This window comes from Equus przewalskii, chromosome 14, assembly GCF_037783145.1.
Source record: "Equus przewalskii isolate Varuska chromosome 14, EquPr2, whole genome shotgun sequence".
Taxonomy (NCBI): domain Eukaryota; kingdom Metazoa; phylum Chordata; class Mammalia; order Perissodactyla; family Equidae; genus Equus; species Equus przewalskii.
The window spans coordinates 64,626,306-64,770,484 of NC_091844.1; the positions used below are offsets into that span (position 1 = coordinate 64,626,306).

Sequence of the window (144,179 nt, forward strand, 5' to 3'; positions counted from 1 at the left end):
TACCAAGAACACACAGCTCAGTGCCAGCCACTCAGCAGCCACTCCTGCAGCCCTGGGAACTCTGCCCTTCTGCTTCCAGGCCCCTTGCATCTGGGGACTGTGGCCTCTGCCTGGTGACCCTTTCTCTTCTCATCTACCTGCAAACACCTACTCACCTTTCCAGCTTCAGTCCAACCCCTGACCCTTCTATGGACTTTTCCAGGCTCTGCCCCCACTCCCCACATATCCCAGAGCTGACCACTCACCTGCTTGTGTCTGCGCCCTCCCTCTGCCCAATATGGACTTTAGTCATGGATCCTAGAAAAATGTTGGTGAGGGTGTTTGCCTACCCTGAGGTCTTCTAGGAATACTCCTGTGTATGGGAGCAGGTGAGCTATCAGTGATTTGCAGCTCCCTATCTCCCTCTTGGATGATAAAGGAGAGGGATAAAGAATTCAGCCAATTATTTCTGCCTCTTGGGGCTAGGCCCTTGTCAGGCACTTTATAAATGCATGAATAAATCTTGTAAATGAAGTGAATGGCACATTGTAGGAGGCAGTCTGGAGTAGGGACTACAAGGTGGTCTCTGGAGCCAGGCTGCATGGATTAGAGTCCTGTTTCCTTCACTAACTTTGTGACTTGGGGTATGTTACTTAACCTCTCTGTGCCTCATCTTTACTCATATGTAAAATGAGGGATAACAGTAGCACCTGCCTCATAGGGTTGTTCTGAGGATTACTGAGACATGTATGTAAAAGGTAAAACAGAGCCTGGCACAGGGTTACTTCTTTACCAGTGTTTGTTTTTATTATTATTATTTGGTCCAAGCGGTTAAACCCCTCTAGTTGACGGAAGCAACTGCCTTTCCGCAATTCATTCACAAAGCACTGGAGAGTCAGTGCTGAGTAAATCCTTGCGAGCCTGCTCTCCTGGAGCTCACAGTCCAGAAGGGATGAGAGATAATTAAGCAATGACGGAGTAACCCATGGGGTGAGCTGCTTCATTTTTCTGATAGAGAATGAACTTCTGCGAGCTGTGCAGGGTCAGAAATCTCAGGGGATCCGTCTCACTCTCACTTCTTTCTCTTCAATGGGACCTGATATGGGACCTTGTGAGCAGACTTTGTAGAAAAGCTTAGGCCTGTCCTGTAAACTTTTACTAGGTGGGGCTGCTGGTGGTGGCCGCAGGAATCCAGGCACTGTATCCCTGGTCCCACTCTCCCCACTTCGCTGCTCCATCCTGCACAGGAGGTGAGGTTCCTTGCCAGGCCTTGAGGAATGGTGGCTGGTGGTTCCATGGGAGAGGGATTCTTAGCTCTCCTCTCCCCATTTCTACTGCCTTTTCCCTTTACCCGCTTCATACCACACTCTTGTTCATATCACACATGCACTCTTCGCACACACATGCCTTTGCCCCAGGATATGCCATGTCTACCTAGAGAAGCCATCCAGTCTCAGTTCTCATCAGCTCCCTCTGGGTCTTGAAAAGTCCTGGTCCCAACTTGTCACTGTATGTTGGAAGCTTTTCCCTTCCCATCAGTTGTCGCTGTTCCACAGAGGGGAGGGTTGGCCTCTGGGCAGGTGTCTCTTCAGATCCCTGGTGTGATGGGGTAATATGGATTGCTGAGGGCTGGTTCCATCCATGGGAGCACGGATTCAAAGGGTGGGATTCTACTCCTTGAAACATGAGTCTGCAAACATTTTCTGTAAAGGGTTGGATAGCAAATATTTAAGGCTCTGCCAGCCATGCAGTCTTTGTGGCAAATGCTCAACTCTGTTGTAGCGCTAAAGCATCATTGGCACTACATAAATGAATGGGCATGCCTTTCTTCCAATAAAACTGTATTTGCAAAAATAGGTGGTGGACCAGATTTGGTCTGCAGGCCATGGTTTGCCGACCCCTGTCCTAGAGTATCTTAAGTCAAATTCTGCCACCACAAGAATTGATTTTCTTCCAAAATCTTACCTCTGACCTACCTCAAAAACCCCACTAGAACAAATCTCTAACCATGTGAAGATCCATTGAATCCACTGCTTTTTCACTTCCTGTCATCCCCCACTCATGGCCTCACTTTGCTGCTTATCCCACTTGGTTCCATGGACTGTCATTAACACTACGCAAGTAGTTCCTTGCTCACACTGGTGATTCTCTTGTTATGCTCTCTCCCCACCCCGTTGCACAGCTGGCAAACCCCAGCCCCAGCTAACTCTGACTCTCTGCCTTCTCTGGGGATCCACACCACCCTGCAGACTCACTCTAAATTCATGACCACACATTTCATATGGGCCTTCAGTCATCCTAACTGCATTTTCCTCATCAATTACTCTTTTACTCTGAGTCAACTCATCCATATTTCTTACCCTCTGGAAACTGCCAACTTCCAAGCCCCTGCTCCCTCTCCATTGATGACATTACTTCTCATTTCACTGAGAAAATAGACCAAACAGAACTGTCTCATCTTCCCACCACCAAATCTACCAACCAACCAGCAATAGTCTCCCTTCTGTCACAGTGTGTGAACAGCTTCTGCTTCTATCTAAGGCTCTCTCTTTTAAGAAACCCTCTGTGGTCCCACACCAACTCCAGTTACTGCCTGTCCCTGTAGCTCTTTATAACAACGCTCCTAGAAATGCTTGTCTATATTTTCTTCTCCACATCCTCACTTCCCATTCTCTCCTCAACTTCCTCCAGTCCATCCCTCCACTGAAACCACTCTTGTGAAGGTCAACAAAGACTTCCATCTTGTTATCCTCAACAGTCAATTCTCTTCCCTCATCTGACTCAAATTCTCAACAGGATTTGAAATAGGTCTTCACTTTGGTTCCAGAATACCACATTCCACTGTTTTTTCCCAATCTCTCTAGCCACTGCTTCTTGGTCTCCGTTCTGACTCCTGCTCATCCTAACCTCTAAATCCTGGAATTCCCTAGAGTGTAATCTTGACATCTCTTTTCTTCTTATTTCCCAGGATATCTCAAATAGTGGCATGATTTTATTTAAAGATTTTATTTTTCCTTTTTCTTCCAAAGCCCCCCAGTACAAAGTTGTGCATTTTTAATTGTGGGTCCTTCTAGTTGTGGCATGTGGGATGCCACCTCAGCATGGCTTGATGAGTGGTGCCATGTCTGCGCCCAGGATGTGAACACTTGAAACCCTGGGCCGTGGAAGCAGAGTGCGCGAACTTAACCACTCAGCCACGGGGCTGACCCCGTGGCATGATTTTAAATATCATTTATATTCTGTCTTAGTGCATTTGGGCTGCTATAACAAAAATACCATAGACTGGGTGGCTTAAACAACAAACATTTATTTCTCACAGTTCTGGATGCTGAGAAACCCAAGATCAAAGTGGTGGCAGATTTGGTTTCTGGTGAGAGTCCACTTCTTAGTGCACAGATGGCCATCTTATCATTGTGCCCTTACATGATGGAGAGGGCGAGGAAGCTCTCTGGGACCTTTAAGAGCACTAATCCCATTCATGAGGGCTCTGCCCTGATGACATAATCACCTACCAAAGGCCCATCTCATAATATCATCACATTGGGGATTATGATTTCAACATAAGAATATTTGGGGGGACACAAACACAGGAGTTTATGGCATTCCACTCCTGACCCTCCAAAATTCATGCCCTTCTAACATTACACTGATGACTTCTAAATTTATATCCCAATTTTTGATGTCTCCTCTCATCTCTGATCTTGTAAATCTGTTTACTTAATAAGTAAAATTGAATACTTAATAAGCATCATAAGTATAACAGACCTAGGGCAGAACTCTGGATCTCTCCATCCTCCAAACCCATACATCTCTCTTTAAGTGGTATTGCCATCCATCTAGCAGTTCAGGTCAAAACTTTGGAGTCATTTTAATTCTTTCCCTTCTTTCATACCTTACATACAATCCATTAGCTATATCTTCAAAATGTATCCCAAATCTTTCCATTCAACTCCATTCTTACCACGTTGGTCTGTGCTATTGTGATTGTTTTTCAATATTTTTACAAATTGTTTGATTATCTCCTTTCAGAGGTTGGAGCTTAATTCCCCTCCTCTTGAATGTGGGTTATACTTAGTGACTCACTTCTAATGAATACAATGTGGTGGAAATGATGATGTGAAATCACTAGTTCTGGGGAAAACCAGCTACCATGTCATGAGGACACTCAAGCATCCCTTTGGTGGTCCACATGGTGGGAGATGGAGGCCTTCAGTCAACAGCCATGTGAGTGACACATCTTGGAAGTGGATCCATCAGCCTCATTCAAGTCTTCGGATAATGTTAGCCCCAGCTGACATCTTGATTGTAACATCATAAGAAACCCCGGGCCAGAATTACCCAGTTAAATCACTCTTGGAAAATAAATGTGTAAGGTAAATTTTATTATTTTAAGCCGCTAAGTTTTGGGATAATTTGTTATTCAACAATATATAAATAACATACTTTATTAGTTTTCTAGGGTTGCCATAACATATTCCCACAAACAAGGTGGCTTAAAGCAACAGTAATTTGTTTTCTCACAGTTCTGGGGATCAGAAGTCTGAAATCAAGGTGTTGGCAGGACCAGGCTCCCTTTGAAGGCTCTAGGGAGGAGGAATCTTTTCTTGCCTCTTCCAGCTTATGGTGGTTCCAGGCATTCCTTGGTTTGTAGCTGCATCATTCTAATCTCTGCCTCCATCTTCACATGGCTTTCTCCTTTGTCTCTGTGTCTTCTCCTCTTCTGTCTCTTATAAGCACATTTCTCATTCGATTTAGGACCTACCTAGATAATCCAGGATGATCTCATCTTGAGATCCATAACTTAATTACATCTGCAAAGTCCCTTTTTCCAAATAAGGTCACAGTCGCATGTTCTAGGGCTTAGGATGTAGACATATCTTTTTAGGAGTCATCATTCACGCACTACATACACCATCATTATTTCTTACCAGGGTTGGTGCAATAGCCTTTTAACTGGTTTCTATTTTTGATTCTTCTAAACACACACACACACACACACACACACACACATACACACGCAGAATGTATTTTAAAATAAAATGCAAACTTCTTACCATGGACTCCAGGGTAGGTAAATCTGGACTTTGCCTATCTCTGACCTCATTTATCAGATATTACTGATATTATCCAGGCTAGTAAGTGGCCCTCAGGCAGGGAAGAATAGGAGCCAAGCCAGTTCTGATGAGGATGGGAGGCCAGTCATTCTAAGGAGGAGTATGTGAGTAATACACACCCAGAGGCTTAAGCTGGAGTCCAGAAGTGTCATGGAGGCTGGAAGGAAGAGGCAGAGAGTGGGATGGCTGAGAACACTTGCAGAGACTGAGGCTCAGAAGGAGGGGACAGAGCTGACATCAGAGTGCAAAGTTAGAGACACACTTGTGGGGTTTAGCATAGATGAGTGAGTCCATGGAAGAGGCACAGCATTGTTATAGCCATTGATGTCACTGCATTTATTCCTCTCTGCCTTCCTGGGTCCTGCACATGTGTGGTGGTACCAGGAAGAGGCAAGACTCCACAGAGGATTGTACCTGAACACGGCAGCTACCTCATGTTTAGGACATGGGTCCTTTGCAAAAGTGAATTGTCCAGATATGTGAATATCAGAGCAGTGGAGTAAAAAGAATATGAGTTAAATACCTGTGTTTATGTTCCAGTTTTTCGACTTACTAGGTATAGGCTTATTTAAGTTACTCATTCTCTTTGGCTCTTGGAAAATTCATCTGTGAAATGGAGATAAAAGCGTCTGTCTAGATTCTCTGGATTGGGTCTCTCAGTCTCCATTTCAACATCTTCTTACTAGGAGAGACTGGAAGAATAAAAACTACATTCCTCAGACTTCTCTTTAGTTAGAGTTCAGGATGTGAATTTGATTCTACCATTTAGATACACTTGTATGATTTTTAGAAAGTTAGAGGTGAAATAGAGACCTTTTTCCTGGAAAGAAAGTTGTAGAAATATATGGCATTCCTGCAGAGGGTTCCATGGTCCAGTCTTCAGCTTCCTGGGGATAGAAAAAGAGTAGTAGTGTCCACGGCTTCTTAATCTGACTTCTAATCCTGATTACAGCTTCGGGGGCCCATTGCTTGAGAAGCAGTTGGCAGAGTAGTGGCTTTTAGTTTCTGTGGTTATGGTGACAGTCTCAGAAGAGTAGTCCCCATGGTAGATCAGGTCTATATTTCTGGGGATTATTCCAGGAGGACTAGTCTGGAACCTGATCCTTAAGCCTGTCTAATGACTTTGAAAAGACCTAATTCTCTGAATAAAATCCCTTCTTGCTTAAAATTCTCAAAGAAGTTCTATTTCCTGAACTGAAGAATGAGACCCATTGAAAGGTGTGAGGGGTGTTGCCTGGGAAAGCCCAAATGACTCATCATGAAGAAGCGTCACAACATAATATACCATTTACCCAGGTGAATACATTGTGGTCCTGGTTGGACCTTAGCTTACCATCTTAGGATTCGATATGCTAGGATTGATGGGGCTGGGCTGACTCATGCTAATAAAGATCTCAAGATGAGAATTTAAGAAATCACAATGCTGATGTAACAGTTTACAATGAGGAAGTCACTGCCAAGAAGCCTAGATGCAAGTATTAGCATGACTAGCACTTTTGTCAAATGTGGTCAAGCCACATGGGAATTCAAATTATCACATGTTGCTTAGTGAGCAGGTGACATTAGCAAAGGAAGAGTAACACAGGGATGGACTTGCCCCCTGGGCCAGACTGACCAGGGTCCTGGGCACCCTCTCCCTGAGGAGTGCTTGTGTGGACTCTTCAAAATGGTATCCCTGAGCAATAACCTTTCTGTGCTTTCAAGGCAGACCAACCTCCCTTCTGATCTTTAACATCTCCCACCAGATTTTAGTCAAATTCTGAAGACCTGGGAGGGATTCTGCTTCTTAGCTGATGCTATAGATCTCTATTTCATTCTATAAATAGTGGGTTCTTGCCTTTGCATCTCAAAGGGCAAACTTACATCTCCAATTTCCAAGGTCTTAGAGAAAAACTGCCCAAAGCACACACTTGTCAGGGTTGTTGTGAGATTAAATTAAATGAAATCAATATATATATTCACACCTACCATAACATCTGGCACATGGCTGCATACTCAGTAAACATTCATTTTCTTTTTCTTTCTCCTCCCAGATTTGAACATAACTTTAATAATATTAAATGTTTTAATAGAAGTCTGTCTAAAGTACATTGTTTACTTACCTGCCTTCTTAAAGAGAGAATACCAAACTTAATTGTTTTCCTTATTGAGTTTTAAACATCAATAGAAACAGCCATTATTGTACTATATTTTAATATAGCGATACTCTCTGGGGTTCATTTGGATATAGATTAACTTGTTTCTAAGCCAGATGACCCTCTATTCCTTTGTTTTTCTGATTCCATGTCTCCTACTTAAGATTTATAGTTTCCTCCTTTAAAGTCAATTTGTCTTTTGTTACTCCTGGGTATTGTCAATCTGCCTGTCTTTATCAAACCACTACCTATTTTAATCCAATAACACTAATCTGCCATAGGTTCCCCAAGCAGATAACAAGCCTTGTCAGAATTGCGTATAAAATAAGAAACGCTAAAGCTCTGAGTGAGTGTTTAACAGCGTTGTCTATGGGCTCCAGGTGGATAAGAGAAATTCCAGGGAGAATAGCTGAATGTGGAGAAGAAGAAGAAAGTTTGAGAGACCCAGACAGGGTGAAGACAGGGAGGCCAATCAACAAGGACAGGCAGGTGTCAAAGTCAGTTCAAAAGCATCCTAAAACCAAGAGGTCAGTGCTAACAAGTAGAGCCGAAGTCCTCCTGGAGCAGAAGCTGTTTTCTCTCTGCTCTGGTACCTACTGCCTGCCAGTCAGGTGGAATTTTCCATAAGAAAGTGAAGAACTGCAGGGAGCAGGGAGAGGAGCTCAGATGAATCAATCAGAAAATTCTTTTGGAAACTACCATGTGGGATTTTAATTGTACAGCCGACACCAAAAGAGTTGAATCTCTCTTTGTAATTCTCAGACTTGGTTTTTCTCAGTGCACCTGTGTGCACCTTTTTCAATACTATCCTGTGTGTTATCAAGATGTGAATCTTAGTACTTTTTCTCTTGGCCTCTTAATGTTGTCTTGGGTACAGAGGTGAGAGCCCTTAATCAGCAGCCCTTTGAAGTTCACGCTTGATGGGAAAATGTGACTGGGCTTCTAAGAGAGGGTTGGGAAGTCTTGACAAAGAGACAAGACATGGAGGTGCAGGTAGGTAATGAGGAAATTGCAATGTGACCATAGATTGCACCTCCATAGGCAACCTGCCAGCAAGAGAATCAACCAGGGCTCTGCCCAGTTTCTGTCTAACTCTCACTATCTTTAGAAAGCTGTGCTACTTCTGAGCAAGGGTCAGCTCTCATCAGGAAGACTAGACTTAATATTGACAATGAAAAGTAAACTCTGTCTATTACTGAAAGGACTGTGTTTAACAAAACATTGTAATATGCTATTTTTTGACATGAAAGAGTAGCACTGGGAGAATTTCCTGGATTTGCTGGCATCAATCAAAGAAGATGAAACTATTCTGTACAAATAATGAGAGCAGAATTTTGAGTGTCCAAGGGCAACCTAAGAAGGGACAAGGTGAGGACAGCCCCCATCCCCTCCATCTTCCTCCATCCACCAAAGGTGCGAGGAATAATCTAAGGAAAGAGAGAGGGTGTTTTAGAGAAAGGACCTAGAAAGATGCAAACAGCCGAGAAGAGGAGGCAGCTGAGAAGTTCTGTATTCTTGGGGAGTTTGTGGGGTTTGTGACCTCCCTGCCAGTGTCCCCAGATCTTCAATAAAACTCTTCTCTTCACAGCTGCCTGCATGGTGGTGCTTTGGGAAAACGAGGAGGAGGGACTGAGCTCCAGGTTTGGGTTGCGGCAAGGTAGAGAAGAAACACGGCTGCAGGAGAGAAGATGTTGCAGAGTTCTGTGAAAGGAGGAGTTGAATCAAGCCACAACCAGGTGGAATATAATTCTAATAATTCCCAGAAATAGTAGTGGAAGGAGGGCTCTGAATGCTCATCATATACAGGATCAAGTTCAATCCACTTCTATTTAAATCTCAAAGGACAGGCAATCTGGGTGGTTTGGAGAGCATGGGGTACCTAGGATCAGTGCTATCAGGAGCTGCAAGGTTTGGCTTAAAGAAGAAGAGGGTGTCAAGTACAAGGAAGTGTAATTAGATCCGTGTGTCCTGCACTTGGAGTAGATATTTTTGACTTCTTAGCATTCCCCTTGATCTCTTAGAAGGTGCTAATAATCTAACTTTCGAAAAACTGGAGAGAGAAGCTTTTCTTTTAGTGTTTCCTAGACTCTTTCCTTCCCACGCTGTGTTGTCTGATGACCAACATGGCTTCCTGCTAATTCCTAAAATCTTCCCTGTACTTTCTTCCTATTGCACACAACAGGAGGTTGTGCCAGTTCATGCTTCTCCAACTTTAAAAAACACATGATACTTTCTCTTTGTTTCTTAAGCCTTAAAAGACCTTTGATGGAGAGCAATAAAATTTTGTCCCATTAAAGAAGCTAATTGCAGGGTTTTAAATACTTGATGAAAGGCCCTTTCCCTTGAGAGGAGAATATAGTCTTCCAATTAGAAAAAACAGATCCTCAAGATAAAGTCATGCAGTTCATTGCCTGATGGCCACATCAGGTTTCTAAGGACTCCTCATCTAGGTTTGAAGTTCTGGGATATAAGTGACTTCTTGTTATGGAAGAGGACAAAGCTGAGCAGGGGAGTAGAAATAGTCAGACAGCTACATGTGCTCTTCGGATGGGTCTATGTGGCTGCCAAATGCTTCCCGTGAAGGAGTGGAAGAGAGCGCCTGTGAGAAATTTTGACACCAGGCGTTCTAAAGCTTTTAAAAACCTTAGTCAGAGCCAGAAAGCCTTATTCATCAGAAAGAAGCTTTTGGTTGAAAGGAAAGTTTTGGACTAAGTTTTTTCAGCTTCATAAATAGAACCAGAGTGAAGTTTACAGTAAATAGAGCTTAGTGAGTTGTAGCAGCATTGCTAACAACAGCCGAAAGCTGGAAGCAACCCAAGCGTCCATCAACAGAAAAATGGATAAACAAGATGTGGTATACGTATACAATGAAATATTGTTTGGCCTTAAAGAGGAAAGAAATTCTGATACATGACGCAACACGGATGAACTTTGAAGACATTATGCTAAGTGAAATAAACCAGTCACAAACTTGCTGCATGATTCCACTTATTTGATGTACCTAGAATAGTCAAATTCATAGAGACAGAAAGTAGAATAGTGGTTGCCAGGGGCTGGAGAGAGGGAGAATGAAGAGTTATTGTTTAATGGGTGCAGAGTTTTGATATGGAAAGATGAAGAAAGTTTTGGAGACAGATGTTGGCAATAGTGACACAGCTATGTGAACGTACTTAATGTCTTTGAGCTGTACATTTAAAAGTGGTTAAAATGGTAAATTGTATGTTAAGTATATTTTACCATGCACAACAAAAGCTTAGTGAGGAAGATATTGTGCTGTTTGCAAAAGTTTGCATTTCTTTAATTCATGTTTTTTTTTAACATGTGTTCCATGAAAGCTCTCATGAGAAAAAAATTCTGTTGTTCAAATCAGCTAGGGAGCCCTCCATACACAGAGCATGTTAAACACAGGAAAGTCCCTGACAAGGCCTGCATTGAAAATTATTACACTTTGTTTAATCCAGTATTTCACACATGTATTTGACCCTAGAACACCTTTTCCAGAGATCCCTCAAACACCAATTAGAACTGATATTCCACAAAATATCAATTTAGAAAGCACTATTTAAGTCTTTCTCCAATCTGCACAGGACATGTGTCTGCCAAGTAATGGGTGTTTTTCTTCATGGACTTTGGAAGCTCGATTCTTTATAAATATACCTTGTGGACTTTGTGATTAGCAATTAGAGATTAATTAACTTGCTATGCTTTGTTAATTCAATAAAGAGACCATAAACGAAAAGCTCTCAGCATGTAGGTAATCCTCTGTCCTACTTGCTTGAAAATTAGTTGTTTGGATTTTGCCGACAGTGGAGGCAACCACTGTTACCCTGGTGGCAGTGACCTAGATTTCAGGCATGTGACTTGAAAATACAAATCAGTCATGGGACAGTAACTGTCCCATAACTGACTTTATCTGCCAGGGACTTCCCTTTATCCTGACTGATGTAACTGGTCTCTTAGTTCACCTTAGATGGAGAAGTTAATGTAAGAAATGGTCTTGCTTTCATAGTTATTTCATGCTTGGATTTGTCCCCTGCATCTCCATCCGGGAATAGTTGCAGAAAAAGAAATCATCTCATCGTGTACCTTATGACTCAAAAGCAACATTTTGGGCAAATTATTTCTACCTTCTAAATTTCATATTTTCCATTTCTAAAATAAACAGCTTGGATTACATTGCAATAGTTCCTTCCAGCTTAAAAAATACTTTTTTCAGATAAAAGGAGTAATTTTCATTTGTCATGGTAAGCTGACATTTCTGCCTTTCCCTTATGAAGATTTTGAGGACTAGATATTTCCTGTTTCATAAGTATTTGCAATTTGCATACAGTGTGTATATTTCATACCTACAAAACATTTTTCTTAACAGTTCTGCTGTTCTGCCACTTTTATTGCCAGTTTGTTGACAGATTGTTCTTAGAAAATGTGGAAGTTTAAAAATTTCACTTATTTCAGAAGAGAACAGAACATTTAAAAATGAAACAAAGTAAAGTTTTAAAAACAACTATAAATGGTAACTTTCAAGGACAACCATTAAAAAAATTGAAATGGAATGTAAAACTTCCAAACCAGAAGTGAAAGAAATGGAATAAGAAAACAAACATGTCAGAAACTCAATACTAAAAGAAAACAAACAAGAAAGGAGAAAAAAAGAATCATAGAAAATAAAGCACAAATTAAAATGTTAAGAACAAGCCCAAATATTTAATCAATAAAGTGTGAATGACTTAAACATGTTAATTAAATAGACAGAACGGTTTTGAAAACAGTAAAACAAAATTCAGCCATGTGCTTTTATAAAAGATATACTGAAAACTTACAGACATGGGAAGGATAAAAGCAAAAAGGATAGAAAAAGATAAAACACATAAATCATAAACACAAGGAAGCTAGCAACAAGACGTTAATTTGAAGTAAAATAGACTTAAAGGGCAAAAGCATCTTTGGGAGTAAAGTGGTCTCTACATAATGTTTAGAAAGCTTAAATCACTAGAAATACATTTCAACACAGTTTCAAAAACATAAAGGGAAAATTGATAAGATATCTAGAATTATGAGGAGAAACGGGTGAATTTAGCATTAAAGTGGAATATTTTGATTAAAAATTTTAATTATTGAGAGTCAAAACAGACAAATATTAAGAGTGTGGTTGGGATTAACTGGTAAGTTATGTCGTTTCACTTATAAAATTTGGCTGAGTACCTATTTATTGTTGGTTACTCTTCTAGACTTTGGGTTAGAGTGATGACACACAGATGTGGCCCCTGGTCTCATGGATGAGAGTCTAGGTCCTAGGGCAGCACGGAGAAGCATGACCAGGACACTCCCTCACCATGGCATGGAATTTGGAGGTATAGTTCTCATACTTTGGATTTAGATCTCATTTGGGTCTTGTCTCTCACACTTAAGAAGTACATGATTAGGGATGGTAATTTAATCTCAATCTACTCATGTATAAAACGGGATACAATGCCCATTTCCAGGTGTAGTTGGATGACATGGCACAAGGTATTTAAGCTCTTAGCATAATGCGTAGCATAAGTCTTCAATAATTGGTAGCACTTATTATTACTTGTTATTTTGCAAAAAGTTTTGAACCAACAGTTGCTGCTGAACCTGATAAAGTTTTAATAATGTTATTAATAATGGTACTTTGTGGATGAGTATGAGATGAATGAACCCATTTTCCCACAAATCATAGTTTTCTATTCTTTTTAGCCAAGTTTATAGTTTTGCATATTTGGGTCTCACGATTGGTAAACCCAAATGCTATGGCTACTCTTAACAGTTCTTTGTGTGCTTAGAATTTCAGAGTCAGGGTAATGTCTTACTTAGCATCCTGGTCAATATGGTCACTTTTCCCTGGACATGTCTAGACATTCTAACAGGATATTTGCATAAAACTCAGGATCTGAAACTATTAACTCTTTTTTTAAAAAATTACTTTATCAGTGGCTGCCTGTTTGTGAGCTGCCAATTCATTTTAAGAGATGAGGTCACACCAAATGTGTCCAGGATTCAAAATAGAAGTCCCAGGGCATTTCTTTCATCTGTCATTCATTTAATACATCAATTTACTAAATTCTTCTCAAAGGTCAGAAACTTTTTTATGTCAGGCATGGTGAAGAATACAGCTATGAATAAGTCATGATTCATCCTGTGAAGGATCTTAGTGTATAGTGGTGGAAATAATACAGATATAAAAAATAACTCTAGTCTTCCTAAGAACAGGAACAAGGCAAGGACATGTACTCTCCCCATTTCTACTCAACATTGTTCTGAGATAATAACCAATGTAATAAGGTAAAAATTAAAAAAGAGAAACAAAAGGCAAAAATATTGGAGATGAATAATTAAAACACTTCATTCTCAGACAAATAAAAAATACTAGAACATGTGAATTTACCAATGTCAAAGGATACAAGGTCATTATATAAAAATCAGTTGTATTTGTATATATTAACAATGAAGCATTGGAAATGAAATTTGAAAAACAGTACCACTTATAAGAATATCAAAAATATAAAATACTTAGGAATAAATCTAGCTAAAGATGTTCAAGTCCTCTTCACTGAAAATTATGTAGCATTGTGGAGAGAAATTAAAGATCTAAATAAATTGGGAGATATACTATGTTCATGGATTAGAAGCCTCAATATTGTTAAGATGGTAATTCTCCCCAAATTGTTCTATAGAAATATAAACTGAAACAAAATCCCAGTAGACAATTTTTCAAGAAATTCAGAAGCTGATTTAACACTTACATAAAAATAGAAAAGATGTAGAATAGCCAAACAATCTTGAAAAAGAACAGTTTTTGCTTCCTAACTTCAAGATTTATAAACTACAATAATTAAGATAGTGTGGCATGGGCATAGAAATAGACAAATAGACAAATGGAATAGAATAGAGTCCAGAAATCAACTCACATATGTAGGGTCAATTGATTTTTAACAAGTTGCCCAAGGAATTCAATGGGATTTGAAAGTTATTTTACAAATGTTGCTGAAACAGATTACTATATGGAAAAAGTGAACCTCAGCCTTACATCATACCATACACAAAAATTAATTTTATATAGATCATATACAGAAACATAAAAGCTAAAACTGTAAAGCTTCTATAAGAAAACATAGAATATTTTTGTTACCTTGCAGTAGGCAAAACTTTCTTAAATAGAGCAAAATTCATTAACCATGAAATAATTGATAAATTGGACAGAAACAAAATTTAAAACTTCTTATCAAAAGATACCATTAAGAAAATGAATAGGCAAGCCACAGACTGCGAAAATGTATTTCAGATGTGTGTATACCTCAAGTAGATACTTAAACTCAGAATACAGAATTTCAACAGCTTAATAACACAAAGACAAAACCCTCGATTTAAAAGACACCCTGCAAAACAAGATATACAAATGGACAACATGCATATGAAAAGATGCTCAACATCATTAGTCACCAGGGATGTGAAAATTAAAACCACAATAAGATATCACTTTACACCTACTCAAATGATTAAAATTAAAGAGACTGACACAAACATTGGACAAGATATGGAGTAGTGACAATTCTTACACATTGCCAGTTGGAGTATGAAATACTACACTTACCTTGAAACCTATCTAGTAGTTTCTTATGAAGTTAAACATACATCTATTCTAGAATTCTATCCAGGATTTCTACCACTGGTTATTTACTCAAGAAAAATGAAGACAGGTCCACAATAAAGATTTGTACATGAGTGTTCAGAGTAGTTTTATTCATGGTAGCTAAAAACTGGAAAAAACAAATATTATTAATAGAAGAATGGGTGAATAAATTGTAGTGTATTCTTATAATACACTACCATTCAGCAAGAAGGAAGAATGAACAGCTAGAGCACACAACAGTGTGGATGAATCTCAAAAACATTTTGCCCAGTGAAAGAAAGAAATCATATACAAAAGAATACATACTGTATGATTCCATTTATATGACATTCTAAAACAGACAAAAGTAATCTGTAGTGACAGAAATCAGAACTGTAGTTGCCACTGTTGGAGAGTAGAGGGTGGGAATTGCCTGGAAAGGGGCATTAAAGACCTTTCTAGATGATAGAAATAATGAGGGTAAAATGAGTGTATTTAGTTTTCAAAACTCATTGCCCTATAAATTTACCATCTGTGCATCTCATGGTATGTGAACTAAAAAGAAAGAAAGGACTCTATTACTAGATAACCACCAGAAATTGCACCAATTCTTAAGTCACAAATTCAAACATCCTGCTCTCAGACTACGTTCTTCTTGACCTCATGAAGCTCTCCACTTGGATGGCCCCACCACTTTTTCTGTATCCACCAGCTCTTGTTTCTTCTCTTTCCTCTCTATCCAAGATAAGTCAATGTTCCATTATTATTATCCTTCCCTTGCAAATACTCTCAACTCTTCAGCCTCTTTTCCTTCTCTTCCATTTGCCTGTTGCAACTCAAGTCTGCATAAACCAAGTCACTGCCTGTTCTGTGCCTGCCTGCATGCAGCTGAGTGTTTCTGGGCAAAAATCCCATAATTGGGTAGATTGATATGACTATTCAGTCCTGTGATGACCAATCTTACTCTAAACTCATGGTTTCCAACCTCACTGCTAAGATGAGCTCATTCTTATACTCTCCTCAGGGAATATTTGTACATTCTCCAGTTTTCTAGCTCCACTCATTCCATTCTGTGTTCTCTCAGCTTGCCTCATATTAATTTTTTTTAAAGCCTCAAGCAGTGTACAATACAGAAACTCTATCCTTTTCTCCCCACTACCAAATCCAAACACCTGGTGGCATTTCCGCCCCAATTTTCCTCCTCTCTTGTGTCTAGGGAGAGGCGTACATCCTCCTCTGAAGAGCCAGGCTCCCCATTTGTGCTCTGGATTCCACCTCCTGTCTTATCAGGCTCTTCTTTCCTTTGTTAGAGTTTCTGCGTCCACTCTCTTTAACACTTCGCTCTCTATTGAATCCACCCAATAAATATTCAAACATTTGCATACCACCCTTGTTATCCTAATCTCCAGCTATTGCCCAATTCTTTGCTTCTCTACTTAGCTGTACTTCTTCCAAGAGCTGTTGCGTCACGTCCTCATCTCTTATTCATTCTTCAGTGTATCCAGTTTCGGCTTCGGCTCCCACCATTCCACAGAAGCTGATCTTTCGAGGTCATTTCATGCTGCCAAAGCCAATGGTGATTTCTCTGTCCTCTTTTACTGAACCTTTCTGTGGCATTCTAGGCTGTTAACAACTTCTTTCTTGAAATACTATGCTTCTTCTCTTGGCTCCCATGACACCATACCCCTCTGATTTTCTCCTAACTCCCAAGTCTTCTCAGACTCCTTTGCCGGCAACCCTGCACTTCCTCCCCACTCTGAACTCCTTCATCATTCTGCTTTATCTGGGTAAACTGAACTCAGGCAGAACCAGCTTCAGCTTCCCTGCTACCTTCTTCTCATTCACGGTCCCTCCTTCCCCAACACACATTTTAATTAAACACAAATGGTTGTTGAGTCTATCTCTAAAGCGTATCTTGAAACTGTTATGGACATGTCCATATCCATCTCCACAGACGTAACCCAAGCCACTGTCATCTCTTGTCAGACTCCTGCCTAACCTCCAAACCAGCCTTCCTGTTTCAACTCTTGCCCTACTTCAATCCTCTTTCCATTTAGCAGCCAGAATGATTTAATAAATGAGTATAGGATAATGTCTCACACTCACGCATAAACTGTCCCCCACCCCATCATTGAAAGCTATCAAAGGCTTATTTCACTTAAAACATAATCTACAACTCTTCACATGGTCTCAGGGTCCTGCATGATCTATCTTTCCTCACCAACCCCCCTTGAACTCTCCACTACACTGATTTCCCTTCTCCCATCAGTACCTCGAGTATACCAAAATCTTTTCCATCTCAGGGAGTTAGTACAACCCCTTTGCTCTGCCTAGAACGTTATTTTCACCACTCTTTTCCTGGCTAACCCTGAATCAGCACTCAGTTCTTCAGTATGGACTTCTCACTGTTTGACTGTCTCTTGACAGCCCAGTGTTTTCCATTATAACAGCCCAATTTGTAAATATACATTTATTTGTGTGTGTGTTGGTTTGATTTCAGTTTTCTCTAAAGATATTTACCTCCATGCAGGTAGAGACCAGCCCTGTTTTGTTTGCCGCTACATACCAATGATTATAGTTCCTGGGCCACAGTAGATATTCAATAAATACATGTTGAATGAATTTATTCTTGAGTTTAATGTGGATAATGATAAGTTCTCCAACCCCGGGCTAGAATCAATTGTCTGTTTTTCTGTGTAACTTTTCCTAATCCCCTAATCCCTAATACAGGCAGGACGTATCATTCTCTCCTACACAGTTCTATTTTATTACCCTCTTTATTTACATTTACAAGGCTACTAATGGTAGACATTACTAATATTCACTAATATCTCATTTTCCTCCTCTTCGAGTTAGGTAGGATTATACTCGCTTACTGTGTTAGATTAAGTTATTGTTCCCAATCTCTGCTAACCCTTCATGTAATGAGATTATTATACCTCCTGACCCTTTGCCGTCAGGCTTGCTCATGTGACCTGTGGTGCCTCTCCATATAGGAGGATTATATTTCTCTGATTTGGATATAGGCCGTGTGATTCACTTTGGCCTAAGATTGGAAATAAGGTATGCCACTTCTGACCAGGAGCATTAGAGACATTGCATCAATCTAAAAACTCATTTTTCCATCTATCATGAGAATGGCATCGTCATGATAGGGGCTGCTCCTTCAGGCTGGATCCCAGGGCCTTAGGTGACTTGCAGAAAGCATGTCACATGAGCGAGAAATAAATCACTGTTTCTATAAACCATTGAGATTTGGAAGTTGATCATTGTCACAGTTTAAGCCAACCTAAGCTGACTGATAGACTCACTTCCTTGAAGTTAGATGTGGCCAATGTGACTGGTTTTGCCAACAAAATGTGAATAGAAGTCACGTGTCACTTCCAGGTGAGTTTAACTTGGTTGTATCTCTCCAGGCTTCAGAAGTCATGCCTCTGGTTCCAAATGCAGTGGGGCAGTAAAGAACCAGGAACAAAACATAGAGAAGATTAGATATGTATGGCTTTGTAAAGAGAGAGAGCATGGGATTGGCTGAAGAATATCTTTTGCACCTAATACAAATGTGCCTTGCCTCTCTCATCCAAATTCTTACTGCCGCCTTTGTGCTGCTCAGAATTTTCTTAAACAGGACTGATCTGCAAGAGTCCTGAAGTCCTGGATGTCAGAGACCACTTAGTCCCATATCTGCTTGCCTTTCCACCAGTGAGGTGAAGGAGCACTGTGTACTTACTACAGTGACCAATATTAATCTCAATATTCTCTTCTCTAACTCTCATCCCTAGGATCTCTTTCTTTGAAATCTCTTCTGACAGGCCAGCTTTTAAAGGACATTTTTCAGTCTCCTGGAAATAGTTCCTTTGTGACAAAAATTAGTTCTTAGAAGCGTGATGTAAGAGCCAGGAGGGTCAAGCTTTGAAAAGCAAAACAGCAAAACCTTCTTTTCTGACTTTGGAGCCACTGGCTGAGACAGTTCTCTCTGGGATGCTTCAGACACCTGAGGCGTCACCTAATGTCCATCTGAATACAGTGAAACGCTCCAGAGATGGTCAGTTGCAGGCGTCCTCTCCCCAGAACACTTCTCAGTAGGAATTGTGGGCTTCTAAAATATGAGAGAATAGCATAATTAGGGAGACACACTGGGGCAGCCACGGCAACCACATCTCAGTGCTACGCACTGCTCCCAACTGCTGCTGCCATGCCTGTCCTCAAGCTGATCTACCAGTTCTCAAAGGTGACTAATCGTTAGGTGGCTGTTGTGCCCGGCATTTCAGGGCCTGCAGTCACCTGGGCCTCCAGGAAGTTCCCAGTGGGAATTGGAGTGGCATATTTTTGTTACGTTAAGCTTTGTACAGAAACAGTTCCTGTCTCCCCCCTACCCCCGGCCCATTTCCCTTCCTTTCCATGCATGCTGGTAGGAAAGGGCTGGATCTCTAGGCCCTTATTGAGGGAGAAGGCAGGTGCTAGATGTATGAAAATGGGTACAAAGTTGGGCTTTTTAATTCAGGTCATGCCAATTACTCCTTCTCGGAGTTGATATCTGCTTCTCATATCCTCTTCTTACACTCTGGAAAACTGGTCTTTAGAGACAGGAGACAGGCATTAACTTATTCCTTATCTCATTCTGCAAACGAGAGTATAGCACCATAGGGCTTCCTACACAATGTGAAAGTGACTAACAGCTTTCCTATTCACATCCAAGCAGAAAGGGACTTGAGTGTGGGGGCTTTTGCTTTCTGAGGGGGCACAGAGGAACCTGGGGGACCTTCTGGGGGGAAGGGAAGCTCTGCTCCAGCAGTGCAGCAGGGCAGCTCCTCCTTTCCAGAAAGGAGGTGAGAAGAGACTATCTCAGCTTTCCAGGGCTTTTTGTGGAGTGTGGGCAGACAAGCCCATGGTCTGGCCCTTTCTTGTCAGAGCTGACTTCCCTGGCATGGTGAAGTTAGGTTGGCATCATGCCACTGGGAACCGTGAGGCCATGAGGCCATGGAGGTGGGAAGATGTGTGCTCGACTCACCCTCCCTGTGCATGGAGGTGGCTTTCTTTGATCTACTTCCTGGCTTCCTTCCTCGTCCTCTGCCCAGACCAGTTTTCTCAGCTGTCCATTTCTCACCCTTCCTTATAGTCCTGTCTCGCCCATTTCTGGACTGCTTCCATCCCTTTAGCAAACTTTTGTTCCAAACCCATTCTGACATGTTCCTCGTGAGAGAGTACCCCGTGACATTGCTCACCACAGAGTTCCAAACCATGAGGAACTCCCATGAGACCTGTTTTTTGGAAAGTCCTATTTCACTTAAGCCAGCATTTCTGGTGACTGGGGTTTACTTAAGCAGAACTCACTTCCTGATTCCTAGATTTTCATTGTTGGTTGTTGCTTTTTTATTCCTCCCTGACTCTTCCTTATGTGATTAGATCTTTGCACTAGTCAGTTCCCAAGGTCTACATGAGCTTTAAGTACAATGTGGGCTCTCAAGTCGTAATCTTGGGGATCCAGGAGAATAGGGATCACTGACTCTGGAATTGAAAGCTGGGATTCGAGATCAAGCTCTTCACTCACTCACTCTTAGGACCTATTTCTTAAGATGAAAATGGGGCTTATTATATTATGTATTTATGAGGATACCATGAATTGACGTATATAAAAGAACCATAATACTGTACAAACCATAGTGCATGATGACAATGATGGTGAAGAGGAAGACAGAAGGAGAAAAGTAACCCTGGGAAGAAGCATGAGATTAAGATGACCTTCTCTTGTGGATGGAGGGATGCAGACTTAGGTAAAATGTGTGAGAAGAATCGATGCCTTTCCTTCAGCCCTCTACAGCTGAGCAGAGGTTGCTGAACAAATATTTATTGACCACTACTGTGTATTACTGGGCATACAAAAATAAGTAAGATCTGGTCTCTGTCTTATATGCCATAATAGAGGTGGGTATAACATACAATGGAAACAGACAAGAGAGCAATGAGTTTTTCTGGGTGTGGTTGTGTGTATGACTCTGAGGCCGTGGGCTTTGAGAAGTTGGTTACATTTAAGCTGAGCTTTCAGATTTCAATAGGGGAAGAAGTGGGGAAAGGGAGTTCTAGCCTGAGGGAATGACCTGGGCCAAGGCATTGAGGCATGAAAACCATGGTGCATTCAGGGATCAGGGAGTAGTCTATTATGGCCAAAAGAAGGTTTTGTGGGTAAGGTGGTAGAAATGAGGCTGGAAGATGGGCTGGGTCCATATGGGTCCTGATGGCACAACCCTATGTGCCATGGCAAGGTGATCTGTGCTGGACTCTGGATCCTTCTCATTTGGAGTCTTTCTGTTGCAATGTTTTGAGTTTTAGAAGAGATTTCCCCTTAAAGCTATGAGTCTTTGTAGCTACTCCTCTGCTTTTCCTTCTCTTCAGTAATATATATACAAGCTATTGGAACTGCACCACTTTCCAGACCCACTCCCAACATTTTCAGGGCAAGGAAACAATTGGAGGCCCATATGCTATATGTTTACGTATTTAAAAGTTGTCAACTGACTTAACAAAATGTTAAATCAAAATGTTCTATGCGCTTCACTCAACAAATGTACCTTTATGATCACCTCGAAGGGCAGGTTTTAATTTATAATTTTCAGACTCTCCTGAGAACTACCCTCCCCTGCCCTGCAGCCTGTCTCTCTCCCTGCTTTGACTTCCCATCCTCAGCTCTATCTCACTCTATGATGGTCCTTTCTCAAGGAGATGAGTGGATAATGCAGCCCATATATCCAAGCTATGCCCATTGTCCCTAGAAGTAATCCCCAGGGGACTTAGAGAGACCCACATATCAGGAGCCAATGGGTGGGCATACCAGGAGTGCAGCTCTCCTTAGTGGGGACAGATCAAGGGAAATGGTCAGACTAGGCCTTGGATGTAAGTTGGGGGCCATTAGGCATGAACACTCGTATGTGAGGCACACTATAAAAGGGAGTGACATGGGCAATGAGTGGTTACTTTCCCTAGGCCCAAAGGATTTCTTGCCCAGTGGGGAGGAGTATAACCACAGGGAGGCCAAGGCAGGGCAGGCCCTGGGCAGGCCACTTCTTGTCTGGGCCTCAGGGTGGGGCTATGATGAGCCATCTCCTATCCTTGGTGAATCCTGCTTTCAGGGTTACTGGGCTGAGGTTGTAGGAGCGTCAGACTTTGCCAGCAGTAAGACTTCTTGTCACCTCCATCCCCCAATGGATCTTCCAAAGGAGTCCACTCTACACTTTGGTGGACAAGAGTCTCAAGCTGACAACATATTTTGTAATGCCATAAAAATGTTATGAACATTTCAGAGGCTTACTAAACAGACAATTATTCAAGGATACTTTATATCAATAAATACTGATCCAAACAGTTAGATGAGAATGATCAGCATAAAATAAACTAGGGCATGTCCATCATCTTTTATTATTTTCTTTCCTTTAACACTCCAGCTACACTGATGCTGGACAAGACGTGGGAGTGTCCTATAGTGACTGCTCCTACAGATAGTGGCCTAAAGCACAGCTTCCTCAGAGATGCATGAGGCTCATAGGACACTAATAAAAAAGACCATTACACATTTGAGCAGGCTTTGGCTTTGGCAAGAAGGGTGCAAAAAGAAAAAAAGTCCAAGTATTGTCCCATGCCAAAATATCCTAGAATGTCAGAGCTGGAAGAGCCTGTGGAGTTTTGCAGATGAGAAAGGGTCTTGCCAAAAGTGTGAGAGGGAGAAGCAGATTCTTGGCTGTCACCTGAGTCTCTTGTCTCTTAGACTGGAACTCTTTCCATGACTTCAACTCAACCCAATGTTTCATTGTCAAAGTTCTCTAGACCAGTCGAAAGGGGCCTCTGTTCATAACAAAGTCATGGGGGGCTGATAAGATTTTGCCTGGGAAAAAGATAAAAATATGTCTTTTGAACAAGGCCACCAGCTCTGCTCATAGACCCACTAATGAAGCTCTCCCATTTAGCCTCTGGGCAAGGTGTTTCATGCATTTCCAGGGAGCTGCTAACCTAGATGTGGCTGGTTGTGGGGTTGTGTGATTCACTCCCAAGATTCTTGTTGTTCTGGTTCCTACTTCCTCATGAGATTCTCAGAATAATGGTGATAATAAAGTAGAGATGATGAATAGGGGACATTTAGTATAGTGAGGACTCTGATAGTGATCAAAACTAAAAAATTATAGTTGCCAGGTCACTAAGGATTATTAACTATATGGTCTGGCTACTTAGCTGGAGACAGAAGACAGCCAAGAATCACACGGCCAGGAGAGTTGACTAAGAGGCCTTGAAGTGGTTCCTGAAGTAACTTTGGGAGGCTTTTATGTTTATCATCCTTGGGATCCACTGCTATTATTCCTCCCTTTGTGTCTTCTGTCTTCCTTCTTGCCTGCTTATGTCTAGGTCTGTCAATAGCTCTTCTCAGGCCCACAGGTGTCACTTACAGGGGTTAAAACCTTTCCCACTCAGATTCATGTCCCTCCATGTTCCAGGAAGCTACCAAGACACCAAGGGGCACTTTCCAGAAGCCTCTTGGTTGTCCTGAGAGAAGAGAGTCCAAGTCCAAGTACTAGGTGGATCCTACAAGAGTGCTCCTGCTTTCACCCTTCTCTGCACGTCCTGGGCCTGTGATTCTGGGGGAGAGGAGACAGTAGTTCATAGGCTCCATTTCACCTGCTTCTCCTGGCAGAGTGAGGCTGGGACCTGGGGTCTTTTTCTATATCCCTAAGGGGCCAATTTGTCAGTTGGATGACAGCTAGGATTATATGGACCTCCCATCATCTGGTTCTTCTCTCTCCCTATAAGTTTTTTACAGTCTACGTTTCCTTTGGAATCACAGAATTTTCCAAGCTTCCTGTCAGATACCTGATTTCTGTTCACTGGGTGATCTCTGTCCTCAAAGCACTTTATAGAGACTGTAAGTGTGAAAACACAGATATAAATCGACTTTGCACATTTTTCCGAAGACAGACCTGAAGGGCCTCAAGCCTGCTTCTGCACACTGCACACCGGTCTCCTCGCTGTTTCATCCTCTCATCTTCTCACTCGGACTCTCTCAGGGCTGAAGTTTCTCATTGTTGCTACCTCTTGAGCATTAAGAGAGACGTTTGTCAATGAAGTGGCTTGTCCTCTGTGTCCGATCCCTGTAATGGGCAAAAGGACCATTCTGGGTGGCATTGAGCTAAGAATGCCTATTCTCTGTTCTCTATTGCTCTCAGAAGATTCTAGAAGCAGAGGGACTTGAGTTCAAATCCTGTTTCCCCCATGCCAGTCATGTGAATTAGTCAACCTCTCTGAGCCCACACAGCTTCTTCATATATAAAAAAAGAAATTGTATCTATCTCATAGGGATGTTGTGGAAAATAAATGTGATTGAGATAGAATGCCTAGGCTAGGACCTGGCACAGATTAGCAGCGTGGTATATCTTTGTCCTCCTCAAAATGTCCCCCACTATGGAGAGGATTTTACCTTAACCAGTAGACTATCCCCAGGACTGGAGGCCTCCCAGTGTAGCATTTATACAACTACATATTCTCCAAAAAGAGCTTACTTGCTAGATCAGTAAGGAAATGTGCATGTCTTAATTTCCCAATCATCAAAAAATGGAATAAAATAAAGTTAACTTCATAAGCAATCTCCTTAAATCACTCAGTGAGAATTTCTCAGTGTGCTGTAATGTGGATGCAGCATTGTATCTCATGAGATTAAAATTCGTGCTTCAGAAAAATAGCAAATATTGTGTCATGAGACTTCAAGATTATTCATGAATGGCTAAAATCTCAAATGTTAACGTACAAATGCCAACGATCAACTGATCTTCAAGGCTCTGGGGAGAGGGAGTAGACTTCTTTCAAAAGTGACCAAGGATGGAAGGGGAGGTCCCATCAGCAGAGGATAGCATCGGCCAGGCACAGATAAGACCACCAGCGAGGGACATGTGCGGGAGGGAAGACTCTATGCAGAAGGTCCCTCCAGTTTCCTTTTCCTCCCCTTGAGTACTGGGGCAACTGAACACACTCTAGAGAACAGATCTGAGGTGGCCAGCTTGCTCTCTGTCCCCGATTGCTTTTGGAACTATATTTTCATTTTGCCTCTGGATGTAAACAGTAGTTTAATGAAACTTTTTATTTTTCTTTTGTGCAGGAGAGAAGAGGTTCTTTCCTTTTTAAAAGTAAAGCAAAGCAAATAACAGTATTAGCAATACTATGTTTCTGTGGAGAGTTATGGTTCAAGGACAAATTTAGAATGGGAACAGCAGGTGATCCTTCTTGAATGGAACTGAGTTCCCAGAGGCTACTGTAATAAAACTATGGAGGCAGCCCTGGGAGGTCTGAAGGAAGCTCTCCAGTTTTCAGGTGATAACTATTTTAAAGAGGTCAATATATAAGCCTGAAATCTGCATCATTGCTCTGGGAAGTCGTGATATTTGGGAGGGAAGGTAATGATCTGGGTTCAGTTTCTGTGATGTTGGCTCAGGGATTGTGGGTTATTTATAAGGTACAATGTGGATGTTCTTTAAGCCTCTTTGACCCTATTGTTAATCAACACCCAGCACAGTAAATGAGACATGGCGCAGTCTCATTTAAGTTGATAAATGGATGGATGTGTGAATACTGCCTAGTGTGGAAGTTGCTCTGAAGCCCATCCTTTAACAGAAGGTGGGGATGGGAACACTTAAGGCCAAGGACTTGAGGATGAGACCAAAGTTGTCTTCTGCTGACGAGCCCGGGATCCTTGGTGACATCATTTGCACACAAAATCTTGCATGTGGGCCAAGCCAGATATCTGGGCCAAGTACCCTTGCCTTTAACTAAAACTAAATTCTAGCATTCATTCGTTTGTTCATTACTCAACAAATATTTCTTGACTAAATTTTGTGTCTACCATGTCCACGCAGTGTTTTGCACTTAAGAAAACAGATAGACATCTTTGTCCTTGGTTAACTTACTGAATATTGTAATGTAATACTAGATGCTGTAACTGACAAACCCAGAAATCTCAGTATATCTCACAATACAAATTTAATTCTTGCTCCTATAAAGTCAGATACACTACAATGGTAGGGGAGGGGAGTGCTCATATCATTGTATTTTTTTAAGGACTTGGGCTGACTGGAAGCTCTGCCGTCTTCAGTGCGTGGCTCTCAAGGTCACCCTTTGCATTGACATTAGAGACCAGCCAGTGGGAGAGAGAGAATGGGAGCCTGGACGTTGGGAACATCACGTTGACCCATATTACATTCATCAGAACTCAATCATATGGCTCCCTCCACATATAAGGGGGCTGGGAAATGTCACTCCTAGCTGGGCAGTGGCTTTCCAGCAGAAACTCTTTGTTAGAGAAGGAGTGCATGAATATTTGGTGGGCATCTCTACCACACTTACATTCTATTGGGTGCAGAGAGATAGACAATAAACATGTAAGTGAGTACACTGTATAGTATTTCAGATGATAATAAGAAAAATAAGTCAAGTGAAGGGAATAGGGGGTTGCAAACAAGTGTGAAAATAATTTTGCCCAACGGTTATTCATTGGTCCATGTTGTCTACAGAGCTCATGTGAGTTGATCCTTTGAGTGAGCGAAGTAAAGACTTTGCTTCCTGAGTTGTGCTGGAACAGCTCAGATTGGAAAGAGAGATCTCACTTTGTGTATAGACGAGCCCACATTGTCATCACCACAAATGACCCTTGGGTTACAGAGTTTATTGAGTGCAAGAGACATTAGTGAAAAACGTAATAGATGTGGACAGATAAAGTGGGTTTAAATTTGCTTCTGGGCCTTTTCTATTCCTTGAGCTTTTGTGTGCCTGAAGTACTGACCAAGGCTGAAGTTTAGATGCTTTTAGTTTTGACTTTAGTGCCCACTTTTGGATAATCTCACCTTCTTGATTCAAAAAGAATCTATTTCACAGAATGTGTATAGAAAATCAAGGGTTGATTTCTTCCATAGTAATAGAGTAATGTGGCCTTTGTGCTGAGGAATACTAGCTGGTTACCTAATATCAATAGAAGATTAGTTGGATGGAGCTGGTGAGGGAAGTTGAATGGTGCTAAGAATATATGGAATCATGGGAGAAAGTTGTGTATTTGGTAAAAGGCAGAGGCTTAGATATTTCTGAAAACTCATCTCATTCCCTTCATTGTGGGCTCAATTGAACAAGCATTTTTTGATTCTCTTATAGACCTGGGCTTGTTCTGGGTGCCAGTGATATAGCAGTAAAGATTTCTGCTCCTGATCTTAGGGGCTCATCATACAGGCATGAGAGAAAGACACTTCACCAACCAAAGGGCTGGATTTCAGCTGGACTGAAAAGAGCATGGATGCTATGCTGACAATCCTGGGTTTAATGCTTCATAGTTAGGGAAGAACCATCAAAGAGATGATTTCTCTGCTGTGGAGTGGGTGGGTGACATGTAGAAACTGTTTCTCACGTGCTATGAGACTGTTGGCAAGTCAACCTCTCTGACCCGCGTTATCTTTGTCTGGAAAGGGAGGATAATAATAACTTCCCTGACCATCTTACAGGGCTTTTATAAGGATCAAATGAAATCACATTAAGTGGAAGAAATGCTCTTCAGGTGTCAAGAACTGTTATTAGGACTGTTTAATGATCTAGATGTCTGGGAGAATAAGAGAGGATTTGGGTGCTGGGCAGTGATGCTTTGAGAATGTAGCAAAAGCTTTCATCCAGGATGGCACACGGAGGAGGGAAACCAGCATTAGTAAAAAAAAAACCAAAAAAACTTAGTAAAAAAATTTTTGAACAATGGAGTATTTTGAAAGCAAAGCAATTTTTTTCTTTTCAAGTAAAATTTATTGTAAGTGAAGAAAATGAACAGGGATGCCCAGAGGGTACAGACAAAAATGCACATCTGGATGCAAAAAGAGGGAGTGAGCAGGCCAGAGGCCCTGCTGAAGAGGCAGGTTGAGGGCTGGCAGTGAGAATTCTGCAGCGAGCCGGGGACTAGCCAGGGTGTAAACTGTCAGAGCACCAGCCCAAGCAGGAAAGGCTCTCCAGCTCTCAGCTCGGCCCTGACCAGGCCTCCAAAGGACCCTCAAAGCTTTCCTGGGATGCTCTTCCTCCAGGGAGTGCTTGGCCCAGAGGGGGCTCACTCTTCCGGAAACAACTTGGCTCTTGGCAGCCAAGATTTTTCACTCTTCTTGTCTCTTGTGATTTCCTGAAAGTGCTGTTCCAAGAAGAAGACACTTGTTCAGGAAGCCCCAGGGCTTATCTGTGGATTTTGGGACCTCACATGCCAATGCAGTGCATAGTAGAAACCAAGGTCCTCCTCAGGAAAATGGAGTAAGTTAATATAATAACCTATAAGTTACAGTTGGCCTATTCCAAGACAGTGAAATCCCATTAATTCAGCCCGAATTGGAGAATTCATCCCAACATTGAAAGCATATACAGGAGGTCTTCAGCTTGGGGAAAAATGCTTATTTTGGACTGTTTTCCCCTAATTTATAACATTTTGAAAAAATTACTGAGAAAGAAACATCACAAATATTTTGCTGAATAAGAAGTAATCATACAAAGTCAAATTTATTGTTAAATCTTAGTAGTACAGAAATAAACTAGTTCTTACAGAAATAAAATCTGAATGATAACATAAGCTCTTTTTGGAAATTTATTTCACTTTCATTGTTTGATGAGGACTTGCACCCCCAGATAGGAGAAGGAGGCAGAAGATTGGCTGAGTGGGGAGAGTAAATCAATATGTGTCTATCAGGCATCTACTATGGGCAACACATCTAACTCAGGTCTCATTTAATTCTCACCTGACTGGATTCTGACTAAGTCAGTATAGTCACCCCCATTTCATAGATGAGGCTATTGAGGCCAAGAGAATGATTTTTGCCAAAGGTCACCCAGAAGGGGTGGAGCTAGTATTCAAGTCTGTCTACCTGACCCCAAACCCGAGCTCTTTCCTCCCCCTTTACCTTGAGAGTTTTCTGGGCCATTCGCTAGAAACCAGCTAAGAGGAGGTGGAGGGCTTGCAAAGCTGGGTGGGTCAGTGAAAGTGAATAGAGGAAAACAGATGTGTGAGCAGAGTCAGGGAGAACTGACCCATCACGAAACACCACCCAGGCTCCACCCCTCTCCCTCTTCCCACATCATCCCTTCTTCTCGTTTTCCAACAGGGTTTCTCAATGTTGTCTCTATTAACATATTAGACCAGATAATTCTTTGTCATAGGGGGCTGTCCTGTGCATTGTAGCCTGTTTGCCAGCATCCAGACCTCTATCAACTAGATGTCAGTGGCAAACCTCCTCAGTCATGACAATAAAACATTGCCAAATGGCTCCTGGGATGGAGAATCCCCCGCCTCTCACCCCCGCCTCCAGCTAAGAACTATTGTTTTATAGTGATCAACCATCCCAGGTTGCCCTGGACTGAAGGATTTGCCAGAGATTCAGTGCTAAAATCAGGATAATCAGGACCAAACTGGGGTGATTGGTCACCTGGCAAGTGAGAGTTCATCTCCTGCTTAAATAAAAGCTGCGGTGGGAGAGGGGCCTTGTGTTGACAACGTGGTTGTCCTGGCAATCTTCAGTTTCCCTAAGCTGTTGCTGTACCAAGCACAGCTGCCTAATAATTCTTTCTTCCCCTGACTTAGCCTGCCAGGCGGGTAGGGGAAGTGGCCTGTGTGTGTGTGTGTGTGTGTGTGTGTGAGCTGGGAGGGGCAGCTGTGTGCTGGACTATAGAGAGCCCACGGTGCTGCCCGGGAGGGCAATATGCATGTGTGTAGATACCAGAAGGTAGTGGATACTGGGTGGGGGAAGGTTTTCAGCTCTGTGTTAACTTGGCCTATACCTATGTGATACGTGCAATTTAATTTATCTGGGGTTTGAAATATCTTCATGAGTTGCTTTGACAACTTTCAAGGGAATTTTCCTGAGAGAAACAAATGAAATAAAAACCTCAAAAATGGTTTGTTATCGGAATTATTTTTGTTGTGTTGTTAAGAATACATTTACAACAGTAATAACTATTTGGAATCTTTGCAAAATTACAAAGCACTTCCAAAATATATCGTTTGTCCCTCAGCCTTCTGCTCTTGGTGTCATTTGTATGCCCATCTACAGGATGAAAGCAACTGAGTTCTGAAAGTGATAAGTGACATGCTGAGGTCAAATGCCAGGTTTTGCATGTGGATCACTGGGCTCTGCGTCTTGTGACCCCCATGTTTCTCCAGGCAGTGGGAGAGTGAGTCCTGCATGGAAGTGCTGAGTCTGGGTTGCTGTAAACCTGAAAGATAAAATCACAAGTGTAGACATGGAGAGTGCGGATCAGCACTATTGCTGTGACTGTGACAGTGGCCCTTCCCCCTTCTCTGTCTTCAGCCAATGGTGGGACGAAGCAGGTTCCAGGAAGGCAGGGCACAAGACGCAGAGTCACGTGGCACCACAGGACCCCTGCTTGCTGCTATCTGTGTGAGCCTCCCTCTGTGCTCTTTGATATAGTTCTTGGGGATGTGATTTGCTGTGTATGATTGCTTGCCTTTTCCTTGATTATGTAAATCAGGGACTTTTGCCAGGAACATTCCATTCCCGGAAACTAAGCTGGTTCCCTCCCATCGGCTGACTTGGTTTCATTTTACTGAAGTTTTTCAAGTGGCAGAGCAGTAATAACTGTCTGTGCCTCTTGGCAGTGTGATACCTGGAGTTCAGAACCCTAAACGGTGACAATGACAGCAGATGAGTTGGTTTTCTTTGTCAATGGCAAAAAGGTAAGCAAGAGCTGGCCTTTGGCCTGGCTTCCCTGCTCCCTGGAAAAGGACGTGCGTCCTCTGGAAGAGGGCTGTTTTTGGTCTCTCTCTTCCATGTTCTTTCTTGTTTTCCTTTCTCTTTCTCTCTTCAAAGGCGTTGCTGCATTTGGGGTAACAATGGGGAAAGAAGAACTTCTCAGGGCTGGAACACAGTCAGGATACTGAAGGGGCAAAGGAATGATGGGGAGGGAAGCCAGAAGAGAGGTATCTGTGAGCTCCCCCAACCCTGCCAACTCTCTGCAGTAGCAGAGACCCTGGCACGAAGCTGAGAAAGGGTGTCAGGGTTCCAGGTGAGACTGGAGGTCACCCACCATGCCTCTATTTCTGTGTCTAATCATATATATCCTAGGGCTTTTGTTGGTCTCTTTACTGAGAGAAGGAACAGAATGTGTTTTCCTGCTCATATTAGGATAGAAGATGTACACGGCCTTAGATTTTGACATTTCATGTAGTGTAAATACAATAGCTAACTTGTGTGAGAACATATACTGACATCTTGTGGCAAGCCACAATTTTGTTTTCAGTGAAAAGCATGCTTCTCCCCACCCTCTCACTTAGTTCTACCTATAAATATTGCAAATCTCTTTGATAAAAATTGCTCACTTGGATGAACTTCATTGGTGCACAGGGACCTAGGGAAGGTGGGGGTGGGGTGGGGCAGGGGGGACTTAGGACATGGGTATCAGTCCTTGCAGCGCTGCAAGAGTCAGTCTTTGCAAATTATAATGCAGGTGCCCGAAGAGAGGGGGCAAGCATTTTACATTGTCTCTGTCTTCCTCTTGTTCTCCCTGCACCACTGCAGAGGTGTGGAGGAGTCCCAACTGCTTCAGCTCCCTGGTTGGCGATGAAAGGAACAGTATAAAGGTAGCCATAGTTGCACACTGTAAATGGCCAGGTGGATAGTGTGACTGATGAATGTGCCCAATGTGCCCCTAAAGAAGGGGAATTTTCTTTGTTTTGCTCTATTGGCGCTTTTGAGTCGAGAAACTGGGCGACTTTTGAGGTAATTTTCAAGAACTGAAATGTGCTTCATAGGATGTCTAGTGCTGAAATTGTCAGGTGTGTGTTTGAGTGACTAGCAAGGGAATGCCATGAGCCATCGCAACATCAGTGCTCCCAAGACTGTTAGAGTCAGTTTGAGTGGCACCACCTGTAGGCACCAGGGGATGGGGTCAGCCATGCTCCTTTGGGTTCAGAGTTGTCTCTCTGCTGATTTCTTTTCAGGATTGGCATCTGGTAGCAAACCAAGAGGTAGGGCAAAGCTTCTATATTGTTGGCTGTAAGACTTTTGCATCCAATTTTTCCGACAGCTTTGTTTCATTCAGCAATTACATTGTAGAGATTTAAGAAACACTTGTTGAGTTGGCTTTCTAGAGGGGTTACTCACACAAAGGCGTCTTCTTTGGAAATTTCCAAAGCAAGTTTTATATCCAGTGAGCTGCTAGATTCAATGACTTCTAAGCCCACATCTTACTCTAAGGTTTGATTATTTATTAAGCTGTCAATTCGTGTGTGACAGGAAAAGATTCTGATTTTCTCTAGAGATGGTTTGCTGTCATGTTCTGGATCTGGAAAGGAGCATTTCAACGTAAATCTGACTTGGTGACAATTGTTTTTCCATATATTTTATTTTCACTTTAGGGAAGCAATTTAAAATCTTTAGATGGTATCATCACATCAAACCCTACTATCTCTGGAGGCTTCCACTGCTGCCAGTTTCTGTGAGGAATGTCCATGTTTGTAATTGATAAACATATGGCCTCTTGAGAAACTGCTGGAAAAGTGGAGAGGCAATGCAAGGAGTGAGGACGTAAAGCAGTGCTATAAAATAAGGCCAAGCAAAGGAATGCCCCGTCAAAGGAGGGCAGCTGTGTTTGTTCCCCTTTCTATTCCCAAGATATTCTAGATTTTTTGTGACCGGATGTTTTGCAAAGAAGTTACCAAAGAAGCTGTTGAAACTTGGTGACTCACTCTTGTGAGCCTCCCCCCTTCCTGTTTCAAACCACCGTCCAGGACTCTGTCTTCACCAGCTGGGGTCCTGGAGAGGGTGTAAGATGACGACAATTGAATACCTCGTGGGCCTTTTGTGGTGGTGATGGCCTTTGTCACTAATGTTTCCACATCTTCTTCTGATCTAGAGTCAGAATCGAAGGGAAAGAGCTGCCCAGCATTTTGGCATTTTGTAACAACAGCCCTTTTGAAGGGCAGGGTGCTTGCTTTTCTGAGCAGTCCCTCCTGGTTAGTGGAGACTGTGGCGCCTGGAGGAGTCTGGGAAGATGCTGCAGGTAGAGTGCAGCTGAAGGTGCTCAGGAGTGACCCCACCACAAGCAGGTGTCAGCTACAGAGAGGCTCAGAGTGGCTTTCCCTCCCACCCTCCCTTCCTCATATTTAGCAATTTCCTCCTAGGCCTAAGCCTATGGGGTATGTGTGCACTGGAGGAATATGATCTCTAGGACCAGGTGGTTGCCATTAGGGAGCCGATGAACTAGTTGGAGAGGTGGATTATGACTGGGCAAAGTAATGTGTCACAAAATGTATTGCAAGGAAAACTATCCCCATGAGATATCTTCTTAGATATTTTTAAACCATTCAGTGCAGCCCTGGCACATCTTAGGTACACATTTAATATGGACAGAATGAATGGATGAATCTTAAAAGCCCTAAGAAATCCTCTACTAAAGAAATTTCTGTGTAAATTTAAAACACAAAGTTGAAAAAACTAAGAAATCAGTACATAAAGTATACAATTGTCCTTCTGAACCATCTGAGGGTAAATTTCAGATAACATGCCCCTTCACCCCGTAAACTCTGAATAAGGATATTTTTACAGGGCCACAGTCTATTCATAAAAATCAGGAGGTTTAGTTTGGTATATACTATTACCTGATCTATGGACCTTATGCAACACTATTCTAAGTTTTCCAGTAACGTCATGTGTCACTCTCCCGTCAAGCCCAGGATCCAGGATCATGCCTTGCAGTTTGTTGGCATGTCTCTTTCCCTCTTTAATCTGGAATGGCTCCTTAGGTTTCCTTGTCTTTTGTGTCATTGATGTTCATGAGGAGTGCAGGCTGGTTATTTTTCAGAACGTCTGTCATTTTGAGTTTGTGCCATGCTTTCTTAAAATCAGATTCAGAGTCTGCATTTTGGGCAGGAATACCAGAGAAGTGATACATCTTTCTCAGTGTATTACAGCAGGAGGCACATGATGGCAGTTTCCCCCGTATTTGTGATGTGAACTTTGATGACTAGGTTAAGTTGGTGTCCAGCAGGTTTCTTCACCGTAAGATTACTTTTTTTCTCTTTATAACTCATAAATAATCCGTGAGAAGATACTTTGAGACTATGTAGATATTGTGATTATCAAACTTTCACCTACTAGTTTTTATTATCCATTGATGAATCTTGACTGGATAATTATTGTGCTGATTACAACATGGCAAACCATATTCATTAGTTGGCATTCTTCTGTCAGAAAGGACTTTCCTGTCTCTCCCATTTGTTTGTTTATTTATTAATTATCAATTTGGACTTACGAGTTTTGATTTTACTTAATGGATTATAACCCATTTCAGCCATTATTTGTTTGGATGCTCGAGTTCTAGCAGAGCAATCTGCTTAACCCAGCATTTCTGTACAAAGTGCTCTTCCTTTGGAATACCCATAGACATCCTGTTGAGAGAGGCTTCTGTGGAGTTTGCTGGTGCAAACACTGCAGCCATGCCATGAGCATGGAACAGCCATTCTCTACAGGAATTCAAGGAAGGGTGGACCACTCATGGCTGGGGTGATACGGAAAGTCTTAAGTAGGGAAGTGTTTGGGGTCTTCTGATAAGTCAAGATGCAGGTGGAAGAGGGATGGAGTGCTCAGAGGCATAAGAGTCAGAAGGTATAAGTTATATTTTCACTGGTGTATGAAGACCAGCTTAGCAGCGAAGCAGGAGGGGGAAAGTCTGAATATAAAGATTTGGGACATATTGAAAAGGGCCTTGAAAGATGCCTGAGGAACTTGGATGTTACCTTGAATTTGTGGGAGGTCACTGAGGGCACTCAGCAGGGAACTGATGTGATGAAAGCAGGGCTGCAGGACACAAGGCAGGGATAACTTATGGAAAGGTGGTGGCTAAGAGCTCTAGCTCCCTCTACAAGAAAGGTGATCAGGATCTTCATTTTGTGCATTTGTGATTTCTTCTCCAAGAGAAAAGAAATGGCTCCCTGTGTGAATTTTGTAACCAGGACTTTGAACGAGCCGGACTCAGGGGATGTAATCATAAAAGAAAATTCATTTTATCTTTCACTTTCTTTTAAAGTTTATTCAAGGGGCAAATTCTGGCAGTTTCATGACCTTTTTGATAAACCTTAGTCAGTAAAAAATCCTATAGTTATTTCTAAGCTACCAAACACAGTCTCAATTCAGGAGAGAGAGGCGAGGGTGGCAAGAAAGGTCTCATTTAATTGGTGCTGTTGTAAGATGGCTTCCCAGCACTGGGAACGTCCAACTGCACATCTCACGACTTGGTGATGCACTTTTCTCAGGCTGGCTGCTCTCCCTCAGCCTCCAGCTTTGGGACAGCCACTCCACACAGGCTCTGTGGGAGGTCCCAGCACCTCCTGTAGTCAGTCTTTTTGAGAATGATCTAAACACCTCCAAGCCAGCTCTCTCTGTCATGCATGGCCTTCTGGTGTCCACGGCCAACACTTCACATCTTTTGCTCTCCCAAACTCTGGGAGCTCACCCCAATTCCAACACTGCCATTTCTTTTTTGGCTTGTCTGGTAAGAATCTCTCCAGCTGTTTAGATGTGCCAGAACACCACATCCCTGTACCACAAAGGCCACTTGTTAGCTTCACATGTAGCATTATGGAAGCCCCCCAAAAAAGTCTGAGGTGTGAGGCAGATTCCTCCTCCTCCCGACCTCAGGAAGACGTGAGACTCATAGTACAGTTCTCTCTGAAGAAACCCTTATCACACATTCTCTCCCCTTAATCATCTGAATCACCTATGCCCTTTCACCCTTGATAATGCATGAGGAGTAGTGAAACAGGTTTTCATAGATTTCCTTTGGTGAGTTGCATCAGGAACTCACACTTCCCTTTGTAGACAACTTTCTGCTCCATCTGATTGACCATTCCATTTGCAGACCCTTGGTTTGAGATTTCTCCTCCATTTCTGACTTGTTAATGTTGTTGGCTGTGATAGCCCAGTGCAGACAGTCCGCTGCTCTGAGCTCCTGCAGACTGGCTCTCTTCTGTCTGAGAGTATACTCTCCAAGAGACAAAGCCAGAGGTCTATGTGCTGTCGCTCTCAGCTGTCCCTGGCATTCACAGGTGTGATCCAGCAGCTGGAAATGAGAGGACATATTTGATTGGAAGTGGGTTTTGCCTTGGTGAGCTCAGCATGGTGGGTGCAACACCTAAGTGCTGTGGTTGGGTCCTGAGCTAAGCACTTATGTGGAATTTTAGAACTGAAGGATGGCAGCACATATATAATTTGGCTTGTAGTTAATATGTTCATTCTTATGGAATTGTCAAGAAAAACATCTTAGTTTTCCTAATATATTTAGCACATCCTCATTAGCTTTATAAGTTCTTGAGTAAAGCAATGGCTAAGTAGATCCATTATGTATTTCTCTTTTGTTTTTGTAGGTAGTGGAGAAAAATGCAGATCCAGAAACAACCCTTTTGGCCTACCTGAGAAGAAAGTGTATCCTGACTTTGGAGTGGGGATGAGGGCGAGGGAGGCAGTGGGACTCACTCTCTGGGCCTTCCCTCATTTTCTAGTGACTGGTGGGGAGGCCGTGGAGGGTGGAGGAAGAGCACTGGATTAGGGCTCTGGACTCCTGTGTTCGAGTTGTAGCTCTGTCACTTAGCAGCTGTGTGACCCTGGGAAGTCATTTGAGCTCTCTGAGTCTAAATTCTCAGCCGTTGAATGAGAGGATTGTTCTTGATGTCCTTTAAGATCTCTTTCAGCTAAGACTCTACTAATGCCGAGGTTTGGTCCTGGGCCTTAAAATGAGCAGCTCTGAAAGGCCCTCAGTAGCCCTGGTGAAATTCATAGTCACTCCCTCTCAGGAGGGGCGGCAACTTCCTCAGCCGATCTTTGCTAACATCTTTGCTAATGAGTAAATGGGCTTCCTGGGGAATGTTTCTAGCTCTGCCAAGGAGGAGGGAAACTGAGGGGAAGGGGTGTGTGATAGGAAGGGGATGCCTGAGGTGGGGAACTGTGGAGAGGCACTGTCCATTGTGGAAATAGTGTTGTTAGGAGGCCTGGGGCAATGGTCTCCTGAGGGTGACCTGGATGGCTGCTCTTCTCTCAGGGTGGGGAGAGCTTCTATAAGATCCCCATATCTTTTGTTCTTTCAATGAGCCTAGAACAAAACAACAGGGAAAATATAATACGAGCTAACATTTAATGAGCATTTACTATATACAGGCAGAGTTCAAGGTGATTGTGTAGGTTATTTCACTGGTCCCCTTAGCAAGACCTTTTGACAGAGGAGGAAGTGAGGCCTGCATAAGTTAAGGGACCTCCCTCTCCCTCGTGTCTTCTGGGAAAATGCTGACAGAGCCTGGACTAAAGCCTAGAGCCACAATCTTAACACCCCACACATACTGGAAACTCTCCTGGGGTCTGTTGTCAGGCGATGCTCATCCTGACCTCTGTCAACAAACCTCTTTTGCTCCCAGAGGCAGGTATGTCTGGTAGCTTATTCCAGGGACATATTTTGGGACAACAAAGGATTGCTTCAACACTCAGGGAACCGAGCCAGAAATCATGGCCTTACCTCCTAGTCACTCAGCTCCGATCAGATGGTGGCTGGCACTGCTGTACTAAGTCCTGGAGTTTTGACCTGGAGGGAGCAGGTCTGGAGGTTCGCAGCACAGGAATCTGGTGGCTTTTTCTAGAGGTGACATCACTCTGAAGGATCAGGGGACAGCATTGGAACTGCATTTCCAGCCCATGTGCTTGGGAGGTCTGGGGGAAAAAAGCCTCATTCTCAGAGATTGTTGACATCAATTTTAGTTTTCCAACATGTTTTGAAGGCCCCAAAGCCTCAGATGTTCCTTTCAGAGCAATTGGCTGGCTTAAAGGTCACCTCTCAGATGAAATCTCAAACTGAAAATCGGCCCATAAATGTGAGTCCTTGTGGCTTGTTGCTGCCTGTGCTGAGAGTCACTCCTGGGAGTTCTGGGCAAGAGAGGAGAGTGCAGCCCTGACTTCTGCCTTGGCTTCCAGGAAGATCCTCAGGCTGAAGAAGACTTTGCTAGACTTTGGGCTGCAGTCATTGGTCTTCACGTGCCCCTAGACTTGTCTGACTGCTGATAAGTGCATATAGCCTGACTCGTGACGAGAATAACTGAAGACACAGCAAGCCCGCCCCAGATGTGTTCTGAAAGAGGCAGCAGCACGGTGAAGGAGGAGCCCCCATTCAGGAGTCAGATGACTGTGTTTGGGTCCTAACACCTGAGGTAACACAAGTGATTGTGTTATCTTCCAACACAAGTGACTGTGTTGTCTTGCAGGGCTCACGTTACCTCTTGGGTCTCAGTTTTTGTTTGTTTGTTTTTTCAATCTGTAGGGAAATAGTAGTTCCTGCCCCACCTGCTAACTAAATTATTTTGAAGAACAAATGGGTCTATAGTTCTAAGTGCTTTTCAAGTATAAGATGCTATGTCATTGTTAGTTAATTTTATTTTGAAAATGATGGAATTGACCAGATGATGACGACCTCAGCTCCCTCCATCCTCGGTAGGTAACTGGATGGTTTGGAGACCTGCGGGCCTAAGGAAGGAGTAACAACGGAGCTCACACGTCTCAGGGAAAGTGGCCGCCATAATCTCTAGATTAGCTTACTACTTAGGCACTTTTACAAACGCAAAGTATCAGATTATTTCCTCAAGTATATAGAAGAGATGGCTTTGGTTTTGGTCCCTGATCTCAAAAATATCTTCATTTCAATTTCTGTTCACATATCCTACGGGCTGGATTTTCAAAAGCTCCCTGTTCAACCCTAATTTTGGTTCCTGGGTTTTATCAGCCCAAAAAGTGTAGGGTGAAAATGCAGGACCCAGCAAATCCCAGGACAGATTGATGTCTCAGTGTGGCCCGAGTGGCTTCATTGCACACCCAGGTCGGGTGACATGAGGGCTGCCCCACATGCTCAGTGTTTGAGGTGCCTGATTTACCAGTCTGATGAGACCACGGTGTTGGGGGCCTAGAAGACCACTGCGAGAAGACCCTGAAAAGACACCAAGAAAAGTCTTCAGGTCTCAAGTCCTAGTCAAGTAGTCAAGTTCAAGTCCTAGAACTGAATTCCCAGGGGAGGATACTTGGCTGCTGTCTATAGGACCCTGATGACTTTCCCCTTCTGAACAGTGGAGATGGCCCCATTCCCTGCCTTCCAGGGGTGCAGCGCAGCCTGTCTGAATGAGGAGGCTGTACGGGTGTGCTGCCTCCCTGGGGTGAGGGCCCTGAGGTTGTGTGTGGCAGTGGACGGCTCTACACTGGCAGCTCTGCCCAGGAACTTCCCAGCAGCCCAGCAAAAACTCTCTTCTCTGAGTTCACCTTCCTTAACCCATGAACACCCAGTGGGGCTGAGCGGGACCAAGCTGGGCTGTGGCGAAGGGGGCTGCGGGGCTTGCACTGTGATGTTTTCCAAGTATGATCGTCTCCAGAACAAGATCGTGTATCCTTTGCCTGCTGGCTGGTTGCCCATGTGAGGACTGTGATGTAGGGGTCAGCTTGTGAGTGAGTGTGTGCGTGTACGTACGTGCACATGTGAACTTTCTAAACTCCAGACTTATTTCACATTCCATGAAATCCTTCAATAGGGGTCCATTGCCCCCAGGATAAAGTCTAATCTCTTTGCTTATCACAGGAAGGCCTTCCCAACATTTCCCACCTTTCCTCTCCAGTTTGCTTTCTCGTCATGAGCTCAGCACTCCAGTCACACAGAGACAATTGTGAACTACTAATGCTCCATGCTCACTCATTTCTTGATCTTGGTATAAGCTGTTTCCCAAGTCTTGAATGTCCTTTCTTCTAGGACTTGTCTACTTGGTTAACTCTTACTAGCTCTTTAGGGCTGGGCGAAATATCACCTCCTCCAGGAAGTCTTCCTTGATCTCCCAAGATGGGTTAGGTGCCCTTTGTCTGTGCTAGTCCCATACAGTGCCCTGTGCACAGCCCTCCTGATGTGCTTTCCACAAGATATTTAACTTGCATTTTCACCCTGGCTTCTATTTTCCTGGGTTGATTGCAAGCTATTAAAGACAGAGATTTCATCTTATTCACCCTCAGCCCTTAACAGGGTACCTGGCATATGGTTGGTAATCAAGACCTGATGTTGACTGTATATGTGAATGAGTGATGGATAAAGGAATGGAGGCAAGCTAGCTCTCTCTAAGCAGTTTGTGTCTCATGCTCCCTGGGGATTTTCCCTCCCTTCTCCCCAGGGAGGAACTGGAGAAATAGAGGTGGGTGAAAGCAGAGAAGCAAAAGTGACTGGAAGTTCTGAAATTGAAGAGGCTAAGGAAGGGCCCTGCAGAGAGTGGAGCATGTATTGGACCTGGAACCTACCAGAAACTTCCTCTTGACTCAGCCTCCAGGGTCAGGCTGAGTAAGATGTGGCTGAAAGTACCCTAGCTCCTTGCTCCTGCTCAGAGGCCTAGGGTGCATGGATGCCTGACCCCACAGGACTCTGGAGGGGAGTGGGCCTCATCTGGGGGAGAGCTTCCTTTGTCCCTAGCCCAGAGTCTTGGGTGGAGAGGTGAGGACACCTAGACAAGAGACAAGAACATAATGTTGAACGAAGAGAAATGACACGAAGCATCACTAAGTCTCCCAGGCCCTGCCCGCAGGTTCACTCTGATGACCTGAGTGGACAATGGATTGACCTTAATCTGAGGTTCCAGCCACTTTTCTGCCAATGCCTGCCTGGCTCCCATCTGTTCCTTGCACCATGTTGCTGTGACGACTGTGGAAGGAATAGGAAGCACCAAGACAAGGCTGCATCCTGTGCAGGTAACCAGCGGAGAGGAGGCTCATGCCAAGGCTGCAGATTTGCTTTGTGTTGTCGGGCTGAGCGTCACTGCCTGAGCAGAGGAGGCATCATGGCTGGCCCCTCCCCATCTCCCCAGGGGGCTGTGAGGCAGAAAGAGGAGGTGCCCAGGGCTGAAGCTCCCTCCTGTGGTGAGAGTGGATGTAACATAGCATAGCCCTGAGAGAACCAAGATGTCAGCTGGATTTGGTGGCCAGGGCAGTCCAGCTGTGCCAGAACTGGAGGGAGAAGAGGCAGGGGAAATTCCTCACCTTGACCCTAGTGTGTTTAGGAACCCCTCAGCCTTCCTAGATTCAAGATTCCAGATCCTTTGTGCCCCTTGATAAAAAGCACACCCACTCCCTGCTCCCTCGATTGGAAATTCCATCGCACCTTTTGCCTCCCACCCATAGATAATACAAATGTGGACATCTAGGTCTCCATGCTCACTAAAATGGAGGCCAACAAGGCCTGAAGAAGAGAATTGAGACATATGAGTGTCTGACCAAGGCGTTCTCCCAGGCCACCTGGGAATGGAGTGAAATTAGAGATGCTTCTGGGAAGAGGGGGCAGTAATCTGGGAGGTTTTGTGGAGAGAATCAGGATGCCCTTAGGCAAAGTGGAATAGAGCACAGTGGGAACAGAGAACTATGGGAAGGAAAGGCCATTGTTCCCAGTGCTGGGGAAACTGAGGCAGGGGGTCTTTGGGAGATTACAGTCACAGAAGGTGCCAAGGCTAGCTCAAGTCTTAATCCTCCCCAGACCATTTGAGGAGATGTGATGTTCAGATCACACCTTCCTTGGGCACCTTATGTGAATCTATGAACCAGGGCCTTCAGTTGAACAAGGTGATCATCATCCTCGGGAGGAGCATCTTAGATCATTCGTGGGAGGTCAGCGCAGGGTGAGGGTGGTATTACTTCATCTCTAGGGCTTCATATCTTAGTCAGGAAAAGGGGAAATTACCAAATTTGCCCAACCTGCAAGAGATATGAGAAGGTGAATTAGGGCTTGTAATTTTCATTGAGGCAAATAGATGAAAGAAAGAATGAACAGTTTAACCACTGGGATCATATCCATATTATCAGGCTAAAAGCCTCCCTTTCCAATGGTACAGATCCTTATTCCTGATGCACTTACTTTGGCTGCAAATAAACTATAGAGTCAGATTCTACTTCTCCTTGTCCATTTATTTTTTTCTCTTGGTATCTATGACACTACGCTTTCCTCATTTTCCTCCTGTCTCTGTGTTCACAGCATGTGCTGGCTCCTCCTCTACTCAGCCCCTAATTGCTGCAGCACCCTCTGGCCTGGGCCCCTGCCCTTCTCCATCTTCACACTCCTCCTAGGTGAGTTTAGTATCATCTACTTGAGAACGGCACTCACATTTATATCTTCAGCTTTGACCTCTCCTCAGAGGTTAGATTCATTATTTCCAACTGCTTACTTGACCTCACTATATGGATGTCTAATCTTAAACTTAGCAAAACCCTCTTTTTCCACTAACTTCTTTCTTCCCCAGTCTTCCTCCATCTGAGTCAATGGCAAAAGCATCCACCCAATGGCTCAAGACAAGAATCTAGGAGTCACTTATGATTCTTTCCTTCATACACCACACCCAACCCATCCACTAGTGTCTTCTGTACCTCCAAACCCTGCAATGAAACCTTCCTTTTCTCTCCATTTCTTCTATTGCTGCTTGGTCGGGGCCACCACACCTCCTGCCTGGACCACAATAGTGTCCTGGTCTCCTGTTTCTACTCTTGCCCCTACAATCCTAGTCCCACCCAACAGCTAGAGCAATTCTTTAAAATCATAAATTAGATCATATCATGTCCTGCTGAAACTCCCCTAGTGGCTTCCCATCACACTCAGAATAAAAATCAGGATCCCTCCCCTGGCTTATGAAGAGCCACATGATCTGGCTGCCGCCTAATCCCCTAGCTGACTTCTCTTGTCCCAGTGGGTTCCACCCACACTGACCTTTCAGCAGCTCCTGCACCAGGCTTGTGTACTTGCTGTACTCAGAGCATTTGCCTTTGCTGTTCCTTCTGCCTGGAATACACTCTTCCCTGATCCTAATCAAGTTATTAAATTTAACCTAAAGGTCACCTTTTCAGAGTGGCCATTTGTGGCCACTGAGAGCAGCCACTCGTCACTCCGGCTCATGTTGTCCAGTACTAATGCTCTACATAGCACTGACCTCCACCTGGTGTTTTCTTGTTTGTTTTTGTCACTATCTCCCCTACTAGGACATGAGCTTCATGAAACCAGGGACCTCATCTCTCTTCACTAGTCTGTGCCCAGGGCCTTTGCCATGCCTGGCAAATAACAAGATCTCAGTAAATATTTATGAAATGACTGACTACATACGCTAGGCACTGGAGATACAATTGTCTAGCAATTTTGCTTACATAAGTACCAAGAGAGACTCCCTAGAGAGAGAAAAAATATGAATGTGAGGAATCTCCTTGTAATGAAAGTCTTGCAGATTTGAATGAAAATTCTGTGACAGTCAACACATATAGCAAATTCTACGTGACATGTTTCCCAATTCTTTTGTCCCTAGTGGAAGTCAAGATTTCCTTCACTTAATAATACAACGGTATTCTGTTTGGAATGAAATGTATTCAGTTGGTTGTTAATAAACGCTGGTTGGGTTGGATTGTGGGATAGCATAGTTACGAGAACAGGACATAGGTCTTCCACTTGGACAAATCTCTCGGCTTTCTTCCTCCTCAGCTCAAGGAAGGCTGAGAAGCTCCTTCTGGCTCTCATGATTCCTATTCCTTGAAGGGGCTTTCCTACTAATAACTGACATTGGTTGACAACCTACTGTATGCCAGGTATAACGTTAGGAGTTTCATGTGAATTAGCTCATTGAATCCTCACCACGGCTCTAGAGGTAAATAGTAGGATGTTCCTTACCATACAGATGAGGAACCTATGGCTCAGAGAGGCTTGGTAACCTGGCCAAGGTCACAGTTGGTGAGGGGTGGTGCCAGGATTTGACTTTGTGAAGTGACTGCTACTGCATATTGTCTGTCAACATGGGCTGACTTCAGTTCAGTCGTGTAGGGAGCCTGGGAGGGGTTTTGCCAATGCAAGTGTCTACATCTTCTGCCCCTTTTAGGAGAGAATTGCTAAAAGCCACGGGTCCCAGTGTGGGTTCTGCACCCCCGGCATCGTCATGAGCATGTACACGCTGCTCCGGAACCAGCCCGAGCCCACCGTGGAGGAGATCGAGGATGCCTTCCAAGGTACCAGCCTTGAAGCACAACCAGGGAGGTGGGATGGCAAAGGGGGCTCTGCAGAGGTTGAGCCGGGCCAGAGTGGAAGCCAGGAGTGGGCTAGGAGTTCAAGGTGCTGACCTTTGTAGGAAAGGCTCAGGCCACCCTGACATGGCGGCTAACATCTACCGGAAGGTTGGCCCTCTCTTAGAACACTGTGTGGTTTGGAGACCTCCTGGAGTCTCCTGCTTTAGTGTTTGTCTTCCTGAGGTGTCTTCTTGCCCTCCCCTGCACTGGGACCGGGTGGCAGTGGGTGGCTGGCATGAGAGGAGATCGTTTGGAGAACTCCACAGAAGCTAGTGACATGGCTTCCTTCCCTCTCAGCTTTCACTGCAACGGGACCCTGTAGGACACAGGCCACATGTGAGGAAGGTGGCCGTGATTCTGAGCCTTGGGCAGAGACTGGCTTCCCAGTTTTCCTTCTGTGAATGGGCCCAGGAGTCTGGACCAGGTGTCTGTTCCTCGGAATTGAGTAGAGAAGGATGCTCCTCCATTCATCATTCAATCCATCACTTATTCAATCCATCATATTGAGTCCTATCATATGTCAGGCACCATACCGGGTACAAGGGACACAGGGATGAAAGGCACAGTCCCTATTCTCAAGGAATTCACATGCTGAGGAGGAAGATGATGTAGTTTGATAAGCTCCCTGATAAAGCTATGAGTGGTCACCATGGGAGCATGTAGGAGGGACACCTGATTCAACCTGGACATTCTAGGAAGGCTTCCTGGAAGACATGTTAGATGTTTTGAAGTCAGGAATACAAGGAGGAAGAGGAGGGTTACAGGCAGAGGAAACAGAATGTGCAAAGAGAGCATCTAACACCCGGGAGCATAGCCACAAACCCCTCACCTGCCCTGGGGCCTGTGCTGACACTGCAGCATTTTCTTTGTACCACAGGGAACTTGTGCCGCTGCACAGGCTACAGACCCATCCTCCAGGGCTTCCGGACCTTCGCCAGGGTAAGTCTGGGCCCCAGCACAGTGTGGCCCTGCTCCCAAAGGGCAGACACTCAGGGATCACAGTTGGAGGGATGGCAAGGGCCTCTAGATTACAGAGAAGAAAGATAAGATGGCCAGTGGCTGGCCCTCTGGTAGCAGACACCTGGCATGGACAGTGGGCTCTGCCATACTTATTCAGGGAGGGGTTGTAATCAACAGCAGGGGGACTTCTCTTTCTGGGTAGGTCTAGAGAGCTGGTTCCTGGAAGAGGCATGCTGCCCAAGAGCTGAATTCCTCCAGGGCATTTGGGCTCGGCAGCTTCCCTTGGAGACTGGCACACTCAGCCCGTGGCAGAGGTGCTGAATATGGCATTTAATAACAATGCAGCCTGAGTCAGGACCCGCACCCCTCCTCCTTTCCTCCTCAGCTGCTTTCTGCAGTTGGCAGTCTGCCGAGCTTATGATGCTGCTAATGAGGTCTCCAGACAGTTCGTGACCTCCTGTAGTGATCATGTAACTCTGAGTGAGAAACCACAGCTGGGGTGGGTGAACATGAGATTATAGACACAGACACACACCTGCCACCTGGCAACAGGGACAGAGGGCTGGCCTCTCCTTTCTTGGCTTAATCTCCCCAGATTTCCCCTGATTCCCCAACTAGGACAAGTTGATCCTCACTCCAATCAAACAGTCGTCTCTCAATTTGATTCAGAGTTGAGGGGTGAGTCACAGACTCCCATGCTTTTCACTGACCTTTAGGGTTGGCACCTTACAAAAAGGAGTGTTTCATCCAAAGAGCTACAAAGGGGTGGAGACGGAGACAAGCCTGTGAGGATGGAAAACACCACACCCTGCGGAGTGCTGTTAATGATGAGGAACCAGGAGACGTGAATTTAAATGAAAATGATTGAAAGCTCAGATACGGACTCTGCAGACCTGGGTTAAAATCCCATTCCATCACTTTATTGATGCATGACTTTGAGCAAATTTCCCTGTTTCTAAAATGGGGATTATAATAATACCTCCTTATAGTGTCTGTGGAACGTATGCCTGTAAAGCTCTTAGAACAATGCCTGGCACATCTTAAGTGTTCAATAAATGGCAACTATAAATTAGGATGAAGATGCATTTCCTTCATTATTCAATATTGGATCTTCATAAATTTCTCAGGCTTCCCTGAGAACCAGGGATTGTTCATCTTGCCCGTGTGTTTATTTCCTAGGAGGCTTCTCAAAGAGCTACAGTCTAACCAGCCCTCCTAGTTTCTCTAAAGAGAAGGGCTTTTGAGAGTAGCTGACAACTCTGCTCCTTCCCAGGGTTGGAGTTTTATCGTTGTTGAGATGGTTCCTGATTCCACTGTAAGGAGCAGCCCCCCAATCCAGCTGGCAGAGCAGAGCAGAGCAGAGCTGAGGGCTCTGAGCAGCCAGACTGACCAGCATGCAGAGTGTGCTCAGAAGCTTGTGCTCGTTGTTCACTGGAGGCCCCCAAGGCCTTTATCCAGAGTCTTTTAACTCATATTCTACACACAGTTCTAACTAACTTGGTGCTCCAGTTTTCATGGTCATTGTACACTCTAGAAAAGGGTGAGGAAGTTCTGCTAGAGCAAGGCACACTATTCCCAGCAAGAAATGACAATGTCCATCTAGCAGCAAGGAAGGAAAGGGAGGAACCACAAAAATAAGCACAAACTCAGCAGTCTTTGAGAAAAGTGGAAATCTCTCTGGGGAAACAAAACAGCCTTATTCAGCCTCAGTAGACCTTGAGGGCAGTGACCAATTATTGTAAATCACAATAATTTATGTCCTGAACTCATCAATGAATTATGAAGAAAGAAATCTAAGTAAGAATATGCTGGCATTTTAATTATCTGGCAAATGTACTTCTGTGAAATACATTCTTCCCCACAAGGACTGGGTGAGTGAGGCTGACGCCTTCCTGTGTGCAGGCTCCCCTCACTTCACTTAGGGGCCCTGAAACCCTCCTACTGCAAGAAGAAAGATGAGAAGAAGCACTATAGCAACCCCTCTTTCTATATTACTTTTTGTCTAAATTTGGAGGAGAAGAGCAAGGTGGTGGTGGAAATTCTAGAATAGAGCAGCTCTGAGATCCACTGTCAAAGCCGTGAATGCAGGGGGGGTCTACACACAGGGCAATGTGTGCAGGGGGTCGAGGCAAGGGAGGGTTTATCTCCCGATGCCAAGTCTGACGGTGCTTTTAGGTTGTCAAAGGCCAAGCCTTTGGCTTCCATGGCTCTCTGGCAGCTTTCTTGGAAACGCTAATTGGTTGTGCCTCATCCTTCAGGAAATCTAGCATGGAATGGTGTTTCCTGTATTCATGTCAGAAGGGCTGCCTCAGCCCCCAATTCCAGGAATTGGCTCTCCTGGAAATGTGCCCGGGGCTGTGCCTGGGACTCTTTCCTACTTTTGCCTCTCAGCACAGCTCCAAGATTCTGGAGTGTCTCCTGAGGCATTGAGCTGAGACTCCTGCCTTCTTGGAGCAAATCAGTCAGATGAACACACCCCTTCCCCACCCTCAATACCTCAGTTCCGGGAGGCAGCAATCTGGACTCTACACTGTGTGCTGCCATATGTGCCCAAAGAGGTCCTGAGCACGTCCTTTCCCCACAGGTGAAGGGTCGTCAGATCTGTACACTTCCTCCAGAACAGGCCCACAGTGACGAATGAAGACTGTTCAGCTTTCTGGCAAGAAGTGCCTATTAAGTAGTGGTGAGACATCAGGCACACTGGCTGGGCACCTCTCTGGACCAGCACCAGTCTCGGACATCCTTGGTGGGATGCCCACAAAGACCCCAGCCTGAGAGGCATACACCCAAGCCTCATAGAACTTGTCTGATCTAGAAGTAGAGCTCTGGAGTGCTGAGGAAACCACTGGGAATTTCTCTCCTAGAGGCTTCCTAAGGAAGCAGCACTGAAGAGAGAAACTGGGTGCAAAGACATGTTTTGATAAAGTAGGACCCAGCTTTTACGGAGAAATTTCCTTAAAATTAAATTTCACTGCTGCTTCCAGGAGAGATTCTATTTGCTTATTCATAAGTTATTTAGTCTACATTAACCAAGCAACAGAAAGTAGTTAAAGCAGAGGCAAGCGGGATGAAGTTGGGGTATCTGCTATTCCTGTTGATTCTGGAATAGGTATCAGAGCTAGATTTCATTGGAGATTAACAATCTAGGTTCTTTAACTCCTGTGAAAACTCTTTGGAAATATTTTTGTGTGAGTGGTTGTCATCTTTCTAGGATGGTGGATGCTGTGGAGGAAAGGGGGACAACCCAAACTGCTGCATGAACCAGAAGAAAGATCAGATGGTAAGTGGGTCCTTCTCTCCCTGGAAGCCTAGGGGCAAATCTCAGATCAAAGGAGCCCGTGGGCTCTCTCCACACTCTTGGCGGTGGTGGCTGGAAGAGGAAATGGCTATGCCCAGACTATGAGGGCAGTGAATGTGCATGTTTAGCCCTGGGTCCTTTCACAAGACTTCCTTGTTCCTGCCTTCCAGGAGCTGCCTGCCCCTCTGCCAGCCTGCTGAAGGCTGCAAATGAGCTCTGTTGGACAAAGGGCTGGGCTGGTCCTATAGGGCACCTTAAAGGAGGGGATACTCTACCACCCATCTGTTCCCTTTTCCAGCAGGTCACCCTCTCGCCATCTTTATTCAACCCAGAGGAGTTCATGCCCCTGGATCCCACCCAGGAGCCCATCTTCCCCCCAGAGTTGCTGGTAGGTGATGCCTCAGGGAGAGGCCCAAACAAGTCTCTGTGCCATGACCCATTTTATTTCAGACTCCTGGGATCTCTGTGTCCTCCTTGTCCTTTAGGTTTCAGCCTGCTTTTCCTTCCTTGCTCTGACACCCAGAGGTCAAGTCTCTCTGCCACACACTCCCCCGGGACCCACACTTCTCTCCTTCTCCCACGTGTCACTCGAGAAAAAGGAGTCAATCTCTCTGCCACATCATGTACAGGAACAGATGCTCCAGAAGTATCTGCTAACTTCCTGGGTAAATCTAATGTATAAGCCCCCAAACAACCCACTCTGCTCTCTGTAAGCAGTCCATCTATTTAAAAAATGAACAAATTGAAAAAGAATGCTGTATCCAAAGACACAATCCATGGCTTGCAGCTCTGTCTTAAGGATGCCTCACACACCCACTTTCTCACCTTGATGATTCTGCCCCTTCACCTCAACGTTCATGGTGAAGGAAGAATCGAGTTTCACAAATGCAGATTTCTCAGGGGGTATTGAGCACATGAAACTGCCTTATGAGTTCAGTGGGCCAGAGAGAAGGGCTTTGCAGCAGGCAGCTGGAATATCTTTCTCCAGGTTGTGAAAACTGAAAAAAATAAAATGTGATTTGGGGTTTTCTCTGCCAGTCCTGTGTCACCCCACATACACTAGAACCAGCCCCCCATTGCCTTCACTTCTGACATCCCTTTCTTCACGACCTCTATCCCCTCCTATACCTTGTCCACTGTACCCCCTGGGGACAGTGGGGGCAGGGCAAGGAACCTGGGCTTTTGGTCAGGACAGTTCAAGTCACCTTGTGGCGGGTGACCTTCCACAGGTCCCATAACCTTGATCCTCAGGTGCCTTCACCTGTAGAAGATGGGGCTGACAATGCCTCCTTCACCAGGGTCTCCTAAAGACCAAGAGAGAGAATGTATGTGAGAGCCGCAATGCAGTTCCTGCCTCAACATGTAGTAGTTCCCCTCACTTCTGCCCTGACATGTGTTTTCATTCTGAATTCAGTATTAAACAAGTGGGAAAACAGTTGACCCCACTGTGGACTTAAGGCAATTTATCAGGGGAATGGCAGTGGGAAGGAGGAGACAGTGGGGTAAGAAAACTACGTCTTGCAGAGACTGAAAGACGCTCCTCAGAAGCAGCTGCGTTTTGAAGGGGAGCGTGTGACCTGGATCCAGGCCTCAACCCTGAAGGAGCTGCTGGACCTCAAAGCACAGCATCCCGAGGCCAAGCTGGTGGTGGGGAACACGGAGATTGGTAAGGGCTCAGGGCCGGCTCTGAGGACCGCCTGAGGGCCTGGGGACCCACCGAGGAACATGGACACTTGAATTCCTATGAAGACCCCTAGCTTTGGAGTCACACAGCCCGGTTTAACCCCTTGCTGGCCGCGTGAAGTCAGAAAATTTACTTCTTCTCTGCCCTCGCTTTCCCATTTCACATATGGGAGTAACAGTACCTCCTCAAGGGTTGTTCTGAGTATTAACTGAGATCTTTGCTGACTGTTCTCCATAAATGTTTTCAGAGAGCCAGCTGTGTGCCAGGTGTTCTGGGAGGGGCTGGGGTGCCTAGGTCAGTTGGACATAATTCCTTCCCTGGAGTGTCTCCCAGTCAGAGGTAGGAGGGAGCAATGGAGGCAAAGTGTCTAAGCTGCTGCCTGATGGACACTAGGGGTTCCATAAAGGTCACTCTCTTGCCCCCCACTTTTCCTGGGGACGATGTGGTAAGGCAAAGGAGAGGAGATGTCCAAGCGTGACCGTGTTTGTATTGCCTATGACTGTGGCCACCAGTCTTGTTGAGACATGAGGCCCATGATATGTGAACAGGCCCAGGAGACTTGAGACCTGGCTGAGCCCGTTTCCACTGTGCTGGGTCCCAAGCCCATTGAGGACCCAAGGTGAGGATTGTGGCACAGCGGAGGTCTGCCTTAAAGGACCTCTGGTTTGGGGGGACTAGACATGCTTTTAAGCAGCCAGTTCAGCTTGTAGGAGACTCCTGGCTCTGGTTCTGGAAGGAGCCCCTGGGCTCTGTTGGATCTGCAGAGCTGGCCCTGCCCTGTGAGCACAGGTGCGGTAGAGTCCCCAGCTGCAGCAATGTGACACATGGGTTGGCAGGGTGGCCTGTGAGACGGGCTCAGGTGACGTGATCATGATGGCCCGAGTAGCCATGGCCTGAGGTCACAAGAGTGAAGGTAGAGAATGACTGGCTGGAAGAATCTTTGCGGTCCTTTGATACATGACGTGTTCCTTGCCATAAGTCACACCCCGTCCTGGACCCACTTAGATTCCAACAGAAAGAAATTCACAAAAACTTTATAAACTTCAAGTTAGAAATAATTTCTTAATCTCACTCCATCTGCTCCACCCGCTCCTCCCTTGTACACACACCCCACCAGTGTAACCCCACAGCCAGGGCAGGGTGTTGGGGGCAGCCGGGCGGAGAGAGAACCTTACCCAGATGGGCCACTTTCTGTCTCCATCTGCATTCTATGTCCTGGGAGCTGATATTCAAACTGGCCAGACTCCTGGAACCCTCAGGAATTCCCAACAGCACATGGGAGGGTGGGGGATGCACAGACATTTCTTTTTAACCTTTCCCACCTATGGCCCTGTGGGCGGGGCTGGGGGAGGCGCTGTGGTCTGGGGGGACAGAGGCACGTCTGTCTGTTCATAGAACTGTCTAACTTCAGTGGCCGCAAAGGACAGAACCCAGGCCTGGACATGTGGTCCCCCAAAGCTGTGCACCTTGAGGAACCCAGACGCACGTGGGGACCGGGTGGCAGATTTGAAGTTTTCCCTCATTCACTTTTCCCTCTTGTCTGAATGTCGGACTTTCACGTTACCATTACTATCACACCCCACTCTAACAGTAGGTCCAGTAGTGCAATGTGCCCGTTCTTAGCTGTGTAATTTGGGCAAGAATCTTAACTTCCCTGTGCCTCAGTTTCCTCATCTGTAAACAGAGAAAATCACTGTCTCATAGGGCTGCTGTGAGCTTTAAATGAGTCAAAATGTGTAAAGTACTTAGAAGGGTTCCTGACCTATTTTAATACTTGGTGTTTTCTATTACTGTTACTAAACACCTGCAAACCCAACACACACACACAGATACACAGACACACACACACAGGAGTGAATTCAAGTTCATCTCATCTGAATTGGGACAGTTTTTTTGAGGGAGGGAAAGACACAGCTTCGGGGCTGACAGTGTGGAACCGCGCTTACCCCATCTCGTCCACGGCCTCCACATCCCCAGACGCCCACAGGCCGGTCACATTGTGACTATGGCGTCGTCCCACGCAGCGGTGGAAAGAATGCCGCAGGCTGCCCCGGGGATAAAGGACCGGCCTGCAACCTCAGGCTTCCATTTCTCTCCAGGCATCGAGATGAAGTTTAAGAACAGGCTGTTTCCTCTGATCGTGTGCCCAGCCTGGATCCCCGAGCTGAACTCAGTGGAGCACGGAGAGGAAGGTAAGGAGGTTCGTCTGAGCCCACAGAGGGGCTGGGACACTGGGAATCGCTCACCCGGAGGGGATGGCGGGTCCCCAGAAAGCCTCCCCTTTGGCTCTCGCTGCCACCTGCTGCTCCGGGAGCTGCCCTGTGCAGGGGAAGCGGCTCACCCCTTCACGGCCTGCCTCTGCTGAGCATCCGTGGTAGGGTGCCAGTGGCAAGGGCTGTGGGGTTTTTGGTAGTTGTTCTCTAACCTGGCTACACGTTACAATTGCTCATGGGGGTAAGGGTAGGTGGGGGCAGATCTTGGGTGCTTTTTTTAAAAATGCTGGGACTTAGCTCTTAGAGATCTGATTTTACTGAGTTGAAAGCCTCTACTTTAGGGAAAAGAGCACTCTGGTTGTAGGATCAAGAGACCTGGGGTTGAGTCCTGGCTCTTTTATTAGCTGTGTGGCCTTGGACAAATTAACCTCTCTGGACCTTAATGTTTTTATCGATATAAGGATGTGAGACCTGGTTCAGCCTCACTCAGGTTGCTGTAAAGCTTGATAGGAGCTGTGTGTGAAAGGGTTTTCTGAGCTGCGAAGGGAATCGCTGTTATTCTGAGCGTGTGTTCCCAGGTATCTCCTTTGGAGCCTCCTGCCCCCTGAGCTGTGTGGAAAAGACCCTGCTGGATGCAGTTGCCCAGCTTCCTACCTACAAAACAGAGGTGTTCAGAGGTGTCCTGGAGCAGCTGCGCTGGTTTGCTGGGAAGCAGGTCAAGTCTGTGGCCGTGAGTCTCTGTTCAGGGGCCCGTAACTCCCAGGGGGTCGGCCTTTCTCACAAGTCCCGGGGGCTAGACTGGCCTCTGCTGCAGACCCAGTGGGCCTCAAACTTTAATGCTTAGAACTGCCTAGGGTGCTTGTTGAAACTGTAGGTTCCTAGGCCCCACTCTCAGAGATTCTGACTCTGGGGCCAGGATGGTGCCCCACGGGTGCTTCTGATGACAGCGGTCTGCCGACCTCTCTGGGAAACGCTTGCTCTGTGGCTCAGTCTTTACCCCTGAGGTTGGAGACGTGAAGCCGCCTGCCCCTCTCTGCTTGCACTTGGCTGAGGCCCTAGGCAGGTGCATGAGAGATGAGTTAGGGAGAAGCCAAACTTCAGAAGGGGACTTCCTTCCAGTGTTTGGGGAGAGCCAGAGATGGACCCCCTGAGAGGAGGGAGGGGTCCACCTGGTGACTGTTCACAATCAGCCTGCAGACTAACCCCCACATTCCCAGTCTGCAGATGGTGCTCACACACCCGGTGCCAGTTGAGGCTCACGACAGTTGATGGCATTGGGAGGAAAGCCACCCCTTCAGTTGTATTTTTCACCATCTTTTAAATTAAAATCAAAAACCAAATAAAGCAAAACAGCCTACTGCCCTTCTCTGCACCCCTCCCCAAGCACCTGCCACTTCCAGCTGTAGATGAGGAGACAGACTCAGAAAGCTCCCCTGCGCTCCCCAGCTCGGCTGGAACCCACTTCCGGGAAGGGTTCGTTTTCACTGTGCAACTGGTCTTCTTCCTCTTTTCTGATAGCGAGAACCCTGTGCTGATTCTCCTCCGTTCTTTGCCAAGTTGCCAGGAAGCTCAGGTCCACTTGGAGCAAATTGTTCATCCTCAAGTCTTCCTCCTCTTTTTCCTTGATCCTTATCTTCTATTTCTATTTTACTAACTCTCTATGGCCTCGGCGATAAAACACCTCAACCTTCTCAGAAAAAGGGTGAATGAGTTCAAACAAACAAACCAACAAATTTAAAAGAGTTTGCCCTGCTTTACCGAGAGGGGAGTTTCAGAGCTGGGACCCACGCCCAAGCATTCAGCTCTCGAGTTTTGCACGTTGTTCTGAATTCCCGAGTTCTCACGGTGCCAGTTTTGTGTCTACAGGGGCTGGAGGTCCCCAGGGCTTTCCTTCCATAGGTGTCACCCTCCTGCCCTGTGTTTGGGAGCCAGCTGGGTGAGCCAGGCTTTCCTGGCTGGGCTCTCACACACTCTCTCTGCTTGTCCTAGTCCGTTGGAGGGAACATCATAACTGCCAGCCCCATCTCCGACCTCAACCCTGTGTTCATGGCCAGCGGGGCCAAGCTGACCATGGTGTCTAGAGGTGAGCTGCCTCATGCAGAGGTCAGGAAAGAGGGTCGCGGGGGAGAAAAGTCTCTCAAGATAGGTCATGTTCTGAAGAAACAGAGCCCTAAGTTCAATGACCCAGCTGTCCTGAGGGTCCCTGGAGGCTGCAAGGGAGATGGACTCAGATTGGGGGCCAGGAGAGCTGGGCGATTGTTTATTAAGAATTCCCAACAGGCTCTGTCACCAGATGCCTTACCCAGTGTTGTGCTGGAGCCAGAATGCACCAGCTCACCACAGCTGATGGCTGGATTTCTTGGGAGTCTGTGGGTGTTTGTTAAAGGAGGCCATTATTAAAAATTAAATTATATAAACTTACAACAAGACAAATTACCTTAAAAATGAAGATAATAAATACTCACAATACTGTGATTATTCTACTTCATTTTGCTACATCTATGCTCTCGAGGTTATTTCCATCTATTGTATCTGTAGAGTGGATATGCAAGGCAATGGCGAGCTTCGGTGCCCCTTTCCTTGTTGGGGGGGGTCCCCAAAACCTCCCCCAGGTTTGAAGACTTGCCAGGAGGACTGAAGGACTCAGCAGAGAGTTGTACTCGTGGCTACAACTTGTTACGGCGGGAAGGATACAAAGCAACCTCAGCAAAGGGAAAAGGTGCAGGGGGTATGGGGAAATCAGGCACCAGCTTCCAGAGTCTTCTCCCATTGGGGTCAGACAGGACATACTTATCTCCCCCAGCAACAAGCTGAGTTGTGACAACATATGTGAGATGCTGTCTACTGGGGAAGCCTGTTAGAGTCCAGTACCCAGGGCTTTATTGAGAGCTGGTCACACAGCTCTGCCTGGCACATAGCAAAAATCCAGACTCCCAGAAGGAAAGCAGGGGTTCAGTGTAAACAATCATGTTTGTACAAGCAGCAGAGGCCGAGTGAGTCATTCTTATTGGGCAATGGTGGGAACTCTCACAAGATCCAAGTTCCCGGAGGACAGCAAACGTCAACCTGGTAAGCAGGCCTTCAGAGGATAGCAGGCCTGCTGTGTCAACTCTTTGCTACCCTCTTTCCAACTTCATAGTGATGTCACTCTTGTAGCCGGAAATTACTATGGTGGGAGTATTTATACCACAGAAATTAGCAAATACTAAGAATCAGGGCTTTTTTCACCCAAAGAATTGATTGTTAAACATATGCCAGACATCATTGCTCAAGGATGTCAGTTGGAGGACCTTGGCCCCGAGTGTGCCAGCCATCCCCTCTGACTGCGGGCATCAGAGACCAGGATGGAGAATCCACTGGCGGGCTGTCCTGTGCCCTCTCACACTGATCCCTCTTCCTCTTGCCTCTGTACAGGCACCAGGAGAACCATTCGCATGGACCACACCTTCTTCCCTGGCTACAGAAAGACCCTGCTGGGTCCGGAGGAGATTCTGCTTGCTATCGAGATCCCCTACAGCAGGGAGGTGAGGTGCTGTGCCGAGTCACTCCTCCTGCCAGGCTCCAGACAAGGAGACCAGAGTCTGCTCGGGACCACCCTCAGCAGCTCTCAACTTTAAGTTGGTGTTCTTGTCTCTGAACTTTGCCTTTAACCAACCATGTGTCTCCCTGGACAGTGAGAAGGGTCAGGGTAGGGGTGCACAGGGTGTGGACTATGAAACCAGACAGCTCGATGTGTGATCCTCAGTGGATCATTTCACTCTTCTGAGCCCTGATTTCCTCATCTGTAAAATGGGCACAATGTTACCTACTGGGCAGGTGGTTGTGAGGACTGTAAAGAAATAATTCGTAAGGTTCCTGGCAGATGTCTGGGAGGCAGTGGAGGTCACCAGCTGGTTTTACTACAAATTCCACGAGCACGTTGCTTGTCAAATATCCCTGCCCCAGGCCAGAGGAGACTGGGTTTCACACCGTGAAGCGTGGGGTTTGTGTGCTGAGTGGAGAAACTGCCTGTCAGTCAAATCCGCACGTGCTGACTTTGAGCTCGATGAGTTCAGTCACTGACCTTGCTCTGGGTTGTCTTGGGCGGATTTCTGCTCCCGAGCGGGTTTTCTGGCCTGTTTGGGCAGGTCTGGGCTCCTCTGGCTACTCGCTCTTCTTCCTTGGGGCCTGTGGTGGCTCTCCTGCTGAGTTTGTCTGTCTCCCTGCAGATCTTGATCGCACAGCTCCAGGCACATTCCATGATGGGCCCTTTAGAAAGGTGACATGTGAGAGGCCGGGAACCAGCTGTAAAGGGGGCTGTTAAGGCTTCATCACAGCCAGTGCTTCAGCGCGGGTACAAGGCGTGTTTAATGAGAATGCTAATTCAATTAGAGCAGTGATGTCCCAGAGGCGGTTTCTTAATGATTTCCTAGCTTGTCCTTACAGACCATTTTAAGCAGTGGTGGCCAGAGTTTTGCATTTCACAGATCTGAAAAAATGTTAAAGGCACTGTGTGGGGGAAGGAGGAGGAAACAGGCACAGCCCTCCCCAGTTTTGATTTTGCCAGGCAGGGACATTAACAACACAAAAATCATTTTATAAAGGAAGATTTTATGCCCAGAATTAGGAAGGCTTTCTCAAGAAGGAACAGTTGACAACCTGACACCGACGTTTCACGGCACCCCAGTGGACATGTCACTGTGGCCTCCTATGGTCCTGGAAGTGAGCAACTGGAACACCTGTTCCAGAACCAAGTTCAAACTCTGGGCTCATGGCCCCAGGGCCTTGTTTGTCATCCAGGAATCTGGACCAGCTTTGTCATCAGGAGGGGCCTCCATGGCTTCTTCAGAGAAAACCCTGGGGCCATTTTGGGGCCTCATCATTGGGCCTCATTGTTTTTTCTCCACTTAACCTTTCCTTAAACATCCCACCTTTGATATTAATCAGAATTTGTGGTGCCAGGGTGAGTTCAAACCTCAAGCAGAACGTGACACAGAAAGAAAGGGCGGTGTGTCAGATGGTTCTTACCTGGAAAGCCATGCACGCTCTCCACCTGTCCCCAAGGACAGAGCCTGGCTTGGACTCAGGGGGAAAATCATGTTCAGATCACAGAGGCAGCTGTTGTTTCATAGTGCGATTCCTTCTTTCAGGAAGATTTCTAACTGCAGCCAATAGACTGGTGGGAGAGACAAGTTAGAGAGAGCATCTGCAGAGGCCACAAGCTGATGGTGTGTTTCAAACACCCTTTGGCATCCTGTTGTATCTGCTTGAGAGGCAGTCAGGCCAACAGAGGTTTCAGCTCAGCCCCTGAGAGGCCAGGTGGGCTCTGATGCTGGCCCCAGGATGGGGAGACAAGGGGGCTGAGGCATCTCTGAGGAGACCTTGTGAAAGTGCCTTGCCTCCTCCCAGCTGTTTGTCTGGTTGAGAGCACCCAGTTCTCCTTTGTCCCTGCCCTTCAGCTTTCCTGACTAACAGGGAGAAATCCTGACCCTTTCCCAGCTCCTGGGAATGTGATCTGGAACTTCTCCCAAGAATGTGATTGTCAGTCATGCGTCAATCTTTGATTCCTACCACCAGCTCCTTGCTGATTTGCAGTGGTATTATCACCTCTCCTCACTGCATATCCCTGGGTTTTAGGCTCAAAATCTGCATTCCTTGCAAACTAAGGTGGGACACAGGTTCTATTCTGTTATTTTTCAGGGTGAGTTTTTCTCAGCATTCAAGCAGGCCTCCCGGCGAGAAGATGACATAGCCAAGGTGACCAGTGGCATGAGGGTCCTGTTCAAGCCAGGAACCACCCAGATAGAGGAGCTGGCCCTTTGCTATGGTGGAATGGCTGACAGAACCATCTCAGCCCTCAAGACCACTCGGAAGCAGCTGTCAAAGTAAGAGCCAACAGTAAAATGACACTGCTGCTACGAGTACATATTATTGCTGCTGTTACTACTAATGCTATCCCTGCTGCTGCTGCTACCACTACTATGACTGCTAGTAGTATTACTATTGCTGCTACTACTATTGCCATGGTTACTACTACTGCTGTGATTACTGCTGATACTAGCAGTATTATTACTAATAGCATTGCTGCTGCTATACTACTATTACCATTGATACTACTACACTACTATTAATACTATTACTACTACCACTGCAGCTACAACTACTATTACTACTGCTACTACTGGTGATGTTTCTTCTATTATAATTACTACCAGTAGTGCTACTAGTATTATTACTTCTACTGTTATTGCTACTTTTCTTACTACCATCACTACTGTTATTATCACTCCTGCTTTTCCTGCTACTATCGCTACTATGACTAGTATTCTTACTTTGGCTACTGCTACTATTACTGTTGCTACTATTATCACTGTCTCTTCTACTACTAATGCTATTATTACTGCTACTACTATTGGTGCTGATACTCTAGGTATTACTACTAATAGCGTTACTGCTGCTATTCTCATTGCCATTACTGCTACTGTGATTGCTACTACAACCATTACTATTGCTACTAGTACTTCTGTTGCCACTATTACTACTAATAGTATCACTGGGGCTACTGCTACTAATTCTGCTACTACTAGTAGTACTATGGGTGTTGTTGCTATTACTCTTACTACCACTGCTTCTTCTACTACTACTATTACTTCTGCTTCTACTAATACTGTTGCTATTTCTTCCACTACTACTACTCTTCCTACATCTGCCACTGCTACTATTACTGCTATTAATATTGCTGCTGCTACTACTACTATTACTATTGCTACTAGCACTAGTACCATTGCTACGCTATTACTATGACTACTACTATTCCTATGGCCATTCTATGGCAGCAGTTGTACCAAGCACTTCACTGGCACTATCCTATGTGATCCTTACAATAACCACGTGGATAGATTAAAACTTAACTTTGGCATTTGGCTCCTTGGTTCCAATTCCTGGCTCCAACACTCACCAGATGGGGAATATAAGTCAAGTTACTTAATCTTTTCATGCCTTATTTTTCTTATCAGTAAAATGAATATAAAAACTTTGCCCTCAACACTATTTAATTTCAATTAAAAGTAATGCTTCATATAAAGCACTTACGATGTTGCCTAGTGCATTGAAGAGACAAGATATTTAACTATTATTATTTTTGTGGGTTTTTAAATTGTATCTATTTGTAAAGATGAGGAAGCTGTGGCTCAAGGAGGTCAAGTAACTTGCCTAAAGTCACATAGCTATAAGCATCTGAGCCAGGTTTTGAACCGAGGTTCATATGGCTCTGAGGCCCTGTGCGTACCACTCCACACAAGTGATTCTGAGGGCTGGATAGGAGCGCCGTCTCATGACCTGTTCTCTGGTAGGTTCTGGAATGAGGAGCTGCTGCAGGACGTGTGTGCAGGCCTGGCGGAGGAGCTGCAACTGGCCCCTGACGCCCCTGGTGGCATGATAGAGTTCCGGCGCACCCTCACCCTCAGCTTCTTCTTCAAGTTCTACCTGACGGTGCTTCAGAAGCTGGGCAAAGTGGACTCGGAAGATGTGAGTGAGGGGCCTGGGCAAGGAGCAGACTCTCTGCAGCACTTTTGTTTGGGGATTTGGGAAGCTGGTCTGGGCAAGAGAGTGCTGTGGACCAGGTGGTAAACTTGCTCCTCTCCTCTGGACATCTAAGGGCAGAGGAGCGGCGACCAGGGACACAACCCAGGGAGTCACACAGAGATGGGAGCCAACTAGGTGGCTGAGAAGCAGAGCACTGGGCTAGGAGTCAGACATGGATTTTTGTCTTGGCTGTGTCATTACCTCATGTGAAAATTTGAATAGGCCACAGCTCTCTTTAAGTCTCAGCTGTAAAATCTGTAAAAGGCTCAGCCACCTGGTAGACCAGATGATCCTTCCAGCAGTATAGCTGATACAACTGTGGCTTTGTAGTGAGGATGGGAATGTAGAGTGTGGAATGAGAATGCTACAGTCAGGGGGAATGTGGACACTGCAAAGATGTATGTTCAGGAGAGGGTGCTGGTTGAGGTGGAGCTCAGCTCCTGAGATTGGTTCATTTATTTCGCACCTTTTACATGGTAAGATTGCACTAGGCACTAGGGGCCAGGCTAGAGTGGGTGAGAACAGGATTGATAAAGGTCAGCCTAGTGTGACACTGATGAGATGGAGTGTGGGGGAACACAAAGGAGAGAAGGCTTCACAGATATAAGGACAGCAGGGTGAAATCCTTCTTTAAAAACGTTGGTAATACCTATTTTTTTCAGATTATAAGAGTAAAAAATTTGTTTGGAAAACGAAAAGTACAGAAGTGTATAAAGATAAAATTAAAAATACCCTCAGATTCTAGAGAAAACCATGGCTAATATTTTTGCTTATTCCTCTGATCTTTTTCTTACATTTATCTGTCCATCTGTCATTCTGTTTGTCTGTTCCATCTCTTCCTCTCTGTCTGTTTGTTCTTCCATCCATCTATTTATCTATCTATCATCTTCCTATGTTTTGATCTGGATGTATTATTTTCTACACAGATTTGGGATCATGCTGCATATAGAGTTTTAGGTGTCCCTAGATTTCATTGAGATTATATTGTGAACATTTCCCGTAGCATTAAATATTTCCCACAGAATTGAGGAGGAGAAGGAAGACATTTCCAGGAAGGCTGGGGGAGAAAGTTATTCCCAACAGAGAGAGCAGCATGCATAAATGCAGAAAGAAGGGAAACTGTTGGGCATTGGGGGGAAGCACCAACCATTGATTATGCAGGGTGCAGGGGTGGTGGGAGAGAAGAGGCTGTTATGAAATACTGAGCTCTCAGAGCCCACACTCGGGTGTTGAGAGAGATCCAGGCCGTACTGAGTGTAAAATGAGGAGATGAGGGGAACAGTTGTTACTTTTACCACTTGGGACAGCCAAGGATGGGATCAATGGTAGAAATACTCATGATCACCTCTGTTTTCTTGCCTCCACAGCAGTGTGGTAAACTGGATCCCACCTGTGCCAGCGCCACCTTACTCTTTCAGAAAGACCCTCCGGCCAATGTCCAGCTCTTCCAAGTGAGTACAGTGGGTGTTCACCTAATATCAGGAGCCCTTGCAGGCCACATCAGATGATGCTGACTGGTGGTGAATTACCTAGTTGAATTGTATGTAGGTGCTTAAAGCTCCTTGCTGTTGTGCATAAATATCCAGTGAAGAAAATGGGAATCATATTAATGTCAATGAAGCCATTTCCCTTCTCGCTCACCTAAATTTCTATCTTGGGATTACTCTTATCTTCACCTGCTCCTTGAAGAAAAATAATTTTTTTCCATTTTGTCTTTTCTGGTGCCTCTATGGGTCTAATGCACAAGGCCAGGAGTTCTCTTGAGCATGTAAACAAAACAAAACAAAACAAAAAAACAACTTTCTATCAACAGCAACTTTTTGAGAGACACTAGGCAAAACATCAGCTTTTCCTGTAAACATTTTGGATTTTGTGGGCCTCACAGTATCTGTTGCAACTCCTCAATGCTGTCATGGTAGCACAAAAGCAACCAGAGGCAATACATAAATGAATGTGTGTGGCTATGTATCAATAAAACTTTATTTATAAAAATAGGCAGTGGGCCTTATTTGGCCCATGGGCCACAGTTTGTGGACCCCTGAACTAGAATGTAATGGTCCAAATAGTGAACTCTGGGCCTGACTGCCAGGACTTGAATCCAAACTGCATTTCATAACTGTGTAACCTCGGACAAGTGACTTCTCTCTGTGTCTCTCGGTTGAGTTAATTACGCCCACCTGCAAATGTGGATGATGATGGGCCCTGTTTCATAGGATGGTTTTAAATGTGGTAGTAAAACTAAATATCTTAGACAGTTCCTGGCATATAGCAAACATTCAATAAATATTAGCCGTTTTTATTATTACTTTGAAGAACACATAAAACAGAATTTTATTATAAAATGAATACATTTTAGAACGTGTTGGAGAACATAGAAAAGTATAAGAAGAAAATAAAAATCACCCAAAATCCCACCTCCAAGAGAAAGTCATTATTATATTCTTTTTACTTCTTTCCATTTTTTCCTATGCATATATGGACATGTATGTACTGTATTTATAATATGTATTTTCCCACAGAATTTGGAATCTTTATAGACACACTCACAACATTTTGTGTCCTATTTTTATACTTAACATGAGCATTCTTTCCTTCTAATTAAAATTCTTCAAAAGTATTTTCTCAGTAGTTGCATACTATTCCATTGTATGAGCATAGCATAATTTATTTACCCAACTCCCGATGAATGGACATTGGAATTCCTCCTTTTTCTTGGTGTTACTGTATGTAGTGATACTATGACCACCTTCTCAATGGCTTCTCATCTGCCTTTCTGTTTCCTTCACCCCGTGCCCTCCTGCCTCCTCCAGTCCCACTCCTCAGGTCTGCTTTGGCCTGAAGCTCTCCATGGTTTCCCTGGGCCTGTCGAGGAACTGTGTCCTCTGCAGCTCAGCCTGACTGGTGACCGTGTTGTTCCAGGAGGTGCCCAAGGGTCAGTCTGAGGAGGACATGGTGGGCCGGCCCCTGCCCCACCTGGGCGCATCCATGCAGGCCTGCGGGGAGGCCGTGTATTGTGACGACATCCCTCGCTATCAGAATGAGCTGTCCCTCCGACTGGTCACCAGCACCCGGGCCCACGCCAAGATCAAGTGAGTATAGTAAATACACCCAGGAGGAGGGCGCTGGGAGCACCCTGCCGTGCACTGGAGATGCCGACATAACGTGGCCCCTCCAGGGTCTCTGGGCCTAGAGAGGAACAGGGGGATCATCTTAAAGCCAGTCTGGAGAGGAGCAGGAGAGGTTCGGGGCTCAGGGGTGCCTGGGATGGGGGAGGGGATGACGACGCGGACGTAGGCAGGGGCTGGTTGGGAAAGTGCTGAACAGGGAGACTACACTTGGCCCTGGGCAAGCAATGGGAGCTGCTAAAGACCTTCAACAGGACCAGGTTAGATCTGCGCTTTGGATACTGGGCTAAACTTCAAGGCAAAATTTCAGGAGAACTTGAGTCAGCGCTGAAAGTAAGAACGTGGGCTCAGAGTCTGACACACCTCAGATTAAATCCCTGTCCCAGGGCTTAGCAGCTGTGACCTGACCTGTGCGCTTCAGCTCTCAGTTTCCCCATATGTAATAGGATGTTTTTGTAAGGATCAGACAGAGTTTCCACAAAGGACCTAGCAGATGACAGTCGCTTGTACCTATTTGTTGCACTTTGAGAGCCTAAATGGCAAGAATTGCCACCTCTATAATAGTGATCATACCTGACACTCACATGGAGCTTATGTTTGCTGCAGCCTGGTTTAAAGCATTTGACACATATTGGCTCATTTATTCCTCACAGCAACCCTATAGACAGGTCCTATTATTATCCTCATGCTCCAGATGAGGAAACTGAGGCACGAGCAGGGTCAGTTACTTGCCCCAGGCCACACAGTTCATAGGCGGAGCTGGAGTTTGAAGCCAGGCAGCATTAGCGCCTGGCTGTGCTGCCCCGGATGCTCAGGCCTGAGGCTGAGCTTGATTTCCTGGTGGGCGTTAGACGCCTGCCCCGCTGAGCCGAGCAGCTGGGGAACCTTCCCTTGGGCCCTGCCACTGCGTGGATACGGATGGGATCTCCTTACCATTGGCCTTCCCTCTGCTGCTGCTCCTAGCCTGGAGACAGGCTCCAGGAATGGTGGCCTGGACCCAGATAAAACCTAACAGATAAATCAACTCTTCCAGGTCCCCGAAAAAAAAAGTGTTTGTTTCAGATGCTATGGTGTCCAGCCATAGGGTAAATTCGTTTGCCTTTGTCCTTATCTTGAGCCCATGTGGACAGTACCATGACCCGCATTATCTACACTCAGACTACTTTGCTCCATCCGAGTGATGTCTGAAGGGATGCAGGAGGATAGGGTTTGGGTAGCGGGGGGAACTCTGTAATGACTGTTTCCATCAGGGCCTTCCTGGCTGCACGTTCTTGGAAGGGAGTGTGGTAGAGCAGAAGCCCACCTGACCTTGGCGGTCTTCGTAGCTTAACCTTGGTCCTAATCCCAGCTGTGCTGCTCTCTGGCTGGGTGACTTTGGACAAGCTACTTAGCTTCCCTGAGCTTGAGTTTCCCCAAATGTAAAATGGGGATAATGACGTGACTTTCAGGGGCTCTGGTGAGGGTTACCTGTTTGGAAGTTGGCTGGTACTTCAGAGGGGTTTCCATATGTTTCTCTAGGGGCCTCTGCCCTATTTCCCCATGGGGGCATGGGCCAGAGTGAGCAGTACATAGTTTACACCATTAGAATTGACAAAGTCTCCAGGCAATCTCCCTTTGGGGTTTGGATTGCCTTATTATGGCCGGGGTGCCCCGCCATGCTGGGATAGGTACATGAATGTGGGGAGAGAAATTCGGCAGTGTGACGATGTCCTGGGATGTTGGATCAGTTGTACAGCAAGGGCTCTAATGTGCTCATTCTGGATGGGTGTTAGCTGTGATGTGGTTTTATCTGGAGCTCTCCAAGTAAATGTTACTCACTATGATTTGGTTCCCTTGTACTTGGAGACCAGAAGAGAACCTTGTATAAGGTCCATGGGGGCGGGCCTGTCCTGTTCATCTCATATCCCCCACAGCACTCAGCACAGTGCCCCCACATGGTAAGCATTTAATCAACCTTTGCAGAGCAGAACAGGGTAGAATGGAATAGAACAGGATAGAATAGAAGATAGAGAGGGGAGGAAAAACCATCAAAAGGAGGGCAGAGATATCCAAACTGGTGACAGGTCTTCCTCTTCGGTTTTCCTGCCTGGCCCCTCATGTGGCTCATTCTTGCAGGTCCATCGATACTTCAGAAGCTCAGAAGGTGCCAGGGTTTGTTTGCTTTGTCTCTGCTGATGATATTCCGGGGAGTAACAAAACTGGACTTTTTAATGATGAAACAGTCTTTGCGAAGGATGAGGTACGTCTTGGATTTTTTTTTTTCTATGAAGTTAGTGGAATGAGTATTTAAGTTTTAATTTGTGCTCATTCCTTCAAATCTGTAATCTTGGAAAGATGATACATTTGCACATTTTGTGACCGTCATCCAATTGGTCAGTATTCAGGACGATCAACAAAAGGATAGCACATGCCTGGCAGCACTTTTAATTTTAACTTAATGTTTACTTGTTTATCTAATTGATGGCTGCTATTGGTACGTAGTAGGATGATTCCACACCAAAATGCATAAAACAAGGCTGGTGATTGTACTTGAACTGAAAATCAGGTTCTTAAGTGTACAATTAAGCTCCTTTATTAAAAGAAAATAATAATACATTAAACAAACTAGCCAGAATAGAAATCATGATGCCACCACTATGTGTATTGATAATTCCTTTTTATGAAAGTTCATCTATTGATTTCAACTACATAGGGAGTTCTGACAAAAAAAAAGTTTCCAGGGGCCAGCCTGGTGGCATAGCGATTAAGTTCGTGCGTTCTGCTTCTGTGGCCCAGGGTTCACCAGTTTGGATCCTGAGCCTGGACATATGCACCACTTATCAAGCCATGCTGTGGCAGGTGTCCCACATGTAAAATAGAGGAAGATGGGCACAGATGTTAGCTCAGGGCCAGTCTTCTTCAGGGGAAAAAAAAGAGGAGGATTGGCAGCAGACGTTAGCCCAGGGTTAATCTTCCTAAAAAAGAAAAAAAGTTTCCAAACATTCAAGATCGCTGCTACTAAAATCCATATACTTTTAGCATAGTTCTCAGACAGTCATCTTATAATTCCAACACAGATCAAATGTGGCAAATTGGAGGAGGGTAGGTGTGGCTGGAGGGCAAATTCACCTTATTGTTGACATAAAAGTGAAGAAGAGAATAAAAAAACTACAACCATGAGACCCAAGGTCTTCAAAAGGAGAGCATTTGAATGAAGAACAAACTGCTTCACAGATTTCAAGAGCCTTTAAGACCATTGCTGGTGTTACGGTCAATGAGAATCAGCCAGGTTCAACAACCTCTGTGCTAACGAATTAAGTCAAGAAAATTGGGTCCTCAAGAAATAAATATCAGAGAGAGACATGCTTAGTATTGGTTCCTATTGTCAGAAACCTCATATTCCAAAGTGATGAGTTGGACAATTTTTCTGTCGTTTATTTTTTGGGGGATGTTGGGGGAAAATTATCTCTGAAGGAGATCCATTAAGCTTTTATAGGGACTAAATTATTAAATGAAAAGTAAACAATAATCACTATTCTATAAATCTAACAAAAAAACTCGTTTATGGGTCATCAAGTCTAAGAACCAGCAGTTGGGAACTACTGCTTCTGGGCATCTAGATGAGGTGTAAGACATGATTGGTGCCTTTGAGAAGCTTCTGGTATAAATCTGGGGAATGGAAGATAGAATAGAGTGGGGATGGTGGAAAGACAAGGAAATTGGGAGTCAGGGTCTAAGATTTAGTCATGTTCTAGTCATGAGCCAATTGTGATCTTGCCTTCTGGGTCTCCATCTCATCACATGAAGAACAAGGGTGTTGGAGTAGATCCGAGTGGACAGATGCCCTTTGTGCTGCCACACCTCCCATTCGGCTGCTCATGACAGACATCACTAATCAATCACCACATTCTATCCTGGGCAGCTTCTCAACAGGCTGCCAGTACTAAATCATCAGAATTGGCCCTTGAAATGAAGCGAGTTTGCCATCCTGATACGAGTGACCTCTAACTCCTATTTTAGTTCTATTGATTCTAAACATTTATGAAGAAGCACATAACTCCAAATAGTAGGATAAGTAAATAAAGAGCCCCAGGTCATTCCTAAAATGGGCCTTAGCAGGAAACAGTGGGAGCAGGGGTTTCCTTGGCCTTTTTGGACAACCCAAAATAATCTGCTTCATGAGGAGCTCAGTTATGTTCTTCAGCACTCTGGCTCTGCTCCTAGGTGACTTGTGTTGGGCACATCATTGGTGCTGTGGTCACCGACACCCCAGAACATGCACAGAGAGCTGCTCAAGCAGTGAAAATCACCTATGAAGACCTTCCAGCCATTATCACAATCGAGGTAATGGAGAACGGGCTTCCTGTGGAGAGGGGTGAGCTCCCCGGAGGTGACTTTATTAGGATCCTCTAGAGGAGATTCGAGCAGAGGGGGGTTGACTAGATAGGTTTTTTAAAAAATCATTTTACTGAGGTCATATGGCTTACAGCATCGTGTAAATTTAAAGTGTACATCACTATATATCAGTTGCTGTACAGACTTCATCATATTTACCACCAACAGTCCAGTTTTTATCCGTCACCATAAATATGTGTCCCTTTACCCCTTTTTCCCTCTCCCCACCCCCTTCTCCCCTGGTAACCACTAATCTGTTCTCCTGATCTATGTGTTTGTTTGTTCATCTTCCACATATGAGTGAAATCATATGATATTTGTCTTTCTCTGTCTGACTTATTTCGCTCAGCATAATACCCTCTAGGTCCAACCATGTTGTTACAAATAGCACAATGTTGCTTTTTTTAAAGACTGAGTGATATTCCATTGTATATATGTATATATACACCACGTCTTCTTTTAGATAGGTTTTAAAATCTCTTCCAGTCCTGGGATTGTGTGGTCCTATGAAACCTTCCCCATCGTGATCCTAGACTCAGTCTACTAATGGCCGACTGAGCTCCTCCTTCCCAGTTTCAGCTCCAGTTGGTTCCTTGAGGGATTCTTTGCTTTTCCTCAAGATCCGAGCTTGTCCATGTATATCTGAGGAAATGGAGGAATATGACCCTGCAGGCTGCATGTGAGCTCACTTTAAGTCTGTACAAGAAGCTTGTAGAGATGCTCATCGGAGAAGAGAAAGGCAGCTGTTCCAACACTTCTCTTCCCCCATTGGAATCTACTTTCCTCCCCTGAAAGCGAAGTTACTGACGCTTCTTTCTCACCCTCAGGATGCCATAAAACACAACTCCTTTTATGGATCTGGGCGCAAGATTGAGAAAGGAGACCTCAAGAAGGGCTTTTTGGAAGCAGATAACATTGTTTCAGGTACAGCTGCACCAGGCAGCAGTGGGGATGGAGTGGCCCTGGTTTGGGAATGAAATTCAAGAGCTGTCCCTTGAGTCCTGGGGCAGGGAAGTGCTTTCCTATCATTTCCTAACAGAAGAGGTCCTCTGATCTTTATAACAAAGTAGGAGACAGTTGGCTGGGGAAGAATTTCAGTCATCTTAATCTCTGCTCCCCTGACTCTAGGCTGGATATATCTCAGTGATTCTAGAGAGATGAGAGTGTGTGGGATCTGGAAGACTGTCTGGGGAAGATAACGGCCATAGATGCCTGGCCGCCCTTGGGTCTGCCAGGCCTCTAACCACACAGACTCCTTGCCCTCCCCATCGGCCTGAGGACTGGTGCTCCCTCTCCCCTCCTCCACGACCCTCCTCAGTGTAAATGGGGTCCATTGCTCTCACCCCAGGACAAGGCTGCTGATCAGACTCCTTGTGGAATTGTCTTCTACACTGGTTTGGTGTATCACTAAGTCACTAGTAAGTCAATTCTCCATCAGGCCCGACACCTTCAGTTATGGAAGATATTTTCAGTCACATCTATTAATTAGTTTTTTTACCTTTTCCAACATTTTATGAGTATAGTTTTAAAATCTTTGATTTCCATTGGCTGCAGTGAGAAGAGAGCTTCATGCCTGATGCATTTCAATGTCATCCTAGTTTCTCTGTCGGGGTGGGGGTTCAGCTCCCAGATAGCTAAGACATTAGAGCCTTTGCCGTTCCAGTTGGGGAACCTAGAGGTTACCTGTGAGCCATTGGTTCCTGCATAGGGCACTTGGCAAGTACACTCTCTCCTTAAGCAAACTCACCTCCTGTGCAACCAGGACTCACTTGGGAGTCATATTGCTTCCCCAGGTGAGTTTTACATTGGCGGCCAAGAGCACTTCTACCTGGAGACTCACTGCACCATCGCCGTCCCGAAAGGCGAGGCAGGGGAGATGGAGCTCTTTGTGTCTACACAGAACACCATGAAGACCCAAGTAGGTGACCCATGGGTCTGCTCAAGGGCCTGGGGAGGGCTCCAGGGAGCTCCTGGCAGATCAGGAGCGGCAATGTGGAAATGTGAAGAGGCAGACCTAGGCTGGTCCAGAATGGGATTTGGGTTAGTGGTCCTGGAGCCAGACCCTGTCACCAACAAGCTGGTGTCACTGAGCTTGTTACATAAACTTTCTCATCTATAACTTGGGGCTTGGAAGGGTTGCTGTAATGATTAGATGAGTTTTAATATTTGTATATAGCCTAGTTAGTGTTAGCGACTATCATTCCAGTGCTACATGGCTTGGTCAAATCCTGTCTGGCCTCAGTCTCCTCCTCTGTAAATGAAGGTGTTGGGCTAAGTAGTAGCCACAGGGACCACTAAATTATCTGCAGCAGCTTAAATAAATTTTGGCAGAGGAAACACTCCCCATTTCTCTACTGCCTATGATGCGACAGTGGTTGCCAGCATTCTTGGCAACTGGTCCTGCTCTCATGACCCACCAGCTCCTGGCCAATTGGAATGAGTTTTGCCTCTGAAAGTGTGCTGTGACCAGCTGCTTGCCCCTCTGGTTATCTCAAGTATCTGAATTTAGACTGCAGTGACTGATGAGTGCCGCACCCCAGCACCACACCCCGAGGGCTGCACTGGGAGGGGAGGGGATCCCCCAATCAGGGAATTTCAGACTTCACAGCGGTAGTCAGGCCTGTGCACATGAGGCAGCCTCTGGGTCAGGCCTGCAGTAGGGCGAGATGATGCATTCAGTGTGAGGGCTTTTTCTTTTGTCCCCAGGCCTTTGTTGCAAAAGTGTTAGGGGTTCCAGCAAATCGAGTTTTGGTCCGAGTGAAGCGACTGGGAGGAGGCTTTGGAGGGAAGGAGACCCGGAGCACCGTGGTGTCCACGGCAGTGGCCCTGGCTGCATACAAGTGAGTTCTCCCAGTGGACTCTGCCAGGAAGGCTTTTGGGTTTCCCCGTTTGGGAAGTTGATTCCCCTTGCTTTGCATTTTCACAGCTCTCTGTTTTTAGAATTCTTGGGTATAAGAGTGAGGGAAGCATCACCTGGTTCTTTATGTTCTGATGCATATGTCCATGTCTTATCTTCCCAACCTGGCTGTGAGGGCTCCAAGGGCAAGGACACACCTCCCATCCTCTTATTCCTCACCTTGTACAGCACCGCGTCTAGACAGCAGAGCAGCCCAGTGTGGGTCTGTTCTGCGAGCTAGGTGGCAAAAGGTTTCCTTACTGTTTTCATCCCCGAAAATCACCTGGCTGGGCTGTTGTAGAGACTTCCAGGTTTCTCACCCTCTGATGCCTCCCTCAGGACCGGCTGCCCTGTGCGCTGCATGCTGGATCGTGATGAGGACATGCTGATAACCGGCGGCAGACATCCTTTCTTGGCCAGATACAAGGTTCTAGATGTGGGGGGCTGTGCCAGGGTGGGCAATGCCATCTCGTTGGAAGTGAGGATGAAGATCCAGGGATTCTGGGATGTACTCTGAGTTTTTTCATGACTATCTGTACAAGTTCAAAGAAGAAATAGCGATGAGAGAAATTCAAACCAGCCAACAGCAGCTTCCAGGGGTGATGCTGGGGGAAGTGGGCGGGCCATCTCGCAAGCAACGTCACAGGGTGGCGTTCATCACTTTTGTGAGTTTGCTGTGGTTCACATCTGGTCTTATTCCCCTCAGGCTCAGAAACCTGATTTTTCTGCAGACCTGGGGCAAATCCATCCTGCAGGATGACATAATGTTAGTGTGTTGACAGTCTGATGTAAAAATCAGAATGACCGCTTGGTAATTTACAATGAGGAATAATACTTCCCAGGGGCCCGGACAGGCACACATTGTTGGGGTGGGTATCTGCCCTGCCAGACCATGTGTGGCTGGGCACTGCCCAATTTCCCTGTGGGACAGTCCCTTTTGTGGGCTTTTATGGATGACCAGTTCCTGTTCTGACCATGTACCCATTCTCTGTTCACACCAGTATAACCTTACAGGTCCCCTGTAGCTCTATAAACCTGGGAGCCCTCTCTCTTGACGAGCTGGCTTTGAAAATCTCCCTTTTGATCTCCTCTGCCTTTATTTCATAATTTAACTCCCCAAAATGGATTGTATTTCTCTCATTCCCAAATTTTAGTGGATTTGAAGAAAGTACCATGTTCTTTTGGGGTCCATTTCCTCACTTATGAAATGGCCTCTTGGGTTTGTCTTGATGTTTACATAAGGTCGGGGGTGTGAAAACACATTCATGCTCGTGCAAAGTGTTACTTTCATTGTTTGCTGGCCAAAAGCTGTGAGGGGAGCCTCCAGCATCTTTCCTAGTTTCTCTTCCCAGCCCTGCTCCCTGCCCTTTCATGACCAGCATCCCCTTTTCTACCTTCTCACTCTCTCTGGTAGAACCAGAAGCCAGGAGTAGGTAGAAAGAAGGAGGAGGCTGGGGAGAAGGTGTCCAGAGGTGAGGATCCAGGGGTATGCCACTGGGGAGATGTCAGGTCCTCTCTTCTTCACCCATTAAGTTCACCTTGTTTTCGTGGTGCGATGTCCTGTTCTTTCCGTTTCCTCCAGGTAGCGTAGGTGGGAGGAAATGATTAGAGATAGGCAGAGGGAGGGGACTGTGGAGAAATCCCTCGCCTTTTTGACAGGTTGGCTTCATGAAGACTGGGAGGATTGTGGCTCTGGAGGTGGATCACTACAGCAATGCTGGGAACACCCTTGATCTCTCTGAGGCTGTAAGTAGGACCCGCCCCTGCATCCCGGGGTGACCGGGAGGTCAAGGGCACACCCTACAGCTTGTTCGCACATATGAGTACAGTCCTCCTCATTTCTTGCCTGTTACTGTTGCAGTAGTCTCCTAAATGGATCCCACTTGGGTTCTCCATCCTTGGTTAATCTCCACAGCACAGATATGATCCTATTACTTCTCTGATTAGAAACTCGTCCTTCCTATTCTTGCGAAGCATGCAAAGTTAGTTACAAAACTTTATGTACAGCATGGTGATCTTGTATGTGTATGAATGTAATATTAGCAATATGTATATATAATGATATGCAGGGAAAATGTGTGAAAGAACATACACCGAACAGTAATTGGATGAGATTAAGTTGGGCGCACATTGTCATTTTCTGCATTACGCATTATTTAAAATTTGAGTTGATCAATTTACTTTTTTTAATGATTTCATTGAAGTGTAGTTTACATACCATAAATTCACTTGTCTGAAGTATATAATTTAATGGTTTTTAGTAAATTTAGAGTCACGCAACCGTTAATACAATCCAGTTTTGGAACATTTCCATCAGCCAAAATGATGTCTTGTGTCCATTTGCAGTCACTCCTGTTCCCAACCCCCAGACCGAGACAACAACTAATCTACTTTCTGTCTTATAGATTTTCATTTTGTGTGGTCTGTTTGTGTAAATAGAATCATACGTTATATAGTCTTTTGCATTGGCTTTTTTTCTCAGAATAGTGTTTTTGAGGTTCATCCATGTCATAGCATTTATAGTCCTTCATTCCTTTTTACTGATGAAGAATATCCCCTTGTATGGATAGATCATATTTTATTTTCCATTCACCACTCTGTTGACATTTGGGTTGTTTCCAGTTTTCAGCTTTTGTGGATAATCTGCTTTGAACATTCTCGTATGACTCTTGTGGTGGCATATATTTTTGTCAATTTTGAAAATTAACAAAATTACCTTGGTGGTACTACTTTTCAAAGTTTTTTAACTCTTAATTTTATAACCATATTAGTTACATACACATAGATTCCTGTTGTAAAATAAAACATTTCGGACAAGCAGGGTTTCATTGCCCCCCACTTGGGTGCAGCTCCTCTCTGCGAGGGGCTCTCTGATTGGCTCAGTTAGGAAACTTCAGACTTCAGATCTCGGATAAAAACTGATCCAAAAATGAAACATTTGCAGTAGTCTCACCATTTATAGTACTGCCTTCTTGGTGCTGCAGGAAAAATCAGGTTGAAAAAGATCCAGTATTTGTGTCTGTACAAAGATCTTACAAGATTTTTAATTCAATCCAGCAAGTATTTATTGTGTGCCTAGGGTGGCAATGTAAAGAAGAACATGGTATTGTTTCTGTCCTCAAGACAAATGGTGGGGGAGACAGATAATAAAAGAACAAGATGAAATAGAAGTACAAGTTGAGAAAGTGCTAAGGGAAAGCAGAAATGGAATAAAGCGAGACATACAAAAACCACCTAAGATGACTAAGACTGAAATAATCAAAGATACAAAAAGAAACATGTGGGGCCGTAAACTAAATCCAAAATGAAACACACAAATAGAAACTATCGTTTATCTCATCAGAGAGTGAGATATTACACCTTAGAGAAAGATCAGCATGCTATAAAAATTGAACACTTGGAGAATAAAAATGAACTCCTGTGAATTTAAACTGTGAAAGCAGAAGAGTTGAAAGAAACTTGGGGAGCTCTCCCCAAAAAGGAAAACGTGGAAAAATAGGACAGAAAATACAACATAGTTGGAGGTCCCATCCAGGAGATCCAAATAATAGAAGTTTCAGAAAGAAAGAACGGAAAAAAGAGAGAGGAGGAAACTATCAATGAGTAATTCAAGAAATTTCCCAAAACTGACAAGCACGCATTTTGAGATTAAAAGAGCCCTTCAAGTAGTACAATGAAGGAAAATGAACCTATGCTAGTTTACATCATTGTGAACATTTTAGAAACCTGGGGACAAAGAATATTTTACAATTCTCAGGGAGAAAAAAACAGAACTCATTCCAAGACTTGGAAAGGCATTGATTGGAGTTCTCAATACTGGGGAACTGCAATGCACTAGCGAAGTGTGTTCAAACTACTCTGGGAAATTGGGAAACTTATTTCCAACCTAGAATTCTATATGCAGCCAAATCATTAATTAAGGGTTAGAGTAGAATAAAGACATTTCAGACATGCAAGTTCTCAAAAACGTTCCTGTCTACTTAGTCTTTTTAAAGAAGATATGGAAGGATGTGCTCCAACAGAACGAGAGTGTAGAACTGAGAAAGGGGAAGACATGGGATCTAGGAATAGGAGATTCAGTATGGAGAGAGGCAAAAGGAATCCCTGGGATGAACGTGAGCAGAAAATCCCAAGGCCAGCCAATTTAAATTGGAGTAGGCCAGAAGGCTTCAGGAAGGATTTCTTCAAAAAGATGGAACTGATAGAAAATCTAAAATGTTTGAATGTATTGAGAGCAGATTTTTTGATCCAGGGAAAACTTTAAGCTGGCTTAGTAACAAGTGCATGGAAAACTAAGGAAATGAAAAAATAAAGACAATATTAACTCAAGGGGGAAAATTGTTTTCAAGAAAGAGAAGTAATTACAGTACAATTATATGGCTTACCTGTAAGTAATGTTTACAGGACTATAATATTAAACTGACCATTGATCAGATCAAAACATAACTATGTGGGAGATAGGAAGCTGACGTGTATACAGGAAAAGGGGTTAGCTAGGAAATAAATTCTCCTTTTCCATCAGGGAGAAACAATATAAGAGTCTAAAACTGTAAAAGACGAGAAGCAGCAATATAAACACATTGTTTAGAGATGTGGAAGTTAATGTAAATAGCTGATGAAGAATGAGTGGTTGCCTCTGGGGAGCGGATGGAAGGGAAGTAGAGGGCGCTGCTGCTTTGCACAACACGACTTATGGGTGTGTTTGACTCCAAACTATTTCTAATACAACTTTAGTGGGAATAAAAGCTAATTTAAAATTAATAAAGTCACCTTCTTTTGTAGAGGCTAGTGATCAGTTCCCACTAGAGGGTCTGGGAGGGCTTCCCCATGGAGTTGCTGAATGAGGATTTGAGTAGGTAGGTCAGGTGAGGAGGGGAGTTACAGGTGAGAGTAACATGCAGTCAGAAAAGAGGATCAAAAAAATACATCAGGGAAAGGTCCAAAAGTGTCTGGAATTCCATGCTTAAAGATATATGGACTTTACTCTGGAGATAATAAGTCGTTTTTAAGCAAGTGCTTGACCTGATATGACCTTAGATTTTAGTACGAGACATGGATGGAGGGAGGAGGCACTGAAGGCCAGGAGCACAGTAAGGAGGCTCTTGCAATATCTCAGGGAAGAAATAATTTGGGCCTGAGTAATAGCAGTTCACAGTGGGGCTGGGAAAGGCAGGGATGGGTGCAGCCCTTGAAATCCCTCTTTTGAGGAGCCAGTAAGGTCAATGCACAGTTCTCTCCTATTTCTCTTCTTGGTTTCAGATAATGGATCGAGCTCTATTCCACATGGACAACTGCTATAAAATCCCCAACATCCGGGGCACCGGCCGGCTGTGCAAGACCAACTTGCCCTCCAACACGGCCTTCCGGGGCTTTGGGGGGCCTCAGGGGATGCTCATTGCTGAACAGTGGATGAGTGAAGTTGCAGTGACCTGTGGGCTGCCTGCAGAGGAAGTAAGCTGGGAACATGGTGGCACAAGTCAGAGTGGATTAGCCTACTTTGAGGGGACAGTGGCTTTGTATCTTGGGCATCTCCTATGGGGGTAGAGGATGGGCAGGTGTTGTTGAGGAGGCTGGAACTTGACTTTAGGTTATGCCTCCCTTACCTCTTGCCATTGACCAGGGTTCAATATCTCTCTCCTTGGGAAGGTGCGGAGGAAGAACATGTACAAGGAAGGGGACCTGACACACTTCAACCAGAAGCTCGAGGGGTTCACCTTGACCAGGTGCTGGGATGAATGCCTAGCAAGCTCCCAGTATCACGCCCGGAAGAGTGAGATTGACAAGTTCAACAAGTAAGTGCTGAGCGGGGAGGAGTCTGATGTTCTGGTGCTCTCTGGGGTTTCCTATTCTATAGCCTTTTTGCTGAACTCCAAAGACAAAGCTATTATTTTAATGGATAACTTCCGAAGGTGCTGAAATGGCCACCTTGTTCACAGCCATCTCTTTAAGATCCTGAAATGAGCTTCAGCCTGGGGCAGGTGGGCTCACAGCACTGAGCATGATAGCCCATCAGTGTGGCTCATCTTTACACATTTGTCTGCCTTCCGGGCACACCGTGTTCTAGCGAACACCAGCCCAGGTCTGAGAACATCACAGTTATGCGCCAGCTCTGACACTACCCTGTGAATGTGACCATGGCAGTCACTCTATCTCCCTGAGCCCCCATCTGCACAGTGGGGATGATTATGCTGGCTCTGTCTTCCTCACTGAGTTACTCAGAAAACCAAATACAAAGCACAGTGAAAGTGTTGTCATTCTCATCAGCGAACCACAGTTCCTCCCTGGGACAATCACTGTCCAAGGTCACTAGGGCACTCTGACCGGAGCCGAATTCCACTCAGGGAAGAAGAGTGATGATACTTTAAAGCCGGTTCTCTCACGGGTGGGCCCTGCTCCAGCTGCACGGAAGGACTCAGAACCCAAATTCCTTTCTTTCTCATTTTATCTCCATAATTGGGGCACAACTCAGTGATAACAAGGGCTATATGCGCAGTGCCAAGGGTGTCTTCTTCCAATTTTAGAAAGATGTTGATTGAAAACATGTCCATTTAAACACAAATATGGTGAGAATGTTCCTTTTCCTCCAGGGAGAATTGTTGGAAAAAGAGAGGATTGTGCATAGTTCCTACCAAGTTTGGAATAAGCTTCACAGTTAGTTTTCTGAATCAGGTAATTGCTTTATATGATTTTGTCCGTCCCCACTGGACTGGGGCTCCATTTCCCCCTCTGTTTGTAGTATTGCAGGAGAAGCCCATTGTCACTGGTAACAAAGCTGCCTAGAGGAGCTCTTTGCTGTTAAAATGGAAGTTGAACTCGCATATCCTCGTTTGTCCCATATGTCGTGGGACAGTGAGAGCAGCATGGGACTCAGAGATCTGGGGTCAACTTCTAGTTCTTACTCCTCCTGACTGTGGGACTAAAGGCAGTTACTGTGTCTTTCTGATCTCATTTCTTCATCTATAGAGTGAGGACAAAGATATTTGACCTACTTCCCTCTGAGGATGGGAGAGACAGACAGAGAAAGAGAGATATGAAAAAATTTGGCAAACTCCTTAAGGGCTATGTAATTAAATCATGAGATATATACTGCTCTGATTTCTCTCTGGGTTTATATCCAAAATGTTGCTACTGGTTTTCTTTTTTTTCCTGGGCTCCAGCACCTTTGGTCCTATGACCCAAGCTGAGTTAGAATTTACCCAATTTTGTGTCTAACATCCTTCTCTTCCCTTAGGCAGGAGCCCTGATTCATGTGTACACAGATGGCTCTGTGCTGCTGACCCATGGGGGCACTGAGATGGGCCAAGGCCTTCACACCAAGATGGTCCAGGTGAGCAGCCTGGGGCTGTGGGAGTCCTCTCTGACTCCACGGTGTCTGTGTGAGGGAAGATGCTGTGTGAAACTGAGCAGTGGGACATACCAGAAGCCGAAGCAGGCCTAGGCTCTGGCCCTGGCCCTGCTGCTCATCTACATGTGACCTTGGGCAAGTCTGCTCCCTTTCTTGGCTTAGTTTTCTCATCTGTGGAAAGAGGTTGGCCAGGTGATCTCTGAGGTCACTTATGTTACCAACACTCTAGGGTTCTGTGACGGTGTGTAAGGTGGGTGTGTTGTGTGCATAAAGGTAGCTAGTTCTGCACACACATGAGACTGTTTACAGTGGAGCTGGGAGGATGGAGTTGGGTCAGAGTCGGCACACCTGCTTGGCTCATGGGACTGGCCAAACTGGATTTTGTAAAAAGACAGGGTTAGCTTAAAAAGGCACTGTTAGTCACCATTAGGTTTTGAATATTTTATCCACTGAAATCACTCCATAAATTGCTGATTCAAATTGAGACAGATGTGAGAACATCCCAGTCTCAGTACAATTATAGTTTATAGAATTATTTTCTTGCTTGTGACAGTGAACCTGAATCCCATCTTAGGGAGGAAGCAGCCAAGCCCCATGCTAACCCCTTCCCCAGAGGGTGATGTCGTCTCTCTTGGCAGGTGGCCAGCAGAGCTCTGAAAATCCCCACCTCTAAGATTTACATCAGCGAGACAAGCACTAATACCGTGCCCAACACCTCTCCCACAGCTGCCTCAGTCAGCACTGACCTCAACGGACAGGCCGTCTACGTAAGGAGTCTCGGGAGCCAGCAGAACTGAGGGCCAGCCCAGGGCTTTTGCCTGGAGGGTCCCCCGGGTGGGAGCTGGAATGGCATTTGCAGACTCTTTGGCTGTGGCCATGCCTGTGGCTCTCTTATCCAGGAGAATACTGTTCCTCCAAACGCCAACCTAAAAGAGAGGCTGAAGAACCATAATCACTTCCATCAAAGTCAGGAGGGATGAGGATAGGATGGGGAGGAGAGTTGGAAAGAGTGCAGGGGGTTCTGTGAAGACGTACTCCCTACTGTTAGAACTGGCCACAAGACAATGCACTGAAATTGGAATTTGACTTTAGGTTTGGCCAAGTCAGACCCAGTTGCCTCTCCTCCCACGTGAGGGATGTAATCAAACAAAGGAGTTTGATGGGAGAAGTATCTCCTTAGGATCCCTCAAACTTTTCACCCTCTGTCAGCCTGAGAACTGGGTCAGGAAGTGCTCTTCAAGCAAGGGCCCGTGCTAGTCCCTTTGGCAGCATCCTGTGGTGGCTTCCATCCCGGGCCTTGGTCATTCCTGAGAGGGTGCCATGCCTGTTCGAGTGGCACCCTGGGAAGTGGCCTTGCTGAGGACCTCAGGGTTTTGCCTGGGCCGGGGAATGCAGAGGATTGATGTGTCTGGTGTGTGGTGGATGTGTTCTTTAGGAAGCGTGTCAGACCATCCTGAAAAGGCTGGAACCCTTCAAGAGAAAGAATCCTAGTGGCTCCTGGGAAGACTGGGTAAGTCTGAGCTGATCCAAGTTGCTTTTACAGATGACCTGGGAATTAAGAGCAGAGCCTCTGTCCTGACCCCAGCAGGAACTGGAGGTCACAATCCAGTCACTCAGGCAAAGAGAAGTTGAGGTGGGCTGTGTGATATGACAGGACAAGTAAATGCTCAATCTTGCTGGGTCCCTTTCTCTACAGTTTTCATAGTTGAGCGAAGTCACTTGAGGAAATTTTTGATCTTGGCAACCCTGTGGGAGTTGTGGGTTTGGTTGCCTTGAGCCTGAGAAGATGGAGGTGACTGCTGAATATGCCTCACTGTGAAGTCTTGGCTCACTTGGCCTGGTCCCACACCCAGCTCATCCTGTTTCAATGAGCCTGCTTTTCTTCAAACTTCCTTCTCTCTCAGGGCTGTCCCAGCAACATCTCCCCCTATCGAGCTCTGGAGTCTGGGTCCACTGAGATTCCATCTGTGAGGGAGCAGGGAAAAGACATTGCCCAAGAGGTTATATCATGCCTGCGATTTTAGGAGTGACAGAACAAGCTCCGTACACAGTCACAACGAGCCCAGTTCTCTGTTTTCTGATTTGGAGGCCTGCATGTCAGGAACCCTCACAGGGATGCTGCAAGGAAGTCTTTCTGAGGTGGGAGGCTTCAGCTCCTCCAACAGTCAGAAATATCCAGGTCAGCCCTGCTTCACTGTCTCCCTTGTGTTGGAATGGCAGAACTGGGTACAACAGTAACACATAAAATGCGCCTGCATATAGCCCAGCTCAGACAGTACAAGTCTCCCTCCATAGAATCAAAGAAAATAAGCTATTTCTCTCAGACCCAGCCATCTTACTATGTCTCCCATGACCTCTACTTCCCTTCCCACACTCATAGATACCACCCACATGAATACCACATGAATGTTGATTGGTTTTGGTAGTTTGATTTTAGCCTGGATTCGACAGGCAATGTTAATGTTTTCAACAGCAGCCTTTACAATCTTGACCTGAGCTGTGTCCTCAACGATGGGCCATGTAGTCCAGTGTTCCTTGTAAGCAGATAACCCCAATAGAGGCCATTATCAAAAAGATGTGATCGGAAGATGACAGGCATCAAATCTCTTCAGTGTCTGCACAGCACTGAAAAACAAGCCATTATCACCACCACCACTATATATGTATATATTTCATACAATATATATATGGTTAGGATCCTATAGAAATTCTTTCTTAGTCTAAGCCTTAGTTTTCTCATCTGTAAAATGAAGATAATAATAATACTGATCTTATAGGGTTGTATTGAAAATTAAGTAAGATAATGTATGCAAAGTACTCACTAGCATCTGGTACACAGTAAAGAGCTTGGTAGTTGACAGTGATCGTGATGAAAATTATATCAACTGCAAATTAAATCCTAGTATTGTGCTAATGTGGGGGATACCAAAAAATTTTATTAATATAGTTAAAGTGATAGGATGGATAGATAGATAGAGGGATAGCTTTATTAATAGGGAGGTACAAATAAAAGCTCAAGGTTAACAGGCTAAGTATCAAATGAGCAATATAGAGACACGCTATATAAAGCCAGGCAGGGACTCATCACTGAGAAGAGGGGGTTGGAGATGCAAGTGTAAGCTGTTTGTTGAGGGAAGAAAAGGATTTGGACAGATGTAGCAGAGGAGCCACATGAATGAAGCACAGAGATGTGGGGACATGGAAGGGTTGGCAGAGAGTTAAGACTTGAGTTTGGCTGGAGCGGCAATGTTGTGTGTGCTACATAAAGCCAGAGAGAAGATTGGGGTCCTTAATGTCAGGCTTTTGCTCTATAGGCTCATGGAAAGCCGTGGAGCAGGGGAGTGACATGGACTATGTGGTATGTTGAGATAATCACTCTGGCTGCATGGGGCCACACAGCAAAGTGGGCAGGTGACTTGAAGCAGGAAGACTAGTTAAGAGGCTACCGTAGTCCTCCAGGCTTCAGATGATGAGGACCTAGTGCAGAGGTGGCAGTGAGGATGCGAGGTGAGATGTGGAAGTGAGTCTCTAGTAAAAGGAGTTGATCAACTTCCAGAGGAGGAGGATGAGCTCATGAAAGCTTAGTGCTGGGTTTCTGGAAACCATGCCTACCCCTTCAAGATGGCCATTTCCTCTCCTCAGGTCTTAGCTGCTTACCAGGATGCAGTGAGCTTGTCTGCTACTGGGTTTTATAAGTAAGTATGGTGCTGGTCTCATCCATCTCACAGTGTGTGGTCATCCTAACCTCAAAAGTCCCTTCCAGTACTGGATTCTGTCAGCCTTTGGTCAGGAGAGAGCAGTTCCACCAAAACTCTTCTGTCTCCAATGGACTTTCATGAATTTCAATTTAAAGATGCTCTAAAATACATGGATTACCAAATGATGTGTCAAGGAGGCAAAAGCAGCTGCAGCCGTATCAGAAGATCTGTGTTCTAGCTCTGGTCTTAAAGTGTGCTGTTCCACTTGGGGAATCAGTGATTCTCTGAACCTGTTCCCTCATTTACGACATAATGGGAAAATTACCAACCATTCCTCCCTCAGTGTTCTCCTGCAAGAACCAAGGAGTCCAAGGCTCTAAGTTACTCACATGTGTTACTTTGTACTATGCATTGGATTTCTTTATGGAGGCTTTCCTTCAGAAGAATGGAAGGAGGATTTAGAGCATGTGAACTTGTCACAAAATGCAGAATTCGGTGGAACTTAAAGTGAGCATTAGAAAAGAGCACACATATTCTGCAACTTTAAAATTCAGGAGCAGCAGGAAGAGCTAGAGACCCTGTCCATCTGATTTAGAAGCTGTAAAAAGATATGATCATATTTACTGTCAGCTGTAAGGTTTTAGCTTTCTCTGGGAAGTTTAACTAGGACCTTTTCTCTCACAGATCAATGGATTTGGAAAATAGTGCAATGTTTGCTTTAAAAGGTCTTGTGTGAATGTATGAACATATATATAACGTATTTTATATATATTATGGATGTTGTACGTATACACACATACATCTATTACATATATATTAGGCAAAGTAATGTTTTCCCAGTGCTCCCTGGGTTATGTAACATTTGACTTACACAAACACAAACTAGTGCAGATTTTCTGAAAGGTTCCTATTTCATTTGTGGAGTTAATAAAACTGGGGTTATATAAGGGAACCCAGATGCAGAAGGTGAAGTCAGAGGTCGAAGAAGGTGATGCTTTCTCCTGGGAGAAGCCTTTCCCTCAGCCCTGTATTGGTTTTGTTTTCATACCGATTCTGATCACATCAGCTCACATTTCTGTGTAATGTGTAGAATAACATAGATACAGAACTATAAACTCTGTGTGTGAGAATACACACACACACACACACACACACATATTCAGACATTTATATGACTCATGAAAAATTGGAATTGTATAACCAGGATTGAAAAAGAAAAATCCGTGTAAGAGAACATCTGCTTTTATTAGTATCAGTTTCCTCAAATCACTTGTTGACGTTTAGAAGGGGCCAGTGGATGAGGAGTAACTCAGGCAAGTGGCTGCTTAAAGATGCACCCAGGCTGCATGAGATACTGATCTTCTTAGCTTTCACCTTGAGAAAGGTGAGCAGCCCTGTGTGCAGGTGAACTTGCACGAGCAGCCTAGGAGCCAGCATAGGCAGAATCTTTGGTTCTGAAGATCTTGAATTCTAATTCAGTAGATCCTTTGGAGTGTGACTTTCATGTCCTTCGTGAGCTCAGGCAAATCTGTCACCTGTTTCTACCATGTAGGGGTCAGCAGGCTGATACTAAACACTGCTCGGCTGTACAGGATGATTCCTATAAGGGACATTAGTAAAATAGACCAGAGACAAGAGACAAAATTCTCTGGAATATCTGGGTTTCATTAACAAGTTCAAAATATTCAAAATATCTGGACTTTTTTGAAGAACAGCTGAATGAAAAAATAAAACCTTTGGGGTCTTAAGATTTTGTGGGAAAAGCTATGTGAATGTATATGGGTGGGGGGGGGGCATGTTCCTCTTAATATACGTGCAGTGTTTTCTCTTTTCTCCCCTAGAACACCCAACCTTGGCTACAGCTTTGAGACAAACTCAGGGAATCCCTTCCACTACTTCTCGTATGGGGTGGCTTGCTCTGAAGTGGAAATTGACTGCTTAACAGGGGATCACAAGGTAAGAAGTTTGCAAAACTTTAGTACTAAGTGGGAAAAGAGAAACAACTCAATTGCAATACCAAGAGTTGCTACAAACTTTCTGGTTGGAAAAATACTGCCTTACACCACAGCTTGGCAAACTTCCTATAAAGCACCAAAGAGTAAATATTTTAGGCTTTCTGGGCCACAAAGACTGCATCAACTACTCAACTCTATCATTGTGGCGTGAAAACAACCATAGATGTATGTAAACAAATGAGTGGCTGAGTTCCAATAAAATGTTATTTATGCACACTGAATGTGAATTTCATATAGTTTTCAGGTGTCACAACATATTCTTCGTCTTATTTTTGTCAGTCATTTAAGGAGGTAAAAATCGTTATTAGCTCTCAGGCCCTACAGAAACAGGGGATGGGCTGGATTCAGCCATGGAATGAAGTTTGCCGGCTCCTTCTTGCGTGATCCACCTAGACTCAGGTTCGAAGCCCCAGGATCCTGGGAACCTGCTGTTTCTACTCACGTGTGGGTGTGTGCACACTTATTTCCAATTACTGAGAGAGCATCGCCACTCCCATCCCCTCCACAGCTACATGAACTCAAACCTTGGCAGTGACGATGGCAGTAGAGACTGGCAGGGATGTGGACACCTCTGCCTGAGCGAGCCCAGGGCACTCAGCTTGTGAAAATACTGTTTGGGTTGGCATTACTAATCTAAGGGTCTCCAAGACCCATCTATCATTTCTCATCTCCTTCTGCTCAAACTGCTTTTATTTTGCTTCCACTTTAGAACCTCCGCACAGACATCGTCATGGATGTTGGCTCCAGTCTGAACCCTGCCATCGATATTGGACAGGTAAGCTCGTGGGGGACCAGGGTGGTGATGGACTTGGCCACTGATGTGCCCCATCCCTCCTAGGGCCACCAACACAGCATCTTGCGCAATGTTGTTTTTTTTATTTTTTTTTTATTTTTTTTTAAGATTTTATTTTTTTCCTTTTTCTCCCCAAAGCCCCCTTGTACATAGTTGTGTATTCTTTGTTGTGAGTCCTTCTAGTTGTGGCATGTGGGACGCTGCCTCAGCGTGGTTTGATGAGCAGTGCCATGTCCGCGCCCAGGATTCGAACCAACGAAACACTGGGCCGCCTGCAGCGGAGTGCGCGAACTTAACCACTCGGCCACGGGGCCAGCCCCGCGCAATGTTGTTTTTAAGCAGGTCTGAACATGGTACCAAGTGAGTCTCCCTGAGAGTGGGGTTGAGATAGATGAGAGCCCACCCAACTCTCAAGGCAGAAGACAAATCAATGTGGATTAACTTGGAAAGGGCTCTCACACCTCAGAGAGCAAGATGATGAATGGTGAAAACATTGGGTGCAAACACACAGGCACAGTTTGAGAGGGAGCACAAGGTAGAATGGAGATTGAGTTTGGGATTGATGTGCGGGCAGTGAGATCAGAGGAATTTTCTCCATCCTCATTCCTCTTCCACCCAGGACAGCTTTTTGTTCTCCAGGAAGTAAATGCTACCAAATGTGGCTGGGGGCCACTGGGGGCAAAAGACATGGGTTTGAGCAAGAGGAGTAAAGAGAGGAATGTCCTGAAGAAAATCACGTTTGGAAAATTTGACAGTATTGGGCAGGGTAGGTGGAATAGGAGGAGACAGAGGGAGGAACCTAGAACTGACGTACTGAGCATCTGGTAGAAAATGTAAATTGTGTTTCTCAAAAATGGACAAGTACTGAGTACACAGAAACTTAGTCATTAGTCAATCTGTCCACTAATTCATTGAACACCCATGGGTGGGGAGCCCCTACTATGGCAGGCATGGAGCGAGGCCCTGCAGGCACAAAGATGATAGCTCCTGGTCTTCCCCCGGAACACGTTTGTTTAGCTATAGTGGCACCACATATCACGATTCTGAGCAGTGAGGCTGAGAGAGCATACATGTGGGCCAGCAGAGCATGGCAGGTGCCCTAAAAAAGATCTGTAAGCCATAGCAGAGGTGCACTTTCTCCAGAGGGCAGGCACGGCTGAGAGTTCAAAAAGCCTGGAATCTATTATCCAAGGAATTCCTTGTCTCTTGTGGGACTGCTCAAAAGTTCATGGTCCCACTCAGCACAGAGAAGCATGGGCCCCTGGGGGACACTTAGCAACTGTTAGCCTGTGAGCTGGCATCTCAGCTTAGGGTTGCCATTTCTCCAGTGGCAACACAGAAGGAACATCTGGGAAAGTGGGAGGCAAGGTAGCAACAGTCTCTGTCTGCCCTGCAGGTGGAAGGGGCATTTGTCCAGGGCCTTGGCCTCTTCACCCTGGAGGAGCTGCAGTATTCCCCCGAGGGAAGCCTGTACACCCGCGGCCCCAGCACCTACAAGATCCCTGCATTTGGCAGCATCCCCATTGAGTTCAGAGTGTCCCTGCTCCGTGACTCCCCCAACAAGAAGGCCATCTATGCATCCAAGGTACTATTGCCCTGTGTTTGTGCTGCCTTCTGGTCTGCACGGTGGGAGGCCATGGGTGATGACTGATGAGGGGCTCCAGCCACTTTCCACGTGGAGCTGCAGGGGGCTTATCTGGAAGGGAGAAGAGGGCTTGATACTAGCCTTGGTGAGGGCAGTGGAGGGGTGGGCAGTCCTACCTGAGAACCAGGGAACTGGGTTGAGTATGACCCCACCTCCATGTCGTCAAAGCCAGCTCCTTTGTGTGCACTCAGAGGGATTCTTTAATCTAATCGTTTAGGTCAAATCGTGACCTACACCCATGTCTCAGGTGTGCATCCCTGGTGCTTGGTCCTAGAGATGACCTCACGGATACAGCACCCCTGTGGTCCAGTGAGAAGCAGTATGTTCCCTGCAGATGGGGCAACACCTCCATGAACACCCCTTCACCTCCTTCAGTGGATGCCACCTGACATTAAGACTTGATCAGCATGCCTGAAGACTTATAACCATCCTCTATTTCCTCCCTGTCCCCAATAAGTATGGAAAAATGATTGAAAATCAATTAAACTAATTGATATAGTCCTAGGTCCAAGAAGAAAGACAGATAATCACTTGTAACCAATGAAACACACCCCTTTGCTCATCTCCTGGTTTACTTTTCTGTGGGTGGGTCTGGGCCACTTTGTGGTCCTTGCCATTGGCTCTCCCACTTTAGCATGCATCAGAACCATTGGGAGCTCATGGCAAAAATGTAGTTCTGTAGGGCCCACCTTGGAAATCTTGATCCCAGGTCCAGGATAGCATCCTGGAACATGCATTTCTAACAAGCTCTCCTAGTGATTCTGATACAGGTAGTCTCTGATCTATGCTTTGGAGGATAAAACAGCCTCTGCTCGAAAATGTTTTAATTCCTGTTTGTCATAAGGCCTATATTCCAGCAGATGCTGTAAGTATAATATGGCACCTGTAAATGTTGGTGTCAGAATTGCAGGTAGATTGTTCCCATAGCCTGATAATGAAAGAAATGGTTAAAATTCATGTCAGGTTTTTTTTGTCTATAAAATGTAATTATTTAATGTAACTTTTAATGGTACATTATATTTGCATGGTGTCATCAGAGAAAATCACATAGCAGGAGTTAACAGAAATATGCCAAGAAGGCTGAGTCATTTACTAGATGGGTTGTTCTGAGCCCCTGATTGATTTTCACTGCTCTTCCTGCCTTGCTTGGTGTGGCCCCTTAGTGCTGGCTGGGGTTCCCAGGCAACACCAGCCCTCCTGGTGTGGAGCCTGGGGCCACTTCGCCTGATTTTCTGTCCTATGCTCTGTCCACTCAGGCTATTGGGGAGCCACCCCTCTTCCTGGCCTCCTCCATCTTCTTTGCCATCAAGGATGCCATCCGTGCAGCTCGAGCTCAGCACTCTGATAATAATATCAAGGAGCTCTTCCGTCTAGACAGTCCTGCCACCCCAGAGAAGATCCGCAATGCCTGTGTGGACAAGTTCACCACCCTGGTAACGATGCCTCTCAAGTGCCCACTCAGTCCCGGGGAGGCTGGGGCAGAGGTCTGTGACTTGCAGGGGGTGCTCTGCAGAGAGGAGGGGGAGATGTCAGGCTCTCTCTCAACTGGGCAGCCCTGGGTCAATGCCGCCCTTCACTATGCGATTAAGGCACCCCCTTGAACTTGCAGGAAAATAACAAGAAACCCCTGAAAGCTTGTAGCTGGGCCTCGTTAAAGGAAGGAGGGCTGTTTGATGCACAGCCATGACCCACAGATTCCATTATTTTCCGTGAAGATGAGGGTGATGGGTAAAACTCCAGAAGAGCCTAATCTTTAGTGTCCAACACAAGCATTTTTGAGACCCTTCTTTCTTAAAGACACCGTGTGAGGTTCTCTGGAGAGGAAGAGAAAAAGAGGAATTTATTCATTCATCAGATGGCCCTCATTTGTTCTGTGATTACCATGTGCTGTACTGATACTGGGGACTCATAGGTGCCCTTGAAAACTTTGCAGCCTTTTAGGAAACCAGATGATTGTATTGTATTGATTGGTTACTAGCATGGAGGTGTGTGTAGCAGAATGTAACAGGAGTTCCATGGTTGTTGGAATCATTCTGGGAACATGTGGGATACCTGTAGTGGACAATGCCTGGTAAAAGAAGACCATACCAGGACAGTTTCTTCCACCGCTGGAATCTCAGAACCAGCCCAGCCTCTGAGTTATGCTGAAGTGGGCACTGCACAGATAGGACTCTCCAATTGCCTTTGCACAGCAGCCTTTGTTGAGTTAGCAGAACCGGGTTCTTCCTGATACCCAAGTTGGATTTCCTTCTAAGTATTTGATAGGCCTTCCAGGTTTAGAGGTGAAGTGGGTAGTCATGGACCCAAAGTGTTCCAGTGATGGGGAGGGTACAGGAGAGCCCTCGGGGCAGGCAAGTCTGCCATCCTGGACCTCAGCACTGAGGAGGAGGAGGCAGATTGGTCTCCAGTCAGGCCACCCTGCAGGTCTGCCAAGAGCTTCAGCTGTGGAGTAAAGACCACACAGACCAGGTGTGGAGCTCCCAGGCATATGCAGCAGCCTCGTCACAGCCCAGAACTTTCCCACATGGCCCCGATGCTGATAGTTCCTCAAACCCTATTCTCTGAGAGGAGAAGTGCTGCTTGGCTTCAATAAGCTTGCACAGGTTGCAAAGTGAGCTCTTTATAGACAATCTGATACAGAAATCAATGATCTAATGAGCTGCTCCAAGGCGCCAGACCTAAAGCAAAGATTCTACCCCAGGCCCCTCTGCTGTGTTTCAACACACCAGTGATTTAAAATCCCTTCAATGGATTTACCTGAGCAGCTGAATCTATGAACCAATCATGCTTTTGAAGAACTGCAAGTGTCACGAGGAAAAGGACCACTTCTGTATTTGTTCAACCCTGTATCTCCAGAGCCTACCAGAGTGCCTGCCACATGGAAAGTGCTCCATAAAAATAAATGGTTGACTAGCAAATTAAGGGGCCCTGCTCTGGGGACATTCCCAACAGTTGGGACGGCAGAGTGGTCTTTGGTCTTGCAATGGTGTTTGGCATCGGTGGGAGGTAGCATGTGGGCGAGAGGGCAGGAGGGGACACTGTGTCCTGTGCTGTGGAAAGAAAGACCTTGGCAGTGAGTTTTCTATTGTTCTTTCCTAGTGTGTCACTGGCGTACCAGAAAACTGTAAAGCCTGGTCTCTGAGGGTCTGAAGAAAAAGCCCACAGCAGAGTCTGCTTATGCTACACTGGGGCTTCCATGGAGCATGGAGCATAACGCTGCAGAAGACGAATCTATAAAAGTCATAGGATGGCAGTGCTGTGATTCATCAGGATGGTGTTTGGAAGAACACTGAAGGCATCGGAAGATTTTGATCAAAAATATGATTTGCAAATATAGTGATAAGCCAAATCAGAACTGTTAGCCCAAGTGGCTAATATGCAATTAGGGTCATTATGTGTCTGTTTTAATCATGTATTTGAAGTAGGTTTAGGAAGTATTTATGCTATATCTTAAGTCACCGGGAAGCCTGTATAACCTCAAGTTCTGACAGTGTCTGTGCTTCAAAGAGGATTCCCACAAACCTTCAGAAGCTTAAACCAAAGTTACTCTAAATCTGTGTGCTTTTCCTCAAAAGCTTTTCCTATAAACCAATGTACGCCATATGACAACCTCAGATGCATACTTACTTTGAAGTGGGGCAGTGGGGTGAGATTCAAACCCCTACTCACCTTTGGGACATAGGAATAGAATAAAGCATGAAATAAATTCAAGGTTAATTGGATCCAGTCTTGTTAAGCTGAATAAAGTAAGATTATTCTGTAACACCAAAAGCCAACCAGCCCAATTATTGAGCGCCTACAATGTGCTAGGTTTCTTCCTCCTCCCCCTTGTGCATTTCAAAAAAAGATCAGGTTAAAAAATCTTAATTTGAACCCAGAGTAATTTCCATCTAGACGTGATGCTCCCAAAATCAAGGTCAGCCAGAGGAAAAACAGTCAAGGAGTCATGTTCTCATCCAGCTGTGTCTCTAACTGTTTGTGTGATCTTGGACTCTCACTGCCCTTTTTCTGTGCTTCATTTTACTGCAAAATGAAAGGATTCGACTGGAATAATCTCTAAAGTCTTCTCTGGCTCTAAAAGTCTATAAATACATGACCTGAAAAGTCATCATATAAGGGATCTGCAGCTAGAAAAGATGTTGTTCCCCTACTACAGTGAGATATCTGGGCCAACTGAACTCGGCTTAGGTCCCCCCAAGTCCCTGAGGTTGGTGAGGAGGACAGGAGAAAGGCAAGTTGCTCCAACAGTTATCTCATCACTACATGGTGCTGGGTGGATGATGTGACATTGCCACGTGCCTTTACTGAATAAAACACACAGTCTTTTGCCAGACGGGGTCCATGGTTCTGGTCATGGAAGGAGGATAGTGGAAACCATGCAGCTGAGCCTGGTGCTTGATGTCATTCATACAGTAAATGATACTGTCAGCTGGTTGGAGTATGAGAAATGCATATTAATCGTGATAATCACACCAAATGCTAATATCTGCCATCTCTTAGCCAGCACTCATTTCTAGAGAATGCACATGCCGAACACTCACATGCACTCACATTGTTACACACACACACCTGTCTACCTTCTTATTCCTCTCTACCCCATCTCTGAATCCAGGGAGACCCGACTTATCACCAGATGGAAAGTACCTACCACAGAGAGAAGACTCCCTTCATTTCTTTTCAGACCTAGACAAGCCACTTCAGGCCAGAGGTATTTTTAAGTGGTCTCAGGAGGGTGAGGGGAAAGCACCATTGACAATCACCCTAGGACTTCCTCCACATTTGCTGGGAGGCCCTTATGGTCACTGAAGGGTAGGAGAAAGGCCCTATTAGGTTGGCCCCTGATGCAGGATGTATGTATAACACAGTGCAGGTCTGGGGTCTTTCCTCATTTCTCCATCCTCTTGGAGAGCCATGAGTCCCAGGAAAAATCAAGTGGAAGTGTTCTTTGTCCTATTGGAGGTGGGTTAAGGGCTTCTTGCAAGGACACTATGCACTTCACAGGCACTTTGGGAATGATAGCATCGGTCCCATGGTAGCTGGTGACTTTGGAGTGGGTCTAGTCTGTCCTGTGAGCTACTATTAATTTGGCCACAGGGACCCTCCCCCATCTCCATCCCCCGCTCCAGGGAGGCCCCCAGGGGCCATGACTGCACCTCTCTGGGAGATGTGGCTGTGGTAGAGTTGCTGGTAATTTGCAGACCTCAGCTGATGAGAACGCTGGCTTTCGAGGAGCTCAGTCCTCATTTCCTTAAGCCCCCCAATCAGGTTCTCTCCTTCCTCAACTACACGGGCTATGTGCTTCTTCAGGGCCAGGCGCTTGCTAAGCTCGTGGTTGCGGTGGAAAGAGCATGGGCTGGAAGTGAATCCTCACTTCTGCTCTGGCAGCAGGTGAGTTCTTTTCCCTTGGGCCAATTACTCACCCTCTGAGCCTCAGTGTCCTCATTTATAAAAGGAGGATAGTACGAACTACAGTCAGTGTTGTAATGTTAAATGAGATACCCTACGATAAACACCCAGCACAGAATCTGGCCCCTGTTGAGTGCCCCACAAATGTCAATCCTTTGCTGTTCCAAGATTTTCCCAGCCTCTGTACAAAACCTTCGTAAGTTCAGTGGCCAAACATGTTTATACTGTGTACTTGTAGTAGAGACAGTTCGAAATCCTTTTACTGGATTGTGAGTTCCCAGTTTCTCTAAGTGTTGGCTGTTAACAGCTCATAACTGCTGCTTGTTATCTGGAGAATTGCCCTCAACTAAAAGAGAAGCTAATTCACCTGCGAGGGTATACAGCCCTGCACCCCTCACCTGTTTGGGCAGCCCACAGACAGTGATTGACTGTCACCAGGTGCAGAAGAATGGACCCTTGCTTTAAGGTGTGATCACCTCTGGCGGTTGTGCAATTCTTGCCTCAGACTGCCTGAGGGATAAGGCTGGAACTAGACTCTCACTCAGCCCGCATCCTTGCTCAGCATCTTCCCCTGCCCTAGCCTGCTTCCCTCATCCTCTCTGTCCTGAGAGCACTCCCCCAGTAAATCACCACATTCAATCCCTTCTAAATCTTTGCTTCTTGGGAACCCACCCTACGGCAGATTGTATGCCATTTTCCACTTGCATAATTTAAAAACACATTATATTCTTGCATCCCTGCCCTCTGGATATTGTATGGATGGGAATCCCTATCCTCTTGTAACATAATGTATGGCTAGGAATTCCCAATTTATTGGGAGTTGAGACTCAGTCTAATGAGGTCAAGTGTGCACTTGATTGATCTCGACAATACTTTGAATTTCTCCTGAATCTCGGTCATGATCCATGGTCACTTGCTCCATTCTCACAATAATGTCTCCTGGTCAAAGCATCATCAATTTCCTGTGTTGTTCCTTTGAATGCTCCTCTTTTCCTAAGACAGCAGTCGAGTGCCCACATAAAAGTGACCAGAGCTGTCTGCCTGGCCATTGCTGGTTTCTCATATGTTAATATTTACCTTGGCTCTGAGAATATTACATGTGTTGCTCAAATGGTATACTGAAGTGTAACATTTTACAGTCAGAAGGGACAGCCCCAAGGGGCCTAGACCAGTGGTCCTCAACTGGGGGTGATTTTGTCCCTTAAGGGACATTTGGCAATGTGTGGAGACCTCTTCATTTGCCACACTGGGGAAGGGGTAGTGACTTCTGGCATCTGGTGGGTTGAGTCTGAAGATGCCACTAAACATCCTACAATGCACAGGGCAGCCCCCTGAAATGAAGAATTATTCAGCTCAAAGTGCCAACAGTGCTGAGGTTGAGAATCCCTGGTTCATTCTACCACCTTGGTATCAGGGAGGTGACTGAGGATTCTGGACGCGGCAGTGGTAGAATTAAAACCTGACTTTTACTTTCTACTGATCTTGTATCTATTTATGTTGTCATAGCATCAGTCCTATGTAGCAAGTGTGTGATAACAAGCTCTCTATAGAATAGAAATCTTCTAAGGCAAGAACATGTCAAGAAATTCTTATTTCTAAGTGCAAACTCATGAGGTATCCATCCCATTGTGGTGAATTACTCTCTCTGCAAAAAAATTATAAATGATGATACTCAACTTTGATATTTGCTTCTAGTCCTTTATCAGACCCACATACTTATCTATTTTGTACTAAAGTTTCTTAAAACATTTCCATGTGTTGAGACAATCATACCCAGCAGTGGAATGTCTGGTATTAGGCATGGCTCAAGTGCTGTGTTTATAACAAGATACACTGTGCATTTGTTTGCTTCCTTGTGGAGGGTCTATGTTTTCCTTTAAGAACTTTTTTTTCTTAAATAAAAATAATTTAATTATAGTATGTATAAAACATAAGTAATATGGATAAAAATGCAAAACACATATATATTTCCCACCTAGTTCTAAAAATGTTTGTTTGCCCATATTTGTTCCCCATGTTTAACAATTAACGTTATAAATACAGGTGAAGTCTTTCATTTTATAGCCCCACCATCAGAAGTTCCCCTCTGCCTTGAGGCAATCACTATGCTCAGGTTGGTGTATATTGTCCCTGTGCATGTCTTTACATTTTTACTGTGTATGAATATATCCATAGACAGTGTACAGTACTTGTGTATGAGTGTGTTAAAATTCACACCATCAACCACTAGAATAACTAAAATTAAAAAGACTAAAAACTCAGGTGTGAGTAAGATGCAGAGTAACTGGAACTCTCATACACTGCTAGGGAATTAAATTGGTAAAACCAATTTGGGGAACTATTTGAGTTTCTACTTAAGCTGCAAGTATGCATACCCCCTGACCCAGCAATTGCTGAGCACATAACCAAGAGAAATGCAGGCACATGTGCACTAAAAGAAAAGTCGAAGATTGATTATAGAAACACTGCTCGTAATAGCCCCAAACTAAAATTCCCATATGTAGATCACCAATCCTGTGCATAAGTTAATCATGGCATATTCATATGATGGAATCCCAGCACAGCAAAGTGAATGAATAAACTAGAGCTACACACTTCAATAAGGATGCATCTCACAAACATAATATGGAATTAAAGAGGCCAGACACAAACGAGTACACACTTTCTGTGTGTATGATCTCATGTGTGTAAATTTCAAAAATAGGCTAAACCAATCTGTAGGGTTAGAGGTTATGATAGTAGTTCCTTTGGGATGGGTGTAGCACCTGGACGAGAGCTAGGGGGGGTCTTCTGGGATGCTTGGTAATGTTGTATTTCTTAATCTGGCTGCTGGTTACAAGGGTGTGTCACTTTGTGAAACTTCATTGAACTATTCACTATGCTTTGTACATTTTTATGTGTGTACGTTATTCTTCAGTAAAGTTTCCTTTAAAAAAACTACATCCATGATATGATATGGTGATCTCCTTCTGCAGCTCGTTTTCCCTTCTACATTATGCTTTTAATATGTGTCTATCTTGGCCCATTTGATCTAGTTCAGTAATTTTTCTGTTATATAGTGTTTCATTATATGTATATGCTAAAATTTATTTTTTCATCCCTATACCAATGGATATTTACACTGTTTCCAGTCTTTCCTTACTACAAACAACACTCTGATAAACATCCTCGAACATCCCTCCTCCTGCAACGTGGGAGAATTGTCCTCTAAGGCCCATACCCAAAATGGCATCTCTGGGCATGTCTTCTCTGTTCCTTTAGTTTCAACTGTTCATGTCATGTTTTAGTTGGGTCTCCTATAAATAGTATATGTGATTGGGGTGTGTGTCTGTTTAAATGCAATTTGAGAATCTTTCTCTTTTAACTGGTAAAATAATGTGTTTACAGTAATTGCAATTAATGGTGTATTTTTATTTATTTCTATCATCTCATTTGGTGTTTCTCTGCTGACCATGTTCTTTATTTCTCTTTTTCTTATTGTCTTCCATTGGTTTAATCAAGCTTTTTCTTTCTCCCTCTCCTCCCTATCCATTCTCTCTACCCGTTTGGCATTTCTACATTCAAATTCTGCTCTTTCAGAGGTAATTTTAAAATTTTTAACAAGCACACTGTATTTAGCAGAGCCTACATTTAATTAACGTTTACATGCAGTCACCAAACAGTAGAAGAGCCTCAGCAGGCAGTAACTGTGATCTCCACTCCCTTCCTTCATGTTTCTGTAACGAAGTAGTTTCCCTCCTTAGGGTGTTATTATCACACTCCCACTAGTCATGGTCCTTGTTATTTTTGTATGGTTGAATATTTAGTTGTACTCATATGTTCACCTTTGTTTTCCTTATCATTGCTTTCATATCCTACTCCTTCCTTCTTGATTCAATTTCTTTCTTTTTTAAAATTAAAAAAATTTTTATTATGACAACATTGGTCTATAATGTTATATAAATTTCAGATGTACATCATTATATTTAGATTTCTGTGTATATTACATCTAGTTCACCACCCAAAGACTATTTACCATCTATCACCACACACATGTGACTAGTGACCCCTTTTGCCCTCCTCCCTCCTTTCTTCCCCTCTGGTAACCACCAATCCAATCTCAGTCTCTATATGATTGCTTGTTGTTATTTTTATCTTCTATTTATGAGTGAGATCATATGGTATTTGACTTTCTCCCTCTGACTTATTTCACTGAGCATAATACCCTCAAGGTCCATCCATGTTGTTACAAATGGTCAGATTTCATTCTTTTTATGGCTGAATAGTATTCCATTGTGTATATATACCACATCTTCTTTATCTATTCGTCCCTTCATGGGCACCAACATTGCTTCCCAGTCTTGGCTATTGTGCATAAGGCTGCAATGAACATAGGGGTGCATGTGTCTTTACATATCCATGTTTTCATGTTCTTTGGATAAATACCCAGCAGTATTTTTAGATAGCTGGATCATATGGTAGTTCTATTCTTAATTTTTTGAGGAATCTCCATACTGTTTTCCATAGTGGCTGCACCTGTTTGCACTCCCACCAGAAGTGTATGAGAGTTCCTTTCTCTTCACATCCTCTCCAAACTTGTTGTTTCCTGTCTTGCTAGTTATAGCCATTCTGACAGGAGTGAGGTGATACCTCACTGTAGTTTTGATTTGCATTTCCCTGATAGTTAATGATGTGCAGAAGCGTTTAAGTTTGATGTAGTCCCATTTGTTCATTTTTTCTATTGTTTCCCATGGCCAGTCAGGCATGGTACTTGAAAATATGCTTCTAAGACCGATATTGAAGAGCAGACCGCTTAAGTTTTCTTCTAGAAGTTTCATGGTTTCATTTCTTACATTGAAGTCTTCAATCCATTTTGAGTTAATTTTAGTGTGTGGTGTAAGATCTTGGTATATTCTTATTCTTTTGCATGTAGCTGTCCAGTTTTCCAACACCATTTATTGAAGAGACTTTCCTTTTTCCATTGTATGTTCTTGGCACCCTTGTCAAAAATTAGTTGTCCATAGATGTATGGGTTTATTTCTGGGCTCTCAATTCTATTCCATTATCTGTTTGTCTGTTTTTTGTGCCAGAACCATGCTGCCTTGGTTACTATAGCTTTGTAATATAATTTGAAGTCAGGGAGTGTGATACCTCCAGGTTTGCTCTTTTTTCTCAGGATTCCTTTGGCTATTTGGGATCTTCTCTTGTTCCACAAAAATTTTGGGCTTCTTTGTTATATTTCTGTGAAAAATGTTGTTGCAACTTTGATAGAGATTACGTTGAATCTGTAGATTGCTTTAGGAAGTATGGACATTTTAACTATGTCAGTTCTTCTAATCCAAGTTCATGGAATATCTTTCCATTTCTTTGTGTCTCCTTCTATTGCTTTCAACAGTCTTTTATAGTTTTCAGTGTACAGATCTTTCACCTCTTTGGCTAAGTTTATTCCTAGGTATTTTATTCTTTTGTTGCAATTTTAAATGGCATTGTATTTTTAATTTATCTTTCTGCTACTTTGTTGTTAGTGTATAGAAACGTGGCTGATTTTTGTATGTTGGTTTTGTATCCTGCAACTTTACTGTATTCATTTATTATTTCCAAAAGTCTTTGGCTGGATTCCTTAGGGTTTCCTATATATAAAATCGTGTTGTCTGCAAATAGTGACAGTTTCACTGCTTCCTTTCTAATTTGGATCCTTTTTATTTCTTTTTCTTGCCTGATTGCTCTGGCTAAGACTTCCAGTATTATGTTAAATAAAGTGATGAAAGTGGGTATCCTTGTCTGATGCCTGTTCTTAGAGGGATAGCTTTCAGTTTTTCTCCATTGAGAATGATATTAACTGTGGGTTTTTCATATGGCCTTCATTATGTTGAGGTACTTTCTTTCTTTATCTATTTTATTCAGAGTTTTTATCATAAATGGGTGCTGTATCTTGTCAAGTGCTTTCCCTGCATCTATTGAGATGATCATATGATTTTTATTCTTCTTTGTGTTGATGTGGTGTGTCACATTGATTTGCGGATGTTGAACCATCCCTGCATCCCTGGATAAATCCCACTTGATCATGGTGTATCATCTTTTTAATGTATTGTGTTCGATTTGCTAGTATTTTGTTGAGGATTTTTGCATGCATGTTCATCAGTGATATTGGCCTGTAATTTTCTTTTTTTGTGTTATCCTTGTCTGGTTTTGCTATCAGCTGATCTCTAACCCTGAGCTCATTGGGTTGTATGTTCCAGATGAAATTTACCTTTCAACGCTGTTGTGAGAATAGAATAAGGTAATAAATGGTGGCTACTATGGATTTTAATGAAATGAGACAAATAATAGTATAAATGATTCCTTTAGAACCAGATAATAATATTCTTTTATTGCACAAATTTTAGGGAATATGGTTTTTAAAAATGGGGATTTGATGTGATTGTCTGTATAATTTCACTTGATTTTTTTTTCTTAGTGGATCCTGACCTTTCTTCTCCATATATCCCAGGACATTTGTTTACTCATTTCTCACTAGAGGGAGGCCTTTTCCAGTTTTATTCCTTTTCAGAGGCTTTGTCTTCTTCATAGGAAATGGACTCCTCCAAAGCAACTATCTGATTTACTGTGCTGAATACCCTGCTGAGTGGTACACAAACCTACAGTTTAGTGTGGGTAAGTAAATCTGACCACTTCTCACCCACACCCCGTGTAACACCCTTTCCCACAGTCTAAATCATTATCACCTCTTTACAACCTGTTGCAATAATAATGATTCCATTCTCCTTCTCTCACCCTTACCATGATCTTTTCTCTATGCAATAGTCCCCCCTTATCCTTGGGGGGATATATCCCAAGACCCCCAGTGGATGCCTGGAACATCAGATAGTACCCAAGTCTATTTGTACTATGTGTTTTCCTCTACATACATACCTATAATAAAGTTTAGTTTACAAATTAGGCACAGTAAGAGGTTAACAACAATAGCTAATAATAAAATAGAACAATTATAGTAATACACTGTAGTGAAAGTTACTGTAGATCTTAGCAACCTCAGCATATGATTTCTTTTTCTTTATTAAGTTGAGAACTTTGAGCTTTTCACTTAAAGGAAGCACTTTTTTGCTTCTCCTTGGCATATCTGAATTCCCAGGATCACTGCTCTTGCGCTTTGGGGCCCTGAACACAAGCACTGTGATACCACCACAGTTGATCAGATAACTGAGATGGCTACTAAGTTAGTAACATGCAGGTAGCTTATACAGTGTGGACATGCTGGAGAAAGAGATGATTCACGTCCTGGATGGGAAGGAGCAAGATAGCATGAGATTTCATCATGCTACTCGGAATGGCATGCAATTTAAAACTTATGAATTGTTAATTTCTAGAGTTTTCCATTTAATATTTTCAGACTACAGTTCACTGCGGGTAACTGAAACCAGAGAAAGTGAAACCGTGGATAATGGGGCACTACTATATAGAAGCTTGAGAGAGCTTTGGAAAATATCGTGTCATTCCTCATCTCAAAACTCTCCAATGCATTTCCATTACTCTTAGGATAAAATAAAAATTCCTTACTACTGCCTATGAAACCCAAACATTCTTGGTCTTGCTGATTTCCCAAACCCTGTTTCCTGCCTCCATCCACTCCATTTACTGTGCTGCAGCCCCAGTGGCCTTTCTGCTGCGCCTGAAATGGTCAAGTTTGTCCTGCCCCAGAGCTTTTGTATAGACTACTCTCTTTGCCTGGAATGCTTTGTCCCTATATATTCATGGAGTTTGGTTCCTCACTTTATTTATGTCTCCATCAATTCGCACCTCCTCAAAGAGATTTTTCCTGACCACCCTATCTAAAATAGTAGGAAACACAGATGGCTGAATTTTTTTTTTATTCTCTGCAAGAGGAACTAAAATGCAGGAAGGTTCAATTGTTTGTACATTATTTCGGCTCAAACAAAAAATCTAGGGGTTATCCTTAATTCCTCCCTTTACATCACACATCACATTCTCTCCATCAGCTTAGTACTGCAGGCTCTAGCTCCAAAACAGGTGCCAGCTGGGCTCACTTCTCCCTAACGGCACTAACTCATGCTAGTCTGAGCCATGATGACCTCTTGCCTGGACTGCCACAGTGACCTTCAAACTACACTTCCTCCCTCTGGTCCCGGCCTTCGCTAGCCCCTTCTCCACACTCAGTCAGAGGGAACATTTGAAAACACAAATGACCAGAGGATTAGTTGTACAAATGCTGATGCATGCACACAATGGAGTATTCTGGAGCCACAAAAACAAACAAACAAAACAAAACAAAAACAAGGAAGATCTCTGTGTGCTCATGTGGAGACATCTCCAGAACACGTGGTTAAATAAAAAGAAAATGTAAACAGTGTAGATAGTATGCTACTTTTTATGCAGTAAAAGGAAAATGTGTGTGTGTGTAAAATTGGAAAAGGAAATGTTGAATTGATAAAAAAGAAACTAATTTAAAAAAAGGTTACCTGTAGGGTTTGGGGTAAAGAGAATGGGATGATGGGCATAGCTTTTCTTTTAATATCGTTTTCTCCTTTGAATCATGAAACATCATAATTTAGTTAAAAAAATATAAGTGGAAAAAATTGAGAATAAATAAATGTACTTAATTGCATATTAAACTGGTAACATAACTACACAGGAAAATGATTTATGCCAGTTTACAGGAAATACAGAGAATAAAGAAATAAGTAAAATGCCACCATGAGGAAGTAAGCCAGAATTCCCAAAGGGGGGCATTCTGAGGGACAGCTGTCTGATCTTTTCAAGAAGTCAATGTCCTGAAAAACAAACAAACAAAAAGGCAGGGGTCTGGGCTAGATTAAAGGATCCTTAAAGGATATAATGACCTGAGGCCAGGTGTGCTCCTATATTGACCTTAGTTTGCTTAAACCAGCTATAACAGGCGTTTTGGGGACAGCTGAGGAAATTGGAATATGGTCTAGATATTACATAAGATGAAAACCTGGAAGGATATGCACTAAGTAGTGTTTATTGGTGGTAATTTCTAAGTGGTAGGAATAAAATGTCTTAGTTTTCTTATTTTTGCTAATTGTTTAATCTTCCACATAATGTATATACTTTTGTAATAATAAAAAACCAGAGATCAGATCTTATTTCTCCCCTGCTTAACACCTGCCAATGGCTTCCTTTACACTTAAAAATCCAAACACCTCGTCAAGGCCTATGGTGCTTGATGTGATTTTTTGCTTATTATTCTACCTATCTGTCCTCACTTTTCCTTCTATCTTAAAGCTTCAACTGCCCCAGCCTTCCTTCTGTTTCTCAGACACACTAGACCTGTTCTAGCCTCAGGGCCTTTGCACCTGTCAACTCCTCTAGTAGATTGTCTCCCTCAGACCTTTGGATTCTCATTATTCAAATCACAGGACAAATGCCCAATCTTCAGAAAAGCGTTCCCTCTCCACCTCATCTAAAGTAGAGCCACCTCCTCCCCACCCCAATTCACTCTGTATCTCAGTATCCTACTTTGATTTTCTGCTTTGCAGTGGTATTGTGTGAATTTAAATTATTTTAATTCAGTCCTGGGTTCCTCCACTAAAATGCAAGCTCCATGAGAACAGACTCCTTGACTGGTTTCCCACTACTGTATGCCTGGTGTTTAGGACAGTGTTTAGTACATGATAAGCCCTCAATATATGTTAGTTGAATAAATGAATGAATGAATGAACACATGACTGAGTCTCATACCTTCCTTGTGAAATAGGTACTGTTAGAATCTACATTGTACATATGAGAAAAATGAGGCTGAGAGAGGTTAAGTGACTTGTCCAAGGACACACAGACATCTTATCCAAGGTTCCTGCTTTGTCCACTGCTGTGCATGCTATCCCCCCTCCCTCTCTCCACCCCCGACCCCCGCCACTGGTGTCCCTCCCCAGTTTCCCTTTCTTCCAGGCCAATGATCTTTTGACAACATCGAAAATTGTTGTTTCATATCGTAGCAAATGAGGTGAGAGTAGATCTGAAGGTTTTTAATTCAACTGTTCTTGCTTTTTGCCTCATGTATTTTGATCAGCACAAATACACTTTGTTGAGAGGTGAGGTTGGTCCTGTATGTGGAACAGTGAGTGTTTCTGGGCTGTAATGATGCCCATTGGGATGTAAGACCTAGCATCCCTGATCCTGGCTCCCCTCACCTCAGACCAGAGCCCTTTGTGTACCAGTGGACGGGAAAGGAGAGTGCGTGTGTGAACGGGCAGTGGTGGAAACCAGTTTGCTGGTGCCAAGCTCTCCAATGTAGCTCACATTACTTTCATGAGAATGGTTGTATCAATCAAGAATGTTCTCAGCAACAAGTCACAGAAAACCAACTCATAGTGGCTTAAAAAATAAAGAATTTATATTTCTTGCATAACAAGAATGTCCAAAGGTAGGTGGCTTCCACATTCCTTTAGTTGCTTAAAGCAATGCCACAAAGATCCCAGGAACTTTCCATCTTCCTGCTCCACTGTTCTCAGCATGTTTACCTCTGGTCCTCATGATAGTCACTTATGATGGCAAGCCAGTTGCTACAGCTCAAGGCATCACATCTGGCAATGAAGGAGGAGGGAGGCAGCAGAGGCACTGATGCCATCTGCCCTTTTATCAGAAAAGCAAAGGATTTCCAAGGAAGCCCCCAGAGGAAGCTCACAGCCTCTTGGCAGAAACAGGTCACACGACAACTTTCCTGCCTTCCAGCCTCTATAGTGGGGATGGCAAAGGAGAAGGAGTTAGAATTAGATGATGAGTTTGCCACCCACAGTTTGATTATTTCTGAGTGAGCCCAAGGTTTGCCATTCATTCACTCATTTATTTGTTTTTTAAATTTAAGTACTGGACAGTGGTGTTGCCTTCTTTTCTCTGCTCTCTCACCTGCCTGCATCGCAGGACACTGTGCAGTTCTAGTCTTTTGGTCTATGAAACAGCATGGCCCCTTCACCCAAATTTGGGACCATGGCTAATTGCCCCCCCTTTTTTCCTATATCTTAGTACTATTCATCGAATTAAAATTAAGTGCCTTTTTGTTCATTTTTAGAGAAAAAGTTAGCACATGAGAAAAACACCAAATCAGGATACATTTTTAACTCCTTCCCTCTGTCTTCTTTGCCAAGGTGTCTTCTTATTTATTTTGATAATGGGAATCAACATTCAACAACTTTCTTTTTTCCCTAGCCTTATTTTTTTGGTTCCTTTTTTTAAAATAATTTTTTCTTTTGTGAGGAAGATTGGCCCAGAGCTAATATCTGTTGCCAATCTTCCTCTTTTTTGCCCTCCCCAAAGCCCTGGTACATAGTTGTATATCATTGTTGCTAGTCATTCTAGTTCCTCCATGAGGAATGCCGCCATAGCGCGGCTTGATGAGTGGTGCCTAGGTCTGTGCCAAGGATCTGAACCTGAAAACCCCGGGCTGCCAAAGCAGAGTGCACAAACTTAACCACTCAGCCTTGGAGCCGGCCCGAAATCAACATTCATAGTGACTATATTGTGAAGGCTCAGGAACCCTGGAGAAATCGTCTAAAAGATTTCATAAGGTAATGTCTTCCCTCCCCTTCGGTTTCCACTCTTCCTTGGGAGCCTGCCCCATGGATTGTGCTGTGATCAACAAATGGAGAGGGGACAGTGAGGTCACAAATGACACAACATATCCTGATTTGCCCCTGACTTCTCCTCCACATCCCATCCGACCCACAACACATTTGCATTTCTGATCTGCACCTGGAAGTCCAAGAGAGGTCCAAGAGCCCTCAGGAAGGTGCAAGATCACAATACCCTGAAGGTGGGGGAAAATGTGAGCCTCAAGGTAGGGTGGAAATAGGCTGCCGCTTAGTTGCAGTGAGATTATTGTGTGCAGTATTAAGGTTCTCCAGAGAAAGAGAACAAATAGGATATAGATATAGGTGATATAGATAAAGCTATAGATATGTAAAGAGATTTATTATAAGGAATTGGCTTACATGATATAGAGGCTGAGAAGTCCCATGATCTGCCATCTGCAAGTTGGAACTTACAGTGCGGGAGAAGACTGATGTCCCAGCTCGAAAAGAGTCAGGCAGAGAGAATGAATTCTCCCTTACTCCACCTTTTGGTTCTATGCAGGCCTTCAGTGGATTGAACAAGGCCTACCCACGTTGGGGAGGGCAATCTTCTTTGCTCAGTCTATCAATTCAGATGTTTATCTCATCCAGAAACGCCATCACACACACACCAGTAATAATGGTTAACCAAATATATGGGCACCCTATCTGGGCCCAGTCAAGTTGACACAAAAAATTAACTGTCGTGTGTACACAAAATGTCAATCCTTCCCAGGTTAGGAAACAAAGCATACATGAACAACAAATTTGTCCTCTCCCACTGGTCTAGGCTTACCTGTGAGTAACTCATGGGTAGTACTTGTGTATTTCCTGCCACTTGTATATTTGTAAAGGGATGGAGAGCCATATTTACCTAATCAAAAATTAGGATGGGGGACCAGCCCCATGGCCTAGTGGTTAAGTGTGGTATGCTCCTCCTTGGTGCCCCTGGTTCACAGGTTTGGATCCTGGACACGGACCTATACCACTCATCAGCCATGCTGTGGCAGTGACATACGTACAGAATAGAGGAAGATTGGCACAGATGTTAGCTCAGGGCTAATCTACCTTAAGCAAAAAAAAAAAAAAAAAAAAAAGTGGAAGATTGGCAACAGATGTTGGATCAGGGCAAGTCTTGATCAGAGGAAAATAGAATTAGGATGGGAGGTCTTGTAAGTACAAGTGCATTTTCAGTTTTAAAGGCACAGAATATTTGAAACCCTAACCATTCCCAAGAAAATAGGCTGTAAGACTGACAAGTATAAGCAGGTGGGAGTGAGCCAGTCCAAATAATCCTTCAATATTTGGGATGGGTATTTGTGTAGGTCAATGGCTTCCACCCTTTTTGATGTAAATACAACCTTTACATTAAAAAATTTACTGAATTATAAATTGATATCAGTGCAGATTAATATCCATTGATTAAGGAAACAATGTCAAAACTACTATGCATTCAATAACACATTTAAATGTGGCCAACACGCTGACAGTATCTACGTCAGACAAAAATAATACTCTGTGCTGAGATAAACAATTTGCTTTATTTATAGATGATTTATAGACACATTGCAATAGGTCAGCGGTTCCTCCTGGGGTTGGGGGAATTGCAGGTTGGGAACTGCCAATGCGATGTTATCCCTGAGGAAGCTGACTTTAAAGGGTTTCAAATTTTAAATCTTCACTCAATAACCGGAATAAATAAACAAGAGCAGAGACAGCCCTTAAAAGCTAAATTGCCAAGGTTAGTTTCCAATTATTGAGTTGTGTTAGAGAACAATTTAAAGACAAAATATTCTTTATATAATTACAGAGAGAAAATATTTGTTTTGGGTGAAACTTTCCTGCTTTAGTGTGGGGCAGAAATTCTGAGTGTAGATATATACACTATCATTAGAAATGTGTTGATTTCTAGACATAGTTTTGAGGTCGGAAATACGTGGTTGGGTATCAAAGTAAACCTTTTAAAACCGTAGAAGCAGACCTCATCAGCTTCCAGCAGGGAAGAGCCCTGTAGCTCCCGCTCCCTACTTTAAAAGTGAATAGAGTGGATTGCTTTGCAGAGCTGGAGGGCAAATGCCAAAGGAGGATCTAATTACTTCTCACGTCAATTCAGGTTTTCATTACTTTCATGTAGTGAGTTGTTTCACTTCGTGTGACGGTCAATGTGAAGGATGCTGACCAGCCATGTGGGTGTCCAGGCAAGGAGTGAACAGGTTAGAGGTGGCCTGGAAACGTTACTAGAACAAAGCGAAAACCAGACCTCCTGAACCTCGTCCTTGTTCTGTCCAGAACCAGAGGTCCAGCAGTGAGTAGAGATCTGGATGGGGCCCATCAAGCAGTTGGGGCCACTCCTCAGGCTTCCAGGATGTTCTGAGGGCGACAGGCTGCTGTTGCTTTGCTTTCATTCTAACCAAAGAATATTCCACCAGACTTCGATGACTGTGAAGGGAATCTCCAGTCGCACATTTGTTCTAGCTGCCTTTATGTATTTTGGAACAAAGCAGAGGGGTTTTAATGTCACAGTGATCCAGCTCTGATGATCAACTTGTTGATTCTTATGCACACAGGTGGATTGTTTACCTATGTTTCGGGAGCCAATTTCCTTGGTGACATCATTGAATGGAGTGGCTGTGCACTGGCCTCTTGGTCCCTCCTAGCACTTGCATTTGCATTTTTCTCTTTTTCTCACTTTGTTTCCTCGGGCTGTGAGCTTTTCACCACCATAGGTAAACTTGTCAATCAAGGTGGCAGCATTCATGTAGCTTTCTTCTCCAAAAAGTCTTTTGGCTCACTGAGTCAGGTGTAGAAACCTAAGACATTTATTTTTATAAGGTAAGGTTACAACAATCCAGACCAGTAAATTCCAACTTCTTGGTCTTTCACTGAAGTTGGAATTTAGCTGGATGACAGTAGCAGTAACAATTTTTTTCTATAAACAAAAATAAACCTGTGTAGACAGAGGCACCCGAGGTGACTTGGGAAGCCACCATGCCACCTTGCTGAAGAAGGCTTCCCAGTGAGAAGTGCCTTGGTCCACATGAGTTAGTTGACCCAGCCTCTGTGCCCTCCTAGCAGGCTCACCTGGCAATGGCTTCTGGTTGGCAGTGGGCTATACACAAGAGTCAAGAGGTACAAGAAGCAGCTTCCATTTCCATGTTTCAATTCAAGTCACTTCTGCCACATTTCTCGAAGCTTGTGCCATGGACACCACTTTCTAAAGCTTCGCAAATAGTTCTGAGGTACAGCCAAGCTAGAGAATCACTGTGGAAAATCACTAGCCCTGTGCCTAGTGTGGCTGTTATTTTTAATTCTAAGCTTGGTGCTAAGCACAGAGCTCTGGAAACTCGAGGATGATATTTCTGGAATCTGTATAATACCAGGGTTCCTTTTGGTACTCCTCTTCTTCCCCTATCCCTACCCTCCATAAATCATAGCCAAGGTCACTGCAGGCTTCCTGGGATTGTAGGGTTAGCAATTACTCATGTGGTCCCACTTCAATACTGTTCCATCACCTGGGGAATGCCAGGAAATGCAGGGGTTTAGGACCTTTCCTCTGAAGGTCTAGCCTAAAGCTTTCCTAACTCTCAATTCTCTCCCAACACCCCCACCTGGGATGGGGGTGGGGTACAGAAGAGTTAACTAAAAGTCTCACTGGAAGAAAAAGGGTAACACAAATTTTTATTAGGCATTAGATGTGAATTTCAGATCCTTTCCATAAAACACTTTTTGTGGCTGGAGGAAAAGAAAGCCAGTGATTACTGGAGACAGAGAGAGAAAGAGACTATTCGAAGGTGTAACAGACTTGGAACCAAGACTGAAAGGAGTTTCTTAAGCTCCTGCATAGCTATATTAGTCCAGCTAATGATTAATTTCATAGCTTTGAAGGTTAAACTAAGCATGGGTTCCTTTCCTCGGAGTGGAATTTACATAGAGACCTGTCAAAAATGAATGAAGCAACAGCTCTCCTCGTGAGCTATTCCTGCTACCTCCTGGACTTGGTGGCAAAGGGCAGCAGAGGGTCCCCAGCCTGGAGAGAGTCAACGTAACAGTTCTCCCCACGTCAGGCAGCGTCTGCTGCCCATGAGAGACAGAGTGGGCATGATGGAGGAAAGGGCATCAGACAGCAGTTGGAGGGGCCCTGAGGACTGAGGACTCAACTGGGCTTGGTCAGTGGAGGGACAGCAGTTCCACCAGAGGGTTCCAGCTGGAGCAACAACAAAATCCAAACTGAGGCCCTATCCTGTATGTCAGGCTGCTCCAGAGGGAGGGCCTGAGGGCGTCTTTCTCTAGGGCTACCTGGGCCTTGTGGGAGGCAGCTGACCAGACCCCTCAAATCACAGCACAGAAATCACCAGCCACCTCTTGTAATATGTTATTACTATTTGTCCCCAGTTCAAATTAAGGTGCTTTAACAGAGTGTGTCATCTTGATTAGAACTGGAGAGCTACTAGCTTCAACGAGTTAAGAGGACAGCCTGGTCACTTAAGGAGAAAGCCTTTTCCCAAGATGTATTAGTCTTCCAGAGCTGCTGAAACAGATGACCACAAGCTGAGTGGCTTAAAACAACACAAATTTACCCCCTTACAGTTCTGGGGCAGGAGTCTGAAACCAAGGTGTGGGCAGGGCCGTGCTCTCTCTGAAAGCTCCAGGGGAGACTCCTTCCTTGCCTCCTCCGAGCTTCTGGGGGTGGCTGGCAATCCTTCGTGTCCATGGCTTGTAGCTGCATCACTCCATCTCTGCGTCTGTCTTCACAGGTTCTTCTCCCCTACATGCCTCTTAGTAAATTATATCCACAGTGACCCTGTTTCCAAAATAAGGTCACATTCTTAGGTACTGAGGGTTATGACTTCAGCATCTATTTTGGGAGGACACAATTAGACCCCTAATACAAGGTGAAGTTTTCTTGGCATTCCCAAGCTCATGGGGAATATTTTCCTGGGAACATTGCCAGTTCTCTTGGGTTAACCTTGCCCATGGTCTTTGGGGTCTCTCATTCACTGTATTTCTCAACTGAATCCATTGAGTACTTCTTTCTGCATATCTTTTTTTATTGTGGTAAAATGCTCACCACACAAAATTTACTATTTTAATCATTTTAAGTAGTTCAGTGGGATTAGGTTCATTCATAATGTTGTGTAACCATCATCACTGTCCTCTGACTATTACCTTTTATTTCTCAACACAAAAAACTTCAACATTGATAAGAGACAGGATTCAGGAGGGACAGAAGATGGACAGATGGCCGTCTGGAAGAGTCAGGCCCTGGAGAACTGCAGGTTGATTTGTAACAGGGATTTCAGACTCAGCTAATGTCAACTGTTGACCACTGCTTGATGATATCTATTCTTCTCTTGTCTTTTAGGTTCTACCTCAAGATGTTTGAGGACTACCCCAAATCTCAGAAAGCCCTCATTCCATTTATCTTTTAAAGGAACCAAGAAAAAAGAGAACATAGCTCTCACAATACTGTTGAAAACCATCAAGCTGCTGAACTTGCTGAGAGTCTCTTGCTCTGCTGACTGAGCTAGCTGGGTGCCCAGGGGTCTCTGTCCTGATCTCCCATTGAAGCTTCAACAAGGCCTTTTCCTCACAGGGACATTTGCTTCTCAGCTATGCCTTCCAGACAGAGCAAAACTTCCCTATGTATCTTTTTCTTTTGGGGATCCAAGTACATGTGGCTTTATACCTTCTCTATGTCAATGTAAGATAGCTCTGTAGTTGAGAAAACTTTGGGTTGAGAGTAGTGCTTATAGAATTTATTAAATGTATACATCTTACACTTACACAAATTAGTAGAGATTTAAATTCTGAAGCTGCACAGACCCACAGCAAAACTACTCCCAAATGAAAACTCAGTCACATCTTCCTTTTCCTTAGTTAATTATGAAATATGTGAAATGATTAAGTAGACTTAAAAATTTTTTTTTATTGCAGTAACATTGGATTATAACATTATATATCTTTCAGATGTACCTCGTAATATGTTTCGAAATCTGTGTAGATTACGTCATGTTCACCACCCAAAAACTAATTATAGTCCATCACCTCACATGTGAACCTAATCACTCCTCTTGCCCTCCCCACTGCCCCCTTCCCCTATAGTAACCACCAATCCCATCTCATCGTCTTTCTCTGTCTGGCTTATTTCACTCAGCATAATACCCTCAAGGTCTATCCATGTTGTTGCGAATGGGACGACTTTGTCCTTTTTTATGGCTGAGTAGTATTCCATTGTATATATATACACCACATCTTCTTTATCCAATCATCAGTTGCTGGGCACTTAGGTTGGTTCCATGACTTGGCTATTGTGAATAATGCTGTGATGAACATAGGGGTGCATGGAACTTTTGGAATTGCTGATTTCAGGTTCTTAGGATAGATACCCAGTAGTGGGATGGCTGGGTCATAAGGTATTTCTATTCTTAACTTTTTGAGGAATCTCCATACTGTTTTCCATAGTGGCTCATCAGTTTGCATTCCCAGCAACAGTGTATGAAGGTTCCCTTTTCTCCACAGCCTCTCTAACATTTGTCACTCTTGGTTTTGGATATTTTTGCCATTCTAACAGGTGTAAGGTGGTATCTTAGTGTAGTTTTGATTTGCATTTCCCTGATGATTAGTGATGATGAGCACTTTTCATGTGTCTATTGGCCATCCGTATATCTTCTTTGGAGAAATGTCTGTTCATGTCCTCTGCCCATTTTGTAATTGGGTTGTTTGATTTTTTATTGTTGAGTTGTGTGAGTTCTTTGTATATTATGGGGATTAACTCTTTGTCGGATAAATAACTTGTGAATATTTTTTCCCAATTAGTGGGCTGTTTTTTTGTTTCAATCCTGTTTTCCCTTGCCTTGAAGAAGCTCTTTAGTCTGATGAAGTCCCATTTGTTTATTCTTTCTATTGTTTCCCTCATGTGAGGGGTTATGGTGTACGAAAAGATACTTTTGAAGCTGATGTCAAAGAGTGTACTGCCGATATTCTCTTCTAGAAGACTTATTGTTTCAGGCCTAATCTTTAGGTCTTTGATCCATTTTGAGTTTATTTTAGTAAATGGTGAAAAAGAATGGTTGATTTTCATTCTTTTACATGTGGCTGTCCAGTTTTCCCAGCACCATTTGTTGAAGAGACTTTCTTTCCTCTATTGTAGGCCCTCAGCTCCTTTGTCAAAGATTAGCTGTTCATAGATGTGTGGTTTTATTTCTGGGCTTTCAATTCTGTTCCATTGATCTGGGCATCTGTTTTTGTACCAGTACCATGCTGTTTTGATTATTGTAGCTTTGTAGTATGTTTTGAAGTCAGGGATTGTGATGCCTCCCGTTTTGTTCTTCTTTCTCAGGATTGCTTTAGCAGTTCGGGGTCTTTTGTTGTCCTATATGAATTTTAGGATTCTTTGTTCAATTTCTGTAAAGAATGACATTGGAATTCTGATTGGGATAGCGTTGAATCTGTAGATTGCTTTAGGTAGTATGGACATTTTAACTATGTTTATGCTTCCAATCCATGTGCATGGAATGCCTTTCCATCTCTTTATGTCATCGTCGATTTCTTTCAAGAAGGTCTTGTAGTTTTCGTTGTATAGATCTTTCACTTCCTTGGTTAAATTTATCCCAAGGTATTTTATTCTTTTTGTTGCGATTGTGAATGGGATTGAGTTCTTGAGATCTTTTTCTGTTAGTTCATTGTTAGCATATAGAAATGCTACTGATTTATGTATGTTGATTTTATACCCTGCAACTTTGCTGTAGTTGTTGATTTTTTCTAATAGTTTTTCTATGGATTCTTTGGGGTTTTCTATATATAAGATCATGTCGTCTTCAAACAGCAAGAGTTTTACTTCTTCATTGCCTATTTGGATTCCTTTTATTTCTTTTTCCTGCCAAATTGCTCTGGGAAAAACCTCCACTACAATGTTGAATAAGAGTGGTGAAAGTGGGCACCCTTGTCTTGTTCCTGTTCTCAGAGGGATGGCTTTCAGTTTTTGTCCGTTGAGTATTATGTTGGCTGTGGTTTTGTCATATATGGCCTTTATTATGTTGAGGTACTTTCCTTCTATACCTATTTTATTGAGGGTTTTTATCATAAATGGATGTTGGATCTTGTCGAATGCTTTCTCTGCATCTATTGAGATGATCATGTGGTTTTTGTTTCTCGTTTTGTTAATGTAGTGTATCACGTTGATTGACTTGTGGATGTTGAACCATCCCTGTGTCCCTGGTATAAATCCCACTTGATCATGGTGCATAATCTTTTTGATGTATTGCTGTATTCAGTTTGCCAAAATTTTGTTGAGGATTTTTGCATCTATGTTCATCAGTGATATTGGCCTGTAGTTTTCCTTCTTTGTGTTGTCCTTGTCAGGTTTTGGTATCAGGGTGATGTTGGCTTCATAGAATGTGTTAGGGAGTGCTCCATCTTCCTCTATTTTCTGGAATATTTTGAGAAGGATAGATATTAAACCTTCTTTGAATGTTTGGTAGAATTCTCCAGAGAAGCCGTCTGGCCCTGGGCTCTTATTTTTGGGGAGGTTTTTGATTACTGTTTCTATTTCTTTACTTGTGATTGGTCTATTCACATTCTTTATTTCTTCCTGGTTCAGTTTGGGTAGGTTGTATGAGTCTAGGAATTTATCCATTTCTTCTAGGTTGTTCAATTTGTTGGCATATAGTTTTTCATAGTATTCTCTTATGATCCTTTGTATTTCTTCGGTATCTGTTGTGATTTCTCCTCTCTCGTTTCTAATTTTATTTATTTGAGACTTCTCTCTTTTTTTTTAGTGAGTCTGGCTAAGGGTTTGTCGATTTTGTTAATTTTTTTGAAGAACCAACTCTTTGTTTCATTGATCCTTTCTACTGTCTTTTTTGTTTCAATATCATTTATTTCTGCTCTAATTTTTATTATTTCCCTCCTTCTACTGACTTTGGGCTTTGTTTGTTCTTCTTTTTCTAATTCCATTAGGTGTCGTTTGAGGTTGTTTACATAAGATTTTTCTTGCTTATTGAGGTGAGCCTGTATTGCAATGAATTTCCCTCTTAGGACTGCCTTTGCTGCGTCCCAAATAATTTGGTACGGTGTGTTTTCATTTTCATTTGTCTCCAGATAATATTTGATTTCTTCTTTAATTTCTTCAATAATCCATTGTTTGTTCAGTAGCATGTTGTTTAGTCTCCACATTTTTGGCCCTTTCCCAGCTTTATTCTTGTAGTTGATTTCTAGTTTCATAGCATTATGATGAGAAAAGATGCTTGATATTATTTCAACCCTCTTGAACTTATTGATGCTTGCTTTGTTTCCCAAGATATGGTCTATCCTTGAGAATGTTCCATGCGCGCTTGAAAAGAATGTGTAACCTGCTGTTTTTGGATGAAGTGTCCTATATATATCTATTAGGTCCATCTGATCTAATTTTTCATTTAATTCTATAATTTCATTGTTGATTTTCTGTCTGCATGATCTGTCCATTGGTGTTAATGGGATGTTGAGGTCCCCTACTATTATTGCATTGCTGTTGATGGCTCCTTTTAGTTTTGTTAATAGTTTCTTTACGAATTTTGGTGTTCCTGTGTTGGGTGCATATATATTTATAAGTGTTATGTCATCTTGGTGGAGCATCCCTTTTATCATTATATACTGCCCCTCTTTGTCTTTCTTTATCTGTTTTGCTTTGAAGTCTACTTTGTCTGATATAAGTATGGCAACACCTGCTTTCTTTTGTTCATTATTAGCTTGGAGTATTGTCTTCCATGCCTTCACTTTGAGTCTGTGTTTGTCTTTGGGGCTGAGGTGTGTTTCCTGGAGGCAGCATATTGTTGGATCTTGTTCTTTGATCCATCCTGCCACTCTGTGCCTTTTGATTGGAGAGTTCAATCCATTCACGTTTAGAGTGATTATTGAAATGTAGGGGCCTACTGTTGCCATTTTATCACTTGTTTTCTGGTTCTTTTGTATTTTGTCCTGATGGAGAGCTGTTACTTTGTGTTATGGTCCTTCTGCTTATCTCCTTTGCTCTGGATTTTGTAGCCCCTTTCCTTTTTTTGATTTTTCAGGAATGAGATTCTTCCCTAGCATTTCTTGAAGAGGAGGTTTTGTGGTGATGAACTCCCTTAACTTTTGTTTATCTGGGAAAGTTTTTATTTCTCCATCGTATTTGAAGGATATTTTTGCTGGGTAGAGTATTCTTGACTGCAGGTTTTTGTCCTTCAGAGTTTTGAATATTTCATTCCAATCTCTTCTAGCCTGTGAGGTCTCTCCTGAGAAATCTGCTGATAGCCTTATGGGGTTTCCTTTGTAAGTTATTTTCTTCTGCCTGGCTGCCCTTAGTATTTTCTCTTTGTTGTTGACTTTTGCTAGTTTCACTACTATATGCCTTGGGGTTGGTCTTCTTGTGTTAATAAAGTTTGGAGATCTATTGGCTTCTGTCACATGAAGTTCCATCTCTCTTCCCAAGTTTGGAAAGTTCTCAGCTATTATTTCTTTGAACAGGCCTTCTGCCCTCTTCTCCTTCTCTTCTCCCTCTGGTATACCTATAATCCTTATGTTGCATCTCCTAATTGAGTCGGATATTTCTCAGAGAGTTTCTTCATTTCTTTTTAGTCTTAGTTCTCTCTCCTCCTCTGTCTGCAGCATTTCTATATTCCTATCCTCCAAATTGCTAATTCTGTCCTCCATATTATTGACCCTACTATTCAGAGAGTCCAGATATTTCTTAATCTCCTCCATTGTGTTCTTCATCTCCAGTATTTCTAGTTGGTTCTTCTTTATAGTGTCAAGCTCTTTTGTGACGTAGCTCCTGAACTCATTGAGTTGTCTATCTGAATTCTCTTTTAGCTTGTTGAGTTTTTTAATAACGGCAGTTTTGAAATCATCGTCATTTAGGTTATAGATTTCATTGTCTTTGGGATTGTTTTCTGGGTGCTTATCATTTTCCTTCTGTTCTGGAGATTTAATATATGTTTTCATACTGCTTGATGGTGTAGATTTGTGCCTCCGCATAGAGATAGAGTTTAGTTGCTGCTTCCACTTGTTGTGACTGGTGTGTCTGGGGGGGGGGGGGGCAGCTGTTTAGACTGCACCAACCAGGAACCCTATCAGCTGTTACTGACTGGACCTGGACCTCATAGTCACAGTGGTCCTGTGGGGTCCCTCATCGGTTGTGGGGGCAATCGCAAGGGGGCCTCAGGCTGCTGGTGCCTACTGTTGCAGCCCACTTAGACACACTCCCTCCTTGTGGTCTGCAGCGGTGTTGTGGGCTTTCCCAGCAGCCAGTAGCAGGATCACCTATAATCACCACTTTGTCCCTAACAGAGCCCACAAGATCACACTTGTCCACTATAGGTCCCAGCAGAGCCATGGGTATCTTCTGCAGTCTGTTGTTAGCTCACCTAGCTGTGCTAGTTTTGCCCCAGGGCCTTCCTGCCTTGCGATTGCCAGTTGGGACCTCTCCACTAGTGCTGTGCAGAGGCTTTCACTGAGGCTGCTGTAGGAACCTGGAGTTCCCCCTGGGCTACGTAGCCATTTCACCGGAGCTCCACTCTGCCCCACTCCACTCTCACAGGATCTCTGGGAGCCCTTTGCCTTGTCTGGGACACGGCCAGAGTCTGTGGGCCTGGCAGTGGCTTGTAAGATGCTGACTTGTGGGGAATTCTGCTCTAGGGAGCTTCCTGGTGTTCCGAATGCTGGGCGGAGCCTCCCTGCCAATGGCGAGCAGAGGCTTTCCCTGCTGGGGAGGTGCAGGGCCCTGGAGCCTCCCCCGGGGCCACAGAGTTGGGCACTGGAGCTCCAACCGTGTCCCCAAGCACGTCTACGGGAAGTCCAGGTGCCCCCTGCACCGACCCGTGTGCCGGAGACCGTGAGCCTGGCAGCAGCTTGCAGTCTGGTGCTGTGCCGGGGAATCTGCCCACTGGGAGCTTCCCTTTCTTCTGGATTCTGGGCAGGGCCTCCCTGCTAATGGCCAGCGGAGGCCTTCCCTGCTGGTGGGTGCGGGACCCCAGGGATTCCCCCTGGGCTTAGGTGTAATCACGGGGGGCTTGGGTAGGGCTGTTGTCACCTGTTTCCACCGTCACTCTGCTGGTGAGTGCACACTCCCACCCTTGGTGTGTGGTGATGCTATGGGGGAGTCCACTGGAAGAGAGCCTCCTGCAGGAACTAGGCTGTCCGGGGGTCGGGGGTCGGGGGTCAGAGAGTTTTCACCTATTTCCACCTCCTCCAGGGGGGAAGTCCGTCCGCCTTCCAATGTATAGTAGCACGAGAATCTTAGGCGTGTTGAGATGCTATCTGGATATCCTTTGTTAATCAGTGAATGTCCAATTAGTTGTGGATTCGACGGAGGAGAGACAAAGAAGACCACTCACTCCACCATCTTGGTCCCGCCCCTAGGGTGCATGTATCTTTATGCATTTGTGTTTTTGAGTTCTTTGGATAAATACCCAGCAGTGGAATAGCTGGATCATATGGTAGATCTATTCTTAATTTTCTAAGGATACTCCATACTGCTTTCCATAGGGGCTGCACCAGTTTGCACTCCCACAAGCAGTGTACAAGTGTTCTCTTCTCTCCACATCCTCTCCAACACTTGTTTCCTGTCTTGTCAATTATAGCCATTCTAACCGGAGAGAGGTGATATCTCATTGTAGTTTTGATTTGCATTTCCCTGATAGCTAATGATGTTGACCATCTTTTCATATGCCTTTTGGCCATCCATATATCTTCTTTGGAGAAGTCTCTGTTCAGATCTTTTGCCCATTTTTTAATTGGGTTGTTGGTTTTTTTTGTTGTTGAGATGTATGAGTTCTTTGTATATTTTGGATATTAACCCCTTATCTGATATATGGTTTGCAAATATCTTCTCCCAGTTGTTAGGTTGCCTTTTCATTTTGTTGATGTTTTCCTTTGCTGTGCAGAAGCTTTTTAGTTTGATGTAGTCCCATTTGTTCATTTTATCTTTGGTTTCCCTTGCTCGGTCAGACATCGTACTTCAAAATATGCCACTAAGAATGATGTCAAAGAGTGTACTTCCTATGTTTTCTTCTAGAAATTTCATGGTTTCGGGTCTTACATTCAAGTCTTTAATCCTTTTTGAGTTTATTTTTCTTCTTGGTGTAAGATAATGGTCTTAAGTAGACTTTTAGTAAAGGAGCCCTCTCCTCATATTGCTGGAAATGCAACAATGCCTTGGTCCCGTTTCAAATTCGTGCATTGTCTTAGTGCCTCTGTCTGAAGATTCTGAAGATTTCAGAGTCCCTGTTAGAGACAGCACAGCCTACCCAGAAAAGCGGTGTGGGTTTAACTGGAGGTCAGGTTTTAATGACTACAAAGAAAAAGGCATGACTCTGAATGGCTACAGAGAGAGCAAATAAGTGATTTACAACAGACACTGCAAACTTGCATCTTCTTGGAAACTGGTGGAAATATCCAAATAATGAGAGAGTATCAAGTAAGGGGGACTAGTGAGTAAGAGCATGTGCTTCTTGCCTTAACGAGGCATCACTGACGGTGAGAGTGAAGCACATCAGAAGCACCCAGCAGCTCTTCTCTTCTGGATGTCTTCATCACGGTCCTCAGGATCTGGTCAGGAAGGCATCTCCCAGGGTGATTGGAACCTCAGTCCTCAAAGTTCCCAAGGGCACAGGCAGAAATCTAAGACTGGAGGGATGCCTCTGGCTCGGACAGTGTTTACACATAGTTTGATCTTTTTTTACACTCAAAGTTTCCAAAATTTAAAAATTAGGAGGTTTCTACATTCCAGTGTCCTTTAGAAAGTTGGAGGATCTGGGCCCATGGAGCCTGCTAAGAATGGAGCCTGGTCAGCTAGTATGCATTAGTCTGCAGCCTCTGTGGAGGGCTCACCCTGGCGTGGGTGCTGCGACGTCGAGCTCTCTAAGGAAGGGGCAGAACGCTCGTGATCAGAATGTTCGAAAATATTTGTCTCCTCAGGCCTTGGTTTGCCGCAAGCGTTGGTAATACTTGGCAAGCCCTTTTGAGAAATGGGCACCAGTTTCCTCAGATGAGATGCTCAGTACAGAAATTCACTACATAAGACACATAGGACACTTGAAAGATCTGAGGAGGATGTAGATCACTGACGAAGGCAACTTGTAATCATATAAATAAGTATTTTGCTGTTTATTAAATGCGTCTCGAATCATAGATGTTAGGCAATTTTGTTTGAATTAAAAAGATCCTTGGACTCACGAAAATTGTCATAAAGTCACAAGCCGTATCTTTACCCTTTTTTCCTGTTTTTTTTTTTTTTTTTTCTTTTTGGTATTGCTTGCTTTTTTCTCTTCTGTCTTCATTTTGCCAACTTGAAATTAGGGGCTCTGAGCTGAAAATAAAAGAGAAATATGACATATAGAGCATCTCTACTACAGCTCAGAACTCCAGGCAGGTGCCATAAAGGTGCAGGAGAATGTGCTGAGGCTGGACGCCGCCCCAGTGTCCAGGAAGACAGCATGGAAACACACTCAGTGAAATAAATCTTAAGGTATAGCTTGGGCTCTGTGAAATAAAAGGCTACCAGTTCTCTCGATGGCATTGAAAATTGATCTTATGAAATCCTTTATCTTATTACCATATGAAACATCCGGGCCAGTCCTTGAAATGGAATAAGTGCTCAATAAATGGCAGCTATTATTTGCCCAGTCTGTGCAATTACAGGACAAAACTGCTAATCAGCTATTGTACTCTTTGCCACTAGAGGGTGCGCTCTAGAATTTTACTTCGGCCAACTCTGATTTAACAAGGTGACTTACATATTTGGAAATTTAAAAAATCCTACAGTCATTTCAAGTTAACATGATCGTGGACCTTCTTAATTTAAATATAGCGTAGAATACACTTCATGTAATCTTAAATCTTCCCTTGATAGCTGAGGTATTCTGAGTGCTCTGGGGCCATAGTTTTCAACCTGTTTTCTCTGTGTAGGGTTAGAATGTGTATGCAGATTGAATAAAGGTCTGAAGGCCCTCTCATCCCTAAACTGATTTCCATTTTCTTCTAAAACTAGAATACAGAAATAATTTAATTTAATTTAGGTTTCTGTAGAGTGGCTTTTTAGATTTGGGGCTAAAATGCAACAGTGGCTTAGCTAACGAGATACTCTTGTCCTTGCTATGACTTTCACAGAGGGAATGTTTTCCCCCTGATCTTCTGGAAGATGTTGTAATGTTTTGTTTGTTTTCTGAATTTAAAAGCCAAAGCACATCTAAGACATCAGCCAGTCCCACTCCTTCATATTACAGATGGAGACACTGAGACCCACAGTGTTAAAATGCCTCCCAAGTCACGTGGCTGGTCAGAGCAGCCACCTTATCTTGTCCTTTGGTCTTTTTTCCTTTTTAAGGCACAGCAGGCTTTTTTTATGAGAGATCCAGCTGAGCCTACACAGATGAGTGTGAATTTAAGGCCTGAACACACTCATTCACTCAAAAATCATTTATTGAGTGTTTATAATATGAAAAACAGTAAGGAGTAGGAAGATACTGTTGAATTAGTCATGATTCTTGCCCTTTAGGGGCTGCCATTTAGATCTTTGAAAAACTCATGTAGGAGAAAATAGCCAGAGCTTAAGCGCTGAGCCACAATTCAGATGGCTACCGATTATCATGCCCACTGTGTGGAATCTGTTTCCATCGCCCTGTGGGGAGAATCAGGCTGATGCCCTTATCATAGGCCTATTTGATAAAGTGATGGAGTAGTAGAGAACTCGGTTTGGTAGAGATGACATTTGTGTTCAGTATGGAAAAGGTTTCAAGTCACAAATTCCCCTTATCCCGAACACTTACCTTCACAAGGAGCAATGCTGGCTCTGTGGTATTCTGAATGAGAAAAGACCTCTAACAAGAAATTTGCAATTAAGCACTGATTTAGCTGGGTTAAACCCTTTCAAGAATGAATAAATAAACCTATCATTTTACTGCCCTGTGGTTTGTAATAGCTGTCTTGACTGTTTGTGGTAAACATATGGCAATCTCAGCAAAAAGCAAAGGAGAAAGCTCTTGGCACGTGAAGGAATGAACTCATGAAGACTCTTTTTGTGTCTTACCTGGTCTTCGGATTCTCGAACAGGTTGTGGGCTGAGGTCCAGGCATGGCAGATAAGCAGGGTGACAATAAATGTAAAGCAAAACCTTCTACAGAAGGCTGCTGATTGTTTTATGGCTTCTACATTATCCCATGATAAAAAAAGAGGTGTGGGGGGCTGGCCCCGTGGCCGAGTGGTTAAGTTCACGCACTCCGCTGCAGGCGGCCCAGTGTTTCGTCAGTTCGAATCCTGGGCGCAGACATGGCACTGCTCATCAAACCACGCTGAGGCAGTGTCCCACATGCCACAACTAGAAGGACCCACAACTAAGAATATGTAACTATGTACCGGGGGGCTTTGGGGAGAAAAAGGAAAAAAAATTAAATCTTTAAAAAAAAAAAAAAAAGAGGCGTGGATGGGGCCGTCCTGGTGGCATAGGGGTTAAGTTCGTGCACTCCACTTTGGCACCCCCAGGTTCACAGTTTCAGATCCCAGGTGCAGACCTACACACTGCTCATCAAGCCATGCTGTGGTGCCATCCCACATACAAAACAGAGGAAGATTGGCACAGATGTTACCTCAGGGACAATCTTCCTCAAGCAAAAAGAGGAAGATTGGCAACAGATGTTAGCTCAGGGCCAATCTTCCTCACCAAAAAAATTTTAAAAAAGAGGCATGGTGCCAGATGGTAGTCTGGCTACTCGGACGATTCAATAGCCATTGAGTGGATTTAATTTCCAGGTAAGAGATTTGCTCATTTTCTCAATAAATCCACTGAGCTGTTATCGTAAAAGGTTCTATGTTATTTGTATTGTGTCTCATTTCTTCACACCAACCATAGCTTGGGACTTGGATAAATAAAGTATGTTGTTGGGGAAGGTTAAAGTATTTACTAAACTGTGTTAATTCCTTTTGTTCTAATCTTTTTGGGTTCAGGGTTTGGGTTTGGGTTTGCTTCATGTAGTCACTCTTGGTGAAGCATATCTAATATCCTCTCCTACATGGCAGGCTGGCTGGAAGGAGAAGAACAGAGAGGGAAAGTGGAAGAAAGTAGGGAGTTATGTGGGAGAAGCAGGGGTGGGGTAGGGGAGGGCTGGCAATGAAGTGAGGCAGAGGACCTCTTCTTGACAGAGTGGGCTCCTTCCCTTTTCCTTGTGTCCAGGTTGCATAGCCTGGACACAAGCCTGATCCTTTGCAAAGGACGATCCTTTCCTTATCCTCCCAGGGTGGAAGTCTCTCTAAGAGAAGAGAATAAGCTCTTCCTAGAGCTCCTTTTTCATAAGGGAAGAAGCTGAGTTTCTTTGAACACAAGCCATATGGCTGTGCCTCACAATAAATAATTCAATTGTATTTCTGTCCACTCACCTCGTAAAGATGGTTTTAAGTCTGTGCAGCAGTGACACTTGTGAGAAAGAGGTGAAGGAATTGTTCTGAGAAGCTTGTGGCAGCATCCAAATTGTGTGAGGTCGATGGGGAGATGGGACCATCCAGAGGAATGAGCCAACATCAGGGTCAATCCTTTTCATGGGGTTTGTTTTCCTTTACCCAGAGGCCCCAAAGACAAGGATCCTTCTTTACAGGGATATATTTTTTTCAGCATTGACTAGAAAGCAAATATCGTAAGATCAATTAAATTTTGTTAATTCATTCATTAAAGCATCAATTAATTTTGGTAATTAATTCATTAACATAAGATTCTTACACTATATATAGAGATATAAATTTGGAAGCAAATTGTAAGTTACAGGTATATATTGCATAAACTTTAGAGCAACAATTAAATCAGGAGATATCAACTTATATAAGGCAAGAACTTATATAACTGAAAAGAGAAATAGACAAGTCCATAATTGTTGTCAGATTTCAACACTCCTCTCTGTGCCCCTTATCTATACACTTTCAAATAACCTATATGTCAAAGAAGAAATCACAAGATAAATTAGAAAATATTTTGAATCAAATAAAAGTTAAAAACATGACATTAAATTTGTGACATAGGACATCCACAACTGGTCATAATGTAGTAATCAGGACTGTATTTACAACTGAAATACCAGGAAAACATGTGAAACGATGTTGAGACATTGAACAATAGACAGTGCATGACAGTGGTTCCTGAGCAAAGGAAAACGACCAGGGTGAACCCACGACTTCCTCAGCTAATTGACTAGAGAAAGTTTCCAAGCGCAGCACAGGGAAGGCTCACCCAAACAGAGGCTGATGGTCTCTCTGAGCTGATAAGCCAGAGCTAAGGATTTGGGAAAGCCAGGGTAGCCAGAATTCTGAGGGCAGAGGTGTCTGGAGGAGTCTGGGAAGAGTTCACAGAGGCAGGCACATAAACTGGGCTCTTGTTCTGTCCATTATTAAACTGGAGATGAATTTCAAAGATGAGCAAAATTTTCAATATATTTACAAATCTTCCTTGACTTATGATGGGGTTACATTTTGATAAACTCATCGTAAGTTGAAAATGTTGTAAGTTGAAAATACATTTAATACCTGTAACCTACTGAACATCATAGCTAGCCTAGCCTACCTTAAACATGCTCAAAACACTTACATTAGTCTATAATTGGGCAAAATCATCTAACACAAAGCCTGTTTTATAACAAAGTGTTAAATATCTCGTGCAATTTATTGAATACTGTACTGAAAGTGAATAACACAATGGTTGTGTGGGTACAGAATGGGGGTAAGTGTATGACTTCATGATTGGTGGCTGACTGGGGGCTGCAGCTCTTTGCTGCTGTCCAGCGTCATGTGAGAGTATTGCTCTGCATATCACTAGCACAGAAAAAGAACAAAATTCAAAATGTGAAGGAGAGTTTCTACTGAATGCGTATAACTTTTGCCCTATCGTATAGTCGAGAAATTTTAAATCAAACCATTGTAAATTGGGGACCGTTTACAGTTGAAAATTTGGGGTAGAAAAATTTAAAAGACAACAACAAGCCCTGTAGCCTTCTATACAGTAGTCATTTGGACTCTGGGGGCTCTGTCGAATCCTTATCTGGTCTTCTCAATTCAGCTGAAGTTTACTCTTCCCCACGAAGGAGGCATTCCTCTCCCCAAATTTACAGGTGCTAGGAATACTCTAACGCTCCCCCTCCCCCAGTTGGCTACTAGCAGAATAATTAGCAGAGCCTAATGTGGCTAAAATGCCATCACACTTTGTCTATGGTTCTAATGCACTCTCTCTTTTCCTTTCTAAAAACCTTAGAAATACGTTAGGTAAAAGCAAATTTGCTGTGTCCTGTACCAGTTTAAAAGACTCATTCTTTTCCTTTAGCCTATAAGAATTGTAGGAAATACCTAGATGCCTAATGATCTCTGAAGACAAGTCATATCATACTTTTCATTCATTAAGCAAATCTATATCGATACAATTGGATGTCCACACGCAGGAAAATGAATTTGAACCCCTTTATCACATAATAAACAAAAATTAACTCAAAGTGAATCACAAAGCTAAATATAAGAGCTTAAACTATAAAACTCTTAGAAGTAGACATAGGAATAAATCTTGGTATGTTAGGTTAGGCAAGGATTTCTTAGATATGACCCCAAAAGCACAAGCAATAAAAGAGAAGATTAGTAAGTTGGACTTTATCAAAATTTAAAACTTTTGTACTTCAAAAGACACCACCAAGAAAGTAAAATGGCATCCTAATGACGGGGAGAACATATTTGCAAATCATACATCTGATAAGGGACCATGTCTAGAATATATAAAGAACCCTTACAACTCAATAACAAAAAGACAAATAACCCAATTAAAAATGGATTAAGGATTTGAATAGACATTTTTTCAAAGAAGATAGACGAATGTCCAATAAGGACCTAAGAAGATGCTCAACATCCTTAATCATCAGGGAAGATGCAAATCAAAACCACAGTGAAGGACCACGTCACACCCACCAGAATGACTGTAATCAAAAAAAGGGCAATAACAAGGATTGATGAGGATGTGAAGAAATCAGAACCCTCATACATTGCTGGTAAGAATATAAAATAGTGTAACAACTTTGGGAAACAATTTGGCAGTTCCTGAAAATGTTAAATATAGGTTTACCATATAACCCAGCAATTCTACTCCTAGATAACTACTCGCTTTTAGTGGGGTTATAGCACTAAGTGCTTTGAAATGACAATTAAATATCTCTTGGCAGGGATTAGGTCTTGTGGTTGACCCACTCGTCACAGGGCAGAGAGCAAAGCAAAGAAATGGAAGCAGAGGAGGTGCCTACAGATGGGAGACATTGTGCTTGGAGTGTCCTCTGGTGGGGACTGCCTGGATGTGCAGAAGGGGTCAGCGGCAATTGGGGGTTAGGATGAGAAGTCTGGGCACCCCATGAACTAGGGAGAGAGGCCAGAAAGGAGTAAACTTCAAGGGAGAGAGGTTTGATCAACCACAAGGAAGACAATGAACCTGGCTGCGAGTTCTGCATCATTGGAGAGTCAAAGAAGAAGCTGACTTGTTGGGGAAGGTCAGGTTGAAAGGAAGCCAGGATTTGGACCAGCGTTCTCTAAGCCTCCTAAGTTTGTGACTCTAAGTGCCAGGCACTGAAGACAAAATCCCTGGTTGACAAGTTCCTGGCCTATAGTTCCAAGTGGTTTATGGGAATCAGCCCTACCTACGATCTCCCAAGGCATCAATAATCCAGTTGCATTGAGCTCTGAGATTGAGCCTGGATCTGAGTGAATGGAAAAATGCAGGATTCAAGAAATTTAGCTCAATTTAAGGGTAAACTGTATCTCCTGGAGCACCAAATTCTGGGCAATAGCTACAGAACTCTGCAGAAGTGGGGCTAGTGCCCCAAAACTCTTGCAGTGCTTCCTTTCAAGAGAGCTGGTGAAGGAAAAAAGATGGAAAAACTGTGATGGATGAGAAGACACTCTAGAAAGATGATATATTAGTGGCTTGACTATGCAAATCACTTTATTAGACAAATTTTTTTTGTTTCATTCATTTTTAGGAGAAAGAAGAACATCATAATAAACTAAAATGATATTAGAGATGTCTTTTCCTTAACAGCTTGATAGGAAATAGTTTATTTACAATAAACTGTATCTGTTTCAAGTGCACAATGCCATGAGTTTGACAGTTATATACACTTGTGAAACTACCACTCCAATCATGATGCTGACTATTTCCTCATCCTCAGGAGATTCCTTGGGCCTCTTTGCAGTCCATTTTTCCCTCCACCCTTGGTCACAGCACCCACTGATTTGCTTTTCTTCACTGCTGTTTGGTTTGCATTTTGCTTGAGTGGAATCATACAGTACGCGCTCTGCTGTGGATGGATTTATTCACTCAGCATAACAGTCCTGGGAGTCATCTGGGTGATTTTGTGTATCAGTAGTCCTCTCCCTATTATTGCCAAGTAATATTGCATTAAATTTGCCAACGTATACTGCATTTTATTTACCTTTTCACATGTTGCTGGATATTTGGGCTGTTTCCAGTTTTTGAGAATTATAAATACAGCTTCTATAAACATTTGTGTACAATTTTTGTGTGAACATAAGGAGTGGGGTTACTGGATTACGGTGTGCATACTTTTATAAGAAACCACAAAACTCCTTTTCCAAAGTTTTACATTCCTGTCAACAAGTATGAGTGTTCCAGCTCTGCGTCTTTACCAGCACTTAGTATCGTTAATTTTTAAAAAACAATCCTAATAGGTATATAGTAGTAATTTTTTAAATTTGCATTTCCTTAATGATTTATGATGGTGAGCATCTTCCCATGTGCTTGTTTGCCATCTGTATTTCCTTATTGGTAAAGTGTTTGAATCCTTTGTATTTGAAAAGAATTGGGTTGTTTTCTTATTGTTGATTTTTGAGAGTTATTTATGTATTTTGAATACAAGTGCTTTGTCAAATATATGTATTGAAAATCCCAGTCTGTGGCTTGTCTTTTCATTCTCTTTAGACTGTCTTTAACAAATAAAAAATTTAACTTTAATGGAGTCTAATTTACCCTGTTGGTCTGTGCCGTTGTGATTGTTTTAAAATATTTAAAAAAATTGTTTATCTCCTTTCAGAAGTTGTAGTTTCATTCCCCTTCTCTTGAATATGGGTTTTAGTTAGTGACTCACTTCTAATGAATACAATGTGGTGGAAATGATGATGTGAAATCAGTAGCTCTGAGGAAAGCCAGCTACCATGCCATGTGGACAATCAAGCATCCTTTCAGTGGTCCACGTTGTGGGGCACTGAGGCCTTCAGTCAACAGCCATGTGAGTGACACATCTTGGAAGTGGATCCATCAGCCTCATTCAAGTCTTCAGATAACGTTAGCCCCAGCTGACATCTTGATTGTAACATCATGAGAAACCCTGAGCGAGAATTACCCAGCTAAGTCGCTCCTGGATAATAAATGTGTAACGTAATAAATTTTATTATTTTGAGCTGCTAAGTTTTGGGATAATTTGTTATTCAACAGTATATAAATAACATACTTTATTAGTTTTCTAGGGTCGCCATAACATATTCCCACAAACGAGGTGGCTTAAAGCAACGGTAATTTGTTTTCTCACAGTTCTGGGGATCAGAAGTCTGAAATCAAGGTGTTGGCAGGACCAGGCTCCCTTTGAAGGCTCTAGGGAGGAGGAATCTTTTCTTGCCTCTTCCAGCTTATGGTTGTTCCAGGCATGCCTTGGTTTGTAGCTGCATCATTCCAATCTCTGCCCCCACCTTCACATGGCTTTCTCCTTTGTCTCTGTGTCTTCTCTTCTGTCTCTTATAAGGAGATTTCTCATTTGATTTAGGGCCTACCTAGATAATCCAGGATGATCTCATCTCGAGATCCATAACTTAACTACATCTGTAATGTCCCCTTTTCCAAATAAGGTCACACTCACCGGTTCTAGGGCTTAGGATGTAGACATATCTTTTTAGGAGTCGTCATTCACCTACTACATACACCATCATTATTTCTTACCAGGGTTGGTGAAATAGCTTTATTTTATTTTATTTTATTTTATTTTTATTGAGTTATTGATAGGTTACAATCTTGTGAAATTTCAATTGTACATTAATGTTTGTCAGTCATGTTGTAGGTGCACCACTTCACCCTTTCTGCCCACCCCCCACCCCACCTTTCCCCTGGTATCCACTGAACTGTTCTTGGTCCATAGTTTTAAATTCCTCATATGAGTGGAGTCATACACAGATTATCTTTCTCTTGCTGGCTTATTTCACTTAACATAATTCCCTCAAGGTCCATCCATGTTATTGCAAATGGAATGATTTTGTTCTGTTTTGCAGCTGAGTAGTATTCCATTGTATATATGTACCACATCTTCTTTATCCATTCGTCTGTTGATGGGCACTTAGGTTGCTTCCACGTCTTGGCTATTGTAAACAGTGCTGCAGTAAACATTGGGGTGCACAGGACTTTTGGGATTGCTGACTTCAGGCTCTTTGGATAAATACCCAGTAGTGGGATGGCTGGATCGTATGGTAGTTCTATTTTTAGTTTTTTGAGGAATCTCCATACTGTTTTCCATAGTGGCTGCACCAGTTTGCATTCCCACCAGCAGTGTATGAGGGTTCCTTTTTCTCCACAACCTCTCCAACATTTGTTGTTACTAGTGTTAGATATTTTTGTCATTCTAACGGGTGTAAGGTGATATCTTAGTGTAGTTTTGATTTGCATTTCCCTGATGATCAGCGATGATGAACATCTTTTCATGTGCCTATTGGCCATCAGTATATCTTCTTTGGAGAAATGTCTGTCCATGTCTCCAGCCCATTTTTTGATTGGGTTGTTTGATGTTTTGTGATTGAGTTGTGAGAGTTCTTTATATATTATGGATATTAAGCCTTTGTCAGATATATGATTTGCAAATATTTTTTTCCCAGTTAGTGGGTTGTTTTTTTGTTTCAATCCTGTTTTCCTTTGCCTTGAAGAAGCTCTTTAATCTGATGAAGTCCCATTTGTTTATTCTTTCTATTGTTTCCCTTCTCTGAGAAGGCATGGTGTCCAAAAAGATCCTTTTAATACTGATGTCAAAGAGTGTACTGCCTACGTTTTCTTCCAGAAGCCTTATGGTTTCAGGTCTCACCTTTAGGTCTTTAATCCATTTTGAGTTTATTTTGGTGAATGGTGAGAAAGAATGGTCAATTTTCATTCTTTTACATGTGGCTTTCCAGTTTTCCCAGCACCATTTGTTGAAAAGACTTTCTTTTCTCCATTGTATGCCCTCAGCTCCTTTGTCAAAGATAAGCTGTCCATAGATGTGTGGTTTTATTTCTGGGCTTTCAGTTCTGTTCCATTGATCTGTGCACCTGTTTTTGTACCAGTACCATGCTGTTTTGATTACTGCAGCTTTGTAGTATGTTTTGAAGTCAGGGATTGTGATGCCTCCCTTTTGTTCTTTTTTCTCAGGATTGCTTTAGCAATTCGGGGTCTTTTGTTGCCCCATATGAATTTTAGGATTCTTTGTTCTAATTCTGTAAAGAATGTCATTGGGATTCTGATTGGGATGGCGTTGAATCTGTAGATTGCTTTAGTTAGAATAGACATTTTAACTATGTTTATTCTTCCAATCCATGTACATGGAATGTCTTTCCATCTCCTTATGTCATCATCCAATTCTCTCAGAAAGGCCTTGTAATTTTCATTATATAAGTCCTTCACTTCCTCAGTTAAATTTACCCCAAGGTATTTTATTCTTTTTGTTGCGATTGTGAATGGTATTGTATTCTTGAGTTCTTTTTCTGTTGGTTCATTACTGGAGTATAGAAATGCTACTGATTTATGCAGATTGATTTTATACCCTGCAACTTTGCTGTAGTTGTTGATTACTTCTAAGAGTTTTCCAATGGATTCTTTGGGGTTTTCTATATATAAGATCATGTCGTCTGCAAACAGTGAGAGTTTCATTTCTTCCCTCCCTATTTGGATTCCTTTTATTCCTTTTTCTTGCCTGATTGCTCTGGCCAGGACCTCCAGTACTATGTTAAATAAGAGTGGTGATAGAGGGCATCCTTGTCTTATTCCTGTTTTCAGGGGGAAGGGGTTCAGTTTTAGCCCATTGAGTATGATGTTGGCTATGGGTTTGTCATATATGGCCTTTACTATGTTGAGGTAGTTTCCTTCTATGCCCATTTTGTTCAGAGTTTTTATCATAAATGGCTGTTGGATCTTGTCAAATGCCTTCTCTGCATCTATTGAGATGATCATGTGTTTTTTATTCCTCAGTTTGTTGATGTGGTGTATCACATTGATTGATTTGCGGATGTTGAACCATCCCTGTGTCCCTGGTATGAATCCCACCTGATCCTGATGTATGATTCTTTTGATGAATTGCTGAATTCTGGTTGCCAAAATTTTGTTTAGAATTTTTGCATCTATGTTCATCAGTGATATTGGCCTGTAGTTCTCTTTTTTCGTGGTGTCCTTGTCAGGTTTTGGTATCAGCGTGATGTTGGCCTCATAGAATGTTTTAGGAAGTGTTCCATCTTCCCTAATTTTTTGGAATAGCTTGAAAAGGATAGGTATTAAATCCTCTCTGAAAGTTTGGTAGAATTCCCCAGGAAAGCCATCTGGTCCTGGGGTTTTATTCTTTGGGATGCTTTTGATTGCTGTTTCAATCTCTTTCCTTGTGATTGGTCTGTTCAAATTGTCTGCCTCTTCTTGAGTGAGCTTTGGGAGATTGTAGGAGTCCAAGAATTTATCCATTTCCTCTAGGTTATCCATTCTGTTGGCATATAGTTTTTTGTAGTGTTCTCTTATAATCTGTTGTATTTCTGCAGAGTCTGTTGTTATTTCTCCTCGCTCCTTTCTGATTTTGTTTATTTGAGCTTTCTCCCTTTTTTTCTTTGTAAGTCTGGCTAGTGGTTTGTCAATTTTATTTATCTTCTCAAAAAACCAGCTCTTTGTCTCATTGATCATTTCTGCTGCCTTTTTCGTTTCAATAGTATTTATTTCTGCTCGGATTTTTATTATTTCTCTCCTTCTGCTGACTTTGGGCTTCATTTGTTCTTTTTTCTCTAGTTCAGTTAGGTGTGCTTTAAGGTTGCTTATTTGGGATTTTTCTTGTTTGTTAAGATGTGCCTGTATTGCGATGAATTTTCCTCTTAATACAGCTTTTGCTGTATCCCATATGAGTTGGTATGGCATGCTATCATTTTCATTTGTTTCCAGGTATTTTTTTATTTCTTCTTTAATTTCTTCAATGATCCATTGCTTGTTCAGTAGTGTGTTGTTTAGTCTCCACATCTTTGTGCCTTTCTCAGCTTTTTTCTTGTAATTAATTTCTAGCCTTATAGCACTATGATCTGAGAAGATGCTTGTTATTATTTCAATTTTTTTAAATTTGTAGAGGCTTGCCTTGTTTCCCAACATATGGTCTATCCTAGAGAATGTTCCATGTGCACTTGAGAATAATGTGTATTCAGCTCCTTCAGGGTGGAGTGATCTATATATGTCTATTAAGTCCAATTGTTTTAGTTTTTCATTCAGCTCCACTATTTCCTTGTTGATTTTCTGTCTGGATGATCTGTCCATTGATGTGAGTGGGGTGTTGAGGTCCCCTACTATTATTGTGTTGTTTTTAACATCTTGCTTCAGGTCTGTTAATAGTTGCTTTATGAATCTTGGTGCTCCTGTGTTGGGTGCATAGATATTTATAAGCGTTATTTCTTCTTGGTGAAGTGTCCCTTTGATCATTATATATTGTCCCTCTGTGTCTCTCTTTACCCGTCTTATTTTGAAATCCACTTGGTCTGATATGAGAATTGCAACACCTGCCTTTTTTTCCTTGCTATTTGCTTGAAGTATTGTCCTCCACCCCTTCACCCTGAGTCTGTGTTTGTCCTTGGGGCTGAGGTGTGTTTCCTGGAGGCAACAAATTGTTGGATCTTGTTCTTTAATCCATTTTGCCACTCTGTGTCTTTTTATTGGAGAGTTCAATCTGTTCACATTGAGAGTGATTATTGATGCATGTGGACTTAATGCTGTCAATCTGTCGCTCATTATCTTCTTTTCCTGTGTTTCTTTTCCTGTGTGCTTTAGACTACCCATTTAATACTGCAATTTCTTATGCTGGGTTTCTTAGATTTTTCCTTATCTATGATTTGTGACTCTGTTCTGTACTTTATTTTAGTGTTTACCTTGAAGTTTGTATTTAGAATCTCGTGTATAATATAGTCTATTCTCTGGTGGTCTCTTACTTACTCGACCAATACTGATTTAGACCCTTTGCTCTTCCCCTCCTAAATAATTATTTTCATTTTTTATTCCAACTCGTCTTATTAATTGGTAGTTAGAGTGCTAAGATCGTCCTTGTTTTGGTAATTTCCTTATTTTTACCCTAATGCTATAGTTGAATATTTGCTATCCTGTTCTGGTTCTATCCATCGGTCTCCCTAGTCTGTAGCTTGTGTCCCCTTTCTCCCTTTTTTCTTTTTTCAAGTATGAGAGCCTTCTTGAGGATTTCTTGTAATGGAGGGCTTTTAGTTACAAATTCCCTTAATTTTTGTTTGTCTGGAAAAGATTTAATTTCTCCCTCATATCTGAAGGAAATTCTTGCTGGATAGAGTATTCTTGGCTGAAGGTTTTTATCCTTTAAAGCTTTGACTATATCACTCCATTCTCTCCTAGCTTGTAGGGTTTCTGTAGAGAAATCCGCTGACAGTCTGATAGGGGCTCTTTTATAGGTTATTCTCTTTTTTTTTCTTACTTCCCTGAGTATTCTTTCCTTATCATTCCTATTTGCCAACTTTACTATTATGTGCCGTGCGGTGGGTCTTTTTACATTGACAAATCTAGGAGATCTAAAACCCTCCTCTACACACATTTCTCCGTTGATCCCTAGATTTGGGAAATTCTCTTCAATAATTTCATTAAGCACACTTTCTGCTCCATTTTCCTTTTCCATATTCTCAGGAATTCCTATGATCCTTATGTTTTTACTCCTCATTGAATCCATTATCTCTCGGAGATTTTCCTCATTTTTTTAAATTCTTAGTTCTCTTTCTTCCTCTGTCTGGTGCCATTCAGCCTGTCTGTCCTCGATTATGCTGATTTGCTCCTCTAGGTTTTCTACACGGGCATTCAGGGAATCCGTATTCTGTTTTATCTAGTCCATTGTGTTTTTCATCTCAAGTAATTCTGTTTGATTCTTCTTTATGATTTCAATCTCTTTTGTGAAGTAACTCCAGAACTCGGCTTGTTTCTCTATCTTTCTCTCTACCTCATTGAGTTTTTTGATTATAGCTGCCCTGAATTCATTATCACTTAGTTTACCTAATTCCAAGTCCTCAGGACTTAATTCTGTGTTTTTATTGTTTTCCTTCTGGTCTGGGGCTTTTATAAATTGCTGGATGGTAGAGGAGCGGTTTTTTCTCATGGTGGTAGAATTCAGTTGCAGTTACAGCCTGTCGCCACTAGATGGGGGTCGAGAGCGGGGTGTTAGCTCTCCGCCTTCGGGGCAAGATGGCTGCGCCCACTGGCTTTGTTAGGGGGGAGGGGCTGTTACTCACACGCGCCGGTCTGAGTTCAGATCAGTTCTGTTCTCTGGTCTCCCAAGGCCCTTGATTTATAGGGTCCCCGCAGACGGAAGCTTTCCCCCCGTCAGCGGGTCTCCACTGAATCAGCGGCAGGAGTCCTGGATGATCCCCCGGTCGCGCGTCCCCTCCCCCGCTCCTTCTCGACCCGCGCCACAGCGATCGCAGACTCTAGGGGAGGGAGCGATGTTCTCTCCTACCGTTCCAGCGCCTCCAAAGGGGTAAAGCTAGGTTTATGATCTCCGCCTTCTTGGTATTGTAGGTCTCTAACGAGCTGGCATTATGTTTATTCTCTGAAATTCAGTTCTTCCAATCTTTTGTTGTATTTTGGAGGGGAGAGAGTCCCGGGTCAGCTCACCCCGCCATTTTGCTCCGCCCCAGTGCAATAGCTTTTTAACTAGTTTCTACTTTTGATCCCTCTACACACACACACACACAAACACACACAGAATTTACTTTAGAATAAAATGCAAACTTCTCGTCATGGCCTACAGGGTAGGTGCCTCTGGATTTTGCCTATCTCTGACCTCGTTTGTCAGGTACTACTGATATTATCCAGGCTAGTAAGTGGCCCTCAGGCAGGGAAGAATAGGAGCCAAGCCAGTTCTGATGAGGATGGGAGGCCAGTCATTCTAAGGAGGAGTATGTGAGTAATACACATCCAGAGGCTTAAGCTGAAACCAATAAGTGTCATGGAGGCTGGAAGGAAAGGCAGGGAGTGGGATGGCTGAGAACACTTGCAGAGATTGAGGCTCAGAAGAAGTGACTGAATTGATGTCACAGTGCAAAGTTAGAGACAGACTTGTGGGGTTTAGCATAGATGAGTGAGTCCATGGAAGAGGCACAGCATTGTTATAGCCATTGATGTCACTGCATTTATTCCTCTCTGCCTTCCTGGGTCCTGCACATGTGTGGTGGTACCAGGAAGAGGCAAGACTCCACAGAGGATTGTACCTGAACACGGCAGCTACCTCATGTTCAGGGCATGGGTCCTTTGCAAAAGTGAATTGTCCAGTTATGTGAATATCAGAGCAGTGGAGTAAAAAGAATATGAGTTAAATACCTGTGTTTATGTTCCAGTTTTTCGACTTACTAGGTATGGGCTTATTTAAATTACCTGCTCTCTTTGGCTCTTGGAAAATTCATCTGTGAAATGGGGATGAAAGCGTCTGTCTAGATGCTCTGGATTGGGTCTCTCAGTCTCCATTTCAAGATCTTATTACTAGAGAGACTGGAAGATAAAAACTACATTCCTCAGACTTCTGTGTCGTTAGAGTTCAGGATGTGAATTTGATTCTACCAATTCGATACACTTGAATGATTTTTAGAAAGTTAGAGGTGAAATAGAGAACTTTTTCCTGGAAAGAAAGTTGTAGAAATATATGGCATTCCTGCAGATGGTTCCAGGTTCCAGTGTCCAGGTTCCAGGGGATAGAAAAAGAGTGGTAGTGTCCCCAGTTTCTTGATCTGATTTCTAATCCTGATTACAGCTTAGGGGGTCCATTGCATGAGAAACTGTTGGCAGAGTAGTGGCTTTTTGCTTCTATGGTTACGGTGACAGTCTCAGAGGGGTAGTCCCCATGGTGGATCAGTTCTATATTTCTGGGGATTATTCCAGGAGGACTAGTCTGGAACCTGATTCTAACCCCCTTCTAATGATTTTGAAAAGATGTAATTCTCTGAATCAAATCTCTTCTTCCTTAAACTTCTCAAAGTAGTTTCTATTTCCTGAACTGAAGACTGAGACCCATAGAAAGGCGTGAGGGGTGTTGCCTGAGAAAGGCCAAATGACTCATGACGAAGAAAGTCACATGTATCACAATGTAATATGGCATTCACTCTGGTGAATACATTGTGGTCCTGGTTGGACCTTAGCTTACCATCTTAGGATTCGATATACTAGGATTGATGGGGCTGGGCTGACTCATGCTAGTAAAGCTCTCAAGACTAGAATTTATGAAATCACGATGCTGATTTAACAATTTACAATGAGGAAGGTATGGCCAGGAAGAATAGATGTAAGTATTAGCCTGACTAGCACTTTTGTCGACTGTGGTCAAGCCACATGGGACTTCAAATTATCCAAGGTTGCTCAGTGAGCAGGAGACAGGAGCAAAGGAAGGGTCATACAGGGGTGGACTTGCCTTCTGGGCCAGACTGACCAAGGGTCCTGGGCACCCTCTCCCCTGAGCAGTGCTTGTGTGGACTCTCCAAAATGGTGTCCCTGAGCAACTCTTTTTCTGTGATTTCAAGGCAGACCAACCTCCTTTCTGATCCTTAACATCTTCCAACAGCCTTCGGCCAAATTCCAAAGAGCTGGGAGGAATTCTGCTTTGTAGGCGATGCTATAGATCTCTATTTCATTCCATAAATAGTGGGTTCTTGCCTTTGCATCTCAAAGGGAAACCTTACTTCTCCAATTTCCAAGGTCTTAGAGAAAAACTGCCCAAAGCACAAACTTGTCAGGGTTGTTCTGAGGATTAAATTAAAAGAAATCAATGTATATATTCAAAACACCTACCATAACAGCCGGCACATAGCTGCATACTCAATAAACACTCATTTTCCTTTTGTTTTTTTCTTCTTTCCTCTCTCAGATTTGAACATAACTTTAATAGTATTAAATGTTTTAATAGAAATCTTTCTAAAGTACATTGTTTACTTACCTGCCTTCTTAAAGAGAGGATACCAAGCAATTATTTTTTTCTTATTGATTTTTCAATATCAATAGAAACAGCCATTATTGTACTATATTTTAATATAGTGATACTCTCGGGTTCATTTGGCTATAGACTGACTTGTTTCTAAGCCAGATGACCCTCTATTCCTTTGTTTTTCTGGTTCTATGTCTCCTACTTAAGATTTATAGTTTCCTCCTTTAAAGTCAATTTGTCTTTTGTTACTCCTGGGTATTGTCAATCTGCCTGTCTTTATCAAAGCACTACCTATTTTAATCCAATAATACTAATCTGCCGTAGGTTCCCAACCAGGTAACAAGCCTTGTCAGAATTGCATATAAAATGAGAAACGCTGAAGCTTTGAGTGAGTGTCTAACAGCATCGCCTACGGGCTCCAGGTGGATAAGAGAAATTCCAGGGAGAATAGCTGAATGTGGAGAAGAAGAAGCAAGTTTGAGAGACCCAGACAGGGTGAAGACAGGGAGGCCAACCAACAAGGACAGGCAGGTGTCAAAGTCAGTTCAAAAGCATTCTAAAACCAAGAGGTCAGTGCTAACAAGTAGAGCCGAAGTCCTCCTGGAGCAGAAGCTGTTTTCTCTCTGCTCTGGTACCTACTGCCTGCCAGTCAGGTGGAATTTTCCATAAGAATGTGAAGAACTGCAGGGAGCAGGGAGAGGAGCTCAGATGAATCAATCAGAAAATTCTTTTGGAAACTACCATGTGGGATTTTAATCGTGCAGCCAACACCAAAAGAGTAGAATTTCTCTTTGTAATTCTCAGACTTGGTTTTTCGCTGTGCACATGTGTGCACCTTTTTCAAGCCTATCCTGTGTGTTATCAAGACATGAATATTAGCACTTTTTCTCTTTGTGTCTTAATATTGTCTTAGGTACAGAGGTGAGAGCCGTCAATCAGCATCCCTTTGAAGTTCATGCTTGGTGGGAACACGCTACTGGGCTTCCAAGAGAGGGTTGGGAAGTTTTGACACAGAGACAAGACATGGAGCTGCAGGCAGGCAATTACAATGTAAACAGATTGCACTTCCCCAGGCAACCTGCCAGCAAGAGACTCAACCAGGGCTCTGCCCAATTTCTGTCTAACTCTCACTATCTTTAGAAAGCTGTGCTACTTCTGAGCAAGGGTCAGCTCTCATCAGGAAGAGTAGACTTAATATTGACAATGAAGAGTAAACGCTGGCTATTACTGAAAGGACTGTGTTTAGCAAAACATCTTAACATGTTATTTTTTGACAAGAAAGAGAAACACTGGGAGAATTTTCTGGATTTAATGGCGTCAATTAAAGAAGACAAAACCATTCTGTAAAAATAATGAAAGCGGAATTTTGAGTGTCCAAAGGCAACCTAAGAAGGGAGACGGTGAGGACAGCCCCCATCCTCTCCATCTTCCTCCATCCACCAAAGGTGCGAGGAATAATCTAAGGAAAAGAGAGAGGGTGTTTTAGAGAAAGGACCTAGCAAGATGCAAACAGCTGAGAAGAGGAGGCAGGTGAGAAGTTCTGTATCCTTGGGGAGTTTGTGGGGTTTGTGACCTCCCTGCCAGTGTCCCCAGATCTTCAATAAAACTCTTCTCTTCACAGCTACCTGCATGGTGGTGCTTTGGGAAAGCAAGAAGTAGGGACTGAGCTCCAGGTTTGGGTTGCGGCAAGGTAGAGAAGAAACACGGCTGCAGGAGAGAAGATGTTGCAGAGTTCTGTGAAAGGAGGAGTTGAATCAAGCCACAACCAGGTAGAATATAATTCTAATAATTCCCAGCAATACTAGTGGAAGGAGGGCTCTGAATGCTCATCATATACAGGATCAAGTTCAATCCACTTCTATTTAAATCTCAAAAGACAGGCAATCTTGGTGGGCTGGAGAGCACTGGGCACCTAGGATCAGTGCTATCAGGAGCTGCAAGGTTTGACTTAAAGAAGAGGAAGGTGTCAAGTACAAGCAAGTGTAATTAGATCCGTGTGTCCTGCACTTGGAGCAGATATTTTGACTTCTTAGTATTCCCCTTGATCTCTTGGAAGGTGCTAATAATCTAACATTCTAGAAGCTGGAGAGAGAAGTTTTTCTTCTAGTGTTTCCTAGACTCTTTCCTTCCCATGCTGTATTGTCTGAGTGGCCAACATGGTTTCCTGCTAATTCCTAAAAGCTTCCCTGTACTTTCTTCCTATTGCACACAACAGGAGGTTGTGCCAGTTCATGCTTCTCCATCTTTAAAAAACATACGGTACTTCCTCTTTGTTCTTTAAGTCTTAAAAGACCTTTGATAGAAAGCAATAAAATTCTGTCCCACTAAAGAAGCTAATTGCAGGGTTTTAAATACTTGATGAAAGGCCCTTTCCCTTGAGAAGAGAATATCTTCTTCCAATCGGAAAAAACAGATCCTTAAGATCATGTCATGCAGTTCACCACCTGATGGCCACATGAGGCTTCTAAGGACTTCCCATCTGCGTTTGAAGTCATGGGATATAATTTACTTCTTGTTATGGAAAAGGACAAAGCTGAGCAGGGGAGTAGAAATAGACAGCTACATGCACTCTTTGGATGGGTCTATGTAGCTGCCAAATGCTTCCCGTGAAGGAGTGGAAGAGAGCGCCTGTGAGAAATTTTGACACCAGGCTATCTAAAGCTTTTAAGAACCTTAGTCAGAGCCAGGAAGCCTTATTCATCAGAAAGAATTTTGTGGTTGAAAGGAAAGTTTTGGACTAAGTTTTTCCAACGTCATGAATAGAACCAGAGTGAAGTTTATAGTAAATAGAGCTTAGTGAGTCATAGCAGCATTATTCACAATAGCCAAAAGATGGAATCAACCCAAGTGTCCATTGATGGATAAACGGATAAACAAAATGCGGTATACGTATACAATGAAATAATATTTGTGCCTTAAAAAGGAAAGAAATTATGATACATATACAACATGGATGAACTTTGAAGACATTATGCTAAGTGAAATAAGCCATTCACAAACATACTGCATGATTCCACTTATATGAGGTACCCAGAATAGTCAAATTCATAGAGACAGAAAGTAGAATGGTGGTTGCCAGGGGATGGAGGGAGGGGAGCATGAGAAGTTATCGTTTAATGGGTGCAGAGTTTCAGTATGGAAAGATGAAGAAAGTTCTGGAGATGGATGTTGGTGATGGTGGCACAGCTATGTGAATGTGCTTAACACCCCTGAACTGTATCTCTAAAAATGGTTAAAATGGTAAATTTTATGTTAAGTATATTTTACCATGCACAAAAAAGCCTAGTGAGGAAGATAATGTGCTGTTTTCAAAAGTTTGCATTTCTTTAATTCATGTTTTTTAACATCTGTTCCGTGAAAGCTCTCATAAGAAAAAGATTGTGTTGTTCAAATCAGCTAGGGAACTCTCCATACACAGAGCCTGTTAAACACAAGAAAGTCCCTGACAAGGCCTGCATTGAAAATTAGTGTGCTTTGTTTAATCTAGTATTTCACACGTATTTGACCCTAGAATATCTTTTCCAGAGATCCCTTAAACACCCATTAGAACTGATATTTCACAAAATATCAATTTAAAAAGCACTGTTTAAGTCTTTCTCCAATCTGCATAGGACATGTGTCTGGTGAGTAATGGGTGTTTTTCTTCATGGACTTTGGAAGCTCAATTCTTTATAGATATACCTCGTGGACTTTGTGATTAGCAATTAGAGATTAATTAACTTGTTATGCTTTGTTAATTCAATAAAGAGGCCATAAATGATAAGCTTTCAGCTTGTAGATAATCCTCTGTCCTACTTGCTTGAAAGTTAGTTCTTCAGATCTTGACAATAATGGATGCAACCACTGTCACCCTAGTGGCAGTGACCTGGATTTCAGGCATTTGACTTGCAAATATAAATCAGTCAGGTAACAGCAACTGTCCCATAACTGGCTTTTTTTATCTAAAGTTGGGCTCTTTAATTCAGGTCATGCCAATGACTGCATCTCAGAGTGGGTATCTGCTTCTCACACCCTATTCTTACACTCTGGAAAACTGGCCTTTACTGATAGGAGACAGGCATTAACCCATTCCTTATCTCAGTCCATCATGCTGCTTCCTACACAATGTAAAAGTGATTAACAGCTTCTCTACACGTGTCCAAGCAAAAAGGGACTTGAGTGTGGGGGCTTTTGCTTTCTGAGGAGGCACAGAGGAACCTGGGGGACCCTCTGAGGGGAAGGGAAGCTCTTCTGCAGCAGCCCGGCGGGGCAGCTCCTCCTTTCCAGAAGGGAGATGAGAAAGGATTATTTTAGCTTTCAGGGCTTTTTCTGTGTGGAGCGGGGGCAGACAAGCCCATGGTCTCTCATGAGAGAGCACCCTGTGACATTGCTCACCACAGAGTTCCAAACCATGAGGAACTCCCATGAGACCTGCTGTTTTTTGGAAAGTCCTATTTCACCTAGCCCAGCATTTCTGGTGACTGGGGTTTACTTAAGCAGAACTCACTTCCTAATTTCTTGATTTTCATCGTTGGTTGTTGCTTTTATGTTCCTACTTGATTCTTCCTTATTTATCCAAATCCAATGTTGATTAGATCTCTGCACTGGTCAGTTCCCAAGGTCTACATGAGCTTTAAGTACAACATGGGCTCTCAAGTCGTAATCTTGGGGATCCAGGAGAATATAGGGAGCACTGACTCTAGAATTGAAAGCTGGGGTTTAAGAGAAAGCTCTTCACTCACTCATTCTCAGGACCTATTTCTTAAGATGAAAATTTGGCTTATAATATTATGTATTTATGAGGATACCATGAATTGACGTATATAAAAGAACCATAACACTGTACAAACCATAGTGCATGATGACAATGATGGTGAAGAGGAAGACAGAAGGAGAAAAGTAACCCTGGGAAGAAGCATGAGATTAAGATGACCTTCTCTTCTGGATGGAGGGATGCAGACTTAGGTAAACTGTGTGAGAAGAATCGGTGCCTTTCCTTCAGCCCTCTACAGCTGAGCCGAGGTTGCTGAACAAATATTTATTGACCACTACTGTGTATTACTGGGCAAACAAAAATAAGTAAGATCTGGTCTCTGTGTTATATGCCATAATAGAGGTGGGTATAACATACAATGGAAACAGACAAGAGAGCAATGAGTTTTTCTGGGTGTGGTTGTGTGTGTGACTCTGAGGCCATGGGCTTTGAGAAGTTGGTTACATTTAAGCTGAGCTTTCAGATTTCAATAGGGGAAGAAGTGGGGAAAGGGAGTTCTAGCCTGAGGGAATGACCTTGGCCAGGGCATTGAGGCATGAAAACCATGGTGAGTTCAGGGATCAGGGAGTAGTCTATTATGGCCAAAAGAAGGTTTTGTGGGTGAGGCGGTGGAAATGAGGCTGGAGGGTGGGCTGGGTCCATATGGGTGCTGATGGCACGACCCTGTTTACCATGGCAAGGTGGTCTGTGTTGGACTGTGGTTTCTTTTCATGACCTTTGGAATCTTTCTGTTACAATGTTTTGAGTTTTAGAAGAGATTTCCCCTTAAAACCATGAGTCTTTGTAGCTGCTCGTCTACTTTTCCTACTCTTTAATAATATATATACAAGCTGTTGGAACTGCACCACTTTCCAGACCCACTCCCAACATTTGCAGGGCAAGGAAACAATTTCTCCCTTCATCCTATTGAAATAACATGCCTTTTGCTGTTTTCTTCCCTTTCCTTCCAAAGGAAACAACTTCCAAGAGAGGGTCCCAGGAAGCTCCAGCATGCCTCCCTGGAGGCTTGTCTCACCAGGACTCAGAGTCTGCCCAGCCCCCACCCTTGGGTCTCAAAACAGGCTGACCTGCCACTGTCCTGAACAGCCCTCAACTGCTTTGCAGACACCCCCTCCTCATGCTGCTCCAGAGTCCCCACTGGAGCCCTTGGGTGCAGCTAGATCAGGTTTACAACAAAACAATACACTCAGGTACAGCTGAGAGCCTGGGATGAAGACTCTGGGCAGGGGTCCCTTCCCCCAACAGCTGTGACTGCACCCAGGCCCCCTCTGCAGTCCTGCTTGGAGTCTCATGACATCCTGTTCAACATGTCCCTAAAAGCAAACGTTGTTATGTTCATCTCAGCGTTGTTTCTAATAGTAAGAGAACTTGGCCACAAACCAAAATCAACTGTGGGGGATTCATTAAATAAACCGTGGTGCCATCCGTACAAGAGACAACTATGTATCCATTAAAAATAACATCGAGGAAGACTATTCGGAGACCTGGAACATTGGGTGGATATATTGCTAAGTTTTAAAGGCATCTCACAAAACAACAAATCCTTAACAGGTGTTCCATCTGAGTGTCAGGATTATATGTGATTATTACATTCTTCTGATTTTCTGGTACTTTGTGCAATGAATATGGAATACTAAATGAAACTTGTTTATTGAAAGTGCCCAGCTTTACACTGTTAAATCTTGAGGAACAAAGCATACACAGGAAGTGCAGAAATCCTACAATAGCAATTTCACTTGCAGAACTGAGGCTAGTGGCACTGCACTTCCCACACCCCTCTGGTCAGGGGTCTGTGGCTGCCTTACTCTCATTCAGAAGGTGTTACTCTGTCCATGAACTTGCACACATATATCATCATTTGGAAGAAATTGGTCAGTTTACAACCCAAGAAAGGCTGGCTGTTCTCACTCCTGCTTGCACGTGATCTCCTGCCTCCATGGTTTGTTCTTTCCATTCCCTCTGTCTGAAAGCCCTTTGCATGGCTCAGCATATGTCAATTCTGTCAATGGAGGTAGTTAGGTTAATGGCTCTCCAGAGATGTCCATGCCCTAATCCCTGGATCCTGTAAATATGCTAGCTTGCATGGCAAAAAGGAACTTTGCACATGTAATTTAGATACAGACTTGAAAATAGGGAGAGGATCCTGGATGATCCAGGTGAGCCCAATCTAATCACATGAGCCCTTAAAAGTAGAGAAATTCCTCCAGCTGGGGGCAGAAGAAGACGTGGAAGAGATTCAAAGCAGGAGAGAGACTCAACCCCCATTGCAGGAGGGGGCCACAAGGAAGGCTTGAAGATGGCCTTGGAGCAAAGACAGGACCTCAGCTGACAACGAGCAAGGAAACAGGACCTCAGTCCTACCACCACACGGGCCTGAATCCAGCCAACAACTTGAATAAGCTCGGAAGCAGATTCATCACCGGAGCCTCCAGAAAGGAAAGCAGCCCTGCCAGCACCTTGATTTTGACCTCATGACACTCTAAGCAGAGGACCCAGCAGAGCCACACTGTACCCATACTTCTGACTGACAGAACTGTGGGATGATAACTCTCTTAGCAACTTTCAACTATGCAATACAGTATTATTAACTACAGTCACCATGCCGTACATTATAAGGTGTTGTTTTAAGGCACTAAATTCGTGGTAATTAATTATGGCAGCAATAGAAAATGAACACATCATCCTTCAGTACCAGTACATAGGCCACTTCCATGAAGCCTTCTTTGGTTCCTCCATCCATAGGTGAGTGTTGCCTTTGAATTCTCAAAACGTTCTGCCCCTGAGTCTCCACCCATTACCATGGTCGATCTGGCATTAGTGTTACTTGTATACTCACCCTGTTTCTCCTCCTAGACTGTATGCTACTGGGGGCAGTATCTGAGGTATATTCTCCTTCCAGGGCATAGCATAGACCTCATACATAGTCAGTGCTAGATTTTTATTGGAAGGATGACTCACGACCTCCTAAACTACATCTGCAAAGTTCCTTTTGCCCTGCAAGCTAACATATTTACAGGACCCAGGGATTATGGCATGGACATCTTTGGCGAGTCATTATTCTGCCTACTTCCATGACAGAATAGACATATGCTGAAGATTATTATTAAATAAGCTGAATGCTGTGACAATTAGGAACACAAAGATGGACCCTAGAAATATTTGCAAATATAGAAAGAAATAGCTGATTGATGATGGATACTGACAGTATAAGAAAAACTGGAATGTGCAAAAGTAGGCTATATTTAATTAATGATGTTTGGAATCTGACTGCTCTGGCAGTTGGCTCTGAGAAGTAAATTCATACACAGATTAAACAAAGTTGAAAGTTGGGATGTAAAATCTTTTAGAATATAACCTCTTAAAAGATTCAACTTCTGGCAATGTGAAGCTTTAATTGAATAAATGTTCTTCTGCTTCAAATGGATATAAATGTTGTAGAAAATGTAACATAATTTTTTAACACACAGCTGAGCTCAAAGAAAGAAAGAGAAACTCCCGTGTTCCAGAAAAGAAGAGGGAACTGAAAGCCAGAATGTCAAGAGGAAGAACCCTCAAAAGATTTCATATTCCAGTTGGTGCAACTACTGGGTGATGCAGCCTCTGTTCTCCTTGGTTCCTGAGTGATTGTGTGGAGTGGACTCCACCAACATCCTTGACGTTGACATAGGAATGAAGAAGCAGAGTGAATCTCAAGCATAATAAATAAAAAGTTAATCCATACCTCAATAATGGAATGCCTTAAAATAAAATCCTTTAACAGAAGAAAAACAGCCAATAAGAAAAAATATACTACTCGCAAAAGAAAGACAATTAGACTGGCATCAGAAAAATGTGTTTGAAGAATGGGGAGAAAATAGCTGCTACCTGGAATTCAGTACCCAGCTAAATCATCATTTGAGGATGAGAACAAAATAAAGACATTTTTGCAAAAAGATTGAGTTGACCATTTGCAAGCTCTGACAGAAAAATGAATAAAGGACGTGTTTCTGAAAGAAAGAAATTGAAGGTTGGTGTCAAGATGGTGGCATAAGTGGACTCTGAACTCACCTCCTCCCACAGACACAACAAATCTAGAACTGCTCTCGGAACAATTACCCCTGAGAGATAACTGAAAACTGGATAAAAAGAACCCCTGCAACAAGGGACAGTGCTGACTGAGGTGGAAGAGGCAGAAATTCCTTTCTGGAGAGAAAAAAAAGCCACATTCATGAGACATGGCACTTCACAGCTGGGAGCAAGTCTAAGGTACACAGCGTTCCCTGGAGGAGTGAGAGATCTGAAGAGGGAAGGGTGACCACTATAAGCATCCTTTGCACTCAGCACAAGTGAGATGAGGAGTCTCATCATATCTGGCTTTGCTGGCTACTAACAACAACAGGGAATACCCCCAGAAACGCTATTGGAAATAAGGGGAAAAAAAAAACCCTGCTCTTAAAGGGCCCCTACACAAATTCACCCATTTCAGAAAGCAGCCTAAAATCACGAGAAATAAAGGTGCACAGTCCTTTGGTGAAGAGACTCACCTGATAGGCTCTGGTTGCATCTCAGTGAGAGGTGAGACTTCTCCAGGGGCTAAGACATTGGCAGCAGGCATTATTGTAACTTATGACAGGCATGCTGCAATAGACGCTTGTAGACCTTATTGGAGTCCTCTCTGAGGTCCGTTAGCCCAGGGTCTGCCCCATGCACTAGAGCACCAATTTATTCCAGCTCAGCCAGGGCAGGCAGCATGTCCTAGGGACTGGGCCCACCCAACAGCAAGCCCCTGAGCAACTGGTGGGCCTGCATAGGTGGGATGCCTGGATCCTCTCTAGTGAGGCGAGTGGGTCCTCCTCCGTGGGCAGGGCATGTGCGAGGAGTGGTTGGAGTGTGTGTGCGTTGATGGAGTGTATACAGCCTCTTTAGTGGCCAACAGGGTCCGCTTGTGGGGATCGGGTATGCGCATGCAGCAGGAGTATATTGACGGTGTGTGTGGCCCTGTGGGTAGTGGTGCTTGTCAGCTGCAGAAGACTTGTTTTTCTCAAACAGCCACATAGAGGATTGGTCTCACCTTCGAAAACCTGAAACAATTTAGTGCCTTCATACTTGGGGCCAGCCTCACTCAGCTGCAATCCAGAGAGAGCTGACAACAGCCTTCCAGGCTGGAGGCTTACAGCAATTGTAAGCCCCTGAGCCTAGCAACCAGCCACACTGGGGGCCTACTCACTTAACAGTAAAACTGCAGTAGACCTTGGAGCCAACTGTGCTGGGGCTCCCCTAAACCAATAAAGTGACTGAAAGGACCATAGCAGCCACACAGACAAGCATTACAACCAGCCAGCCAGGCACGAAGCCTAGGCTCCCTGGGCACCTGCAGCAAGAGCAAACCTGCCACAATAGAAGGACATGCATAGCCCATACAAGGGATACTCTTGGAACATTTGGAAATGGTGATGAGAGGGAAGCACACTGCTGGGGCTCGTAAGGCATCACTTACATAAGGCCACCTCTCCAAGATTGGGAGGCATAGCTGACTTAAGTAATACATAGATAAAAGCACAGAGAAGGAGGCAAAATGAGGAGACAAAGGAATACATTCCAAGTAAGGGAACAGGAGAAAACCCAGACAATGGACTAAACAAAACAGAAATAACAACCTCCCTGACAATGTGTTCAAACAAAGAATCATAAGGGTGC

The 144,179-nt window shown here is 43.7% G+C and overlaps 1 protein-coding gene across 18 annotated transcripts; it reads left to right on the forward strand.

The window, feature by feature from the left end:
- The first annotated feature begins 30,209 nt into the window (after positions 1–30,209).
- On the forward strand, positions 30,210–89,358 carry XDH (xanthine dehydrogenase). Of its 18 annotated transcripts, none has more exons than XM_070574161.1 (37): positions 30,250–30,582; positions 36,268–36,325; positions 39,212–39,308; positions 40,537–40,645; positions 41,919–42,010; positions 43,795–43,921; positions 44,856–44,917; positions 48,150–48,218; positions 48,535–48,624; positions 49,761–49,902; positions 52,020–52,112; positions 52,712–52,863; positions 54,123–54,216; positions 55,548–55,657; positions 57,813–57,997; positions 59,465–59,639; positions 61,064–61,147; positions 62,616–62,785; positions 64,937–65,060; positions 67,025–67,144; positions 68,023–68,119; positions 68,989–69,113; positions 69,902–70,035; positions 70,431–70,518; positions 71,751–71,837; positions 75,351–75,542; positions 75,738–75,883; positions 76,679–76,760; positions 77,323–77,418; positions 78,075–78,203; positions 78,872–78,946; positions 81,079–81,131; positions 82,976–83,090; positions 83,859–83,924; positions 85,339–85,527; positions 86,844–87,020; positions 88,687–89,358. In XM_070574161.1, exons 6-37 carry the CDS (start codon positions 43,852–43,854, stop codon positions 88,735–88,737), a joined length of 3,642 nt encoding a protein of 1,213 aa, XP_070430262.1. In that variant the 5' UTR covers positions 30,250–30,582; positions 36,268–36,325; positions 39,212–39,308; positions 40,537–40,645; positions 41,919–42,010; positions 43,795–43,851; the 3' UTR covers positions 88,738–89,358. The 18 variants fall into 18 exon arrangements, 15 of the variants coding, with proteins under 15 accessions (XP_070430257.1, XP_070430260.1, XP_070430269.1 ...); XM_070574164.1 differs by having other exon boundaries at positions 48,538–48,624; XM_070574171.1 differs by having other exon boundaries at positions 48,538–48,624; positions 61,067–61,147.
- Positions 89,359–144,179: the final 54,821 nt, after the last annotated feature.

Excerpts from the sequence above, each read along its gene's own strand:
- XDH (XM_070574156.1), top strand. The coding sequence starts at position 30,541 with ATGACAGCAGATGAGTTGGTTTTCTTTGTCAATGGCAAAAAG. Across the intron at positions 44,918-48,149 it reads GCTTCCGGACCTTCGCCAGG|GATGGTGGATGCTGTGGAGG; the intron begins GTAAGTCTGGGC and ends TCATCTTTCTAG. Across the intron at positions 52,864-54,122 it reads AGCAGGTCAAGTCTGTGGCC|TCCGTTGGAGGGAACATCAT; the intron begins GTGAGTCTCTGT and ends TGCTTGTCCTAG.